Below are 144,179 nucleotides of genomic sequence, written 5' to 3' on the forward strand. Positions count from 1 at the left end.
GCTTTGCATTCGAATATCTGCTCTGTTCAAGTCCCACATGCATTGTGAGGGAGGCAAGAAAACACAGTGCAAGGCACCCTGAAACTTTGGCTTGAAGGCTGTGGATAAAACAATGCAACACATTGACTACATCCTCTGCCATTTAGCTCAGAAAGTAGTGAGAGAGGCCTGGTCCAGACTGGAGAAGAGGACATTTAAACCTCTCTGTCCCAACCCTTCTGACGTTCTTGGTTTAGCCCCTGAGTGTGTGTTGCGGTGAGGTCATGAGGCGAGGAATCTGGAAAACACATGGGACAAAATTATTTTGTGTACAAGCACGCAATAGTATCAGTCTGGATCAGGGGTCCACATACTTACTTGTGAGTACAGAAACAGAGGGACAGTCTTGTATTTAGTGTAACATGTAAAGTAATTTGACCCTGAGCTATTAAAATGACACTGATGTCCACATGTTCCAGATAACAGTCTACATCTGAAGTTTTAATCAGATCCAGGATTTTCTCATTGTTGGTTGTATAAAATTGTTTTGATGTGTGTCTCTGTGTGTGCATATCTACTGCCTGTTTATATGTGTATATGTCAATTGTTTGTTCTGCTCTGGATAATATTATAGTTTTAAAGTTTTAATCTTTGCCAATCATCAAGAGAGTTTAGAGGCAGGACTATTGGGCAGTACAGAAATGTAATGAATGAATCAAGCCAAACTCAATCCCTTCCTGCAGAGTTCCCAGGGAGTTTTAAAAAATCACAGACATGCGATCCCCCAATGTTGCATCTTCCTTGAGCAGTGAATTATCACAGTGTCATTTTGTAGGTACATCCACAATACCCTTCTCTGCTTGACATTGAAATAACGTCTTGTAAAGATACAAACCATTTTGCAATGCAGCACATTTCTGACTTCTTACCTACCATGAATGAGTTTGTTTGTCTGCCCTCAGGGCCTCCTAGCAACCAAGGGAAAGGAATAGTTTCCTTGATGGTTCTATGCACCAGAGCCAGCACAGGCTTTCAAGTCTTCTTACTGTAAACCCGATGCTTTGCTGCTATTCAGAGAGCCTTAAGAGAGAAGGAAACCCAATTTCTTTGAATATCAGGAGACTGGCAGGTATAAACAGAGTCCTTTCTGAGCAGGCTGGGATGCTATCACAGGAGGCAGACTTTACTTTTATTCTTTGGTGCATCACTTTACTTCCCATGCTTCTTTCTGCAATACCAGCCTTTCAGTAGACAAACACACACTACAATTCACCATGGCTTGTTTATGTAGTTGGTGCTTTATCACTCAAATGAGAGCAATGCAGCAAATGTATGCAGACATGATGCCTTTGGACCAGTCCCCAAGTGTCAGGGTTTACATGTTTTAAGATGACTTTGCAGTCAAAAAAGGACATTCTAGTCTGCATATATTTTCCTTTTAATTATTCCTTCATACATTCCAAGCCAAATTCCTGGCATATCTGAGCTGAACACTTGCTCAGATTAAGCCCCATATTCCTCTACTGTTCCCAAAGTAGGTTCCTCTAGATGTCATTAGACTTTGACTCCCATCAGCTCCAACAAGTATGGCCTCTGGGGCAATCAGAGCAGCAGTCCAAAACATCTGGGGAAACCCACCATGAGGAAGACTGTTCATTATCTCTCTGGCAGGATGTGTTTTTTGAGAAGTCTATCTTGGACCAGCTTGCTATGATCGCCTCAAAATTCAGTAAGATAGTCATTACCCCATAAGCATGCAAAAATTTCTGGCATTCCCCTTTTCCTGAAATGCAGGATCCAGAGTGAACATGCAGGTCAGCCTTCGTTGCCTCCTAAAACATTTCCCAGAAGTTCACTGACTGCTTGGACTGTATCTGAGAACAAGGAGAGAAAGGAGAAGAGAGATATTTGCAGAGGCAAAACCTTCTAAAAAGTCCCATCCTGCTCGCAGTGCTGTGGGAGACCACACAGCCTTCTGAGTTTAACGCTTTATTGACAGCCATTTATGTGAGGAGCATACCCTTCCTTCTTTTATTTGTTCCCAGACTTCCTCTTCCACTCACTCCCCTTTCACTGCCCAGGCACAATATTCCCCCCAGGCTGGGCCCTGAAAGTTTGGCATAAGAAGCAGCCAAGTATTTAAAAGAACTGGGGATGTTATAAACAAAGGCAAACTCACAGACTAATGAGTTGATTTTGAACTGTCTCTGCTGCCTCATTCAGCAGCTGTCTGTGCCTTTGCCAAAGGTTTGGGTGCCTGTGCCAAGTTGGGCACGCAGCTGCTTTGCCTACAACACAACACAAAAAGGAAAAGCCCAAAGATCAGGTGAGGCCAGGGACCCTGAAAGATCCATTTCTGCCTCCTACGTTGCCTTTCAGTTTACCTCATTTATTTGTTTTTTTTGCTAGGGAACTTAACACAGATGACAACAAACTCAAGTCTTTTTAGTGCAATAACACAAACAGCAGTTTCCTACATGGTCATGATGCTAATGCACATTACAAAGCAGTAGCAAGAGGGACCAAGTAGAGCAGTGACAGTAAGTATGTGACAGGATTTCTGGGGAATCTCATTTTGCCAGTTAACACGTGGGTCACCTATGCTAGTTCACTGTAATCTTCATTAAGTAGACCCTGTAAAATCCAGCCCAAAGAACAGAATGGACTATGTAACCTAGCCTTTCTTCTGAGCAAGCAAGGTGGATGTGCTCACTATTGAAAACTTTCAGAGGGGTAGCCCTATTCAGGGACAGCATCAAGGGTAGACACAGTCAGATATCTGCCAAGCCCCAAAGCCCAGGAGGAGCCCACTCACCAGGGTCCCTGGCCTTGTACCCCCTCTTTAGATTGCAACCTCTTATGCACTTGGCTCTCATTCTGGCCCAGATGCTGGTTGTGCTGAGAAGGACAAGCAGCAGATGCCTGTGGCCACTTGCTCCGTGACTGTCTGCTTGCCAAGAAAGCAAGAGAGCACAGTGATGAGAAAACGGCTGAGAAGCAAGCAAAGCTAATGATGACGAGAAGTCAGGCTAATGAGGGAAAGGTTCCATTAAGGATGCCTTACTAAGGGCCCTCAAAAGCATGGTCATGAGACAACAAACTGGCCATGTTAGTCACTGCAGAAGAACAACAAAATCTTGCATCACCTTAAAGGCTAACAAATTTATTAGGAACTTTAAAGGATGGCTCCATCATAAATTAGAATATATGGAAAAATGATCACTTGACCATGAATGAAGATAATAGTTTCCTCTTTTCTGTGCCATTATAAGTGTTAATAAATTGAATAATGCTGAGATGGTTGTACTCGCACCAATTATTGCTGTCGTGAATGGTGGTTGCTTACTTTGCATGCATTTAAGCTTTAATTAAATTGTCAGAGTCTTTCTTTTTCTCATTACACTGCCATCTGACCCCACAGTTTATTCTTTTCCCCCTCAGTACACTCATTCATGTGTGCCTTTCTTCTCTTCCAATACTGACCTGGAGCCAAATGGGAAAAAAACAACGATTTTTTCTTTCAACCTTACAGGGCCAATTCCTCCTCCACCATGGAAACCAAACCAGAAATGGTCCATTGAGCTCTTGGGCATGCCTAGCAGTGTGTGTGTGTGTGTGCATGGGTACAACAGGGAGAAGACAATGATGCTACCACTTTTGTAAGGATGTGGTTACCATTAATAGAGACATTACATGAACAAATCAAGTACTCTTCCCAGAACAGAATGCAGGAAAGAGAAAGGCTTCGTGTATGCTGACACCTGCCTCCCATCCAGCTGTTCAAGGCAGAGCGCCTCTATCCATGGCAATCCAAGTGTGACTGGGAGGGAGGCTGCCGAACAGCTCAAAAGATGTGATCTGCCTCTGACCACCTACATGTGAAATGCAGCTACTGGAGAAGAGCTTTGCAGTGTCCTTCAGTCTTGAGCCGGTCTTCTGGCTAACGCAGCAAAATGATCACAGCAAACTGTAGGCTGGCTGCAGCTGGCAGAATGAAACGATTAGCCGTTGTTGATGTGACTAAAGCATTCCATGGCCATCTGATGCCGTGGAAGTGTAGGTGTGCATTGCCCACGCACCAGTGCCAGCTGTCACCTAGAAAGTTCAGTTGACGTTGCCCTGGGATGTTGCAGTCATTCGAATGGATTTAGACGGAAAAAAGGCAAAGTGGGGTGCTGCAGTTTCCGGGGTTTTAGCCACTCCACTCCACCCCCACCCCCAAGAGATTTCTCAGCCTCCTGTGCCTACAGAATGTGTGTATCCCTCATTAAGCTGCCCTTGGTCATGGGGAGATCGCTGAACTTGAAAAACAAAAAGGTCTGCTAGCTTGGGTTTCCCAAGACGAGCAGGTGTTACCGCAGCAGAGCAGCCTGCCGCAACCAGGTGCCCTCGGGGCTGAAGCTGGTGGGTGTTGAAGTCCAATCATCTGGAAAGCATCACATGCAGGAAAGGTATACAAGGGAAACAGGAAGATGCTTGTCTTAATCGGGGAGCTGGCGTTGAGCTGGCATTGAAATAACCATCAAGGCAGTGCTGGCTGCTTGAGAATAAGCTTTTGATTTGTTTAAAACTGGGTTTAAAATTTCTGTTCTGAAATTGTATAATATATTAATCACGATTTCTATTGTATCCTCTATGTTTTGTATTCTATGGATTGTTGTAATCTGCCCAGGGAGCTTCACCCACTGAGCGGTATAGAAATAAAACAAACACCCAAATAAACAACAACAATGACAAAACAATGCCTTGTTCTTCTTGTCCACAAAAGCTATGCCACCATAAACAGTCTTCCAGGTGTCTGCTTTTGCCAATGCAGACTCATGTGGCTTTCCCTAGTCTGGAATAATATGAATTGGAAAGCAAGGGTTATAGCCAGAGGGTCTTTTCCAAAGTCAGTCTAACTTGGGTTTCATTCCTTTTCATGGGTTTGCTTCAATTATAACTAATGTGGGATATAACCCCAAGGCTATAATTGAACTGCGACATGATATGCAGGTAACATTTGACCTCATCATTAGGTTTATTGTTTACCTTTGTCAATGGACATAATCCTATTCCTTATGTCGACCAGGCACATTCATGCCTAAGATGATACGTTAAAATGACTGTCATTGTTTTATGCCCATGTCATGCAGCGATTAAGGCTCAAAGCCAGACAATTTTTCCCTACTGCAAATTGCCACCTGGAACCATTGCTCCATCTTGTGTTGTGAGAAGGCTCCATAGATAGTGACATAAAATGATACTGTGATAGGGATTGGCATTTGGCCATTCAAATCACATTAATACTGAGCACAGTGAGAATAGAAATGCTAGTAAGATCAATTGTGTCAGAGCAGTCTGAAATCACAGCTGGTTGATAGCCAAGTGAAAACAATTCAACTATCCTCAGGAAGGTACTCTGGGAAAATGTTGCTATCAGGAATCACTTCAGTGGCAAAATAGAATACATTGTATGAAATTTAAGTATCTCTCACTCATCAGCAATAAGCAGTTATTGGCACCACATCAATCATTTCATCAGGCAAGAGAGAAGGTCTATTATATTTTGCTGTTTCCTAACAGCCTCTTTTTAATGGGAATCCTGCCTCGGGCATTGCTTTTGCAGTGCGCTGCTTAGAAGGCCGGCTGGGGACTGCTAAGTAATTTCCTATGCTGAAAAGATGCTAAGGAGAAGGAGAAATAGTTGCCCATTCTTAATTAATACCTGAGAGATGTTGAGCTGGAGCAAATCGCGTGCGTGAAGTGGTTGCAGACTTGGAAAGAAAATTAGCTCTGCCAGCCAAGGGTTTTAATTTATTGACCCTTCCAGAAGAGCAACAGGGTGAGCTGTTCGAGCAGGGTGAGAAAGTCCCCAAGGCAAAGTGGGAGACCCCAAGTGGGGGGCAGATCAAAGCTGCCCTAATATATTTCAGGACTCAAAATCACATTGAGAAGTACTAAATATTATTTATTTATTGATTGATAGATTTGTATCCTGCCTTTTTCCTACAAAGGGCTCAAGGCAGCTGACATTTCCTCCCCCATCTTATCCCCACAACAACAACCCTGTGAGGTAGGTTGGGCTGAGAGTCTGTGACTGGCCCAAAGTCACCCAGTTGGCTCCATGGCTGAGTGGGGACTAGAACCCAGATCATCTGAGTCCCAGTCCCATGCTCTTAACCACTACACCACACTGGCTCTCCCTACTATTAGGAGTAGGACTACAACTAGAAAATTATGTATGTAAGTCATGAATGATTGTTCTTCATTGACCTGCTTCAGTGATGCTTTCCTGGCAATCTGAAGGGTTCTTTATCATTTACTGATCATATTTGATTTTGCAAAGGACTTTGCAATGATTATATTCCATTAATTCTCACCCCAACATTATGTGAGCCTGCAAGTAGACAAATGGAGGGAAAAGACAATGGATTTTCCGGTGGATCAACATTTGAGTTGTCCTGGCATTCTAAACTATGTTGGCTCAGATGTATTTTGAGTTACAATTCTTCTGAGCACAGAGGGGAAACTTCATCTTGCTCTTCACAGATGAGAAGCTGTGAAGATGGCTATGGCTATGGGTGAGTGACTAGCCCCAGAGGTAAGAAAGGTAGCATATGGCTTTGAATTGACTGCTTGAATCTAAGCAAGAGCTCCATAGCAAGCCGAATGGAGGGTGACACATCCAGTCACCATTCCATCTTTGCCTGTGAATTCACTTGTACTTCATGCAGGCATGTTCTTAGGCAGGCAAGTCCAATGCACTGTCTTTTCCCTGTTTGTGAATCTACTGGCAATCTGTTTCACTGGCTAACCCTAATTTCTAGCACTATGAAACAGAGAAAAGCACCTCTCTTTACACTTCCTTCACACCATGTTTGCCTTCCCCATTGTCTTTTTCTAAACCTTTTTAAAGCCCCAAACACGTGTTTGCTTTCCATACAGGAGTTATTCTTAATCAATTACAAGTTCTTCACATGCAGTTACTAATCACACTGAATAGTTCATTATCCTGCTCTTTAATGCATTTTTTGCAATAGTTAAAGTAGTTAATATGGCTTTTTGATTGGCCCATTAACATTTCATGTAATCAGAATTAATATTTAATAAAACTGTAGCTCAAAAGTAGCAAATATTCAGAGTCGGCTGGCTTTAACTCAATATGAACATTTTATTGTCTTTTACTGCTTTTGAAAGAATGTCTGCACAAGTCAATGGGGAAAGTTCCCATTACATATATTTAAATAGATTTTAAAATATTTATTTAAAACATTTTTATCCCATCCTTTCCAAAAGGCTCAGAACAGTTTACAATCATAAATAATACTATAATAATACAATAATGTAGTGATTAAAACAATAAATAATAAACAAACATAAACCAAACACTTCTGAAGAAAAGCTGAAGAAAACGGAAGAAGGGAAAGAAAAAAAAAGACAAGGCAAGTGCGACTTTGGACAGATCTTAAAATCTCTAAAATCCTTATTTACTTATTAAAATGTTGGCAAAATAAAAAGGTCTTGACCTGGTTCCAGAAGGAATATAAGGTTGGCACCAGGCAGACCCCTCTGGGGAGCACATTCCATGGTCTGGACGCCACTGCAAAGAATGTACTCCTCCAGGTAGATACCCTCTGTACTTCCTTCAAAGAGGGTTCCCAGAGCAAGTCCTCAGTTTGAATACTCTTCCTAGGAGATGCCTAGAATGTCTAGGACTCAGAAGGAAAGTTTCTTTGTGTCTGATTGGCCCGCAAGGAGTGAAGACAAGACCAAGCCCGGCTTAGAGTTTAAGTTTTAGCCTGGTCTCTCTCATTGTTCATAAGGTGCTTTGATGAGTTAGTCTTAGGATCTTGATAAATAAATGTCAGCAAACTACTCCGATTATTCAGATTTTAAAATTGACTGTTTCTGAACTTCTTGCTGCTCAGCTTGCTAACAGAGTTAGAGTTAGAGTGGATTTGATTTGATTCACTTGCTTAGTCCAAGGGTTGGCTTCATTCATGTACCGAAACGCTTGGCAACATGCTAACCTGGTTGTTAAGGAGATTAAAGGAAGCTCTGAAAAGCGACCTTCTCTTCTCTAGGAATAAAAGCCCAAAACATAGAATTTGCATATCCAGGGCATATATTACTAAACAGTAATATCACGTAACAATTACAAATTCTATGCGGGTGATGACAATCTGCTCCTGAGAAATACTGACAAAGGGCATCTGTCCGACTCGCAAGTGGTAAGAAGAAGGAGCAGGAGATGCCACTGGCATCTTTCTTGTTGGCTCTCTGCCTATCAAACAAGCAATGCTGAAAGGCAGGGTGAGTGCAGGGGGCCATTGCCTGCCTCATCTTGGAATTGCAAGGCCTCTGCAAAGGCCCAGGGGCCAAACCAAATATTAACTGAGATTTCCCCCCAACCCAAGCAGCCCTATAACATTTCCATGCATGCAGATAGCCTGCCCAAGGGCACTTGGCACTGTCTTCTTTGTAGCCAGTCAGCTTGGTAGTCTGCCCCATGGATTGCCAGGCTGCTCACACAGAGCTCTTTCCCTAACCCTGTTCCTAACCTGCAATTTTAGCTCAAATATTCTGATCTATTCAAAATGGCACCCGTCCGGTTGTTCGTTTTGACTGCTCAATTCCACTGTGGCATCTTGAGAATTTCCAGGCCTCTGGACATGCTCAGACAGCTGAGGTTTCCTAACCCTAAACTGAAGATTTTCCATCTGTCACCACCCATAGAAAATTCCCATGCATTCAGATTGGCTGCCAAGTCCACTTTCTGACCACTGTCTTCTTTCTGACCACTCAGCTTGACAGCTCCTGCATTCTAACCAAACCAAACTCAATGGAGTGCATTGAGATTTGCACTCCAATAATTCAAGACCATTCAACTGCATGGATGCTAAGAGAAGTACAAACATGATCTATTCATTGCTTTATCTTTGCATTTATTTATTTCATTTTTATACTACCCAGTATCCAAAAGGCTGTCTGGATGGTTAACAAAGTTTTAAAAGGTACATATAGGCAAAAAAGAACAAAAAGAACATATAACAATAAAGCCCATAAAACAGCAGCAATAACAATAAGCCCACAGCAACTTAAATCAAGGTGGCACAGAGCTATGGCAGTGATACATGATAAAATACAGTATTAAAACTAAAGTAAGAGTTAACTTAAAATAGCTGGAAGTCATCATGATTATTTTCACACTTTTATACAATCCCATAGCCCATGGGCTTTCTGGGCAGTTTGCAGATTTAAAAATATGCATAGGAAAAACAAAATAAAAGCATGCTGTCTGGCGGTGGGGGGGCGGGCGGTGCTGGCAGTGGGGGGGGGCGATGAAAGGCTGGTGAGTGCAGTGTAGACTGCTCAATGCACTGAGCACCTGCAAAGGTACCCGATGGGAGGCCCCACCACCTGCCTCTGGAGGCAGGTGAGGCAGGTGCTGCATGGCTCCACTCTCCCCCGCCCCCCAGCCCAGCCCCAGCAATCTCAAATGTGTGTTACGCTGGCTGGGCCCTGTTGAAACTCTATATAAACCTGCAGAGGGTAGAATCTTAAAAGTGGATGCTAAGCCTCCAGGGAAGCGGGAGGCAGATTGATGTCTTGGAATACAACTTCCATCAGCTCTGGCCAGCATGGATAATGTCTAGGGATTCCTGGAATTATAGACCAAATCAATGGGAAGGAAATCCCAGTTAGCTCTCTCCCATGTAATATGTAAGCCACCTATTGTTCTGTTACAGAGTAGGCGAGAGCAGCTAATAATTATGTGGGCAGTTAAGGGTAAAGTGCATCCCTCTAATTCAGTTTACCTTGTCATCTCCCAGGATGTCAGTACAAAGTGGAGAATAAGATCACACAGCCCAGGGAAGTTGTATAGCCTGAATATAAAAATTCCCAAGAAATGCCAAGGGTCAAGCCTTGATGAATCTCCAGGAAGAGTTTCTTGGACTCACGTTGTTTGTGCCCAAGCCCCTGCTCTCGTCAAGCCTTCTCCTTGTTTGCTTTCCTCGACTGTTTATCTATGCCTGCTTGCTCCACTGACCTAAGGCCCTGGAATACAGCCAAGTGAACAGATAGGTTCAAACTGGAGACAAACATCCCCTTTTCTTCTGCTGGTTAAATCATGAGACAGAGGGGGCACAGATCCATGGGTATGTGGGTGGGCACATAAAATGCCAGTGAGACAATCCCACTGAGCAGGGGGAGAAGAAATTCAAACTATTTGAGTGGAGAAAGGGTTGAATCAGATGGAAGACTGTGGAAGTGGGGAAGGGGGAGGACATCCTAGATGTGTTTAGTATGCCTGCCAGCCTCTGCTTTCCTTTTGCTGAAAGGAGTTCTTTCAATTCCTTTTCATCCAATTAGCCAGAGACAAGGGGCTTCTGTACCGCAGTGAGTTTGGCTAATGCCCTCTGTGTCAGCACTTTCAGGAGAGACTGGCTTCCAAATGTGCCCCCTTCCAGACAGGCGTGCTTTTTTCTACACACCCTGGCACCAGCTGGGACACAATCGTGTAAATGGGTCATTCTCTCGCAGGAGGGGGCGATGGCATGTTCAGAGAACCCTGATGGGAGGTCGCCTGGCATCTTCCTTTCTTCTCCTTCATGGAGCAACCACCTCCTTCCAGCTCCTTGGAAGGAAAAATGGCTGCAGACGGAGGCAGAATGTGAAGCCTCAGAGTGTAAGCCATCCCCACAAGGAAGAATGTTCCCATGCCTGCCCAAATGTCAGACTATCTGTAGCTCTGAGGTTTCTTTGGCTTTGTACTCTTCCCACTTCCTTGGACTCCCCAGCAGGGAGCCAACCTCATAGCAGCTCACAGGTTGAAACGCATCATCGAGTGCATTTGTGCTTTTATTGTTGCCAGAAAGATGAATACAGATCGTTTCCCCTGATGCTCCTATGCCCCCAGCAGCCTATGCTAAATGCATTCACAACCTCCATACTCTCACAGATGTATCTCATAAGATATATCTCATAAGTGAGTGTTTTGAAGAGCCCTGGATGTTTCTTCCAAAGCTGTTTGACTAGCAAGCCATGAAGCGTGCTGGCCAAGATGTGCTTGGGAGCTGAACTCCAAAACACTGGGGAAGCAAGGCTGATATTCATGTGAGGTCTCCAATTTAACCCATTTCCATGACCAGTGCAGCTGTCCCTTCACAAGCTGGAAGGTGGAGAGGACCAGGTTTTCCCATCAGCAGTGCAAGCAACACACCAGTGCGGAACATTCTGGGTTCGGGAGTCCTGTTGGGTGTGGGCTCTGGGAGGAGCACCTGCCCTGTAAGATATAGAAAAACATCCAAGGCTACCTCAGAGCTCACTAGTTCCCCAAAGAAATGTGGCTGCAATTATTTTCAGTTCCAGAACCATTGAAGTAGTGGAGAGGAAATGACTGCTTGAATGGATCTCCCTTTTGGAAGGATGCCATTTGCTTCTGAGGAACAGGACTCACAAGGCTGCTTCCAAGGACTGCCCTTGCCCATGAGTCCTGTGGATTTCACCTTGAAAGCATTGTTCGCTTTAATCAGAACTGCTACGATCAGACAGACATGCTAGGAATGAGCCCTTGCTCAGGAAGAGTATGTGGTTACCTCCAGTCTTACTCCTTTCTGGTGTTTGTATATTAATCTCCCCTGACCTGGTGTCCTCCAATTTTTGGACTGCATTTTCCAACAGCCTTAACCTGCACTACTCGGCCTCTGCTAGCTGGAGATGATGCAAGTTGTAGTTCAACGCATCTGGAGGGCACCGGATTGGGAATGGCTGGTCTCTAGGCCATAGCCCTCTATCCCTTCAGCGTGAGGACCCACACGTGTGTCTGTGTGTGTGAGAGTGATTTGGTTTATTTGTGCCTATTTGGTTTATTTTATTTAGCATGTATTTAGATAATGGCAATGTTGCTGTGATGACCTCGCTTTGGTCAAGCTTTTAATCTAGTAGGCAATGCAACCCACCAGTTGAAATCCAAAGATCTATGATATAATTAGGTACAGCAAGATGGGGTGTTATGGCCAGTCAGGGTGTTGAAATGTGGGGGATTCAAACAGTGTTTTTTTAGGAGAGTTTTATATCCCACTGTGGGCAGTTCAGTATTTCTACTGCATTTTTGTACATTTGAACTCCGCCCATGTGGGATAACTTAAATGTTATTCCAGTCACTCAGAAGCTACTCTCAGAAAGGCAGTTCCCACATTGCTAGGGTGTAGATAAGACTTCACCATGTTCCCTTAAAGTGTTCTTTGAAATCTCTTTTCTCTCTGCAAATGCAAACAGTACGAGCTTTCTCCTGAGCAGGAGTACTGAAATATAATTCATTTACTGATGCTATGAGAAGGAGATGCTCTACAAACAGCAAATAATTGCATACTATTGCCAGAAGAAGAGCACCGTGCAATTCAAGGCAGGTTGCCTCAGGCTGAAGTTTTGCATTCGTACAACTTGAAAAAAAGTCATTCTTGGGGGTTTTCTTGGCTAGAGAAGCTGTTTTGTTTTGTTTTGTTTGCCTTTGCTTGCAGCACATAGCTTGGTTCTCATGCATGAACCATTTGTTTCTATTTCCTGTGTGGATTTGGTTTTTTTTTATTGCTGTGCACCTGTTCCCTTTGGGGCCTTCTGTGGTCTGGAGTGGGCATGCTGATCATTGTGGACAGCTGAGCATATTATCCAACATTTGGGCAGGAAGCTGAATCTGTTGACATTTACTTCTTTTGTTCTTTGGATAGTATCTTTAAAACCTGAATTCATTGATTGCAACTATGCAATTTGCATAACATCTGGTTTGATATATCCAGGGTATATGGAAAGAGGAAGATTCTTGGTCCACAGTTCTATTGTTGTTATAGGGTGAACTGGCACCCTGGCAATGACAAAATGTTATAAATTACAAGGTCACTCCAGCAGGCATCTGGTCCCAAGGTCTTGAGAGTCATCCTCCTTGCTTTTGTCATGCAGTCTGGGGAGATACCAGAAATTATGGCCTCAAGGAGGCCAAAGATAATGTAATGACTGGGTAATGATGGACACCTGGAGTAGATGGTGAGCCCCATGGACTGGGAGATGGGCCATCACCCCATGGGACAGCTGACCAATGGTGGGCAGGGTGGGGGGATAAAGGCCGGGGAGCAGAGAGGCTCTTTGTTCCTCTTTTGGGGTTCCATGTTGTTGCCTGTGTCAAAGAACACTGTGAAGTGTTCTGCGCACTGTGCCTTGCTCAAAGGTTGAGTCTTTGTGTCTACCTAAGGCTAGGGTGAGCCTTGCTATTTTCTTGTCTGAGTGAACCAACAAGGCCTTGAGTTTTGGGGTGCTTGATTGGCTGTAAAATGTATTTTGCTGCTGCCCAACTCCCCGCTCCTTTCCCACACCTTTCCCTGTTTTATTCCTTTTTGCAAGTATGTTTGTAGTACTCTCCACCCCTGTGTTTTATCCTCCTAAATAAACTTGTTTTTTCCCCAGCTTGGGTTGTCATCCAGTATCTGGTCCAGATTGCCTGGGAGTAAGGAGTTGCTGGGTAGATTTTGCCCAGTTGGCTAAGGGAACGGAGAATTCCTGACAGCTTTCTGTTACAGTTGACTGTGTTATTATTAAATGTGTGTTTTCCTCTTTCACCTTTCCCTGAACTGAGATAAACTGCTAAAATTAATCGCACCATAATTTAACACTGAGGATGTGATATTTTGCTGCTCTGGGTCATAAACCAAACTGAAACTGCTCACGACAGAAAGATGATTTAACACAGAAAATAAATGCTTGCAGAGAGAATATCAGACATAGTCCATTCTTGGCCAGTACATTCTTCATGCTGTCATTCATGAAAATTATTTTAAACATTCAGAAGATTATGAAGATTTTTAGACAAGACATTTATTCAGTAATCACAATTCCTCGTTCAATTACATTTTACAGGAAGATCACACAATATTATAGCCCACTTGTATCCCCCTCCCATGTTTTCCCAGTGCTGCATCCATCCTTTTTTCTTACAACAGAAAGTCCAACTTTGCTGGAAAGGATGGAAGAATAATGTGGATTCCTCAGGTGTAGATGCCTGCAGGTGTACTCTTTCATCTCCTCGGTGATGGATTCGACTTGGCAGTAATCTACAGGACATGTAAACTTACCATCACTTAGCATGCAATCTGCAAAACCTTTCCATTGGACACCATTTTATCACTTTCTAAAAACCCATCTTATATGAAGATCTGATACCTAAAATCATGATGCTGGCTCCCAAAACTCTGGGCACACCCTGAGCTGTTCCTCCCACAAGTCCCATAAATGTTAGCCCGCCGACATTTGTGATGACCAGAGATTGACAGGTTTTTGCCTCTGAAACCATGTTTTAACTGGGCAAGCACTTGGGCCTGTCTGAAGAGGTACACAGTCAAGGACCCCAGTACCCTGTTCAACCTCTAGGGGAAAGCTGGGGCTCATCTATTCATTTTCAGGACACTTGGACTGCTGTCCAAGGGGGTAGCACAGTGGAGACAAGCTCTGGCTGTCTCCCCAAGTTTAGACTAGGTAAGATGAGGAAGTCATCTCTACAAACCTGCTTTCCTTAAACTATTCTCTGAAAGCTCTTTTCTTCCTGCTGAATACAAACAGTACAGGTATTCTCCTGGACAGGAGTACTGAAATATAATTCATTTAATTCTGGCATGAAAAGGGAAGAATCTTGAAAAGATCAACATCTTCACATTCTGCAAACACCAAATAATTACATACTATTGCCAGATGAAGGGCACACTGGAGCACATTAGACGTGCAGCACAACATGCACAAATTCAAGCACTCCTCTAGTTACCACACTATGTCAGTTTTCCTCAACTCGGAGCCCTCCAGACATTTTCCATCTCAATTTCTGCTTGCCCCACCCAGCCTGGCCACTGGCCAGAATGTTGGGAGCTGTAGTCCAAGACATCCAGAGAGCACCAGGCTACAGAAGGCCGGTTGCTATGTCAACAGATGATCTTTGCCACATATGCCATTTCCTCCACTTCGAGCTTAGGAGGTGGGCTCAGCTCGTCATGCCTGCCAACAATGCGGGGAGATGCTTGATGTAGTGAGTGTGGTGAGCACATTCGTGGATTTAATTTTAGAACTGATTCTTCCCAATTGCTTAACTGAAAGATCAAGCAGACAAACCTCCTTCACAGTAAATCATAATGCATGAAATGAAAAAGGAAATAGTGCCAGAGAGGTGTCTCTGGTTCCATCCAAATGTGGTGAATCACTCTCTGTAATTCCCTAACAAGAATAGGGAATGCAGTCTCAGCATGAAAGCAATGATTACCTTAATCTATGTGGTCTCCACTGCCATTGAGGTAAACATGCTCTACCGAAACCTCCATGTTTAGCCCTTGCCCACCACTCCTGGAGAAACTGGCAACTATTTCATTATTGCACAAGCCTGAAGGAGGCAGCAGTGGCAGTCAAAGGGCTTCCCATGTAGCTCCCTCAGAGGGGTGGTTCCAACTGACACAAGGCTGATTCCTAGAACTAAGTGTCAAGAAGGGACAGGGCACCCTGTCTGATGTGCACTGTGTTCTGCCCACCAGTCAACGCAGCCACCTACACGGCTGAACAAAAGCAGCCATTTTGGCAAGGAAAGTGAAGGCTGCAACCCAAAATGCAGAGGACTAGTAAACATCTACAAGAACGTCACATCCTCTTGAGACTGAACCCACTGCCAATGGGCATCATACTCCAGGTGCCTCTGGACATTGAATTTGCAGTTATCCGTGTCAGCTTTGTTATTCCGAGAGGCATTTGTGGCCAGACTACCTTTGCTCAAGCATTCTGTGGCTGTGGAGGGAAATTTAGCCTCTGTGCTCTGCTCCAGTCCAAGAACTTGTCTACTCAAAAGCCCATTGGCCATCGGTGGTGACAGCCTGCTAGCTCTGTTTTGCTCAGTGGAACTTTGGCTCTTAACCAAACTAGAGACCCTCTCTAGATATGCTTTGCTCCTGTCCTGCTCTCTATCGTTTTTGGCAGGGAGGCCCCTGTCTACGTCAGTCTTTGATCTTTCCAACTCAACTCTGGCCAGTGGCCTGCCCGCGGTGGATGCCATGATGGGCTCTACAGAAGAACCTTGCCCATATTCATCCATATCATCAGCCAGGGTGTCCAAATAGCTGCCCACAGAGATGCTGTCCAACTTGTCATTGGGATCCTGAAGACTGTTCCAGCTGCCCCGCCGGGATGTCTCTAGGCTCTCTGCCAGGCTATACTGGCTGCTGGTAAGGCTGCTGCAATGGCTGGTCAGCATCCCCTTCTCTTCTAGTAGCCACTTCACGGCCTCTATTCCCTCATTCACAGCAACCAGTTGCTGTAGAATTTTGATATCGATTGCTCTTAAATAAGCCTGTAGGTGAAGAGAGAAAATGCAATTTAGGTGTCAGGATCATCATTAGCTACAGGAGAGATTAACCAGAGAAACGTCTGGATGGTGAACCAGGAGTATCTCTATGAGTACACAACACAATGGCCAAATGCTTCTCAACAGGACGCCAAAAACACTCCAGTATTGTAAACAGAAATAATGGTGCTAACAATATTAACGAAGAAAATTGATCCTTGGCATTTGACTGCTTTCTGCAGATTCCAGGACACCGTCATACACTAGGTGTGTGGCCCCATTCCTTCCCAAGACCCCTAGGCCAGGATGGTGTCCTCAGCTAGTCTTCTCCCCCTCCTTCCAACTAATGACTTTATGATGTTAGTCATAGTGCTGACCAGCAAGACTGGCTTTATAATGCAAAAAAGATGGTTGCAGAAGTCAATAACAAAAGATACAAGCAAAATTAGGCTAGTTGCCACCAGGAAAATGCAGTTTAATTATACAAAGTTGATTCCAAACTGAATACTCCTCCCTTCCAAACTACAAAGCACTTACTCCACCTTCCAGGTAGATCATGCTGCTTCTGGGTCAACCACCTGAAACATCAGACATTTCTCCATTGGCCCACTCTCTTAACTATTTGCATGGACCAGTGAGGTTAAGTCCTCATGCCCATCTTGGCTTCCCTGCTGGAATTTCCCACTGAGCTTGAAACTGTCTGGTTTTCAGTTACTCCCACTCTTATCTCTGGGTCAATTGCACTTGGCATTTCAGGTCTAAATTCCAACTCCACTTTCTCCTTCTCCTTTGAAGGCTGTATTGTAGGAGGAGAAGGCCCAGTCCCTCAAACTGGATTGTTCATGACCCTCACTCTAGTTCACATGGAGCATCCCCTGGAGGGAAAGACTCAACAACTGGCAAATTGATAATGGCAGAAGTAGCATACATTTTAGTTCAACCTAGAAAGAGGAGGAAACAAGCAGGAGTTAGATTATGGAAAGAGGAAATCATGGCTATCATGAATGTAAGTGAGAAACTATTGTCATTAGTAACTTGTCTTGCTCTCTATCTTGAGCTGAACCAGAGTCCATGTTCCCCATCCTCTGAAATAATTGACCCAGAAAGCCATATTGGCAATTTGTCTCAAGTCAGCTTCTTAGTCTATCTCTGCCCATTTTGAGGTCAACCTTTCATGTACCTGATGCATGGCCAGTGTTCATGAAAGCTTATGCCAGAATAAATTTGTTAGCCTTTAAGATGGTGCAAGAATCTTTCTTGTTTTTGCTGTAACAAACTAACACTGCTGTCCTTCTTCTAATTTAGTTCTGTATTATCACATGTCCATAAATTTCCCTTGGAAATTGCTTTCTCCTTGGTGGTTCCCCTTCTTGGGACCCAAAGCTTTATATTTATGTAAACTTCCCTACGTTTTCCTTTTGCCCTTCACTCCTACTTGCCCTTTTTCTACAGTCGCCAGTTGAATTACTCCCTGTGTCCTCGCTATGTCATCCTTAAACCCTTCAGCCACTTCATCATGTTCAAGGGAAGAAGATATGCATGTTGCAGTTGCAGGACACATGTAGGGATGACTGGAAGCCAGTATGGAGCCACCAAACTGATTACATGAAACAGATGCTCCTTGTAGGATGAAGCCTGGAATGTATTTTCCATTTGACCAATGCAAGCACAGGCTCCTCTCACCTGTCAAATGTAATCTGTGTACTTCTCACCTTATTCCACTTAAGTTATTACAAAAAGGCAACAGAATCCTACTGCCACTAAACTGTTTGCAAGCAGGGTGGTATAGGAAATGGCCCAGTTTAAGAATTTTGAACAAACATCCACAAAAGCTATACCATTGTGAACTGTTCTATAGGGCTTTTAATAGAATACATTCAGATAATGTTTACATTCCACAGTGCAGCTGCTGGGTGATCTTGGTCCACAGGGTGCAGTGTTTTTCTCTTCCTTGTTGTACTAATGGGGTTAGGAAAAGGTAATGGCAATCTTAGACTGGGGGTCTCTAATTCCCCTAAAACATAGAGATAGACCTCATAAAGACAACCACTCTCTGCCTCCTGAATGAAATTCTAGACAACAAAATTTGCACTGTTGTAATTGCTTGGTTAACTGGAGCTTGATCATTCAACATCTTATCAATGCTATCACCTCTTTTGCTTGGATAGTGGAGTATCCTGCTTCTGTATTTGCATTTCCCAAAATGAGTGGGTCCAGTCTTCGCTAGAATCATGTTCCATCCCACTACACTGGCCTAGACCCCATCCCTTAGTCAAATTTACAGTCCAAGGCATAGAAATAGCATCAGATTCTGTACTGAATAGGTTATATTTCATTTAGTTCTTTGAATAATGTAACTGAAATGAAGGGGGGAAGAATATATGGATGCAGCTATATTCAACTAAATACAGGAATTAGACAAAATGAAATAATGTATCAGTACATTGACAAGATATTTCTGATTTTGACATAGTTCAAGTATGTGTGTTCCTGAACGGTGCAGTTTGCAGTTAAATCTTCTCACAGATATTTCTACATTAGCACCAACTAGCCATGGGAGGCTAACTTTAAATCCTTGCATGAAACATTTTTCTGTAACTGCTTTCCATTTAGATCTTTCTGTGTTCACCATGCCCAGTTTTCCTTCCATACAGTTACATGATGAAGATGGGAGGATGCTGTGTACTGACCAGCTAGAGGCAAGCATCTCCTAACACAGAGCACAATCCAGCATGCTTTGGTTTTAAAAGAACTGCTTGGCTATATGAATTAGTCTCCAGGTTTTATGTATAGAGGATCAGAGCTGACAAGGCATTCACAGTTGTCCAATGTGTTTGCTGTGTACATTGTGTACAGCACAGTGCTACAAGATGCAGTCCCAAAAGGCAGAAGAGAAGTAAGGATTCTGAAAGTCTAGCAAGGCAACTTTGATTTATTAGAGCTGATTCAAAGACTCTGTGTTGAGAAATGATTCCAGCTGGACAAGATGTCATTGACCTAGTTTATGAGCCATGTGAGCACCATGGACAGGGGGGAACTATTCCAACAAGGCACGGGTAATAGTGAAAATAATTAGAAGAAACACCTTTGCCTATGAAGTGCACCAGCAAAGTCAAGGCCATGGAAAGTCAGAACACTGGAAGCCATCACCTAAGGGCATTTTGACTGCTGCAGGCACATCAATGATATACCATCACTTCTCAATCAGACACAGAAAATGTGGACCTGGACCCACATCTGTAAACACCTGTGTTTATCACTGCATGTAATGTTCAAATGTTGTATGTTTACTGCAGAAAACACTACTGAGGAATCAGTGTTTTCTGTAGGAGGTGTCACTTTGAGAATTCCTCCAAGAGGTATGCATAAAATCTACATCTTCCTTCTGTCAATGTGGAGAATAAAGTAAGTAACAAAACTGGTATCACTGATAAACATTATTCCAACATATTCTATGGAAAACAAGTGGCAAACCAGCTCTGCCCTCTGTTGCAAATTACTCTCTCTTTCTCTCTCCCTCTCTCCACACACACACACACACACACATGTGCATGAACACACCCACACATATCTATATAAAATTCCACATTACCAAACTCTGTCCATCACAGAATTAAACCTCATTTTCCAAAAGGAATGTTGGTTGTGATAAATAGTTGGACACTTTGATGGAAACAGTGAATACATTCACACCTGCTCTTTTTTCCCTTTGATGATTCTGTACATTTAGTTTAGGGTTCCACATACCATGACACTACATCACTGCTTGGAGTGTCAGTGAAATATTGGCACACCAGCCAATTTGGGCATCCATTGCAGTTGGGTGACTTGACCTCATAAAGGGGAAGTGTGAATGAACAGATGTGCCCAAGGAAACACTTGTCCAGGAAGCATTCAAAAAACAAAATCAGGAAAAGACCAAAGAACAAATGGTTGGTTTGCAGGACATAGATCCTATTGCACAAAGCTGAAGTTCTATTTTTGAATAAAAGCAAATAAACAGTCAGCAGGTGTTCTTTAAAGAGAGAAGACTGCTTTGTAGGAGTAGTTCCCAATGCACGGAAGGAATGCCTTCTGTCGGAATCAGACAGATAGCTTGCTGCAAGGTTGAGGACTGGCTTCAGAACTATTCTCCTGAGTTTCCACTTCCATTGTTCATTCTATTTTTCAAAGCATGTTAAGAAAATATGATGCAGATAGAATCTACATGTCTGGGCTGTGCTTAGATTGAATTGCTTTGGTTGCAGTGCAGACTTTTAGGGAATCACACTGAAGATCCTGGTGTGTGCAGATTGTGTGTGTGTGTGTGTGTGTGTGTGTGTGTGTTCCAAATCTATAAAATGTGTCCATGGGAGCTAGAAACAGCTATAGTGTTACTCTTAGGCATGCATCTATAATAATACTATTTATACATATTTTTCAGGATTAAGGACAGTGGGCAAAGCAGCAGGAACAAAGTTCAAGAAGCAAAGTCTGCAGAGCTAAAAATGTATTTTCAGCTTTTTAAAAGTCAGTGGTACTCATTTCCTTGTGAAATGGTTAGATATGGCTCAAAAGACTAGAGTTGACATATCTGATTGATATGCATCTATAGCTGTTAAAACTGAAGCCAGTTTTAGCAACCATTTGGATGCAAAGTAGCTGTTTCAGAATGCTGAAAGTACTGGGTTCTTTTGCTTTCTCATATACCAGCCATACAGAGAGTATAATGCTAGCGAAATATGATTTCTAATATATGTGCTGATGTGGATTATTATTGCCATTGTCGTCATTATCTTTATCATTTCATGTTTTTGGACCTCAAGGAGCAAACAATCTAAAACAAAATGCAATGAACTATACAATGAACTATACAGGTTAAAATGATATAACCTGTATATATATCAGAGAGAGAGAGAGAGAGAGAGAGAGAGAGAGAGAGAGAGAGAGAGAGAGAGAGAGAGAGAGAGAGAGAGAGAAGCAGCAGCAGCAGCAGCAGCAGCAAAGATTTCCTGAAAAAAGAGATTTTCACTGCCCACTGAAAGAAACCCCCCAGGTGTACCCTCTTCCAGAAAGAGGAAGGTACCAAAACATGAAAGGCCTTGCTTCTCATGTCCACTCATCTAACTTCAGAAGGCAGAGGGATATGGAATCTGGCCTCAGACCTGAAACTGACTAGAATGCATTGGTAGGAACATACGAGCTGAGACATCTCTTAGGCCTTGAAAGAGGGACTGAACAATATCTTCATCAGTAGTCCACATGTGCTAGAAGAATATGACCAATATATCTATACATCACCCTCTTATGGGTACATCTGCTGCTCAGCATAAGAAAGGTGTTCTCTCTGCAAAGGCTCCCAACTGTTTTCATCCCAACTTAGGGTGCAATCCAGTGCATGTGTAGACAAAAAAAGTCCTACAACTTCCAACATTCCCCATGCTAACTGGGAGTCGCATGACTTTTTTTTTTTTTTAACATGCATAGTATTATTCCCTTAATAACTTTTCGCTAATTCCAAAAGGAATCTGCAAAGGCTGGTGAACACATTGCAGGCTTGTTTTTATATTACTGGGTAGAATATAAAACCACAATAACCTGTGTGCCAAGGCCTCCAAGGGAATTCCTTTGGTCTTGTGCTCTGGCAAACTCCATGCAGACAAATATGGGCTGGGTGGGTTCACACTTCACAATAAACAACCCTGCATGGTTCATGGTTTCTTCACCTCAAATTACTTGGCAGGTGATCAGGGCCTTTCCGATAATTCTCCTCCTTCCTGATACCTCCTCAGTCTTCCAGGTAATAACCCAGAGACAGCACGGGTGAAGCACCTGTTTCTGGCAGCCGAGGTCACAAGCTCACCACAGCTGTCAAACAGTCTCTGTGCAGGATGCAGGGCTTGTGCCCTGAAGTGCAGCAGACAGGATGAGGGAGCTGATCAGGCGCACACCCCTCCTGCTCCGGAGCAGACTGCTGATCCATGCCCAGGCAAAAGGGAAGGGTGCGCTGGGCAGTGCTGTGGAAAGGAGCAGTGACACTCAGCTGATCCCCCCTCGGCTCCCTCCACAAGCCTGCGAGGGAAGCTGCTCACATGCATGAGCAGGAGGAGCGAGAATCAGCCCGGCAGGCAGCAGCACTGCTCAGCTGATTTCCTGCTCATTTCCTTCTCTCACTCCTGCTTGCCAGAGAGGCACGTCCAACCCAGCACTTTTCTTGCAAGTGGCAGCAGCAAAGGCAGAGGCAGTGCCTGCCCCCTTCTTGCTCCTGTTTGCCAGAGAGATCTCCCCAACGCACCTGAGCACCATTCCTCAAGCAGCAGCATTGAAGAAAGAGGCAGTGCATTCCTCTTTCTCACTTCTGCTTGTCAGAGATGAAGCCCTTTTGGTGATTGGGAACAAGAATGGGGGGGTGGCAGGAGAATCAGTCCCCTGGGGGACCCAGGAGCAGCACCTCCCAGCTGATTCTTGCAATACACTCATGAATGCATAACTGAGAGCAGCAGCAGAATCAGCTGAGTGATGCTGCTCCTTTCCTGATCTTTCAGGCACAGGTGGGCAGGACAGAGGTGTCTCTACAGGCACTCAAAGTGGCAGCTACCTGTGGCTCTCTCTGGCTAGCCACTCTGGCCAAGCAGCTCTCTGGTTCTGGCCTGGGTACTATGCTGAGCTGATTGTGGATGGTGGTTTCCAAAGATTAAAGTGCTGTGCTGATACACCTTAGTGGGGTTTGGATGACATGGCAGACCAGCAACAGTAAAAGCCTACAGTGCCATTCCATGTTGTGCCAACCTGCCTCTATCTATCCTTCTATGATCATGCAGAAGGCCAGGGGAACTTCACAAGTACCCAGGTCTGTCTACTTATCTACTGCAAATTAGGGTGCTCAGGGGACTGGTTAGCATGTAAGGAATGTGATAGATCACAATTTCTTTGCTTTCTATCATGCATGCTTCTGATCCAGACTATTTGAATCACCAGCGATACAATACTGTTGCAGGGTAACTGAGAAAAAGATGCTGAGATTTCATTTCTCGCTGTCTCTCAGGGACTCTGCAGTGGCACTGTTTGGGCAGAAGGCACTTGAAAGGCAGTGTTTAATATTAATCAGTGATTAATAGAGATCTTGGAGCACAATTTCTTGTTTAACCTGAGTCTCAACTTTCTGCAGGATTAAGAAGGATCAAGGAGCAACCCCAGAGTGTTCCAAGGGGAGTGCAATCCCATCCAGAACAGACAGTTGACCTACCTCTTGGATCCTGGATCTCCTCACCCCAGGGCCTCCATCCTGTCAGGGTTTGCTCTCATTTTATTGGCCCTCACCCAGCCCCAAATTATATCCAGACATTGACCTAGAACCTTCACAGTCACAGATGACACAAGAATAGACCTGGGCATCATCAGCATAGTTGCCCCAAATGCCCTAAGGGCTACACTCAACAGTAGCATATCAGTCAGGCATGCTGAAACCCTTTCAGCCAAAGGGCTGAATTCTAGCTCAGAGAAGCTTTTTTTTTTTGGGGGGGGGGGGTTGCACATTCCAGAGGCAGCAGGACAGAATGCAAAAACAGGCAGGGCCAAAATACCAAAACCAGACCAACAAGAGGATGCCTATTTTAGCTTAACGCTCTTATGGATAGTGACTAATCCTTAGGAGAGGCAGATGTGGGGTGGGGGGAATGCACCAAAGCCAAACCATCAATGGTCAGAAAAGTAGGGAGGAACAAGGCAAGGGGGCAGGGCTTTCAGGGGAACCCTAGAAGGCAGATTTGGCTCATGGGGCTGAGGTTCCCCACCCCGACCTAGATGCTAAATAGCCCTGGGGATAAAATACACCATGTGCCCCAGCACAAAGCACTGCTGCTGGGTGACAAGAACGAGTCCCTCACTGCCACGCATGCACAAGGCTAGGCCCAAGCATGTGACTCACCATTTGGAAAACAGCCTCCTAAATTAGCCCTGTGCACACTGCTGTGAGCTCACGAACCCCAACTGTTTTCCTTCTACATTGTTCCGCTTCCCTTGTAAATAAAGGTCAGCATTTGAATCAAAGCATATGATGCATGTGGCTGAAGCCAGCCTTCAAACCCTCCAGTCCTTCTATACACTCAGGGTCCTTAAGAGCGTCTTTCTCATGCTGGAGAACAGATGCCTCCGTTAAGCCATGTGCCAACCAATGTGTGGGGGACAAGGCTGCCTATACTATTTTCTGCCTGCAGAAACAATCTAAAGATAAACCAGTTTTCTCACTGCTCTCTGGATTGGCGTGGATTCCTGGGAAATTACCATCTGAATGCCAAGTTTCAGTTGAAAAATAATAAAAGGCTTGGGGGAATTTGAGTGTCAATATCAACAGTGTGGATTGCTGCTTATGGCCCATTGTTTATTACATGTTTTTCACATTCACAGGCCATATGGACAAGGTTGCTCATTTTCTGATTTGAATATCAACTGAAGGAATCACGGATAGAATCCTGGAACTGAAAGTTACCTGGAGGCTTTCTAGATGCAAACCTGGTATGGCAATATTTCTGCTTTTATTCAAAATTCTCAACAGGATAATCCCTACTGAGAAGTGAGTCCCAGGCAAGTGAGTAGAGGAGCGCAGCCTCAGTCATGTCCGGCTTCAAGTGCACAAAGCGAGAAGCAAAGACCAAGCACGAGTACCCTATGAGAGAGACCTACCAGAAAAAAACGTTTTGTAAAACAAATACAAATACATCTGATAAGCAAGTGAACTTCCCCAATGCTGAGTCACCAAGTTACCTAACTTGGGGGTGGTGGGGAGGAAGCAATTCTTCTCAGATTGCCTCAAATGGCAGTGCTTCAGGTGGCAATCCTATACACGGATCCTTACCAAGGATTACGCCCCACTGAAAAAATGAGATTTCCTTCTGAGTAAATATGCACAGGCTTGCTCTGAGGATGAGTCTGCAAACAACATTCAGCATTTATACAGCAGTGTTCAAAGCAATGCATAGACATGAGTTCAGTAACCTTTGCAACAATCCTGCAAGGTAGGCTATTATTAGCCCCAGTTGCAGGTGAGGGGCTGAGGTTGCTTGCCTAAGGCTATCTAATGAGCCATGACAGAGTCACGCTAAACATGACCCATGATCACACACACTTACGGCCAGAATGCTTATTCCAAAGTAAGTTTCACAGCATTCAGTGGGATCTATTCCCAGGTAATTGGGTTCAGGGCTGAAGTCTTAGCTCTTTAGCACCAGTCCACCAGCAAATACTATATCCCTTCCCATCTGATTAATCAATGGAAAGTGGAGAGTGGGGGTTCTGTGGGGAAGGGGAGACATTCCATTTATTGGAATTATACATCTGCTCCATAACCAATCCTCTGGGCAGATTGTTTCCTTCTGCTGCCAGCTAGAACTGAGGTCCAAATCTGCACAATCACATATGGTATGAGTGGAACCATGAAGCAACCAGCATGCTCCAAAGTCATCCTAAGAAAGGTTCAGTTGCAGCAGCAGGTACCCATCCCACAGCTGCCAAGTATAGGAGGATCAGCTTGCAAGAAGCCCTGTAGGGCTGGCTTACCATATTTCAAGAAAGTGCAGCCATGAGCATTAGCATCTAAAGGGTGCAATCCATTGCAAAAGGGTGTGATCCTATGCAAGTCTGGACAGGAAAAAAGGCCTACGGTTCCCAACATATCCCAGGCAACATGCTGGGAGCTACAGGCCTTTTCTTCTGCCCAAACTTGCATAGGATTGTGCTTTAACACTATGACTTCCAAACGCTAAAATTACTTGCACCAAAGCAGCTGTTGGGATAGTAAGGAATCGTTACTCCCAGCAAAAGAGCAGGCGTGCTTCCACACGCGAGGAAGCAGTTTCCCTCACACACGCCAGAAACCCCCACCCCAGATAAAAAAACATGCGAGGGGAGGGGTCTTGGGCAACCGGGGGGCTCGAGTGGTTTGGATCCTGCACTCACCAGTTCCACCTTCAGAGTCTTGATCTTCTCCCCCAGTCCGTGGCTCCACCCCCGGCTCGGGCTGCTCCGGAGCAGATGAGCAACCGGGTCCTCCCGCAGCCAACGTAGCAGCCCGTCTGGGGGTCTCTGCCCTACTTTGCTCTCCAGATCCTTTAGGTCAGGGGGCAGGGAGAGCTCAGCGCCTCTCCCGGGCGGGACCTCCATTCCCCACCCCGGGGTAACCGTGGGGGACGGAAAGAGGAGACAGGATGTCTCTGCCTGGGGTGGGCGACGCCTGGAGGAGAAGGGAGGGGCGCCTCTGCCCCGTCGCCCCAAAGTCAACCCGGACAGGCTCTAGACGCCCCGCCGGCGACGCCTCCTCGCCTGTACAGCTGAAGACGAGGCCTGGAATAGGATCGCCCCACCGCACCCGAAAGAATCGGGGAGGGGAGTCCAGTAGGCAACAGTCCGGAATATCAGCGCGCCGAAGGTCTGGCATGGACGTCAGCGAGCGTCCTGGCTCTGAACTCGCCCCACTCGGTCACCCTGCCGATCCCCCGCCCTTGCTCTTCTCCTGGTCTTGGGTCCATTTGCTGCCCGTTATAAAGCAAACCCCTCGGCTTCCCACCCCCAAAGGAGGTGGCGGAGGGCAAGAGCCGTCCTTGGGTTCTCCTTCCTCCTTCCAGGATCTTCTCGGGGCGGCATCCAGCCCTGGATGGGATGACAGCTCTCCGAGGAGGACGCGCCCGCGTTCCCCCCGCCAAAGTTGCCACCGAAGCGTCCACGCAACAGCGGCGGGAGGGCGAGGAAGCTGGCTGCGTGGCGAGCTTACGCCTGCTCCAGGCAGCCCGCCCAGATCGGGTCGGAGCCCTCCGACAAAGACAGACTCGCAGACTTTCCAGCCACGGGCGAGGCGGCGGCGGCGGCTGCCCCAACCTCTCCCACCTGCCCGGGATAGGAAAGCACAATGCAGAGAAAGCAACCGCTACTAGGCGAGCCCGGCAGCTACCGTAACGCTCCTCGGAGAAGCGCGGCCCCTGTTACCTTATTTCCCGAGCAGAGAGCATTGCAAATTAAGTCAACCCACAAACTGAATCCATGATGGGCAGTTTGGCTGGCCAGTCATCCAAGGATGACTCTGAAAACCAGAGGCGGAGTTAGAGGGTGCTCATTAGGGCTGGAGCCCCGAATCTTGGAGAGACCATCTGCCCCACCACCTATGGGCACTTGCTGAACCTGTTGTCTATGGGAGCTTCACATCCCACTGGCCCCTCTTGAATCTTCTGCCTGCATTTCTGAAATCCCGTGTGTAAAGGTCCTTTGTTACAAATAGGGCCCTCCTCTGGAAACAGGGTTTTTTTAAGACACACAAAAAGACTTAAGAGTGTATGCAAACTGGCAAATGCTAATTTGTGCATCTTTTGGCCTGTGAGCCTGGTTCTGATCTTTTCAGTATCCTGCAATGCCCCTGCTGAAAGCTCAACAAAAAGCTTTGTAGTGTCTGAACAACTAGAGCATTGATTCTGGCAAAAGCTTTCTTGAGCACATTCTCTGCTTCATCAGATACGGAAAAGAAATGGAAGCTTAGTAGTTGATAAGGTGCCACAAACTGATTGGGTCACTGAGTGGGGCAATAAGAAAAATTCAGACTGGGGTGGGGGGTGGAGGAACCACCAGGTACCACTTGGAATGCATTCCCATCCATATGCTCAAGACACACTGCTCTATTTCTCCTTTTCATACCCATCAGGTAAGGCTGTGGAGGTGGTAAACTGGTGCCTGGCTACAAACAATGGACTGGATGAGGACTAACAAACTGAAGCTCAGTCCAGTGCGTGGTTCCCCTGACCAGATGGAGGGTGTTCAAGCTGTTCTCAATGGGGTTTAATCCCCCTTGAAGGAGCAGATTTACAGCTCAGGAGTCTTTCTTAAACCATTTTTGTCCCTTCAGGCTCAGTTGGCCTTCTATCAGCTTTGGCACCATTCTCTGATCAGGGATTGCCTGATTTCAGGAATGTATGATCTGGTGATCTCTAAATTAGATTACTCAATGCACATTATGTGGGGATACCCTTGAAAACTGTCCAGAGGCTGCAGCTTGTGCAAAATGCAGCCAGATTAAATAACTGGGATCAGATAGTCCAAGCATATAACACCAATTCTGGCCTGCAAGCATTGACTTTCTGTAAGCTTCCAAGCCTGGTTCAAAGTGCTGGTTGTAACCTGTTAGGCCCTATTTGCCTTAGTACCTTTTGGAGCACTTCTCCAAATCTAAATCAGGGGAAGGGCCATGCTTCAGTGCCAGAGCACCTGCTGTGCATACAGACGGTCCAAGGTTCAGTCCCCGGCATCTCTGGGTAGGGTTAGGAAAATATCTTCAACCTAGAACCTTGAGGAACTGCTGCCAGTCAGTGTTGACAAAACTGGGTTAGATGAACAAGTGGTCTGACTCAGTACATGGCAGGTTCCTCTTTTCAAAATCTATCTAAACACTGGGCTCAAGATCTGGGGCTTTCCCCCAAGTGCTACTTCCAAGAAAGGCTTGGATGGGAGCAGCAAGGAAGACGTTCCTAGTGACGGCACTTCACTGAGGCCTGCCTGGCACCAGGTTAATGCTCAGCAGCTCTATGCTGAGGCATTTGGTGGCATTGAATGGCTTACAGTAGGCTTATGGCAGGTCTCTTCCCTTTCTTCTTCTCTTTTAAAGGATCTAGCTATATTGAAGTTCTAGCTGTTCAAGTTCTTTTAAATTTTATATCGAAATTTTATGCTGATTTAATTGTATTTAATTGTTTTTAACTGCCTAGAGAGGTTTGGTTATTGGCCTGTATAGAAACAAATACATAAATAAATAGCAGGAACAACCAGATGAACATATAATCCAACAAGCAACAAGAGGCTTTTTCTATATAGTGACAGAAAGTCTTCATTCAAATCACGGTAATCTTGGATTTTGTGAGTGGCCTTGATGAGAATGTTGTGGTTTCTTCATTATCATTTTTCTCATGTGTTCCTTACACCTAAGGCTGTTTGAATTAATCATCCCTTAGCTGTCCTTAACGAACTAACGTACAGATCATTCAAATAAGCAGCTTCTTATAAGCAGCAGTTTGTTCATGCAAGTGAAGGATTCACGGGATTTACTGTTAGGGTAACATAGTTGAGCAGGGTACCTCAACTCTTAAAGATGTCACAAAAATTAATGGAGGGGTGTTCCTTCTCCATTCCCGCTGCCTCCATTGTTGCATCTCAGTGCTAGGAAAAGCTGTACTTACGGGATTCCTGCCTATTGTGCCTTTGTTGTACCTAAGATATTGGGGTCTTACTAGGAATAAAAGCAGCATTCATTCGACTTATGTTCAGATGTGATGGAGGTTCAGAATATTTGTTATGTGAACACACCTCTTAGCACTGCTAAAGCTCTACTTCCCCTTTTTCTAAATGAACCGTAATCTTACCAGGGGCTTCTCTCCTAGTTAGGGGATACTGTTATGCCACCAAGGGTTTTCCTTCCTTCTGGAAAATATTTCCACAGAGCTCTCTCAAACCTTAGCTGCACTCCCTCTTCCAGGAAAAGGCAGCTCCACTTTATTCCAATTGAATAGTCACCACTGGTTTCTTCTGGAATATGAGCAATATTCAGGAAGGACTGCCCTTTGCTAAGAATGAGCCAGGTCTCAGTTTGAGACAACAGTCGCAGAGCAGAAGCATAACCCCACTGCATCCATTCCATGCTTTTGTGAGGTTTTATCCATTCTCAGTTCTTACTCCAGAGGCAGATTTTGCTGTCTTGAGTTATATTGTGGGAGAGTGGCAGAAGGTATCTCTCGTATATTCATTTCTAACATGCCAGGCAAATACATGAATAAATGTGCACCCAACTGCTCAGCTCTCTCTGTAGCATGGGACAATCCACTGAACTCAGAAGAAAGCAGTGGCAAGGGCAGCTGATGAGGAAGGTAGCAAAGCTACACATCTCAGTACTCCTGGGAAAGAAGGCTTCAAAATGAGGGACTTTCGGGGCATAATGGCTCTGCAGATGATGTGGAGAGAGCTGTTTGACAGATCTATGAAGTGTGGCAGCACTTCTCAGACCAGCTAAACAGGCTGAACCAGTGTGGTATGGTGATTGCAGGCTCAGACTGGAGAGATCCTAGTTCAAGTCCCTACCTAGCCATGAAGCTCACTGAGTGATTTGGGCCGGTGGTTCAGTCTCAGTCTAATCCCAGCCTATTCCATAGGACTGCTCTGATGATAAAAGGGAGAGGAGGAGTAGCATCAGGTAGGCCCCTTGGAAGAAAAGCTGGGGTATAAATGTAACTAATAAAACTAATAAATATTGTATGCTTGGATTTTGTATATGAGAAGTTAGGGCTAGTAATGCTATTGACATTTATTACCTGGTTTATGATATGAACTAGGTCAGCTCAAAATGCTCACTGCCGTATAAACTTAATGCCATCTCCCTGCCATAGTTCTTCTTCAGCTCAGCAAGATCCAGGCTTACGCTGACAGCAAAGAGCTGTGAAATAACATAAACCGCAAAGCCAGCAACCAGAATAAGCTCACAAATTACTCAAGATGAAATCCTAGTTGATTGCTGGTGAACTATGTGACCAGGCACATGCCAAATCATCCTTTTGATTGGTGAACGTCTTATCTGTTTGAACCCATTCATTTGATTGTTTACTTGCCTTTTTATTTATTTTTATTTAAATGTGGATACTGTCCCCTGTCCAGATCTAAAACCTACTTGTGTTCCTGGTAAGTTTCATGATACAAGACCCTGACCCTTCTTGAACAAAGGAGAGCTGCAAGGATGGAGCTCACTGGGTCCCATAAGCCCCTCAGAAGTACTCTCCAAAGTATGGTTTCTATGGAGAAGGAGGCTAGCAGAGAGATCTTCCTCTCTGGACAAGGTAGATGTACCCCTTCTCAGACTCAAATAACTATCCATGAATAACCAACAGCCTCAAAGGGCCTTCCTGCACCCACCTTGTCCATGGGGCACAAGGAAGAGGCATTTAATCCCTGCCAGAGCTTGTATCCATGCGTGACAATGCAGCCCCTTTTAACTACCAAGCAGATTCCCTTTGGGAAAGGGGTTATTTACCCACTTGTCTAGTTCACTATTGCCTAGTGAGGCTAGGATCCAATGTCACCTTGAATTTTGTTTTATATGGAGCTCTCCAGAGTTCTGACCCAGCTATGCCACCTGCATCAAACCACACTTTCCCTAAAGAACATTCAGAAGCAGAAGAGGCGCACATCTGACTTTGAGGTGGGCATATGGGAGTTAAAGTTTCAAGCTTTTCTTCACCATGACTGGTGCTGTGAAGTAGTGAATATAAATTAAACCAACTACAATTCCACGGGGAAATATGATTATGTGGATCTGCATAATACCATTAGCACAGAGATCCCAGTGTTTGTTTATTTTACTCTTTATTAACACTTATATACACATTTTTGTTTTTGCTGGAAAGCCATCAAGGCAGTGGCTTGAAATTCAAGCAGCCTTTGTTTCTGGCAGGACTCTGGTGCCTTTTGGGAGAATTTCAACATGTGCAGCTTTCTCCTTGCATGGTTGGTTGGTCGGTCGGTTGGTTGGTTGGTTATTTATTTATTTATTTATTACATCATATCCTGCCTTTTTCCTACAAAGGGCTCAAGGCAGCTTACATCTCCTCCTCCATCTTATCCCCACAACAACAGCCCTGTGAGGTAGGTTGGGCTGAGAGTCTGTGACTGGCCCAAAGTCACCCAGTTGGCTCCATGGCTGAGCGGGGACTAGAACCCAGATCGTCTGAGTCCCAGTCCCATGCTCTTAACCACTACACCACATTGACTCTCGTAATGCAGCAGCAGGAAAACTGCACTTCTCCCAGCAGAGAAACTACACCTCTTACAGCTGCAAAAGGAAAAGAAGCCTCATCAGAAACACACCTAGCAACCCTAACTAGATGTGGAGTTTCAGGAAGGTGTGGGTCTCAGTTCCATAAACCATGATGGCAGTATCTAGACTGTGTGGGTAGTAGATTAGCCACAAGAACAACACTCTTCCTTGTGCCCATCTGAACCTGTATGCTTTAGCCTTAGATCATGCCTCCCCTTCCGCATTTATTTGCTTCTTTTTCCATTTCCTCTTATAGCAGAATGCTGCATGCCCAAAGAATGCATTTCCTGCCTCACAACATAACCCTGACATCTGGGATTGAGGAACAGAGCGTCTTGGTCACAGATGTGGCTTCCAGGCAGGGTCAAGCTCCATGTCTGTCATTAGAAATCAACCATTCTGACAGCCAAAACCTGCCATTGAACTCGGGGAGTTGTATTCAGCAGAGAGGAATGAATTCATACAAAAAGGAAGGGGGAAAATCCAGACTGGTGCAGAACAATATGGTCGGTGGAGTGAGATTTAATCAGGGGATTAAATGAGCAGAATACAAGTATATCCATGAAGGGCACAATTCCGTACATTTTTAGACAAAAAACGGGGTTTGGAGTTCCAAGCCTAGGGCTTTTTCTGTCTAAACATGCACAGCATTGTGCCCTGCATATATGAATTCTAAAAACAGTACCCTCTGTTTTTCCCTAAGCCAGCTCCATGGCATAGTATGCTTGCTGAGTGGGGATGATGGGAGTTGTAGTCCAACATGACTGGAAGATGCCAGGTTGGAAGCACTTACGGGATGACTCTGTCGGAACTCACATGCTTCAGACCATGTGTGCATGATGAGCACCATCAGTGGAGGCCTGCTGCCCCCGTTGGGTGTGGTATAAAGCAGTTGCTGGAGGTATGGAGTGACCAGGAGTGTTGACTTCAACACCACTTCCCTCCCACCTCCTGCAGTCTGACCCCTGAGATGATATATCTCCCAACTGGATTTATATACCGGAAGGACATCCCACCGTCTGGCAACAGACTTAGGATAGATGAATATAAACAAGCTGAAACTTTAGAACTTTAGGAAAAGAGATATGCTGATCAAAACAGAAGTGTAAAAGCCAGTCTACAGAAGGTGGCCCCATGCTTATGGAACTCCCTCCGGTATATATAGCCCCTTTGCTCCCTGGTACATATAGCGCCTTTGCTGGCACTCTTGCTCCAAACTACATTTAATGTGTATTTACTGTTTTGCAATGAGCTACTTTTATTTTTACTGTTGATTTATTGATACGTCTCTCTCTCTCTCTCTCTTTCTCCCCGCCCCACTTCAGCTGACAGTTTTAAGTGGCTGCTGTTATAATAATGTTTAGTTGTTTTAGCACGCAGTCCTAAAACCCCTGCCTCAGATGTTTAGGAACAGCAGATGTTCCTAAACTTGAAGGCTTATGATCGTCCAATGCAAGGCATAATGTGTGGCTTATAATATATTCAGTATTTCAGCAGTCTCTGACCCCGCCATGCTTTTGTCCTGCATCAGAGCTCCAGTTTGTCTCCCTTGCATCCTTGCAGCCAGCATGGAAAGAACCACAGCAGCTGCTCTCTGAGGTTAGATAGCGGGGGAGTTTCAAGGGGGAGAGACTGAGGTGACCAGGATACAAGCCATTCAGAAGCCTCCTTCCCTCTCCCTCTGAGACATCCCAGCTAGACCACTGGCTGTCTAGCAAAATGGAGACTGAGGAAAGCAGGGAAGTGTGCCTACAGTTCCCATGATCTCTTACCTTTAGTTATACTGGCTAGGACTGATGGGAGCTGTAGGCCAAAACAAATAATGATAATGATGATAATCTGAAGGGCCTCAGCATTAGAAAAGCCCTGCTCTGTCTCACCCAAGGAGGAGCATGAGCCTCAGATTTATCCATAGGATTGTGCCCTAAATCCCTGTAACTATAAAGTCCTCAGGGGCCACTTTTGCTGCCTCTCTGTTCATCTCCACATTGCACAAATAAAATGCAAAAGCACACAAATCTCCACAAGTGTCACAGTTTTTTCAAGAATAGCATTAATATAAACATTAACATCTACCCAGAAGGAAGTTCCTCTGGGACATGCCTCCATCATAGGCTTTGCTGAGACATTGATCGCATTACATTACCAGCATTCCAAGCTGCTGCAGTGTCCAGTGTATACAAACACCAAATTTTGTTTAATCAACCTCAGCTTTAAAACAACAGAGATAGTAATATGGAAGCTGGAGCAAAAAGAAAAACAAAAAATTCATTATGTTTCTCATCAACATAATTCTTCTAGGGAAATGTATCCAAGCAGCCCAGGGACTCCTGTTGCCCCTTGCCACCTACCTAGATACCTTAATATACTAATTAGCTGGGAGAACATCTCCCTGAGCACAGTTGCCTCACTCTCAGTAGACGACTTTAGGATTGTCCTGTCACTGCTTTCATTGAAAGAAAAGCCCATGTGAAAATTAATTAAGCATATGTCAGTTTCCATATTTATGACTATAGGAAGCTGTCATAGAACAGGTGGGACTATTTACTCACATAGACAAACACTGGCTGGCCTGGCAGGCAAAACAGCCTCTAGGCTTTCTGGCAAAAAAAAGGTTTGTCTCCATCACCTGCTACTTGGTCCTTCGAACTGGAGATGCCAGGGACTAAAACTCAGACATTTGGTATGAAAAGTATATGCTCAGCTCAGTCACTGAACTGTGGAGTATCCCAGTCCCAAAGCTGAGGCTGAGCTACAGGGGGTGGGTGAGCTAGAGAAGAAATCCAGGTGACAGGAAATTGACCGGGCTAGTTTAAAACTGGCCACATGGTAAGCCCATGCCTGAGAGTACTTGCTATAGAACAGTCTATAAAAACTTCAAGTAAAATAAAATAATGAAAATTTGCTCCTCAGCAGGTAGACACTACCTCTTCCAAATGCCTGGGGCACCAAATCCTGCAACCTCATTCAATGCCTACTCATTACCTGTTACTTAAGACCATGATCTTAATAATTTAAGATAAGTTTTTCTAGGACTTTATTGTATTTTTAACAGAGAAACCTCTGTCACTGATTAATTGAGCTAGTAAGAGAGCATTGAATGACCTTGAGCATTCTAACTCCAGAGGGAACTAAACTCTCAGGTTCAGAGAAAAATGACCAGGAATAAATTTCATATGGGCCTTATTTATTTATAATACTTCAGTGCCACTTTGTCCAATCTGAAAATGTTGCTCAAAGTGATGGTAGAATACAATACATAAATCAAATCCACATAAAAATGAAGAGCTTATAACCCAGTGTAGCTCAACATGAGAGGGGGCAGAAGTACCCCATCTACCCATGTCCTCAACAATTGCATTCTTCTCTGGCCACACCCCCTATGGAGCATAAGATTGGAAGGAGTGGGATCCAAACATCAGCAAGGCTACTACTTTAAACATTGACAAGGCTAATACATGTGTTTTAAACAGCTGCTCAGACAGAGAATTCTGGCAGTTGTGGTTTCTGTAGTCACTGTAGCATTGCAACCTAATAATGCTAATAAGGGCATAATGACGGAAAGCACCAGTGGTGCAAAGGGAGAAGTGGGAACTAAATTTTCCACCCTGCTTGGAAGTCACCTGTCTCTTATTTGGCTGCAGTTCTGGTGACATTGTAGAAAATGACATTGTTTTATAATAATCTGCAACATGCCAGCTGGGGCGATTGGGGTCCCCACAACCCCACCCTATTCCCTTTTCTTCACACATTGCTACTGAGACATCTAGCACAAGATTTATTTCCTAGGCTACCTCAATTGCTTCTGGAATAGGTTTGTTAGTAGTATTCCCTAACCCTTCCCCACACTGGTGCCTTCCAAATGGACTAATCCCCAGCTTACGGGAACTAAAGTTGAACACATCCAGAGGACAGCAAATAGGGGAAGGCTGCCCTAAAAACTTCTAACACATCCAGAACTGGCTATTGCAAAGACAGGATACTAAATCTGACAGATGATTTGCCTGATGTGAAGATCTAATAGACCATTTGCCTGATCCATACAGTTGGATGGAGTGGCCTCCTTTGTCCCATCCTTTCTATTTCACAGGTACATGAACCTGTCATGGCTAATCTTTAGCACAGCAGTCCCAGAGCAGCAGGGCTTCTTTTCTGGCCTCCACAGCAAAATCAGCTGGCATAACATAGCCAACAGCTGTACAGGAACAGGTGCAAGAGCTGGCCAACCATTCCACCATTTTCCTACCGCAGGAGCCCAGGGAGACTCCAGCCCAGCCATACAAAGGGGCCTGGTCAAATGCAAAGAACAGGGCAATCAATGCAAGGAGAACAGTTTTCCCCTTGTGGCTATAACAGCTGTGCAGAAGAAGGAATTTCAGCAAAGGCAGCTGCAGCAGCAACAGCCAAAATCTGGCCATTTGCACCCTGCTATTACAGACAGCACACACAGTCTCAGTCAGCACCTTATTTTCCAAGAACAGAATGCAACTGCATCCCCTGGGCCAAACATATCTCCATAAAGGAGAGCAAGGTGCTGTGTGGAGCAGAAAAGGGGAGTTGGGGTACAAATTCCCCAAACCTGAAATAAAGAGTATCCTACTGCTTTGCAACTATTAAAAGCCCCGAACAAGCTGGGGAAGGGTGCTAGCTCAGTGGTGCAGCACATGCTTTGCATTCTGAGGGTGCAAGGTCCAATTTCTTGACCTCTCCAGACAACACTAGAAAAGACTCCTCTCTGAACACTAGAGGGTAGTAAATACTGTACTAGACAGATCAATGGTCTGACTTGGCATAAGGTAGTGCCTATGTTTCTACCCTGTCTCTTTCTGGAGGAAGACTGTGATCCTTCCAGCCCTGTGCTCTGTAACGGAGCTTCTGCCGCTCTTGTTCCATGGACTGTGTTATACAGTTACATCCAAATAAATAATGAAGCAAACTTTCAGTGAGATAGTAGTAGTCTTCATATTTCTATACCACTCTACCACCCAATGGTGATAGTCTTCAGGGTAGTCCACAAGTCAGCTGATAAAATGCAATGCAATGCAATACACAATAACAATAAAATAACCATAAAATACAACACAGAATTTAAAAGCCAAATTTAAAACCAATTTTTAAAAGCTACAATAGACCAAACACTTAGCAATTGCACTAAACAATACTTCAGATCAATCCCATTTTGTCATCCTGATAAGCACTTTAGAATTATTTATTTATCTATTTATTTCCACTTCTATGCCACCCCATAACCCAAAAGTTCTCTGGGCAACTTACAAATGCTGAAAATAGCATACAATACAATTAATAAAACAATTGATAAAACAGATAAAATTGGAAAAAAATGATAAAGCAGTGAAATGATTACAGCTATCTCATGATAAAATATAAACCACACACAACATGATAAATGCAATCAATAATTTAACAACCCAAAACAAATAAATAATCCATAGCAAAATATAAATTATAGATAATTCAACATATAATCTTGTTGCACTGTGTTGCTTTGCTTAATACATTTTTTACCTTTAGTCCTTGCATTCAAAGCAGTTTAGAATTTTAAAATAATACAACAGAAGTTACAAAATTACAGAATATTTTGTGCAGAATTGTTCAATTGTATGCATAGCATGGAGAAAGTGCATAGGGAGACTTTTTCTCCTTTTCTCATGATACCAGAATCCCTTGGGATCATCCCGGGATGATGACTAGTGTGAGGTTCAGGACAGATAAAAGGAAGTCCTTTGCACAGCAGATAGTTCAACGACAGCATGTGTGTCCACAAGAAGTAATGGTGGGCAATGTGGATGGCTTTCAAATGGGGCTGGACACATTCCAGGAGAAGGAGACGAGCATCAATGGTTATATGCAACTCCCAGTATCACAGGGAGCAAGCCTGTGTACACTAGTTGCTGAGGAACATGGGCAGGTAGGCGCCCTTGGAGTCACGTCCTGCTTGTGGATTCCTCATGGGCAGCTGGTTGGCTGCATTGAGAACAGAACACTGGACCAGATGAACCCTTGGTCTAATCTCAGCATGGCTCTTCTTATGTTCTTAATATATAGAACAAGGGTAGAGAAATGGGGCAGAAATACACTGACCCCTCCACAGGTGGATGGTGTCTGAGATGGGTCTGCATGCCCTGACCTCATTCAGTGCCCATGCAGTACAAGACAGAGCCTCTTCCACTGGAAAGCACTGGACTAGTAAACTATTTCACATGCCGCTCACCCTTCCAAAGGGCAATGCCTGATGTCATGTCCAATCAGCGATAACAGCAGCAATTCTTCCTGCTAGCCTTCAGGTGGTACAGGTTAGGAAAGAAGGCACAGCTAAAGAGGGAGCTTCTGGAGTTTCCACTGATGGTCCTTCAGGAGCTGCTGGCCCAAGCTACCTGGTCCAGACTTCTCCTCTTATGCCTTCCCACAGGGCACAGGGTTCAAGCAATGCTTACTATTTACCTGTCCTTGCTTAATAAAACATAGCCACTTTATGAAGTTGTCCGGCTTCCCTCCATTATGCTGCTATTATGCTGCCACCCAGTGGTACAGTTATATAATCACTATTATAGCCCTCTGATTTAAATAATACAGTTCTGGTGGTAGTCCAGTATTCAGCATCCCTATAAGCTCAGTACCTGGAAGCAGGAGCAGCTGTGTCCTGATCTCCCTGCTCCCATCTTGTTTTTACTGGATGCACAGTTCCTATGCATGCCCAACTGTCTTGCAAATAAGACCACAAAAATTATTAGCCTGCAAAATGTTTTACTAGCCTACAAGGGACTGGCAGAAGAAAAATGGAGAGCACCATTCTTCCTGAAGCCTCTAGGTATATTTCTGTGCTGGCTGTGCTTCCTTGCTCCTGCAGCCTGCTTGATTTCTATACCAGGTACAAAGGAACACTGAGTGACCTCTCTCTCCTCCAGCAGCCTGTTCACCCACCTAACTGCATGCAATTTCTTGTCATTTATGGCTATCAAGTAAGTGCTCAAAAGAAAAGACTAGACCAAGACTACAGTTGCCTGGGAGTAAGTTGCAATGAACTAATGGGACTTTCTGAGGAGATAGGCATAGAATCATGCTAGAGCTAGATCTTTGGTTCAATCCAACAAAGAGATGGTGGTTTTGTGTTTCAATGTAAAGATGCATCTTTGTCATGGATTTTGTCAGGAATTTTTGTGGGAGTAGGCAGGTGAATATTGATTATTTCTCAGTCATTTAGTAAATATTATATTCAGTATTTGCATTTCAGAGTCATAACTTGTGGCCATTAATGTTTCCAACCGGCAGACATTTTCAATCCATCACTGGTTTCCTATAGAAGCAAAAGCCATCCATAAGTACAGGACTGCTTCCTGCAGGTTGCCAATATAGGGTACCTGGAGAGGGTGTTCATTTAGCCTCTGTTGCTGGTTGGAAGGAACCATTTCCAGTTGCAATTACTAATGAAAACATCCATGGGAAGTCCTGGATAGGGAAGACAAGTCATGGAGCGCATCAATAACTCTAGCTAGAGACAAAAGAGAAAAACTTTTGTATTTACTTTAGATTAGGTTTAAACCAAGTAGGGCTTTTCTTATGCCACGGGAGTGGGCGTAGAAGTGCCTGCCAGATTATTTTTTGGCCTACAAATCCCATCAACCTTAGCCAGTATAGCTAATACATACCAGCACAGTCACTGTGGTCCTCATCTGAAGCCCTCTTCCATGTTCCTCCCCACAATGAAGGGGGCGGTTGCAAGGAGGAGAGCTTTTTCAAACATAGAGCCCACACTCTGGAACTTGATTCCATCAGAGGTATGGTTGGCATTTACCCTTCTGGTTTTTAGGCACCAACTAAAGACACATCTGTTCTGTAGTTATTTTGATTGGGTGACCTTTTTGTTTTTACTGATATATTAATTTTGTTTTATGTTAATGTGCTGCTGCCAAGTTGTTTTAATGCTAGTTTTTGATATGATTTAATTTTAATGGTTTTGTTCTACTTTTGGGGATGTGTGTGTGTTGTATTATTTTATTTTGCTTATCTTGTTTTTATCAAATTTTGATAGTTTTGTTTACAATTTTATTGTTATTGGTATTGTGTGCTGTCATGTGTGTTCTATATTGTTTACTGTTGTAATGGATTTTAACAATGTAAGCTGCCCGAAGAGCCTATGGCTAGTGGGGTGGCCTAGAAATCAAATAAATAAATAAATAAAAGGAGGGGATCATGGGACTTGTAGGCCAAAACAAAACCCTAGAAAGCCACAAGTTGTTCACTCCTGGCATAGAAAAAAGAGAGAAGTTGTCAGGAAATATGATAGGAAATTGTTACTCTTTTCTTCTTTATATCCCCATTTCTGTTATATTTCTCCCAGTTCTATCCTTGAGGCAGAACCTTTCATGCTTCTCTAATACGTCAACCCTTTGGGGTCAGAGGACAGTCTAAAATCCAAACAAAACAATGAAATATTAAAGGCACACATAAAGAGATGCATTCTATTTTTTTAAAAAAAATGCTGAGGAGGCCCCTACTGAATATGTACCTTGGCAGGCCAGTGCTTTCAGTGCCATGCAATGCTGTCTCTCAATTTTTAACATGACATACCTGTTTGGTCTGATAACGTGGACTTAAATGAACTCTTCTGTTTAAAAATATTCTGGAACAATAACAAATCTACTGCAAACATTCACCTCAAAAGTCTATTTTGAAAATTTTAACAGCCAAAGAATTCCTTTATGCCCACATAAACCTGCATATGCCATCCGCCTGCCACAACAGTTTGAAGTAAGATGGGTTTTGGGTAGAGAGACCTCTTCCCAGGGAGCTTGGCTTGAGCCCACCTGGATGTCTTTTTGGCAGAACTCCTCCGTACATTCTGAAGCTTTTTAATCTTTCGGCATGATTTGTGGTGCTGTTACATGCTGTTTTATCTTGATGCTGGCATTTTTGTAATTTTTTTATTTTATTATTACATGAAAACATGTCTATTGAAAGGCAGATTATAATCCTTTCTTCCCTTTTCTATGTATCTCTGTAGGGGAGAAATTTGGGTTTGTTGCAACTTGTTCAAACTCCTGTTTGCTTTCTTGTTCCCACGTGCTGTTAAGTCGTCTCCAAATTAGAGCAACTGCATGGAGAATCCCTCCGCGAAAAAAGCCCTTTCCTTGACCGACCTGCTCAGCTCTTGCAAACATGCGTTTGCTACCTCTTACATATTAAAATAACAAAAGAATAATTATACCCGGATAATCTCCAGAGGTTAAAAAAATGAGCATCCAGGAAAGGTGTCCGGGAAATCTGCCTGTTGCTGTCCTTAAAACTCCTGTGACAACTCTGAATGGTGGTTTGCGAGCAGCAACACATTGCACTTGCGAAGGTGTACTAGCACGGCACAGGTATTTTCTGGCTACCTGGGGAATGCTGGGAGTTGTGGGACCTTTCCCCGTCTAAAGTTACACAGGACTGCACACCTGCCCTTCGCAGCGCAGCAAGGACAGGCGAGTGGCGCCTGTGTTGCGTCCCGCTCCTGTAGCTTGACGCACAGCAGGGCTGGCAAGGGGACCTTCGCGGAGACGAGCAGAGCATTCCGGGTCTGTTTCACTGCTTGCGAAGGCGGGACCCAAGCTTTGAGGGACGGCCAAGGGAGCCAATCACGCTTTGCGATAGGCCTGTTTCTTCTTTCCACCCCCTCGGCTTGCCTCCGCCTCCGCCTCCTCCTCTTCAGGCGCTCCGCTTCCACCCATTCCTCTCCTGACCTGGCTAGTAGCCCTGCCGGAGCCGTCTCCTTTAAGAGCAGGCTGCTAGCCGTATATGCCGCGCCGGAAGCGGCGAGAGGCACGTCGGCTTCAGCCTGCAGAGGATCCCTGTGACTGGTCAGAGCTGCCAGCGCCGCCGTGGTCCGGGCTCTGCGCGCTGCCGGGCTATGAGCAGAGCTCTGGGCTCAGCTCCCTTTAAAGGCAGGCAGTAGGTATGCCCCCTGGGAGTCGGCGTATGTGTGCAAGCGCCTGAGCGATTCCTTTGGAGATCGGAGGCAAAACTCGATGATCCGTTTTGCATCATCACCATCCACTCCCTTCTGTTGTTGTCGTCTGGGGTGGTTTCGGCTTCAGCCTTCCTAACGCGCTTCCTCGGACGCTGCTGGAGAGCAAGCTTGTCTACTCCGTTTGCTCTTATTAACGGGCTTAAGAAGATCTCTATTCTCAGGTGACGTGCTTGAGCTTTATTGTAAGTCGCTTAACACCCAGCCTGTTCTTTTCATAGAGTAGCCCTCCCTCCCTCCCCGCGCCGCTATTTCTTGATTCTGTTTATTTCCGTGGAGGCAACGCTGCTTTCCATTTGTTTTCTCTGGGGGGGATAGAAAAGGGATCACGATGGAGAGAAAAGTAACAGCAACCACATTACCTGCTTTTATTGCTGTGCATCAGCTACGCCCCCCGCCCCCCTCAGTTGTGTTCCGGTTTGCTTTGGCTGATGCAAGTGGTGGCGATCAGTAAGACTCTGAACGTGTTCATTTGGAGGGAGGTCTCATTGTTTTCAGACTAGAAATATACTTAAGGCTGAGGCTTAGGAAAGGGCCCGCTTGCTGCAGGTACTGCTGTTGCTGCTGCGTGAAAGAGGCTAGGGATTCTCCCATGGGATAAGTGCACATAATCAGCTTAGGTATTGGCAAATGTACAATCTTCCATCTTCTGATAGGAAGCTGCTTTGTACTGAGTCAGAACCCTGCTCTGTTTGGGCTCAGTATTGTCTAGGCCAGTGCAACAGATAAGAACAGAGCAGAGGAGGCTTCAGAGCTACCTTCTCCAACCTGGTCCCTCCAGTGTTTTGCACTGCAGCTCCCATCAGCCCCAGCCAGCATTATGGATGCGCAGGAATCCAGGGAGTTGTAGCCCATGAAACACCAGAAAGTCATTAACCTGGGGTACCAATTGGGGAGGCTGCTCCAACAGATCCTGCCCAGGTCTCTAACATTTACCAAAGGCATTCTGCATCCCTGAAGCTCATTTTCTGCACACTGTACACATTGTGGTCATAATAAGCATTTGTGGGATGGGAAGGAGTGTTTGGTCCCTCAATCCTTTGCTTGGCTCTCTCCCTTCATATAGTCCATTATTCTTCAGCCCTTGATGCTTCCTGAAAAAGCATTCTACAGTTTCCTTACTTTCTTCTCACCTGATCTTTTGCCAAAATGTTTTGCTCTGCACTGTAAGTAGAACAAATTACGTAAATCAAAAGTTTATGCACCCTGGCACTTCTTAAAATTCTACAGATATTAAACTGGCTTGCCATAGAACTAGATTTTCAGGCTGATGGATTGCCTCTGCTTTCAGTACTTCAACTTCTGCTTTCTGTACTTTGCCAGGTTGCAGTAATAAAGCGTAAATAGAGAAGAGTGGGTGCTGAGAGTGACCTCATGTAGCTAGCCGGCTGTGGCTGCTTTGCCCTTACTGTAATGGATGAGTGGAAACCCAACCCACCGGCCAAGCCATGGAAGAAGCGCAGCTGGTACCTGGCCTGGAAATACAAGATGACAAACCAGAGGGCACTAAGAAGGCTGTGTCAGGTGAGAGAAGGTCCTGCCTGCTCATACTTCTGCTTTGGTTCTGCTGCTGGTACCATGCATTTGTCTGCTTAGAATTAAAAGCAATAATCAGCTTTAAATGCTTTTGGATTATGAAGCCTCTGTGCCGAAGGAGCTGAAAGCCTCTGTGAATGGATGTCATAGCATTAGTAAATGTCTAATCTACTGTGAATTTTATTGTTATTGTCCTTTGTTTTATGAAAAAATTGCTTTTCCCTATTGTAGCAACAGAATTAATAGAACGGTGCACAATTCAAACTTTTTTTTAGAAAACCTCTGTAAATAGGATTAGAAGAAGGAGGTGATAATGTAATTCTATATATTGAGAAAAGGGTTCATCTGTTCAAATAAGTAGATAGTGCATTCTTTCTCTTAAAAAGATAGAACCCTGTGTACTTCTCAGGTATGAGTTCTTGTTTAGGCACTGGTTGAAAGATCATGTTATAGCAAGTCTTGACCAAAAGTGACCATGGCATATTTGCCTCTCTTTGCTCAGTTAAGTGTTTCTACTCTGAACTTCTTGCTGCTAACCATTCCTACAGTATTTTTGTTTTTGTCCAATTAGTCCAGTTTTTTGACTGTAAACCACTTGCGTGCAATTCAGAGGAAGCATTTAGCAAAGCACTGACAAAGTGATATCCATCACTTCCAGTCTGAGGACCTTTGTAATTCCTCAGTATCCATAAGCATTCATCTGTTGGTACCTTTTGCCACAAGTGAGCAGAGGCTGACAGAGCGATCCTTTGCATCAGTGCTCCCCAACCTTCTTGGCACCAGGTACCCGTTTTGTGGAAGACAATTTTTCCACAGAGCAGTGGGGGACGGGGGGAATGGTTTCAGGACGATTCAAGCACCTTACATTTATTGTGCACTTTATTTCCATTATTATTACATTGTAATATATAATGAAATCATTATACAACTCACCGTAATGCTGGAAGCCCAACACCCAAAAGGGCCTTGCAGTGGTGCCACGGGGCCTGCTGGTGGCTCTTCCCACCTCCTCGTGCTTCTTTACATGTGTGCCGTGCCTGTTCAGACTCCTCACTTGCTCCCCCTCCCCCTTACCTGCTTCCCAGTTCCTCACCGCTCACACAGACCCTTCCCAGCTTATCCATGCCACTTGCTCTGCTGCTGCCGCCGCCGCCGCCGCCGCCACCCCCTCCTCCCTTTGAGGCCCAAGACCCAAAAGGGCCCTGACGATAATCAGTATTTGCAGGGTGATGCTAGCATTGGGGAGCAACTGCAAATACAGATGAAGCTTTGCTTGCTTGCATGCCACTCACCTCCTGCTGTGCGGCCCAGTTCCTATCAGGCCATGGACCGGTACCAGTCCTTGGCCCAGGGTTGGGGACCCCTGCTTTACATATCAACACAGAAATGAGGTCCACTGAGTTCAACAGCTTAGCCTATTCTTGGCTAAGTAAATATAGGATTGTAGCCTTGGTGATTTAACCAAGGCCGGTTGGAATGTAGGGACAACATAGAACTTTACGCTGAGTCCCATAGGGTTGAAAATAACAGTCTGTCAATAGGTATCATTGGCTCTATTTGTTCAAAATAATGTGTATAGAAAATTCCATTGGTTAAAGGACAGCAGAGAGCCCTGTGGGTTATGGGGCAGTATATAAATGTAATAAACAAGCAAAATCCTGACCCTTTGTCACTGGGGAAAGACTGGGTCACCCCCAAGAATTATGCCAGCACTGTCTAACGCAAACCAATTAAAATCAACTCAAGATGCAATCTTACACATGTTCAGATAGGGCAAATGTCCTACAATTCCTACCATTCCCCAACTAGCATGACAGTCGACTGGGAGTTGAAATATTTCTGTTCCTTCCAAATATGCACTCTCCATGTGGACACTTGTTCCTCACATGCCCCTTTTATTGCAGCATCTAGACTGCAATGTATCCTATTCATACTGCTTGTTCAAACCAAAATTCCCTCCAGGTCTAACCCTTTGAAATCTCAACTCCTGATCTGGCATACCATGAAATAGTCATTTTTTGAAAACATGCATACTGCTTTTCAAGTCTGCTTACCAAAGTTAAAGTTTGCGATACAATGACAATAACCACACGACTAAAGCAACAGATTAATAACTGAGAGCCTACCATATTTCAAAAGGGGTAAATAAAATGTTTTGGCCTGGTTGTCAGAATTGGTATCAGTTGCAGCTCTGTAAGGAGAGTATTCTTTAGGCAGGGCACTGCTTCCAAATAAATTAATGTAGCTATTGCAACTAAGCTATCACACCTTTTTCTAGCCATCGACCTTGATATTCTTGCAGCAAATTAAGGTGGGTTTTTTCCTTGTATGAAAGATGGCTAACTGCAAAAGCTATTCCAAGTAATCCTTCACAAATATGACACTAGTGATGCTTCTTAACAAATAGCCAAAACAATGGATTTGTAGGAGTATAGAAACTGTCAATTTCTCCTTTCACCAATGATACTGAACAGGTTTCATTGAAAAGCTAGAGCAAAAGGAGGAGGGTAAAAGTTGCTTCCAGACACAGATTCTCAGATCCTGGACTGCAGTACTTTCTAATGCTTCTATTAAATTATTTTCCATATATTTTTAGTTGCACTAATTGGCTCTCTATTCCCTGCAGTGTGGTTACTTAAAGCGATCTGTTTATGTAATAGAATATTGCTACAGAAATGCAAAAACAAACAAAAAAACACCATGTGCACACACACACAAATAAGCCCATGGAAATTTGGGGAAAGAAAAGTACTGTTTTCTTCATATTTTCTTGCATACTGAAGTGAAGGTGATGTGTTGCATAGTCATGGAGAAGCAAAACTGGAAGCAAAGAGCAGACAATCTCTGGAGTGATGCAAAGGATCAAGACTGTCTGAAAGATGTGTTAGATGTGAGAGGGAACTGGAAGATAGAGGTCCCTCAGAAGCATCCCTTGCGCAGATCCTCAAGCAGGTGCAGTCAGGATGTGGCAGAGGTGCCCCTCCACCTCAGAGGATCAGAGCAGGTCTGCCATGAGGCCCAATTACCTGTGTAGAAGGTTCCACTGATATAAATCTTCCAGTGGTGGTGTTTCCATTGGTGGTAGCTGGTGCTAGACCCAAGATAGCTCATTCCAAGGGCAGAGCACAGTGCTCCAACATTGCCTCCTCATCACCTCTCTTCAGAATTGTAGCATATGAAGCTGGAAACAGTTTGCTGGGACAGTTGTGTCAGCTCTGCACAAACAATATCAGCTGCTACTAGAATCCCATGCAAACTTTAAAAAGTCATGTGCATGTATCTTTTCAATAAACCAGTGTTCTTCCACATAGCCTGAAGTGACTGATCCTGCTTTATCTTGGAAGCTAAGCAGGGTCAGGCATGGTTAGAATCTGGATGAGTGACTTGAGTGCATGATTCTATGATTGTTGTTGTAAACCACCCAGACAGTTTCAGCTACGGGTGGTACAGAAATATAATAATTCTAGAGTGATGATTTCAAAATCATCAAGCAGGTTTTTAACTTTAGTTTGGGCCACTAGGGTATTTTGGCCTACAGTTCCCATCAGCCTTTGAACAGAGAGCCAATTAGGGCATCTAAATGGTTCCTATCAACCATTCACTATACTGGTTAGGACTGACTGGAATTGTAGGGCAAAACAGCTGGAGAGCCACAGGTTGGCCATTCCTGCTTTACAGTATATGCTTCTGTCTGATATAACAATTAAATACATTTTGGGCACAGTCCTTTGAGTTGCACCTTCTGTGTTCATGAGTCCCTGAATGCTGAGACTTATGTATATCCCATCTAGGGCAGGAAAAGTGATGAAAGTGATCTTCACTACCTCATCCACTTGCCCTGCATTTCTTTTGCTAGATGGGCTTTTTTGTGTGTTGGTCAAGCCTCAGAAAAACTTATATCCTCATCTTTCCAGTCTCCTTCCCTTCCCACCTACCAAAATGCCAGCCTTTAAGGTTAAACTTCTGGCCTTGGAGGTCAGCCAACTTCTTTCCATGATGGTGGGGAGGGGGCAGAGTTCTTTTTCCATCTCTGAGCTCAGAGCACTGTCTCCAACCTTGAATCAGGTAATCCAAAATATTGTGTACCCTTCAGATAATGCCTATGGGCCATGGGATTGCTTTCTCTGTGAATTAATGATATCACTTTTATCAGAATGATCTATTGATACAATAATTTGAATATTATAAAGGTGTCTGTAAATTGACTCTTCAAGGAAGAAAGAGAACTTACCATTTAATTGGGAAAAGTGGATGTGTGTGTTAGGAGAAAAGGCCATCTTTCATATGCATTTCTTCATTTTCCTATTATGCCAGACTTCAAGTAGCCTAAAAATAAGCAATAACTCTCAACATCCTGATCAAACTTTACCAGTCAATGCCTTAGTTGCTTGATCCAACCCTTTAAAGGTTACAGTCATAATCAGTAGATCTGAACTGATTGTGGAGGACATTTCTGGAGACAAATATTGTTATAAGCCAGAGATGGACAGACAACTAGTTGTTCTTCCAGATGCTGTTGTACTGCAACTCCCATTATTTATCATTTGCTATGTTGACTAAGTCTAATGAGAGTTCCTGTCCAGTAACATCTGGAACACCACCCATTCTCTACTCCTGTTTGAAGCCCTCTTCAAATGTTTCACATCTTCAGATGTTTGCTAGTGAGAACATATGGATCCTCTGGCTAGTGCTCTGTCGGGTCCCATGGCGGTGGACATACAACTTCTGTGGTTGTCACGAGTATAGTGGCTTGATAAAGTCACAGCAGCCTTATGCCTTATTGCTGTCAAACCTCAGGTCCGGCATCCGAGGCTCCACTGTGGCCTCCAGGCTTCCCCAGCAGGCCACGCCCCCTTCCCCTGGACCTGCCATCTTTCCTCCCACTACCAGTGATTTGATTTTCTAGGTTTCGTGCACTTTCTTTTCATACTAAAAGATGGGAACTCCTCTGCTTAGGCTTTGCTTCTGGCAGTTAAAACTTTAATCTAAAATATATGGGCATTTTGGCCCTATTCCCTTTACCGCATTCCCACCCACCACTGGAAGTTTATCCAAAATCAAATTCAGCTCTTGAGCTGAAATAAGTTCAGCATTCCTGGTCTAGACATAGGAAGGAACCTTCTGTCATTTCCAGCCTGGGACCTGCACTTCATCCAAACACGCAATTGAGAGGTGCATCTTAATTTTTTTACCATATACTTGCATGGTGGTAGCGCCACTGTCGTAACCTACCTTAGGTCAGTCCATGACTTAGCAGTGGGTCCTGCCACCACTGGTCTAGTCCTAGGGTTGCTGGCACAGCTGCACGGTTCTTCACATGTAGACAGACCAGAGGTATCAAGTGTCCAACAAATAAAACTTACGAGCTTTACTCAGGGCTACATCTCTAAGGAGAAAATGAAATAAAGAGTGGCCGTTTTTTTACATATGCCATATGCACACACACCATCACGCTACATAAAACAGCTTCCCAACTTATACAGACATCTGTTTCCTGAGTAATAAAGTGCATATTCTCTGCTCACCTGAAGCAATCTTGCCACACTTCATGCAGACACAGGGACTCTGGGTTCCTATTAAGCAGCTGCTCTTCACTGATATGAAATCAGCCTGTGCTTTATCTCAATTTAAAGTCATCTTGGCAACGGCTCAACTTGATATTGTGAAATGACAGGCTGATATTAAATGCAGATCTTTTTATGACAGAGTGGCCACATCCTGTGCTAAGAGGTCCTGAATTTAAAAATCATAGAATAGTAGAGTTTGAAGGGGCCATGAAGACCATCGGGTCCAACCCCCTGCTGTTGTAGGAAACCAAGGAAACCATCCCACTTAGGTGGCTATCCAGTTTCTTAATGAATGTCTCTAGTGTGGGAGAGCCCACCACCTCTCTAGGCAGCTGTTCCACTGTCATATCTAGCCTGAATCTGGGTTGTCACAATTTGAATTGATTATTCCGTATCCTACACTCTGGTATCAGCAAGAAGAGATCTTGACCTTCCTCTTTGTGACAGCCTTTGAGGTACTTATAGAGGTATACCATGTCCCCTGTCAGTCTTCTGTTCACAAGGCTAAACATGCCCAGTTCTATCAGTCTCTCCTCACAGGACAGTGTTTCCAAACCCTGGATCATTTCTGTTGCTCTCCGCTGGGCCCTTTCTAATTTTTCTGCATCTTTCTTAAATCTTGGCACGCAGAACTGGACACAGTATTTCAGATGAGGTCTGACTAGTGAGGAGTATTGGGGAACTACTACTACTCATGATTTGGAAGTAATGCTTCTGTTAATGCATCCCAAAATAGCATTTGTCCTTTTTATAGCTGCATTGCATTGCTGGCTTATATTTAGCCTGTTGTCCACAATTATTCCAAGATCTTTTTCTTTTTCGGCTCTGTTGAGCCACGTATTCCCCATCTTGTATCGATGCATTTGGGGTTTTTTTTCCCCGTAGGTAGAGGACTTGGCATTTGTCCTTAATGAATCTCATTGTGTTGCTTTCCGCCCAGTGTTCAAGTTTATCAAGATCACCCTGGATCTTCATTCTGTCTTCTAGGATATTTGCTATTTCACCCAGTTTTGTATCATCTGCAAGTTTGATTATCTTCCCTTGTACTTCCTCATCTAAATCATTAATAAAGATAGCAAAGAGGGCCCAAATGTTTGTGGTAATTAAATTCTCCTTGACTATCTTACATCAGAAATGTTGAACCTGAATTTGGCCCTTGGTGAGCTGAAGTTTTATTTATTTATTTTATTTATATTGTGATTTATATCCTGCCTTTTTCCTACAAAGGGCTCAAGGCAGCTTACATCATCTCTCCTCCATCTTATCCCCACAACAACAACCCTGTGAGGTAGGTTGGGCTGAGAGTCTGTGACTGGCCCAAAGTCACCCAGTTGGCTCCATGGCTGAGCGGGGACTCGAACCCAGATCCTCCGAGTCCCAGTCCCATGCTCTTAACCACTACACTACACTGGCTCTCTGGGATTTGGTCACTTCTCTCACAGTATCTTTAAGAAAGATACCAATTCCTGTACTATTTTTAATCCAAGTAAGTATGAAAACCCTAACTTCTGAAGTCAGTCATTTCTAAAACATTTGGAGGGTACCTGGCTGGCAAAGGCTGTGTTAAACCTGGTAACAGATTCCTGTCCTGGATGTCTGCTTTACCCTTCAGCAGGTGTAACAGAAAGATTCAGGACCCACAATACCTACAGTTCAGCACTCCTGTCTTAAAATAAGTTTTCCTTGAAACATAAGAGTTCAGTCTTGTTACCCAACACATTCTAGCTTGACTTTCCAGTAAATGGTATTAAGATGAAGGCTTCTGTTTGGAAATCCAGCCTAGTTGGCAGATGTTTTGTGACATCCAAATGTCAAAAACAGGCTTTGAAACCTGCGTATTTTGTTGCTAACATTTCACATTCTCCCTATGGCATGCCACTCTGCTCTCCTGAATGAAGTTCATTTAAAGAGTTGTGTGTCCCTTGATCACATTACTATTATCCAACGTGGGAGGGCAGGTAACATCTGTGTCATGTCATGAGATTGATCCTGAACTGATTTCCATCTCCAAGTATCAGCAGTTCAGTCCTAAAGGGATATGAATAATGGCTGGCTACATACTGGAAAAATGGGAGGCTTTGGAAATGGGGAAATGGAGTAAATGCAGAGGGAAGGGAAGATGTCTTCCATTTTTAAACTGCTCACCTATAAATACAAGGCAAAATTTTACAGAAGAGACTAGGTCCTATGGATGTGAATGGAAGTAGTAGAGACAGTTTCACCAGTGAAGGAGGAGGCGAATGGGACAGGAAAAGGGTGCCCAGAGGCTCTTCATCTGCTGTTAATGCTACATCTTTACCTTTGTGTCCTGCATATCATTCAGCTTGCAGCATTTTCAAAAAAAGGAATGAGTTGAAGCATTGCATTTCTACTGCACTGTGTTTTCATGACCTGATGGAGGCTTTTGCCTTGCAGATGGGGGCTATCCTCTTCTTGCTGGTGACTGTCATAGTGAACATAAAGTTAATCTTGGACACTAGAAGAGCAGCCAGTTTAGAGGAGGAATCTGCTCAGGATTATGGTGAGTTCAAATTCTTGCAGCTGGATGATGGAAGCAGAGTGTGTGTTTTAGCTGAGCATCTTGTGGGGCATCAGAAAAAGTATATTTTGCAACCTCTTGCTGTTCTTGGCAAGAGTGCTTCGACACTTGCCAATGCCAGCTGCTTCACAAGTGTCCCCAAAGTCCCTCCCCACTGTGAGTCCAACTCTCTGACCACCACACCCCATCACACCACACCACACCAGCCAGCTTTCACAATCCCTGTTTTGACAGCCCTTCAGTGTGTCCTCTTCCTTCATGGCAGGGAGATGATGGAGTCAGGTTGGTCCTGAGACAGTCTCCCCTGGGATACCCACGGGAGGACTGAGTGAGAGGGAGGGGCTAACAATCCACAATGAACTTAATTGGCTGTCAGGCACACTGTGGGTTGTTCACAGAATGAGAGAGGAAGCTCTCAATGGCTCCTAGCCTTGCTGGCTGTGTGGTACCTCCTTTACCCGAGGTGGCATGCCTGCATACACCAGTTGCTGAGGAGCTTGGGAAGGAGGAGGTCTTGCACCCATCCTGCTTGAGGGATCAATCCTATGGGCATATGGTTTGCTACCATGTGTACAGAGTGCTGGACTAGATGGACCTTTGATATGTTCCAGCATGGCTTTTCTTATGTTCTAACACAGTGTGGTTTATTACCAGGGTAGGTTGATATGACATGTGAATGCACCCAGTGTCTTCCCTAGGCTGTGTGTGACAAATTAATTATACCTGCCAGATCATCAGCCCCATCCAGGGTATTATCCAGGATCTCTAAAATCATGGATAAAATAGGGAAAGCAGAGAATGCTCTTAAGCGTTCCTGTTTATATTGCAAAATCTTTAAAATGGAGATGGAAAAACCTCAAGTAGAGGCTAACATGAAAAACCTGTGTTCCCTGTGCTTTGTGATGATAATGGTTGCTTATAATACTTCTATTAGAATAGGAATGTTTTATTTATATTATATTATGTTTGTTTGTTTGTTATTTCAATTCATATGCTGCTCCATTAGCCCACACTTGGGCTCTCTGAGTGATTTATAAAACACTTAAAACAACATGACACTTTAAAAATTTATAACAATAAAACATTAACATTAAAATCCAAAAATACAAGGAGAGAAAATACAACAAATTAAAATCACTGCATAAACACTTTTAAATAAATAATTTTAAATTAAGATATAACTATAAGACAGGAAAAGGGTCTGCTAAAATCAACTTTTAAAATAGCTGGAGAAAAGGTATGACTTCGCCTGGTACTGAAGTGATAACAATGATGATGCCAGGCATTCCTCTCCGGGAAGCCCATTCCAGACATGGTGCGCAATCACCAAGAAGGCAGTTATAATTAAGTATAGTATATGCTATAATATCTAATTTTATATTATTAGAATTATGTATTATATATAAAATTATACATTTGCATGTGTGTGTGTATTTGATCTATTTATATATAAAAAAACAGTTGAAACCATCTTTCAACCGTAAAAGCAAGTCAACAAAACTTAAACCCAAGCTTAAGGGTGCAATTCTGGGCATGTTTAGGGGAAAAAGGCCCTTCAATTCTCAGCATGCTCCAACCAAAACTTTTTTGTTGTCGGGTTTTTTCCTGCCTAAACATATATAGGATTGCATCCTTAAAAATTAACCAAATGCAAATAGGAGCTTTAAAATCAAGGAGAGTAGAGTTAAAACCTTTAATCTGATGTCATAGACTATTAATAGCCAGCTGAGATGAAGATGTGTTTGTTGCCTGCCTGAAAATGTTCTGGGGTGGTTCCAGGTGGGTATTGCCACCCAAAAGGCACTGTCCAAAAGGCCCATTGACCAAAGCCTTTTGAGAGTGGGATATACAGTGGTGTTCTTTCTCTCTTTCCGCAGATGAAGGCTTGCAGAACCTTGAGATTCCACGCCGGCCTGTCAATAGTAGGAAAGTTCTGGATATTGAGGTGTACTCCAGCCGCTCCAAGGTGTACGTGGCAGTGGATGGGACAACGGTGAGGGCCAGTGGAAGAGCTAGAACAGAAAATGCACTAAGAGGGCCTTGGCAAATGTTCATGTCTTCTGCTCTGGAGAAAAGCACACCGTCCTTCTGAAATGGAGACAGCCTGCCTGTTTTAAAGCAGAATCCTGTATCTGTTTATTCAGAAGTTAGTGCTGCTGCATTCAGTACCCTTAGTTGCTCTCTTGTAAGGGTAGAGTCCTGTGGCAATGCCCATAAGTCCCTGAACTTGGAGGCCCACAAACATCCAGTGCAGAGTGGGAGGAGTGGTCACCTGTCTGGTCTGAATTCCACTTGTGGGCCACATGCCCAAGGGGGATGGAAGGAGGCTGTACTGTCTTCGGGTTATATCATATCCTGCTTGCCCCGGACACCTCCCCTGCCTACGCCCTTTGTATTCCTTCCCAGCCTTAGAAAGCCTCTGGCATGGTTCTTTCCAGCTCAGTTGTCAGAGTGCTGTCTCTGCTCTAGGAGCTAGGAATCAAAACTATCCTTTCACTGTCCCCACCACCGGCAATGTCTAGGGACTATAGGATCATTCCTTAAGTGTGTTTGGAATTGCAACCTGGTAATAGCATTATTTGCAGTTAAGTTTCACCAGCTTTTTGTTTCTCTAAAAACACATGCGCGCAGTCCCCTGATAGTGCTCTTGCATCTTAGTTCACAATTTCTTTGTTGTGAACAACTAGCTATGGGCTGGTTGTTTCCTTACTCAAGGAAGGCAGTGATAAGCAGCTAGTTTTCTGATGAATGCTTTATTACAGAACTTTAGCAACTGTTGAGGGATATTCTTAGAAGGAACTGTCTGCACCTACATAAATTGTGGCAGTGTGTAGCAGGATGGAGTATTATCGTGGTTGCTTTTATCATAGTACAGGTTTTGGAAGATGAAGCCCGGGAGCAAGGCAGAGGCATCCATGTGATCGTCTTAAATCAGGCTACGGTAAGTGGTTTGGTCAGGGAATCAGTATTGTCATGCTAAAGGAGGGCAACCTATTTCTTCTTATCATAAAGTGATTTTACACATTCACCAGAACCCAGTAGTGGGTTCTAGAGTTCACCTTTCTGGACTTGGAGCTAGAATACCGGGGGAACCTTAGAAATGCAGAAGGGGTTTCAGCAACTTTCTTATATGTACAGACCATTGTTGGTTTTTGTTATGTCTTGGCCAAAGCCAGGCATGTCAGACAAATTTGGAACTGATTCAAATCAGTTCAGATTTTTATGAATCTAGTCTGGGACTTCTATAATGGAGCCACTTTTTAGACTCATGGATTCCACAGACTTGTGGACAGTTTTTAACTTTGAGAAGGTTTGCACAAGTGTGCGTTAGCACTAACACTGACTGCCACTAGTATGCTTTTGTGGACTAACAAAATGGTTGTACGCAAAATCTGATTTTGCCAATGAAAGGACTATAGAACAGAAGGATCGTGACAATCTGTGAAATATAGGTGGAACAGATCAGCAAAACTGATATGTCTTTAGCCAAGGCTGTGAAAGGGCCTTGGCTAAAGGATAAAGGCCACCTCTGAGGATAGGTGTCCTCACCTATCTGAGGGACTTACTTCTGGCAACACCATGGGAAAAAGCAGCACTTCTATTGCAATTCTTGATGAAAATCTGTTAGTCAACTCTCATTTTGATATATCCACCATTCTCCCAGTGGTGCTACACTGGGGAAACATACAAATGCCAAAATGCAGGCTTCCTGCCCACCTTCTGCTGCTTAGCAGACTCAACTGAAGGAGCACGAGTGGCTTGGAGGTCTCAGTTCAAGTTCTGGTGGGTCTTCACTGAAGGGCTGTGGCCTTCTGAGAAACCTGGATTTGCCCCTGGGTGAGCCCCAGGCCTGAGGTTCTGCACTCCTGTTCTGATGCAATTTTTCTCAATAGGGTCATGTGATGGCAAAGCGGGTTTTTGACACCTACTCTCCACATGAGGATGAAGCCATGGTTCTCTTCCTCAACATGGTTGCCAGAGGCCGCATCCTTATTTTCACCATTAAGGTAGGTGAAATATAGAATCATGACTCCTCTCATGGATATAGACAGTGGTGATGTGTTCAGTGGATTTTCCCATTTTCTTTTAAACCAATACAAAAACTAACTCTGCTTCCTCCCATCTAACTATGTCGCTGCTTACCAGTCCTGTTTACCAGTCCTGATCAGTCTGTAGGAAAAAATATTATGGACTTGATTTATGGATGCTATTGTTTAGCCTAAATTCTCTGTGCTTCAGCCTGGTTAGGTCATCATAAGTTGAAATGCAGAACACCAAAATCCCAAATAAAGGTTAAGGCTTAAATTTATTACTTATTTAAACGATTAGTTTTTTAAAAAATGTTTGAGAACTTTTTAAGCCCAAAGAAATGCCAAGTACCTACACATTTATTTTAACCATGAAAATAAAGTTTGTTATGAGCAGTGGAAACCAAGTGACTGCCATAGTAAGTTCAACCTAATATTAACCCAGCAACCTTTGTGATGCTGCTTAGAAAGCAGGAGGCGACAAAGAAAAAAGGAAATGACGCTGAAGGTCCGGTTTAGCCAAAAAATTCCATCTAGCCTGGCTTCCAGCTGCAGAATCATCCTTATTGGGCAGTATCCAACAGGGGCACACCACAAGTAGCCCTTCCTGCCAATTCAGTTGCACAAGTGGCCCCTCCCACCTATTCCATTCCACAGGTGGGACCCGCTACTTGCACCATGAAGATTTAAACACCGCCTATAGGAAGTGCTGAAATGAGCAGAAACGCTCAGTCCTGGATCGGGGCAGATTGGTAGCACTCTCTTACTTGAGCTCTCCTGATCTGGCTTCCAGAAACAAGTGCTTCTCCTTGTTTCTAGTTGTGCGGGGCACAACCGCCCTCTTTTCCCCGCTCACTTCCTTTCCCTCTCCATCTTCTTTCCTGTTCACCAGGCTGCTGGAGAAAGGGCAGGCCGCTCTTGCCAAATCGCTTTCCTCTTCCTTTTTCGACCCTGACCCTCAGTCTCCCCCAGCCTGCAAAATTAGACCAAGGTTTGGATTGCCTATACTGTCCTAGCGTAGAAGCACTTGGGATGGCATGAAGTGCTGCTATATTTTTGCTGCGTCCAAGCTGAATGCTTCTTGCAGACTCATGCTTGTGTGTATATGTCATATATCATAATCATGTGTTGGTATTTAATGGACATATATTATACTTACTATATTTTAACAATGTATCTAAGTGGTTTATAAAGAAGATTAAAATGCATTAAGGATGCAGTCCTATGCATGCTTAGAGAAATGGTTTTACACCTCTTAGTCTGTCCCAGCCAGCTGGCTCATGCTGGGAGTTGTAGGACTTTGTTCTGGATTGTGCCTTAGAAACATACTCCAGGATACGCTCAAAAACTCTGGAATTTTTTGCATATAGTTTTCTGAATATACAAATCAAACCTGCTATGAGTTTATCAGTAACTGCCCAAAGAGCTTCCGCTCTCTTGAAATTGAATAAATGAATAAAGTAATCTTTCTGACCAACTCAGCAAAAGTTGCAGGCTCATTCTGCTCCTGGACACAGTTAAGATTGTTCCCAAAACTAGAACGATGCTGCGTGTAAATAACATTGGGGGGTTTGTTCCTTTTCAGGATGAGGGCTCTTTCCACCTCAAAGACACAGCCAAGAATCTCCTGAAGAGCTTGGGGAGCCAGGTTGCAGCTTCCCTCAGCTGGAGGGACATGTGGACCTTTGTGGGAAAGAAAGGAGGTCAGGAGCTGGGTCTGGCACAACTCCCCGGGGGAATACGTGGGACAAAAGAGGGTTTCTGGTGGGCTAGTGGCTTTTCTTTTTAAGGAAAAGGCAAGGCTGATGAGGCACTTTTCTAACTGTGTAGTCTATTCTCTGTCTTCCTTTCCTGATGGTATCTGAACGTTGTTCTGACCCACTCATGTGGGACAGGTGCAGGGTTCTACATCCGTACTGTAAGGAGGAGAAATGTTCTGCTGCTGGCACACTATCTGCAATGCAGCGGTTCAAAGCAGGGGCAGCTCATCCTCTCAGGAAGGATGCAGAAATCCCATGGCCCAAACGCTGTGCACTCGGGGTCCCAGTCTGACCCTTCAAAGTTCCTCAGGGGACTGTGTCCCTTTTCCCAACCACCTACTGTCATTATGCATTAATTATACTTCCATCCTACCCTCTCCTGCAGGGAATCTGACATAATCCTCCTTTTCCTCTCATTTTATCCTCACAACAACCCTGTTAGGTAGGCTAGGCTGAGAGCAAGAGACTGGCCCAAAGGTCCCCAGTGCCCTTCATAGCCAGGACTAAAAGCCTGGTCTGCCAGGTCCCAGTCCAGGACTAACTATTGTGCCACACTAGATCTCACTGGACATTTGGTGGTTTCCTGGGTTTTGTGCAGTTTTTTCCCCATTCTAAAACAGATTGAAAAGGCTCACTTAAACCCAATATATATTAATATTTTGGGCCAACCCCCCCTTTCACTTTCAGCCCAGCCCACCACTGGAATGTGGCCCCTAAAAGCTTCTCCAAAATGGGAAGTTCTGCCTCCTCCTCACTTCAAAATTGTGCAACCTAGAAGGCTGTTTTGCTTATCATTCTTCTATTGCTTGAGAAGCAAAGATATTCAGAAAAAAGCCAGGCTTGGTTTGATTTCCTTTCTGAGTGTGATGGATCTTTCTGGGTTGATGCAGCAGGCAGGAATAGGGAAGAATAAGAGAATCATTGACTGCTCTTAACCTGGTGTATCACCTTCTTTGCAGGTGAGGTCTATGGTGAGAAACATGCCAAGTCTCCGGTGCTGTCGTCATGGGGCGAGCCAGTCTTGCTGAAAACTGAAGTCCAGCTAACCTCTGTGGAAGGTACATTCTGCTGGCTCTTTGTGGGAAGGGCTGCCATTCTAAAAGGCCTGATTAAGAGCAGAATCACAGGACCATAATGGACCAGTAAATCTAGAGCCAAGGTAAGGTTCAGAAAAGGTTGTCACCTGCTGTGAATCCTGCAGTGGACAACTGGGGGACAAAAGCAGATCAGGAAATCAAATTAGAGTCATTAGATCTCAGCTGATAAGCAGTTCTGCTCTTGAAGTTTCATGGCACCCAAGCAATACACTCTGTGTCATAGATTCGAGGGAGAAAAGACAAGAAAGCCCATCCTGTAGACTGAAGAGCAGTGAAATAAGTCACTTTAATGTTGTCTGTCTTGCTCTCTCTCATATGCCCACAGATGCAGAATGCCACTGGCCTGATACAGAGCTGAACCGAAGGAGGAAACGCTTCTGTAGTAAGGTGGAAGGTTATGGCAGCGTCTGCAGTTGCAAGGATCCCACCCCTATAGAGTTCAATCCTGATCCAGTGAGTACATCTTAGTGAGGGCTCCCAATTTCTGCCAGGAAGATAGTTAATGAGAATGTGCAAAAGCCTCCCTCCAGTTCTCCGCATAGCTGAGCAACCATGGGGAGCACTAGACTTGGCCCAAATGGCTGAACCACTCCTGTGTGCTTTTTGGGGAAGGGGAGACTCCTCTTGCATCAGTGCCCGGGTGCTGCAGCTCTTGGCAGTGCTCTTCTTCTGCCCATATCTTGCCCTGCCCAGCTCTTGCCTAGCTTCTCTTCTGTCTTGCGTCCAGTCCTCAAAGATGCATGATGTCATTTCTCCTCAGACTCTGCTTGCCTGAGCTTCAAATAAGAGAAACAAAACTGAACCTATGGTGTGTTGAGTGGGGGTCTTTCCCCAGTTCTAGGCTATTCAATTTAAAAAGCGCATCTGATAGGCAAGAAGATGGTTGCTTTTCCTGAGAATGCTGAAGAGGACTTTGGGGAAGTGCTTAATTGGTGCCTGCCACTGCCATGTGCAAGAACATCTGTAAACTGTTCCTTTCCTTCCCCACACACATGTTCTAGAGCAAGCCAGGGCTGTAGGTGGGAAGACAGCATGAGTTTCAGTTGTTTCCCCCTGAAACTCCTCATGGCCTTCCTTTCTCTTTTAGCTCAAGGACAACAAGGTTTTTGATGTACCTGTTGCCGTCATTGCAGGGAACAGACCCAACTACTTGTACAGGTGAGACTTGGGATGGGCTTGTCCCCACTGGCAGGGTGGTGTAGTTTCTTGCAGCCAGGAATGGATAATCCATCTTCTTCCCTCTACGCATCTCTTCTTGGAAAAGAGCCCCACATTCCCAATTTATGTGGCCATTCTTCTCAGAAGACCCTCCAACCTCTTGGAGAGCTCACAAGCATGCATCTCCATCTTTCCTCCATGCATAAAGGGGGCAAGAAAGGAAAAAACCAAGACAGTCTAAGGCACGGAGCTGATTGCTTGATATCCCCCTCCATCTCACAGTCCCAATAACCACAGCTTTTACGTTTTGAGGTGTATAATAGCTGCCCTACCTCAGCTTGCAAAGGAAAACATTGTCTGTGCATGCCATGATCACTGCCCACCAAATCACCTTCTTCTGCTGTCTTGGAGGCTTCCTTCTAATGCAAATAATGGTGTGAGGCAGCTTTCCCCCACCTGCTGTCCAGCTTCTTGGCTGGGGAACGCTGGGAATCCAACTCATCTGTAGGGGAACTAAGTTGGGGAAAGCTGATACAAAGTATGCCCCATATTGGAGGTACTTCCTTTCCTTGCTCAAGTCAGTCTAGTTCCTTAGTCTGGAGTGACCTACTGTTGATCTTCCTGGAATTATGTTAAGTGCTCAGTTTTCCACTGGCTACCACCACTCAGATAATTTGTAGCAGAAAACCTGCAAAGAAACCAGCTGGTTAACCTGCATACAGGATTCAGACAGTTCTTGACATGCTGTTTCCTGTACGCAGGATGTTTCATGGAGCCATTCATACACATGCCCTCCCAGTCTGATATTTCTTATTTGTATAAACCACAATATATAACTTCATATAACTAAAAATTACTTTAGTTTCTCCAAACTGTACAGAGAGGAAGATCATTAGAGAATCAACAACAGTTGCTACACATGACACTTAAAATGAAGAGGAATCATAACAATATTTATGTCAGGGTCCCCCAGCTTGGTCCCCCAGCTTGCAGATGTGTTGGACTACAGCCCTCATCATCCCCAGCTCATGGTTTCTATGATTAACAGTAGATTTCCTGTGATTCGCAGTGAGCTAATCCGTTGCCGTCTCTCCTGTAGGATGCTGCGGTCTCTGCTGTCAGCACAAGGGGTCAATCCTCAGATGATAACAGTCTTCATTGATGGGTATTATGAGGCAAGCTTATGAACCCCAATCCTATTGTGTTGTTCTTAACTGGTTGGTGGAGTCCAAAAGGTTGTGAATGTGTCATGTGCCAAGCATGACTTTACATGTTACCTTTTTTGTTTTCCAGGAGCCTATGGATGTGGTAGAATTATTTGGCCTAAAGGGAATCCAGCACACCCCCATCAGTATTAAAAATGCCAGAGTTTCCCAGGTGAGAGGGCTGTGTTTTTGTCACCCCTTAGAAACCATGCCTATGCATTGTAGTGGCAGCAGTCACAAGGCTTAGGCTCAGGATTCTACCCCCAGAAGGAGAGAGCATGCACAAGCACCTTGGTGGCAGTGTACTTGCAAGTGAGTGATAAGAGAGTTTAACAGCACCAAGTACATGTGTCAAGGAGTAAGAAATAAAAGGAAAACATAAAGTGGCCATATGCATATGACGCTGTAAGCCATCCTGTGAATAAGCTACACTGTGTGGAGCAACCCTTGAGGCTCCCAACAGACAACCAGGCTTACTGTGGCTTGTTCCCCCCCCTTCTTTTCCAGCCAGTTTCCCAGAGTTCTTTATGGCAGAATCCATCTTGTTGAGTGAATTGCCCCACTTAATTGTGCTTAAGGGCAGTGAAGCCACATGACCTCTGACTCAAGCATGCAAATCTCAGCTCATGAGGAAGATGCAGGAGTGGCTCTGTTTGTCTTGACTTGACTCATATACCCAGCGAGACTCTGGACACAAGCCAGCCACACAACTCCTGCTGCAATTCCTAAGTGTAATAATGACAACATGCTCTTTTTTCAGGTTAGATTTTAGGTGGGAATAAGGATGTGTGATTTGCATGCTTTGTAAAGTAATCACTGATCTGGTAGGCACAAAACATGCTTCCTGCCTTTCTAATAGCTTATATTTTTCCCCTCACAGCACTACAAGGCCAGTCTGACTGCAACATTCAACTTGCATCCGGTATGTAGTACTCCCTCAAAAAAGTTCCTTCCTTACCCATTCTCAGCCATATTCAGTCAGATTTACAGTTCTCTCTTTTTGACTGTGTCCTTCCATGAAATCACTGGGGAGTGTTTTCTACCAGCTGACATAATTATGCTAATGGTCAGGGATAGCGGAGCCTAAAGTTACAGAGCTCTTTTTGTTAAACCTAGCAAACAGCAAGAGGCATGCACAAAGGCAGGCAGCCTCTATTGAAAGGCCTTTGGTAACTCACGATTATGCAGTGCTGGAAAACTGATATCTTCATGCTTTGTTCAAGATTTAAGCTGAGATAGGACTGTTGCTAGGACTGTCTGCTTCCTTCAAATGCCCACACGGCTTGGTGATTGCCTCTGAACCTTGGAGCGCACTGGCCTTGGTCATGTCATTCACTTTATTTGCTTTGCCTCTTTGTAGGATGCCAAATTTGCTGTGGTGCTGGAGGAGGACTTGGACATCTCCATTGATTTCTTCAGGTATGAGCTGACCCCATTATGCTAAGCCCCATGTGTCCCCTGACCTATCTTGTGTTGCCCACAAGAAGCCCGAGCTGGGTCCTGTTTATCCTTAGAATGACCAAATTAATTTCTCATTAATGTGCTGCAACTGACTCTAAGGATGTTGAAAAACTGTGACGATGAGAGCCCATTAGAAAGAATTCCAGCGGGCAGGATGAATAACTCCAGGATGCAGCTATATGCTCAGTGGTGCAGCAAATAGTTCCCATTCATCAGGTCCCAGGTTAGGTCCCCAGCATGTGCAGGCAGGGCTTGCAAAACTCCTGTCAGAAGCCTCAACAGCCCCTGCCAGTCAGTGTGGACAATACTGAACTAGATGGACTCAGTGTACTGCTGCTTCTGATTTTCCTAACTCAGACCAGCTCATAAACGACCACAAAATGCTTTTACATTGAAGGGTGAGGTATATAGTTATGTATATTAGAAAATAACGTCCTCATGCCCAAGCAGAATATCATTTGGGGTCATGTACACCATCCATTTGACATGGTCTTGGCAATGATCATGAATATAGTGGTTCGTGTTGTGGGCTGGGGCTCCCAGCATTCCTGATGATCAGCTGGGGCTGATGGAGCTTGAAAACCCCAAACATCTGGAGGACACCATGTTGAGGAAGGCTGGAAATGAACAATGTGCCGTTCAACTGTTCTGTCTTATCCCTTTCAGCTTCCTAAGCCAGGCCATCTATTTGCTGGAGGAAGATGATAGTTTGTACTGCATCTCGGCCTGGAATGACCAGGTGGGTGTTTGCTCTCGTTGTTTGTTATCCCTTCTTACTCTCACACTGATCTTGCATGTCCATCATATGCCCAACTGTGAATTCTGACCCTTCTCCTTCCCACCAAGAATCAGGATGGAGGACTTCATAATACTCCGTATGTTTGAGAAGATTTCTTGAATGTTTCTTTCTGGGCACTTAGGGTTATGAGCACACAGCTGAGGACCCCTCTCTCCTGTATCGTGTGGAGACCATGCCAGGCTTGGGCTGGGTGCTGAGGAAAACTCTTTACAAGGATGAGTTGGAGCCCAAATGGCCAGCACCAGAGAAGGTCAGTGTCCTCTCAGATGGTCCTCTCAAGAATATTGCCCTTGAATAGCCATAAACATCACCATGGTATCTGTTCTTGTAGCACTGGAAATGTAGGTTCCACCTGGCACTAGATTTCATTATTTTCTTCTTCCTTGTTCTTGATAAACGCTTCATGGGAGCGGGCAGTACTGAAGACAAACAAACCTCTGAAAGCAACATTTAAACATCCAGTTTTTAAGTGGTTATGAAATGTCTCTAAGCATTTTTTCCTATCTGGTGAAGTTGACTAGAAGGTACAGGGAGAAAAAAATGTCAATACTGAAATGTTTTTTGGGCCCTTGAATGTTTTTGGATTTTTGATGTGTGAAAATTGGTAGCATTTTTTAAATTTAAAAGTAGAGGAGTTTTTCTGCCAGGACTGCATGCTCTTTTAGCAAGAGCCATCTTGCTGCAGTGCATCTGTATGGTGGTTCTGCAGCCAAAGGGACCGTGGCCATATATGAGAGGCATCTCACACGGGCAAACTAGTGCTTTGCTTCTGATTTGCTTAGGAGGCATCAGTTGTTTGGACTCAGTGAAGGAAGTGAGGAAGCCAGGGACTCTATAATAAGGAACCTGCATAAGCTGCATTTGGATGTGTGTGCTTTCAAGTTGTTGAATATATTTCCTTGTGTTGTTGCATAAGCTTCATGTAGTATAACTCACTGTGTGTGGCAGCATCTTGCTGTAGTCATTGTTAAATAATCGGAAGTCAGAAATCCTGCCAATTTGCCACCATAAATCAAAATTCTACCAGTAAAATTGAATCTACTTACTAAATATCACACTATACTGAGGGCAGATTGAAGGCTGTCAGATGAGGGGAAACTGAGAGCCGGGGTGTTGAGCCTTTTTGGCCCAAGGGCTGAATTCCATTCAGAAGATGTCAGGGTGAGTGGGGAGGTGCTGGGAAGAAACGTCAACCACACTTCCCCACTTCCTATTTGGGAACCAAAGTGTGTGTATATTAATGGCACACTTTGGGCCCCAGAACAGCTTTGTCATAACCCATTTGCAAAACTGGGAAGGAACCAATGGACTCCACTTGTGGGATTTGGGTTGGGATGATTTTTGCTCTGTTGGGCTTTGAGCGGCTTGAATGGGCTTGTAGTCTGTAGAAAAATAGGCCAATCAGAACTGGACTCCACTCATCTGTGCTTTCTCCCCTCAGCTCTGGGACTGGGACATGTGGATGCGAATGCCAGAGCAGCGCAAAGGCCGCGAATGCCTCATCCCGGATGTCTCACGTTCGTACCACTTTGGCATTGTTGGTCTTAACATGAACGGCTACTTCCATGTGAGTAGGCCAAGCAGACCCTATCGCAGCAGCAGCAGCAGCAGCAGGCCCCAGCCCTTCCACCTGGCAGCTGCTGCCACTGCTTCCTTCCTTCTACATCTGGAACTCTTGACTGTGCTCTCAACTTTCCTCGTGACCTTTGGGTGCTTTTTGAGGGAGCATGATTAGATAAAATGTATGGTCTGGCTGTTGAGTTCCTCGTGCCTCTCCAGCTTTTCAGAAAACCCTACATTTCCCATAGGCAACTTAAGCTTGAAGAAACAAGCTAGATGCTTTTAATCTGTGCATGTTAGCCATTGCTGTAACTAGGAAGGCATTCATGTACCAGAATAAGTACATGGAACCTCTATGTCCTGGTGAAATGTGCCACTGAATACCATATTCTGGGGACAGAACAGAGGAAGGTCAAATCACTGACTTGTGAGCACCCAGAGGAATCTGGAGAGAGAGGTCTGGACTAAATCACCCTTGACCTGACCCAGCAAAGAAAGTCATCTGTCTTACATTGACTTGGCCACTAGTTTGATTTTTGATGTACCTGTCTAACTCAGTGGCACTAGTAAAGTAAATACAGCAATTTATTCACTGTACCAAAAGGCCGCATGTTAAAAGGCTCTTCTCTGATGGCCATTTCCATGCAGCAGATCAAATTGTCCCACTGCTGCAGTTCTTCCTGGGAAGTGTTTTCTTGGCAGTTCTGGTAGTCCAGATGCACTCGCTAATGTGGAAATAGAGCTAAAGGTGATGATTGATGACCCCTAAAGACATTTGTCCTCTTCTCTCTCTAGGAAGCCTATTTCAAAAAGCACAAGTTCAACACTGTTCCCAATGTACAACTTAAGAATGTGGAGAGGTGAGTGCAGCAGAGCTGCTTCTTCAGACATGGGCACATGGCTTTCCTGTTCAGCTCTGATCACCTGGCCACACCAGAGCCCCCTCAAAATGATGATGGCATGTGTAGGAGGGCAGGTTAATAATTACAGCAGGTGAATGGGATGGTATATACTTTTTACAGGTCAATAATTAAAAGACATTTGTAGTTTTGTGCTACTTCTCTACCAGCAAGTTGCATTTGCAGAGATACTATCCTCTGCACCCTCTTTAATTTTGGAGAGAGGGAATAGAGGCCCGTTTCTTCTAACTGATTTCCTCTTTCTGCCACACAGCTTAAAGAAAGATGCATACGAGATTGAAATCCATCGGCTGCTCAGGTAACTTGCATGTTAGGAAATCACACACTTGCTGGGATAAAATAAGAGATACAATTTTGCAAAGGCTGGAAGGGAGCAAGAACAGTTTGGAGCTGCTACAGATGAATGCTTGTAGAATGCTGTATGGATCAGCAGAAGGCTCCGTTGTTATGTCTTTGTTCATGAATTTTGCTAGCGTGCTGTGCATACAAAGACTATACTTGATTGCTGTTGCTAGTCAGAGGTTTGGACCTGATGTCTATATAAAAAGGAAATGAATCACTGGTGAACAAAACTTGATAAAGTTGTATCTCAGTGCTGAACCTGATTTCTAAAAATGGGGACTAGGTGGCTTCTCTTAGATATCATGATAAAGTGTATAGAGGTTTTGGACTGCAATTGTCAGGTGGTGGAAATTTCTCATCAATTGCTCATTGGAGTGGACATAATCAGAAGAATAACCATAACAGTTTGAGCTGATCTACAAAGTTTGAACAATGGAAAATAGTAGGCTCTCTCACATGGATCTTACTTTATTTATACTATTTGTACAATAAGGTCTTTTAGGCACATCAAAATATAAAATTGCCTTTATGTTTGTATGTTCTTAATTTCTTTCCTATCTTCTTTGCCTTTCCCCACTGTGTTTGGTTTGTTTTCACTCCTTCCTCAGTGAGGCAGAAGTTCTGGATCATAGCAAAAACCCCTGTGAAGATTCCTTTGTACCAGACACAGAAGGGAAGATATATGTGATGTACATCAAGATGGAGCAAGAAGGAGATTTCACCACATGGACTCAGCTTGCCAAGGTAACTTTCCTCTGAACCAACCTGTGACAGAGACTGCACAGATGTGGGAGAGAGAGATTTGCCAAAGTGTAGAGGGGACAACTAGGGGTCTGCCAAATGTTTTGGTCTACAAATCACCATTATTAAGTCAGGCTAGGGCTGGTGAAAGTTGTAGGCTCAAACACCTGGCAGGCCCCAAGTTGATCACCTTCCTGTAGTGCTAAGCTATGCCTGAATTCAATGTGAGTGCAGAAAATGGCTTGGAGGAGGCCCAGTCTGCTTAGATTGTAGAGCTTCAGTCCCATGGTTTTTCTGGTCTTGCTAGGAGGTTGTTCACAAACTGTCCTTTCCCCACACTGTTCTTAGTGCCTCCATATCTGGGATCTGGATGTCCGTGGGAATCACAAAGGGCTATGGCGTCTCTTTCGGAAAAAGAATCACTTCCTGGTAGTAGGAGTCCCTGCCTCTCCATATTCGTAAGTATCTTTCCCCTATAGCTGCATAAGACTTGCCTTTGCCATCAGATTTTGGTACTGTGTACTTCGTACTTCGGACAACTTCTCTCCTGGTGTTACTCCAACATTTCTTCAGCTAGCAGTCAAATCAGCTCTAGACAGAGCCATGGAGAAATGTCTTCCAGCAGCTGGTTGAACCTTAGTCTCTTTCCATGTGGGCTTAACTCTCTCATGCCTCTTTCCCCTCCTCCTTAACCAACGGTTGTTTTGAAGAACTTGGCAAGAGGTTCTTAGTGGCAAGAGTGCTACACAGGGACCCATCCCGTTTCATGATGGCTATTGAATCAGTTGGCTATGAAGGAGATGGCTGTGGCCAGGGAAGCAGTTAAACCAGGAAAGAGATGGCCATAGGATTAGAACCACCTTGAGATGGCTAGGCCCTCTCCCTGGCCCTAGCTGCTTTCCCCTGCTAATTACTTCGTTTTCCAATTTTCCTACAGCCTTTTCCCCCATTCCAGTCTTTCTGAAGGCTTAATTTCTGGCAGTAAGAGTTTCAAGCAAAAACAAGCCGGTATTTTTGGCTCCTTCCCTTTTGCCTTTGGCACCCCATCACTGGACTGCAGCCCATGAGAGCTTCTGCAGAACTGTATTCAGCCCTTGGGCTGAAGAGGCAGAACACCTTGGGACAACTCGGCTAGTTTGATAGAAGTCCGTACCCTGTCTTTTTCCTCCATCCATTCAGCTGCAGCTGAGCTTCAGCTTCCCCTTCCTGTGCCTGAAGTCCTAATTCATCCACTCCTCTCATTTTTCTCCTAGAATCAAGAAACCCTCTTCAGTCACCCCAATATACATGGAGCCCCAAGCTAAGGATGAGGCTGTGGGAGCCGTCGCTGGAGCAGAGCAAACGTGAAACAGGGCCTGGAATGCTTTCCATATCACCTTCCCAGCCTGTTGGGAAGAGGGGCACAGGAAGCCTTGGAGCTCCGTGAGATCCGCGTGCTGCTCTTTTCTCCAAAGGACTTGGGAACAGGGCAAGGCAAAAGGGAGCTGCCCCCTGCCCTGAGGCCGCTGCTGAGTGGATATGTTGCCCTGGGAAGTCATGAGCAGGCACCTTTTAATATTTTTGTAAGCCGCTGCAACCATGTGAATGTTTCATTTTTTAACACTGACGCTTTTAATACTAATTGTGGCCACCCTTTCCCCAAATTGGGGACTGAGCCAGCAGGAGCTGTAGGAAACAGGTTGGTTTCCTTGAGGAGCTGTTCCCACACCACTACTTGAGGACTCACTTTTTATTTATTAACTGTGTGTGTCAGTCAGCATCCTTCCAAAGGCTGTTGCTCTCTTTTATACTTCTGGTGTTTTTCAAATGGGTTATTCCAGTGAGAATCTAATCCCTTGAAAGCATGTGGGGGCCACTCTTCGGACAGGAACTAACCCCACCATGGCCTGCCAAACAGCTGCAGAGCAGACGGTGCACCTGCAAACAACAGATGGTGTTGTGCCAGAGATGGAAGCTTGGATATGGCTTGGCTTGCTGGAAAGAAGGATGCAACCCACAAATGAACTGCATGTATCAGTACTGTGGACTAATCCTGGATGGCTGGGCTCAGAGTTCTCTCCCTCCTTTCTGCCCACCCCTCCTCCCAGTTGATAGGGATTACCATGCAAGAAGGTAATCCCAGCTTTGGTGGCCTCCCTGTGGGTTCCCCTGGTTTGAAGGCCACGCTTTTTGGCTGAAACTTTCACCGAGAGCCAGACTAGAGCGCAGTGCTCGGTAGTGCTGCTGTTCTATAGCTGCAGCACATCTTCTACAAAGCCCCATAAAGAGTCAAGTGGGTGCAAAAAGTGCCTTGAGTTGAGGGTGTTTTAGCCTAGGAGGCCTTTGTGTTTGCTGGCTCATTACGGTAGAGATGGAGTGAACCAGACCTTAATTCTGCCGCTCCTTTTGAAAGAAGGCTGCTGTAGGCTCACAAACCCAAGCCCAGGAATGACATTGTCCCCCACCTGGTCTCCTGTGGGGAGAGCTGGGGCAGCAGCTCCCCATGACAGGCTGTTTGTACCAGCAAACTAGGCCATGCCTGCCAGAGAAGCTCGCTCCTGCCCTGCCTCCTGTGTTGCTGACAGGACCTGGGTCTTGTTCTACCACATTTTAAGCTGGTCCTCTTCTGTTGAGGCCCCAGTGGCTGAAGCACTTTGCTCAGAAGGAAGAGCTACAGGAGCTTCTATGCCAACCTTTCCCAACCTGGTGGCCTTCTGTTGTATGGGACTATAACTTTGTAATGCCCCAGCCATCTGATTGGGGATTATTAGGGTTGCAATCTTACAGATTTTGGGCAGAGCCAGGCTGGGAAGTGTTGAATGCCCTCGGGGAGGATTTGATGATAAGAGTCCTTCTGCAACTGGGTGGAGCTGGCAGAGAGCAGAGGAAGGTCAGCAATTCAGGGATAAAGAGGGAATTGTGTTTTCCTCTTCCACATCCTGTGCCTTATAAGGTGAGGAGGGGCCTTGGGTCCAGATAGAATGTAACTTTCAATCGAATGTGTCAATGAAAAGGAGTGCTGCCACTTCGATGGTTAGGTAGGTTGTGGTTCCTCTTCTTTTTCCTTACTCTCCACCTCCACACTAATCAGATGCATAGAAGAGTTGGCTGATGCCATCTGGGAATCTTTAAGGACAAGAAGGGAGGTTGCATGGAGAGGAAGCAGGGCAAGAAGGTAGAGAGCACAGTAGTTTATCTGAGAAAAAAAGCAGCTGTGAGTCCCATCAGCAAGACACCATTCTTGTCCACCTCTCTCCCTCAGCTAGGTTTCTCTCTCAAATTGTGAATGTCTTGCTTCACACGGGCAAGCTTGAACTTAAAAAAGCAAACGGACTCACTCTGTTTTTGTCCATACATGAGCTGGAGACCACAGAGGATTGTTGGGGTCCTGGATGGAGCCATTGCTTGAGTCAGATGGACAGCAGTGCCAGCCAAGTCACCTGGATGTGAACTGGTGATAGTTACAGAGTGCTGCAGCAGCTGCACAATCTCATTTGGAAGGGAGAGGGCAGACTATGCAGTATTTCTGCCTCCCGTGGCCCTTGCTGTTGGCCTGGATTGACGTATGCAATACAGGGGGCTGTCCTCCCACCTCTGGATGAGTGTGGCCCAGAGAGAGAACACAGCAGCACACACCTGGGAAGAAAAGCTTGTGCTGCCGCTTTGTTAATAGCTGGCCTTCAGACTGTCTGTGGCCACTCCCCTGTCACTCTCCCAAGTACACAGAGGATGAAACCTAGGGCTGCTGTACACATTTGGAAAAGAAAGGCTCCCCATTTCCCCATAGTCTCTCTCTCTCATGGCCCTTCTCAGCCTTGGGCCTTGCAGGTGTTTCAGACTTCAGCTCTCTGCAGCCCCAGCCAGCATGGCCAATGGTCAAGAATGCTGGGAGCTCTCGTTCTTAACATCTGAAGGGCCCCAAGTTGAGGCAAGTGCTGTAAAGTGGAGGGGAGATGCTCAGGAAATGTAGCTCAGCAAGCTTTGGCAGAAGTTTATCGTGTGCAGCTTTTAGGCAGACGAACTCACACAGCAAAGCTTTTTGTTACACAATGCATAGTGGCCTGATAAAAATTCTTGCCTTTTTGCTGGCATACGAAAAGGCTCTCATTCTGAAACTATCAGTGCATTTGTCATTTTGTGGCAAAACAATATGAGACATCCTTTTTGGGGGGGAGGGGGTGGCGACAGGTACACCATCGCATTGCAATCATATGCCACTCTTAGGCTTTTGAGGATGGAACAACTTCTCAGCCTAAGTCTGAGAAACCTGCCACTCCTGTAGAAAAACACAGCATTTCCTTTCCTTCCATGTTTGATACCCAGAATAGTTAGGGCTTTTAAGCTGGCTTGTTCCTTGGTTGAATATAAAGAGTTGAAGCATCTAATCATCATCACCAGAGGACCTAAAGGCTTCTTATGTGACAGTTTGTGTTAGGAGCTCTGTGCATCTTACTCATTTACAAAAGCTGAGTTTATTTCAGATAGAGCTCTGCAGTCTCGAAAAGCTTCCACAGGAAAGAGAGAGAAGAGTGCATTTCAGAGTTGAGGGCAGGGGGAATCCTCAGGAATTCAAGGCTTCTGCATACTGAAAATGTTTTGTCGTATGTTCTTCCTTCCTAAAGCTCTAAAGGCCATTGCCTCCTAAATCTCTGATGAACAGTGTATGCCACCTACACACTTCATCTGTGGATTTCGAGAGGGGCAGTTTATGTTTGCTTTTCAATTCTTGCTCATCAAGTGTGAAAAATCAGGTCACTTTATACAGCTGTTTTATCATAGTGACAATCAATGATCAGAAAAGTCCTCTACTCTTTGCTTGCCTACATCTTATGACATTAACAAATAGGCACAAGTCCTTCCCTGCTTGACCAGATGCAAAAGACCTTATAGTGATGGTGGCATCAGAGGTACCATGGAAACATCATCTTCCAGGATGTGCAAATGTATGCAAACATTGTGAAAATTTGACTATTTGAGATCTTGGTTTGAGATAACTATTCCTCTCAGTCAAAACAGGCAATTTAGTTTTGCAAATGAATACAGAAAACTTTTTGCTGTCTTTAATGTACTGATATCTCAAAGAACAGTTAGAGCAAATGACCAAGAAGCTACTTGCTCTGGAAAAAAATGTCCCTGCCAAGTAGTTTAGGGCAATTGATGGGACAGGGGGTGCAAGAAAATTTCAGCAATATTTTATATCTGTTAGTCAGTTTTCCTTGTGTTAACCTTAGATTTTTTCTCTTGCCAAAAGTGCATCTTCATAAGGTTCCTTGTAGGAATATTTGTATGATGCTTTCAAACTGAGGTTTGGAAAGACAGAATCTAAAATACTTTCATTGTTAAGGTACAGTCCAGCTCCATTTAAATTAGTGGAGGTTTTGACTTCCATGGAAGGCATCTTTCAACACAAAGCACTGCTGAAATGGACAAGCGGGGGGTTTGCACCTAACTGGGATTGGTTTCCAGCGGACCAAGCATGCCTCTCTCTGGATTGCACTGGCAACCTATGCATGCTCATTCTCATAAATGCCACTGACGTGAGTGGGGCTTTGAGTAACCATACTTGGAAATGGGCTTTAAGCACGAACCAAATGGAATAAAACTGGCTGACTTTCCATTCAGCCTCCAATTCCCATTTGAAAATGAACCAAATACATTATTGCATCCCATTAATAAAGATAACCTCTTACTACCCTTGCCAAACTTTGCAAAGAAATCCAGGGATCACATACCCCTTACCTCATTATTTGTGAGCTATGCAGAAAATGGCATTTAAAATTTCATTGACTACTATTCCCTTGTAGTGTAATTTGGCCAAAAGTCGTCTTCATTTTGCTGTTGGAGACAGAATCCTTAATGAGATGTGCTTCATTTAATCCAAGCAAGACCAAGGATTAGTAGGGGCTTACCTGTGAATTTTTCAAACCTGAATGACAGCTGCTTTTGGATTTTAATTTTAAATGAAAGGAAGATAAAATGAGTTCTGTCTTTGAGGTGCTAGCATGATCTGGACATACAGTTACCTAGGACAGTGTGGAAGCTTCTGATCAAGTTATCTAATTGCTGTGCCACTTCCTATATGTTTCTGTTAGCCAAGCTATCATTGCAGAGCACAATACTGGAATGCAGAGGTTCATTCCTATGCCTGTTTAGGCAGAAAAAGATCCCACAACCTCCAGCATGGCTGGCTGGGGAATGCAGAAGGCTGTAGGACTTTTTCAGTATAAACACACATGGGATTATACTCCTAGTCTGCCATTCCCTACAGTCCCTGATTCTGGTATGGTACACTGGGCTCCGCAGTGGCAGCTGGTTCAGCCTGATGTAACTATCCTGTTTAAAAGATGCTGTCAGGAACAGACTTAACAGTTCTTGCTGCCTTTTGGTTTCCACTTGTTCTTTGCTCTCTCTCCTTTATCTCCCCCTCCCCCTTTTAGTGCAGCCCTTTTTATACTTAAGCAAAGAACGGAATAGCTTCCTGGGCTGTGTGCTCCTTGAGATCATTGGCAGGAGTCCTTTCTTGCATGCAGCTGGGGTGGGAGCAGGGTCTGCATGCAGTAGGGTTGGCTGCTTTTTGGGATCCAGTTGTCTTGAGTGTATGTACGTGTGTTCCAGAAATAAAGGTGGGATAAGTTGTTGCATATCCTTTTCCATGTTTCTGTGCATGTGAACATCTTGCACCACGAATGAAAGACCACATATCTTCTTTCTATAGCTTTAAAACAGAATTGCCCCTTGCTGTATCAACATCTTTGTTGCTCTGTTTATCCTTGCATTGTGTGTTCAGAGGGTCCATGGGCCCAAATAAACTCTCTGCTAGTTTACAGAGAGAGGATGGCCCTCTTGAGGCAAAGTCTGGCCAGGCTAAGCTGTATTAAGCAGTCACCAGTAAGCACATGTGAACAGGAAGCAGGCCACCCCTTTTCCACTTAAATTGCTCTGTCATACTTGCAGTCAGCATGGCCAGCTGTATCATAAAGTATGTGGATGGCCAGAAATGAACTGCATTTAGGTTTCACAAAGCAACGACCCCAGCAATCACCCACCAGACCTGTCCATATAGCCTCCAAAGGGGTGCACTGGGACCGCTGCAGTTCTCCACTCCAAAAATGTTCCCTCCATTGGCCTGGATTAGCATTGTGCCTTCAAAGTAGGAAACGTCCATTCCACTTTTGATGGTCTCTGGCTGATGGCTTCTGAAGAGAAGGGAGAAGGTAAGCATGGCACACCCTTACAAGTTCACATGTGGTTAACAAAAAACGTTACAGGCTAGCTCATCAGGCTTCCCCAACCTGGTACCTGCCAGATGTTTGGCCATGGAAAGTAGGCCAGGAAAAAATAGCTGTCTCTCTGTTTTGTGAGTTACCTGACTATGAATGCAGTAGAGGTAGTGAATATAAGTGTGTATTCAGTCTTAAGCAGTACTGGCTTACAGGCCATAACATCATTTTGCTTTCAGCAATGTGTGTGTGCGTGTGTGTGCCTATACATTGATTTTCCTCTTCCTGTTTGCATGGCTAAAGAGAAGAGACCATATGCCTACTGGATCATCTGTCACTGTCCCACTGAAATAAGGATGACCTGGGCTACAGCGCTTGCCCAGATCCCAGACTTTCAAGAGGGCTTATGCTACCTTCCAGAGATGCAAATATGCATTCTGTTTGTGTTTTGCAGCTTCTCCGGGATCCTTCACTGTATTGTCCATTCACTGGCAGAATGGGGGAGGGGGGTTATGGGTGAATGAGGATTGTGTTTCACTTGTGCTAATGTTCATTATTGCAAGTGTGAATCAATGCAAATCCCTCTTTATTCAACTCATAAAAACCTGCCACAAAATTTGCAGGCTGGATGCATAGAAATCCAGACACTTTTCAATCATTGCAGATATCTCCTCATCCCCACTACGGATGAGAGCACTGGATTTCTGCTTTTGGAATTCAGCAAGGGAGGGTAAAATTGCAAGAGGGAGGGGAGCAGGGAACATTCTAAAAATACGGCAAACCTGTTCTTTTTTATCAGCTCCTCACTGGGCTCCAAAAACCTCACGTGTTCCAACTTTGCTCCGTGATGCAAAATGATCTGGTTCCACTAGAGGCCCTCAGTCCTTCATAAGGCCCACAAGGTGCACTTCAAATAAAGTCCTGTAGAGCAAGCAAGTAAAGAATTCCATTTTAAAGGCTCACAGAATGTGTAGTTTAAACAGAACTATGCGGAATGCCTTAGCAGTGAGTGTGGGCGTGAGGTCACTTACTGCGTCACTGATCTTGCCCCCTTTCTATCGGCTCCTGCAACTGAGAGACTGAGAAAGCTGCCGCTGTCGTGTTTTGTGCTTGCTGTTCAGAGGGACTGGGATTGTTGAGAACTGGTTGACCGCACACATAAAATGTAGCTCCTCCAAGAAGCGTGACAGATATTTGCATAACTGCAAAGGTTCGCCCATGTTTGGTACCCTGTAAATTCATACTTCAGTTGTTATGCTGGCGGTTTTAATGATGTTTTGTACAATAGGCACATGTATCAGTCTATATTTTCCTTCTTCACATGAGTCTCTGAGAAAATTAGTTTCACCCTTTCAAAGTTCTGTGGCAGCACTTTGTACAGCACGGCTTGCACCCAGCCATTACTTCCGTTTCAAATGCCAGATTTGCTCTCTCTCCCACCCGCAATAATAATACTTACAGTCTAGTCAACAAAACTTGTTTTAACTCAAAAGTGCCATTTTGAAACCAGATGCATTTGGAAGCCAAAAATTCAGTTGAACTTGAATCTAAGGTTACCACTTTCACAACATTCTAAGGGCAGAATACACTCTGGATAGGAAAGAGCTTTTTTTAAGTGAAGAATAAAATAAGAGTGGTTTCCTGCTAAGTTTTACATACTCTATGATAGCAACAGAATATACCAAGCATGGCAACACATGTATTACCACAGCACGCTTGAAGGCTTGGCTTGGTTTCTGAGGATGGTGCTTGCTTTCTGAGTGAACCTATTATCTCACAAGGTTTTGTAGGTATTTAGTAAACAAAAATTTATTCAACTTCCCCATTCCGCCAAACCTGCTTGTGATTATCCTGAACCAACAACTAAAATTGGAATGTAGTAATTAAGAAAGCACAAATATGCAAATCAGCATATTTACATACGTACTTTTGACCTACACAAAATTGCAGTAGCGGGGAAGTATGCTGACTTGCTTTTGAGAATTTTTCATGTAAAACAGTGTCATTTTCCCAGATTTCTCTCACCCCCACCACCCAACTATGGTACGAACTAGCAGGTTCGAGTGCAATTATTATACAGGGATTCTTGTCTGATCTGGTATCAGACATATTCTGGCCACTTTGCTGACTTGTTAAATGATGAACTTAGGTAGATTTCAATGGGAATAGCATACACATAATTGCTTTCATGGCCAGGTATATGGTCATTTGGGGTTTATTCTAGACAAGATGGGTAAAATTTGCTTAGAGCACACTGATTAAGTCCCAATCCTATGGCTCCTGGACACCATCTAGACTGCTATAGGATAGGCCAGAAGCCCAACACCAACACCAGAAATGCATCTAAAGTCAGATACTTTCCTTCTGCCCTTGCAGTTGGTATAGTTCATTTATTTTATTACTAGTACTATTACTACTAATAGCTGAAGCTCTCTGGGCAGTTTACAACAGGTTCACCCAGCCTGCAGTGCCAAAGTCTTAAGTGCAGTTTTGGAGCTGGCATGGAGGGCAGGGAAGAGGAATGAAGCTCATGCAGTATACAAGGAATCTCACAAGCATGGGCAAAAAACCTAGATGGATGAACCTGGCCATTTGTACCTTTTACAGGGCAAGGATTGCCTCTGCTCTCTTTCTGCACTCATTTGTTTGCCCATAAAACTCCATGTTCATGACCAGAGACTTAAACATAATAAGGACATGATGAAGTCACAAAGTTCATATAAATTACAAAACCACATTGAATGCAGGAAATTCTTGAAGGGAGTTTAACCAATGAGGACATTTGATCGTGTGCTTCCTTCAGAACTTTTTTATTGTTAAACATTTCTTATATTTCTACCAGTACCATGTTTGACTGGCATAGCTTCCTTATTGTACAAGGAAGGTACAATTTCTCCCATCACCATTTTCCAGTAATAGCTTAGAACATGGGTTGTCAAACTACAGCCCATGGGCCAGATTGCTGCGCCCACTGCCACCACCACCTCGCTGTGCATGAGCCAGGTGCCACCACCGCCTCGCTGGACTGTGCCCATCACTGCCTCCTTCAGAGGGGTAGGGACCTGGCCCTCCCTCAGCGAGGTGTTGATGACCTCCTGGAACCAGGTACCAATCCCATGTTTGGCTCTGGTAAGCAGCCATGAAGGGCAAGGGTCAAGTAAACAGGTGGTAGGGTGTGTTTACCAAGCACCTAGTCCACATCATCAGGCTGCAACAACTGAAACTCCTCCAACAATGATGAACCAGACAGAGCTCTGGATACCTCCCGTGGTGGAGTCTTATTAACTGTGTAGACCAGCTCATGATGAATCTGAGCGATTTTCTCCTGAAAGTGCTGGGCAAAGTTATCACAGTGGGCTACTGAGGGTGTCACCGGATACAGATTCATGTCTCCTCAAGAGCAGTCCTACCTGTCTAGACCAAAGGCTTATCCAGTCTAGCATGCCATTTCCCACAGTGCTCACCCAGCCACTTCAGAGAAGTGGGACACAAGTGCAATAGCACTATCCCACTCATGCTGGAAACAATAATCTGGATGAAGTGCACAACAGATGAGTTAACTACAATGAGTAAACTACAGGCAGTCCCCGAGTTACAAATGTCCAACTAATGAACAACCCATACTTACGAATGAACTGCCACAAAGCCTATTTAAAAAAATACTGCAGGACCATAGAGAGAAAAGTAAAAGGGCAGGGACAGAGGCTTTCAAAGCATGCCTTCCAACCCTGTCCATCTGGAGAGAGAAATCTCTTTGGCATTTTCTTGCTCCAAGAGGAGGTACTGGTTAGTGGGGGGAGGGCTAGAGATATTCATGGTTTTTCCACTTTCATGGGGGTCCTGTGCCCCCTCAAAAGTGGAGGGCCAACTGTGCCTGATACAACTTGCAAACAAATTTAACTTAAAGACAAATTTCTGTTTTCTCAGAATTCTTTCATAACCCAGGAGATAGCCTGTATAAAGTATTCTTTGTGTCCCAATGAAGAAAAAAAATTCAACTTTCATCCATTTGTTTATTCTTAGGCAACTTAATCTGAAATGTGATTAGGTTGCGGTATACATACGTAAGCCAGGCATTGTTAGAAGGCAGTAAGACAAAACCACCTATGATAATTGAATTGTGCCAGCATTTCAAGGGGGGGTGGTTGTTATGTGCCATCACCATAGTGTCACCATGGGTTGAAGTCATTTTCAACCCATGGTGACACTATGAACAAAAACCTTCCAAAATGTTCTGTCTGTGACAGCACCATTCAGCTCTTCCTGATGACACTGTTGCATCAAAGGAAATGGACTCTTGATTTTAAAAAAGTACCTTATGCTATCATGAAACTGTTAGTCATCAAGGCATCACAAGACTATGGGCTGTTTATGCAAAACATTCTGTAGTTCCTCCAGTAAAAAGGTGTGTTCCTTTTCCCACATAACTTATCAATGTCATTTTCCTGTTCTATTTCCACTCTAACATTATGGCATTACGTGTAATCAGAGCAAACAGACCTTTTAAAGGCAAGAACAGCCCCACTGAGTTAAAAAAAGAGATAAGGAAATAAAATGCAGTCATTTCTAAACTAAAAGAACTGTGAGTGAACACCTAAGAGCACTTAGAACTGATGCCTAGATAAGGAAGCCACAAATGCACAGGGAAGTCAAGGACACAACAGCTTGGAGACTATAGCTGGTGGCATACTCTGCAGTGCAGAAAGCTGGGAGTGGTTCCATCTAACTACTGCCTGTAACTGAGACTCAGAGCGGCACACTGATGACTTAGTTTTGCCAGTTAGTAAGACTGCATCCAAATAATTCAGGTGGGCTTGTGCCATTCTATAAATATTCCAGTCATTTTAGCACAAGGCTCAAGGAGGGAGATTACGTTCCTATTTTATAACTAAATGAAGCAGGAGCACACACAAATGGAACAGACCCAAAGTATACCTAATCCAATGACAAACAGGTATGCTTTCCATTATGTCTAGAAAATAATGGGTTTGTCTACATGATTGTAGTATAGACCCCACCATGCATGTGAATCAGTTTTTCCCAACTTGCTGGCATGGTTTGTTGTATTGTCCAAACTCAGGTGGCCTGGCTTCCTTAAAGAACAATGTTCAGGAAAAGCAGAAATCCTCAAATAACCCAACAAGAGTCCCTGGGTTATTTGATGGTTGTTGCTCCCTTCAATAACCTGTGCCACTCTAATTCAGATGGCCAAGCAAATTAAGCCAGCCAGACTCACTAGGAAAATCTGGCCAGCACACATGGTGAGATTAACAAGCTGAACTGTGGTTTGTTACCAATGCTGCAATTGTACAGATTGGTGCCTTAGATTTTGGTGAAGCTCCTAAGGAAGGAAATTTGAAGCAGCAATTATGCCTCTTTATATGTTCTCTGAGGGCTGGGAGCAGACTGAACTGTGGTGGACTGCCATGAGGACATGATTGAAGAGGGTTGCAAAAGCATTTGAATAAATAAGGAAAGCAGAACAGTCCAGCAAGCCTCAGAAAAACAGAGTCACCTTGCAAGTATGTAGGTGTGTGTGGGGGAAATTGCCCCTCTCTTTCAGGAACAGAATAAATGAAAGGGTCTTAACAAACTACTTAATACATAGAAATGCCAAGTGAATGGACAAAGAGATGGAATTCACTGCAGTCTTGAATGCAACTAATAATGTCTGTTGGTGCACAATATAATTGGCACAGTGAATTTCAGCACTTTTAGAAATGGTTTCACAAATTTTACTGCTAGTTCCAAATGTCCCTTCCCTCTAGGCAGGGCTTCTGTGCCTTTAACAACTGTGTAACAAGAGCGAGTTAAACTTTTCCTATAGCTGTATTCACATACTGAATTTCTGCTTGTTAAAGGCAGGCAGAAATGTTCACTGAGAGAAGAGGAAAAAGAACAAAAGAGACAGTTTACTAATTTTGATGCCAATACTTGTCTTTGGAAAGTTAGGATGAAGGATAGATATTGCTCACACTTGTACATATGTGCCTGTGAACATTCAGGTTTGCTATGTGCTCATGAGCTTTTCCTGTTGAGACGAAGAGTAACTTCAGGCTACAGTCCTGTGGTCATTTATCTGGGCTGGGAGCAAGCCTCATTCAGCTACATAGAACTTAGGCCAAGTAGGCATATTAAGGGGATGACTTTAAGCAAGTGGCTTAAAGAATGTCCCAGCCATTCGGCTTCTATGAATGGGCAATCTGGGCCATTAAGGCATGATAACATTCTTTTGTCAAAAGGCCACACTGGGATCAGGCATTGCAATATACGGAACTGTATATTTATCTTCACAATATCACATGCCAGGAAAAGCGTTGTGATGAACTTTGTTTGGAGCATGAGGTCACTTGGAGTATGAAATAAGAAAGTGGCAGTGGGGCTAAAGAGAGCTCAGAAACAGGTGGGAGGGGGCGAGCAAGTTGACAAGAGGGAAAGGAAAGAGCTGTAAGGGAAGGTGAGCATTTAGATGGATATTCTTGTTTCTAACTGCATTCATCCCCAGACTCCAGCTTACTGCATTGTTGTTTTATGTTCCTCTGTTTACCCAGACTAAATGTTAGAGAAACCCAAGCACAAAAGCCTTCACTCCCTTCCCTAATCCCTACACATGTACTATGAGAGCTTCACCTGCCTAATCTCTAGCTGTCAGGTGAATGTTTAAAAGCATTGAAGCTGGGACTGTAAAAAGTTAGTGCTAACTGCAAGCCAAAGATGTATTAGCTCAAAGCCATTTATTCCTGAATAATCATGAAATATTTATTTGTCCTTTCAGCATGGTAGGCAGGTCTCCATCCATCCATCCATCTATACCAATGAGCTTTTATAGTCAATGAAGTGTATTTTTAAAAAAAGCATTATTTTATAACTATGACCAATACCAGTTCTTCATGTCTAAAAAGTAGTGAATTATTTATTTATTTATTTATTTATGGATTTATATCCTGCCTTTTTCCTCAAAGGGCTCAAGGCAGCTTACATCATCTCTCCTCCTCCATCTTATCCCCACAACAACAACCCTGTGAGGTAGGTTGGGCTGAGAGTCTGTGACTGGCCCAAAGCCACCCAGTTGGCTCCATGACCGAGCGGGGACTAGAAGCCAGATCGTCTGAGTCCCAGTCCCGTGCTCTTAACCACTACACCACACTGGCTCTTATTATCAGTCTTATTATCAGTCTTAGTAGCAATAGTAATAATAAATTTAATGCTGCAGGCAGAACCCAAAAGGATGTACAGCATTTTCATTCTCCTACTGGGGCTTGCTCTGTTTTTTTCTATCAGTTATGAAAACAGTACATATTAAGTAGCCTGATAAAGAGACAGAAGAATGTTGTGCTCCTTTCCCCTTGCTTCTGGCTCAGGCATGTGATAAGAGTAAGAGATATGTGAATAAGCTTTGGCTATAGGGCAGTATTATATATGGGATAAGTTAGTAGATATACTTTAATTTGCATGGACAGATGCACATGCATATATGTAAACCAAGCACCCACATGAGGGTTCTTTTGGGTGTTGAACTCTGGCTACATAGTAGGACATGATACCACAACAGCAGGGACACTTGGAGGCCTCAGGACCCTAAAAGCAAGTATTTGTTTTATTAAAGAAAAATATGAAATGGATTAAAATGTCCCATCAAGGGAATTAGAATCCAGAAGACATTAACACTGAGAAGGGAAGAAGATTTAAAAGGTTAAAAGACAACAAGCTTTTAAAAATTGCTAGGATTACATACACTGGGATATCTAGGGGGTGGGTGCACAGATGTTCTGAGTTCAACCAGGGATGATGGAAGGGTGTCACTTTTGAAAGAAATAGGTTTAAAACAGTAGAAGGAAAACTAGCCTTAAAGGGGAAGGGAAATGCCTGCTCAAACTCAGTGAGCATATGTGCCTTTCTGGCAAAGAGCTTATCGATCAACTATAATGGATATTAATACAAAGACTTACCCTTTCTGCTGACCTGTGTGCACCCGAAGCTATCCTGGAACAAAGAGAAGGAACAGAAAGAAGGAAAGAGGAGGTGGCTCTTCTGAACCACAAGGGAGAAGGAGTCCTTGCATGGGAAAAATGCTCCAAACTGTAGACATTTCAGGTGTCCTTTTATGCATCTTATCAGGATTCAATAATTAACATTTTAAAAAAGAGGGTCTTGGTGAATGTCTTAAAAATGAGGTGTCATTCACATAGATTTGGCTTCGCCTTTGAAATAGAAGGTGCCCCTTTCTCACCCTTAAATTGATGTTTAAAATACTTGACAGTGCAATCCTTTGCATTGTTAGACAACTCCAAATATGCCCCATCTGTCCACTGCTAGACAGCACATGCTGGGAATTGTAGTTCTTTTTCTGTCTCAATATGTAGGGGATTGTTCCTTTAAAGGGTTAAAAAAAAAAAGCAACAACCCTGGCTAATGATTTTTTCCCCAATCTGACTTAAGCAGGAAAGTTAAGAAATCAGTGAATTATTTCCAAGTAGGTACTTCTGCTTGTTACCCAGAAGCATGATCTAGAATTTGCAAGTGTTAAATAGAGAGATTAAAAAAAATGAACCAGCCAGAAAGTTGTTTGCAAGAAGTCACATAAGCAGTTTTGCTGTTTGGACCTGAATATTACAATAGAACTTGTGCAATTTCTCCAAGACAGTGTCTCATTTGCCTGTCCCACCCCTTTAAAATCTCCCTCCAGATATAGGTCATGTCTTTTGTAAACAACAGAATAGTGATAGGGCACCCAGAGGCCGGGCAGGCATTGCTAGGAAAAGAGGAAAGGACAACTAGCCAAAATCCTCTATCCAATAATAGCCGGAATCACATGCTACATAAAAAATGTACAGCAGCACCAACACCTTAAGGGCAGGATGATGGGAAATGTGATTTTGTGGCTTAATTTTCTGGTTTTAGCAACTACAAAGCTGCAAATGCCTCCTTTCTGCAGGGTTTTCCCTGTTCACATGAATAGGGGAAGACACATTGTCACAGCAATCTTCTTAGTGGGTGATACATTCTACTACTCCCAAGATTTACATTCTTAGTTTTCAGTCCTATTCTAATCCAGTGAAGTTTTCCATTGCATAATGCAAGGACTTAGCTTGGCACAGCTTTAAGCCAAGTTCTCACATGTGAATTGCCAATGTGAAACTCTTTTGGGAACTGTTAGAATTTTCACTGCAGACATTTAAGATCCTTAAACATACTTTTCTACAGCGTCAGTTTTATTGTATCAGGAATGTTAGAAATGAAAAATAAAATGCATGAAACAAGAAATGGATTCCCCGGTGCAAGAGAAAGGTACACTAAAACATTTATCATAATTAAAGATGCACCATTCAAAATGTGCAGGCAGAGTTCAAAGATCTGAGCAGGTCTTTCAAAAGGAAGGGGAACCATATCCTGGCCAACAGCTTGTCCTTCCTGGTCACTAGTAGAAGATTATTATACTGCCTCATAGCCAAAGCTCTCTGGGCAGGTTAAAATATGCCAAATAAGTACCCATACATGCTTCTGAATATTTTTTTAAAGTTACCAAATATTTTCTCAGTAGAATTTTTAGTGTGCATAAACATTATCCTACTTAACAACACCTTATAAGTAGTATGAACAACATACTATATGTATATGTGTATAGAGACCCACCTGTTATCAATACCTTTCAAAAGTATCTTGTTTTCAAAACGACAATGAATTGTATACCAACAAGGGTTTAACATCAAAATTAATTAATTCCAAATTCTGTTCCTAGCAGGTGCCTTTTTTAGGGGGTGGGGAGGGTAACTGGGTCTGTTGTTCTTGCAATGTACAGTCATACCCTTTTAATTAATAACTTTTTCTGGGGTAATGATAAACCCAATACAGTCCACGTCCTTGTTATACAGATTCCTAATACTAGTGTGACGAGTTTATTCCGTTATCACTAAATGGAGTCCAGCAGGGGCTTGAAAAAAGTTAATGGAAAATTTTAATGGGGCATTTGCAATTTGTGAAGCAAATTCAAAGGATGGGTTTTTCCAATTAAGTCTCTCTCATGTCCTCTAAGAGGCCCAATCTGAACTTAATTAAATGAAGTCCAATTAAATCTTGTTCAAATAAAATATGAGTAACTGTAATTGCTTTGTTCACCCAACAGTAAAACCTTTAACAGCAAGAACTGTAACACTGAATTTACAAATGGTAAATAGAAAATTACAATTTGATAAATTAGAGATGTCAAGTGATTTAGAAAAGCAGGATTGAAGGTACTGCAAGTGAGTAAATAATCCATATTGTTCCCATTTTATAGATGGGATAACTGAGGTCAAGTGTAAAATGGGCAAAAATTACCTAACAAATCCAAGTTGACCAAGGATTAGAAATTAGGAGAACAAGTAAGTACAGGAAAAACAATATCTGCCTAAAGGTCAAGTGAACCCATTTTCCCTGCAATTGTGATAACTACATCAAGAGTAGTTCAAATTCAGAGTAGCACACTTCTGTAAGGAAGTCATAATATCCTATTGAGCTGAGCAAGAGCATAAGAGAAGTCCCACTGGATCCAAGTTTCCTATTAAATCGTAATGATCTGAGTTCTCCTTGTAAGGAGAAGCCCACTATAGCTAATAAGCCAGAACATGTTACAGCAATCGTGGCCTCCACAAAAGTAGAGCTCCTGTAGGCTTTCCCTTCTTTAGTGCAAGTAGCTACAGTGTATTTTGCCATGTTGTCATAAGTAAGTTTTGTATGAATTAGTATTAGTATTATTAATTAGTATTGCAAAAAAGTGAAAACAAAAAATCTCATTACCGCATATTAAAACAGCTTTTATCCCATATTTTTCAGCTAGTTGTATACCATATATGCACTTATTTCACGTTCTCTCTCTCTCTCTCTCTCTCTCTCTCTCTCTCTCTCTCTATATATATATATATATATATATATATGGGGGGAGGGGCTTACACTTTAGTGAAAATGAGGAGTGGATGCTTCACTAACCAGTTGCTAGCCCTTATTAATTCACGGGTGGTCAGCAATGATTGACAAGTGTACCATGTTTCACTGAGAATAAAACTGCAGCTGAATAGAAGGTATATGCCTGGCCTTCCTAAGAGGCATTGGAGGAACCCAATTAATTAGGGCTTTGCTTTCCTTCTCTGCCAGTCCACCACCATCTTTTGACTGACACACCATTACAGGTTCTAGCTTAGCTGGACTTGGGAGCTGGCAGAAGAGCAAAGAGTAAGCTGGCAATGCTTTGGTTGACTCAGTGCTTCTTCCCTGCTCCTCTGTCCTGCTCTTGAGTTTTCATTTGGTTCACCCAGGGCTTGTGCATAGGATGCTTTGCCTGGAAACATAGATAAGCCCACTGAACTTAGGCTAGCAAGACACATACCTAGAATTGTGTGGTAAAGAAAGTCAAACCATGCCAGCTGGGTTAAGAATTTAAATAAAGCCTGCTGCATCAGACCAAGGGTCAGCACAATTGCACTTCTGGATTCTTTATAACTTCAGGAATCTTTGTAATTTCTTAGTGTTATTCCGTCCCCTGATTTGCAAGGTTACCAAAACCTGGACCTTGGAAACCTTTCTATTTCCTGCAGTGCCACAGCAGTGTTAGCAAACTCTGCAGCCCACCTCCCAGATCCTGCTGAGATACTGACTTTACCTGCTTGCAAAGCAGGAGCCTGCTGCAATGACTCACTGGAAATGCAGCCTGCAGGTGACCCAGAAAAGTTGCACTACCATACTTAGTACCCTTTATCCAGAGCATAACTGGGTAGCCCATGGGCTGCATATGACCTTTGGCCACAGAGCCCAACCTACTCCCCACTCTTGCAACCCCACTGATCAGCCATGCAGTGGGGAGTGGGGGGAAAACTTGATCCGATGCTCTTATCAGCAGTTCCAGGACAGCTTTCTTGATTGGATTCATGGCAGGAGAAGAGACATTAACCTCTCTAAGTGATCAGTTTCCCCACTGCTAGTGTCTGTGCAAATGCATGCGTAAGAGGTGTGGGGGGCATGATCCAGCACTGCACGGAACACTCAGTGCCAAAAACGTTCCCCCATTCTCTATCCAGTGCGAAGCACCTTTCTGCAACATTAATTTCCAGGTTAAATATATTTCTTCGTCATGGCCTCTGTGCATCACACATATGGGTACTGCGCCTGCGCAGTGCCTTTGGCAGGAAGATTGCAAGCTAACGGTTTTTGGCGGGAAAAGCTCTGCTCCCCCTCCCCTATAGCCTATAAAGAGCGGAGTGTCCGCCATTTTGTTCAGTCTTTGCGACCGCCGTTCGCTGTGCCTCGTGCCACTTTCGCTCTCGCTCTGACCGTTGTTCATCTAGTTTGTTCTCGATTGTTCTTCTCCCAGTTGTTATAGTCCTATTACTTCTTATAGTTTTTGTAGAAATTCTTGTTCCTCTTAATAGTTCTCTGTTTTTTCACTATCTTCTTTTTTTCCTTTTCTTGCGATGGCGCAGTGAGCGGCTTTCCGCAAATGCGCGGAATGCGGGTCTAAGATGTCTCTGTCCGACCCGCATGACCTATGCCTCCTCTGCTTGGGGGAGGGCCATAGGACTGATAAATGTTCTCACTGCCTGTCCTTCTCTAAGCAGGCCAGGAAAAATTGTGAGAATTGCCTGCGGAGGCTCTTGTGGGATCGAGCTCTCATGTAGTCCAACCCACTCGTTGTTGTTCTGAAGCCTGGCTCTTCTACAGGGGCTCCGCCCTCATGCCCTTCGGACGAAGGCGCATCTACCATGGGGGTTCTAGCTGCTTCTCCAAAGAAAAAGCATGAGAAGCACAAGTATGCTGATACCGACAAATCAGCAGGCCATAAGAGAGCCAGGAAGGAGAAGGCTCCAAAGCCACCGAAAAAATTGAAGGATCTGGAGTGTCCTCGACACCGTGACTCGGGTTCGACGGCCCCCTTGGTACCGTCGGCAGTCACCGTACCAACTCCACCCAACCCGGTGCTTCAGGCAGCTATGAGGTTACCCCTCAAGGGTCCCCTCACCGTGTGGCTGACCTTCCTGCTGAGCCGCTTCCAACTCTACAACAGGGGTCAATTTCTGATGGGGAAATACAAGATTCTCCCCCTAGGGCTAGGCCCCCCACACCTATGCCCAAGCCACACTGGAGGCGGACGTAGAAATGTCCCCACCTAGGAGTCACTCCATGGAGTTGCTCCATGGAACAGCGCTCTGAGGGATGGCACTGCTCCTACTATCAAGCCTGGGGTGATCCACACTCCGTCAGGTACTACCCTGCTTCTAGGGGTCGGTCTTCACCACCTCCCCGCGACCGCCCACTGTCCTCGGGCCCAAGGCGTGCATCTCTGATACCTCCTCGGGATGGAAGTAGCTGGTCCTTCTCTCCGGTGGAGTCCTCATCATCGGCTCCCCCATATTATGGTGCTGACTCCGACAGTTCGGAGGTCGATTCAACCTCCCCTGACATCGCTGTGACCTCCCAGGGCCCTGTGTCACCGGACAAATCACATGCCTCCTTCCCGGAACTGATATTCTACCTTGTCCAGTCCCTTGACATCGACGCCGTCCAGCGCCCGGGACCCACTACAGACAAGTTTTATGATGTCATCTGCGGGGAGCAGTCTACATCAATCGTTCTGCCGTTGATCACCACCTTAAGACTAGCAATGACGCAACCCTGGGACTTGCCTTCTCACCCTCAACCCACTTCTCGGAGGTACGAATCCATGTACTGGGTTCAGGAAGAGGACATACCTTTCCTCCTCCATTACCCCAAGCCGAACTCGGTCGTGGTGGAGTCCTCCCAGGGCAGAGAGGCAAGAGGTCATACTGCACCAAGGGACAAGGAGGGACAAAAGATCGACTCCCTGGCTAGGCAAGTCTACACTGCCTCGGGCCTGGGGCTGCGAATTTCCAATTACGAGGTGACGTTGGCGAGGTATCAATACTTCATAATGCAACGCCTCCACAACACCGCCTCAGCCCTCCCAGACCACCAGGGTGACCTGGCTAAGGTCCTCATCAAGGAGGCAAAGCAGGTCGCCGTCCAGCAGTTGTCCACAGCCAGGCATCATGTGGACACAGACTCAAGAGCCTTGGTCAGTGCCGTTTCTCTCCAAAGACATGCCTGGTTAAGAAATTGTAACTTCCCGGAGGAGACTAAACGGCGAATAGAGGAAATGCCCTTTGACAGATCCGGGCTCTTCCATTCTAGGACCGACCACAAGCTAAAGAAACTCCATGAATCCTGCACAACAGCATGCAGGATGGAGCTACAGACCCAGACCAGGTCATGGACTCGTCCATCTTTTAGGCAATCCTACCAGCCTAGACAGCAGTCCCAGCAGCAGCAGCAGCAACGCCGCTGTCAACAGCCTCAGCAACGCTATCAGCAGGGCCATCGTTGTTATGACAGAGATAGGAGGCAGCGTTGACAAGCCTGGCGAACCATTCCTCTGATCCCTTCCATACCCACCCCCCTCTCATCTGGGGACCGGCTGCGAAGCTGACTCCCCATTTGGGAGTCCATCACATCTGATCGGTGGGTATTATCCATTATACAGCACGGCTATCAGAATTCGACAACATTCCTCCATAGAGTCCGATCCAGTTTACATCATGCTCGCCGGTATTGCTCGATGAAATCCAACAACTTCTTCGTAAAGGAGCACTTCGTCAAGTAATTCCACCTGACGGACTTCACGGATTCTACTCCAGATATTTTACGGTCCCGAAGTGGGATGGTGGTCTGCATCCGATCTTGGACTTACACGATCTGAATTGCTTTATCGCAACAAAAAAGTTTCGAATGACCACCCTTCAAAATTTTCTGCCACTGCTAAGGAAGGAGGATTGGTTCACCTCATTGGACTTGAAGGATGCCTATTTCCACATTTCCATTCACCCGAGTCATAGGCGTTTCCTTCGTTTTGCTGTTGCACCCCATTTATACGAATTTACAGTTCTGCCTTTCGGACTGGCCACCGCTCTGAGAGTGTTCACCAAATGTATGGCCCCTGTCTGCGCTTTCCTATGCCTCCAAGGCATACAAATTTACCCTTACCTTGATGACTGGTTGCTGGTGTCCCAATCGAGGGAAGGACTCCTCGCATCCATCCATACAACCTGTGCCTTGTTAGACGATCTGGGACTATGCATTAATACCGAGAAATCTTCTCTTCTTCTGACGCAGACGCTTACCTTCATCGGAGCCTGCTTGGATTCGACACTAGGAAAAGCCTTCCTTCCTCGGGACAGACAACAGATTCTTGCTCGCCACATCCACTGAATGCAACGACACGGGACGGTTCCGGCAAAGTCCATCCAGAGACTTCTGGGACATATGGCTTCCTCAGTTGCTGTGGTGTCTCACGCCAGACTTCGACTTCGTCCTTTACAACTCCTCTTCAACAAGATGTTCCACCCACAGTGAGACCCGCCATCAAAATTGATTTGAATCCCATCCTCAGTGCTCCATTCTCTACTCTGGTGGTCAGTCCCAGCCAATTTGACTGTTGGGGTTCCCTTCAGGCCCCGATGTCCTTCGATAACCCTCGGTACTGATGCATCTCTTCTAGGATGGAGAGCCTATATACCCAAGGCACATGGAATCATCGAGAATCCACGAATCATATCAACTTCCTGGAGCTTTTGGCAGTATTCAAGGCCCTACGTTCTTTTGAGGATGTTCTCCAACATCAGGTCGTTCAGATAACTTCAAACAACATAGCCACCGTCTTTTATCTGAACAAGCAAGGTGGAACAAAGTCCCCTACTCTGGCCAGACTTTCAATGAAAATCTGGGATTGGTGCATTCCAAGAGACATTACGCTGATGGCAGTCCATCTGGCTGGTACAGACAATGTAGAAGCGGATCTCCTCAGCAGGCACATGTTCATCTCTCACGAATGGGAACTAGATCCTCGGACACGCAACCATCTCTTTCATCGCTGGGGGTTCCCTGACGTGGACTTGTTCGCCACCCAACAGAACAAGGTGTGCGATGCTTTCTGTTCGAGAGGGGGAATCGGGGCCGGATCGCTAGGGGACGCCTTCATGATCCCCTGGAGCAACCTGAACTTTTACGCCTTTCCTCCGATTCCTCTTATTATGAGAGTAATAGCAAAGATAGTACACAATCGGGCCACGGGGATGCTAATTACCCCTTGGTGGCCACGCCAAGCTTGGTTTTCGATGCTGCTCGACATCTCCAGTGGGGAATACCTCCATCTTCCACTGCTTCCGTACCTCATAACCCAACAGGACGGTACGCTTCGCCATCCAGATCTACTATCATTGAACTTAACAGCGTGGCGAATCCGATAGCTGACATTGCGCCATCAGTATCGATGGCATCTTCAAGTGGTTCGAACCCTGCCTTCGAATCCAGTGGGTTCAGCGCTTTTCCCTCACTTGTTCTTCCCCCACCATCGGATCCAAGGAACATTCCATCGAATCCGACAGCCTTCCATCCAGATATTCAGCACATCCTTGATTCTGCGTTAAAACCGTCTACACAGAAGTCCTACATGGCTAAATGGAGACGATTTTCTACCTTTTCCGAGTCTCGTTCATTCTCTCCATTTACTGCATCGATACATCAAATCCTTCAGTTCCTATTAGAACTGCACCACTCAGGACTGAAACCGTCTTCAGTTAAAGTGTATACGGCAGTAATCGCCTATCATCGTGGCTTGGTTGACGGATCACCTATCTTCTCTCAGCCTATTATTAAGAGGTTTCTGAAGGGACTTCATAATCTTAACCATCAATCAGGCCAGTAATGCCTACCTGGAGTCTCTCCATGGTTTTGCAAGCGCTTACAAGAGCTCCTTTCAAATCATTGGCAACAGTCGATTTATGCCTTGTTTCTTGGAAGACAGTGTTTCTCGTGGTGGTTACTTCAGCTTGAAGGGCCAGCGAGCTCTGCACTCTCCACATAGACCCGTCTTACCTGAATTTTCACAGAGAAAACGTCATCTTGCGGCTTGACCCATCCTTTCTTCCTAAGGTGGCCACATCTTTTCATATAGGACAAGACATTATCTTACCTGCCTTTTTTCCGTCTCCGTCGACTCTGTTAGAAAGATCGTTGCACTCACTTGATGTTCGGCGCTGCTTAGCCTTCTATAGTTCGAGGACTGAATCTGTTCAATGCTCAAATAAGCTATTTGTTAAATATTCCACCAGAGACCAAGGCGCTCCAGTCACTTCTCAGAGACTTTCCAAGTGGATAGTCCATACAATTACTTTATCCTATCAGCTGGCTAGGATTGACTTACCTACAGCTCCTCAAAGCCACTCGACTAGGGCTGTTGCTACCTCCTCTGCCTTCGCATCAGGAGTCCCGAATGATGATGTATGCCGAGCTGCTACTTGGGCGAATCCTTGCACTTTTGCCAAACGTTATCGTCTAGATGTTCGTGCTCGGCAAGACTGCTCCTTTGGCAGAGCCGTTCTTTCATCTATTCTTCATTGAGGACACCTCCCCTCCTCCATTTATGGTAAGCTTGTTAATCTACCCATATGTGTGATGCACAGAGGCCATGACGAAGAAAAGCAGGTTGCTTACCTGTAACTGATGTTCTTCGAGTGGCCATCTGTGCAGTCACAAACCCACCCGCCGGCCCCGCTCGGTGTCAGTGAATGGACAAGTTAGTCGGTACCGAAGGTCCCCCTTTTTTTCATGGTACCAATTTTTTCCCCTTACAGTAGTGGAAAAGTTTTTTCCACATGGGGGCGTATGTTCAGTCGTCAAAGACTGAACAAAATGGCGGATGCTTCGCTCTTTATAGGCTATGGGGAAGGGGGAGCGAAGCTTTTCCCACCAAAAACCGTTAGCTTGCAATCTTCCTGCCAAAGGCACTGCGCAGGTGCAGTACCCATATGTATGACTGCACAGATGGCCACTCGAAGAACATTAGTTACAGGTAAGTAACCTGCTTTTAACATGGCACAGTTTTATTTTATAACTATCTTTATATTAGAAATGAGAGTAGCAGAGAAAAATGAAGAGAGTAATCTAGTAAATTTTTCACTCATTGGAATACACAAAATAAAAAATATTTTACAGATTCTACTTTAAGCTATATGCTGCTGGAAAATTCTTAATGGATAAAATCAGACTATATGCAGGGTATAGAGAAAAATGTCAGGAATAAGTTACAGCAGATGAATAGGGATCCAATGAAAAAGTTTGAAGAGTCTGAATATATTATTAGTAATTCATACGCAGGAAAAACTCCTGGAAGAGATGGACTAGGATCAGAGTTTTACAAGTTGGTACCAAAACTAAAATCTCTCTTTAATAATATATTGGAAGGATGAAAGATGCCCTCATCTTGGAAATATTCTTCAATGATCTTCATTCCAAAAGCTAATGAAGATCTGTCAGATCCTGGGGCTTAGGTACATAGGTACAGGATGGGGGAAAAGTGGCTGGAGAGCAGCACTTGTGAAAGGGATCTCAAGGTGCTTGGCCAGCAGTCTGACATGGCAGTTAAGAAGGTAAAAGCCACCCTTGGATGTAGAACCAGAAATCTGGGGTCCAAATTGAGACAGGTTCTAGTACCACTCTATAAGACACTGATGCACCACAGCTGTATCCAATTCTGGGCTCCACATTTTAAGGACATTGCTAGGTGAGACTTAGTTCCGCAGAGGGTCACAAGGATGGTAGCCAGATTGCAGGGGATGACATATGAGAAGAGACTGAGGGAGCTGAGTCTTTTCAGCCTGGAGAAGAGGAGACTCAGAGGGGATCTTATAGTGACATACAGGTATGTAAAGGAGTGTCACATGATACAGGGTTCTGTCCTGTTCTCTGTTGCAGTCGAAAAAAGAATGCAGTCCAATGGGGCAATGGTCAAGGTACTGGGTTTCAGGTTGGATGTCAAGAAGTACTTCCTGATGGTTAGGACCCCTAGGGCTTCCACAAGGTGTTGGGGGCATCAATGAGGGCATTCAAGAAAATTTGGGCAACCACGTGTTTGGTATTACATGAGTGGAGCCAGCTGAAGCCAGGGGTCACACTAGATGGCCCAGGAGACCCCTTCTGACTTGCTATTATTTTATGTTATTGATATCTTTGCTAATCAAGATGCAAAAAAATTTACAGCAATATTTGCAAAGAGATTGAATAACTTGGTAAATATATTAAGGTGGACCATGGTAGTTTTATAGTAGGGAGATGGGTGGTGAACCTGACAACAAGAGTATTAAATGTAATCATATGTAGGGAAAGGTTAAAGATTGGTGAAAGAACATTGCATATCTTTGCTTGTGTGGAATAGCCTACAATAAAGATGCTGATAGAGATATAAGGATTTGGAACATGATTTAAAGGTGTAATAAACCAATTATATTCAGAAAATTTCACAACTGTGATAGTTAATGATGGTTTAACAGAGCAAATATCCCTAGGCTGAGATACAAGACAAGGATGTCCTCCTTCCCCAATATTGTTTGCTTTAATTATAGAATTATTAGCAAATAATATTAGAAAGGATAATAGTATAAAAGGTATTGGATTTGGAAATAAAATTAAGATTAATCTATTTGCTGACAATACATTATTAGCAATAAAGGAACCACCTAAAGTTATGAATCAAGTTAAAATTAATTTAGAAGCATTTGGAGAGATAATGGGCTTATTCAATAATTGGGATTGATCAGAAATGACACTGGAATTGCAGTAATGAAGAGAAAGAGGGACTTAGGCGCAAATTTCAATTAAGATATGTCAAATTAAATATTTGTATAAATATTACAAAATTGCAGTGTTTAAAAAAGAATATTTTTGATATATTGAAATGTGAAATAAAAGAGAAAAAGTATGAATTTAGGAAAATAGAATTATCATGCTTTGGTACAATGGTAGTGTGTAAAATAAAATTTTTACCTAAGATAATTTTTTTGTTTGGGATGTTACCGATCAAGATATTAGGAAAAGAATTGAAAGACTGGCAAAATATGATTAATAAATTTTGTAATGGGGGCAAGAAAGTAAATAAAAGTGGTATAAACCAGAAAAATGGGTGGATTAGGTATTCTGAATATAAAATTATGTAGTGAATCAAATGAGGTATATTACAACCTGAAATGTAACATGGGCAGAATTAGAATATCAACAAATTGAGGGATCTTTTTTAACCATTTTTTCCAAACAGGATGATAAGATCATTAAAAAGATAGAAACTCCTTTCCTTAAGAACATAGTGCAAATTTGGAACAAGTACAGTGGAATATTCATGCTGGCAATTTTACTATTAATCTCAGTCACAGATACAGAAGGATTTCCAGAAAATTTGAAAGGTAGTTTGAGAAAAGTATTGAAGGATAAACAAGTTCATAGTTTAAAAGATTAGCTAGAGGAAATGTATAATAAGGAAAAGATAAAGGTAGCATTAAACTTGGTTTAATGTTATGCAGGTAGAACAATGGACTAAATGGGTAAAGAAAAATGGCAAATGCAGAGATAGTGCTAGATTTAAAGATACTGTATTACAAAAGGGAAAAAAAGATGCAAACAAGAGGGCTAATAAGTGAGATTTATAGGATATTTAGAAATGGAGGATCAATATGACCCTCTTAAGTTCTCATTGGAAATATATTTAAACAGTGATAAATAAGGAAGAATGGGGAAATGAATGGGATAAGCAAATATTAAAATATATGTTGATTTTAAGGAAAAAGTCTTCAAATTAGTACAGAAATGATATTTAACACCAGTAAAATTATAGGAATATTAAGTATCCCCATATATGTTGGAGATGACGTCTGAAAGTGGGTACTTAGTTCCATATGTGGGGGGAATGTGAAAATATTATGAAATTTTGAAAAGTGGTTTTTTTAAAAATTAGCAAAATATTACATTTAGTTATTGAAGCAAACCCTGGTATTGCATTATTGTCACTATTTCATGAAAGAAATTGGAAATGGAATATTTAAGAATTAATAACAGCTGTAAGTTTAATAATAGCAAAGAATTGGAAGGAAAATCGTGTTTTCCAATTAAGTGAATGGTATAAGGAAAATTGGAATATAGCTATTAATAACAAGTTAATGTGTAGTATTAAAGTGACCAAAGGATTACAAATAAGATTAATTTTGATGACATTTGGGAGTTGTTTATTGAATACATATCAACAAAAGGGAAGGACATTAAGACTTTGTATGATTTGATGCAATCTTGGAGGGAGGGAGAAAAGAGGAGGAAGAGGAGGAGGAGGAGGAGGACGAGGGTATATATAGAGGGGGTATATTATGGTTTTATTCAATGAATAAATCCTCTTATATAGTGAAAAGGAGTGATGCTCAATAGCTTCTGTTCATCTTGAGGCATTTCTTTTGTGCTTCCTTCCAAGGTAAACATGTTGATCTAACACCAGTTCCTGTATCCTTGCTATTATTGCCAGAAAACTGATAGCTAAAAGCCTCGGTTTTCTACTGGCTGTTAAGAGAATGTGTTGCAGCCAGCTCTTGGTTCAGATCTCATTCTAGCCACCCATTTACACAGCTAAGTGTGTGTTAGTTTTTTGACTGGTAATTCACTGACTCACTCACTCACTCATGGGTTGCCAGGCACAAGTGATCAAAAGTGTGTGTTTTAATCAAAGACCAACAACTGGCCAGGTTACAGGTTGCTAGGTGTAAAGAGTGTTGGGTGGTTTAGGGTTGTCTTAGTCCCTAAACGCAGCCTGGGTTCAGGGCCATCTTAACGCATAGGCCTGGTGGGCACTTGCCTGTGGGCCCCATACTAATCTGTGTATGTTAACCCTTGGAAAATTGGAAAACTTCCAAAATTAACAGTAGTTGTAGTTGTCATTGTCATAGGGGCACCAGTACACTGCTTTGCCCGGGGCCCATAATGATGTTAAGATGGCCCTGTCTGGGTTCATATGTCAAGCTGGCCAATTGTAGGTTGCTGATTAAAAGTGAAAATGAGCATTTGGAAGGCAGAACTCCTCAGCCTCAGCTAAGTGCTCTCTCTCTCTCTCATGCACATACACACTATGTAATAATGTATGTATACGTACATGTATATTCAGCCCAGGACATTACATAAATGTGTTCATAATTTTATTATTTTTGTTGTCAGTCTTTCACAGTTGTGCAAGGACACTGTTATGGTTGCCTGATATAGGTAGTTGTACTTGGTCAATTGCTTGTATGTTTCAGCAGTCAAAGGGACTGGTGAAGGGCAGGTAAAAGACATGGAAATTGACAAGCTAGTTCTGCATATGAGCTAACTTGTGCACGATGGAGGTACCAATTACTGAGCTGTTAATTGAAAGCCACTGAAAAGGGTGGGGGAGGAACTCAGCAGAAGTAGGTGCACCAAAAGCCGGAGTGGCACAGTATCGCTCCCTCAGCAATGTGATCCAGCCACTTTGGAGTGCCGTTTGGACTGATGCTTCTCAGTTTTCTCCACCTAGTCAACATTTCACCAAGCATCCAACTATTTCAGGAAGAGGAGTCATTGGCTCTTCCCACCCTTTTGCAGCTCCTCTGTTGAGCATTTACTCCAGATCCCAGTCAGTTGTAAAATAAACAAAGAAAGTATCAACATTTAATGGGCCAGGCAGTAAATGGGGATGGGGCGGGGGTGAAACAGCAGCTATTCTACCCATGAAAATATCAAAGACACACAAAATATCAAAAATATCAAAGACACACTCAAAGCAATTATTTGAGTGTGTCTTTCTCACACTAATCAAAATGTATGGAAAGCTTTTTTTAATAAGTCTTCATATGAGCAGTACTGCTGATTAATTTTAGGTGGTGCTCTAGATATGGAATTAGGAAGGCCATAATTTCTTCCTCTGCTTTTCTTCTTTATACCTATGAAATTACTATTTGCAAACATCCCACCTGAAGAGAATATGGGTTTAAACAGAGATTATAGCAACAGCTGCACTTTCCAGTCTTAAGTCTACAGAAACTTTAAATATATAGGGAGGTTTATTAATTTCATCCATGTATTTTCTATAGTGCCCCATCGCTGAAGCTCTCCAGGCAGTTTATAGTGGAAAAGGTTTCAGTAAGCATGATTCTTTTGTCCACAGAGCTAAGCCTGCAGAAAACATGACTAATGACGAAAATCAGGATCTTAGTGAATTTTGCTTGGAAGTTAATAAGCAAAGCAGAAAAGAATTGAGTCTTCTCACATCCCTTCCCTGGGTGTATTTTTAATCCTCCAATCTCCTTCTTCTCTCCAAGCAAGCTTGCCACTTATAAGAGCAGGACTGCCTGAGTTTGCTTCTGCTCTTCTTTCCTCTGCATTCCTTTTTCCTTTTGTGCCCTGTCTTTTCAACTGTAGCCCTACAAGAGCTGCTTTTTGTTATTGTCCTTACATAAATGGCTCTGGGAGCTTGTTTGGTTGAAGAGCTAGGTAAAAATGCTTAATGGTTTTTTTAATAATTTAAAATAATTTTTAATTTTTAAATTAAATTAAATTAGTTATAATGGGGGATCTGGCATAAAATCAGGCCCAATTCCAGATACCTTTCCACTTTTTGTTTGATCACAAATCATTCTGATTTTTTTCGTCAACCCATTTTTCCTAGACAAATAGTTTATAGTTAATGTTCATTTGCAAAATTATAAGTCAAGCAAAATGAATAACCTGCCACTACATAAATCCACATTTAAAAATATAAAAAGGAAAATGTTTGAAGTTATATACCTTGGTTGGGGAGGGGGTCTATACAGATGCACCACATATATGTGTAAAGCTAAGGTAAAGGTTTCCCCTTGACATTAAGTCCAGTCATGCCTGACTCTAGGGGACGGTGCTCATCTCCATTTCCTAGCCGAGGGAGCCAGCGTTTGTCTGCAGACAGTCTCTGTGGTCATGTGGCCAGCATGACTAAACACCAAAGTGCACAGAACGCTGTTTATGTGTATGCATGTATATATACCGCCTTAATTGGCTTGGAACCACATTATCTTATGGAGTGTCTTACTGTCTATATTCCTGCCTGTTGTTTAAGGTCATCAATGGTGAACCTTCTATGAGTTTCTCCTGCTAAGGAGGTTAAGGGGAAGGTTGTAAGGAGAACATCCTTTTCTGTGGTGGCACCCAAAGCATGAAATGCATTACCATAAGAGATTTGTCAGGCACCTAATTTAGGCACCTGACAAAAAAAAATCTTTTCTGGAACACTTATGGCACCACTTAGATTATTTTTACATCAATTTGCACCAGTTTTAATTTACTAACTTAAGTTTTATTGTTGATTATATGTTATTTCATTTTGTGTACTTTAATGTTATTATTATATTTATGTTAACTACTGGCAATTTTATTGCAATGGCCACCCAAAGAGCATGATACTAATGGGTGGCCTTTAAACAAATTCAATAAATAATAGCAAATAAATATGTCTTTTCATGATGACCAGGTGCTGATTGGTTGCTTTGTCTTTCACCCATAAAAATGGTGCACAGGAAGATGACTAACATTTCTATTTAACATGTACATAATCCTGAAGGTTTTGCAACTCTAGTGAGCTCTCTGAAGTGCTCACTTCAGTTTGCTAATTTTAGTATTGACTGTCATTTTTTGTCACACATACTTCCTCTTGCAAGTGTCCTGGTAAGTGACCTTTGAATGAGCTGCTGAAACTCATTTCAAGGTTTCTTTATTAAGCAAGTGAAATCTAGTTTCATCATCCCAGAAATCTGGTCACGTCTGAACAGAGGCACTATTCTTATGTAAGTATGTGCACGTGGGTGTATGTATTTGGCTTTCTTTTTTCCTTTTTTCTGTGTTTCTTTTGGACTTCCCATTGTTTAGGGTTTCCTCTTGTTTGGCTTAGATTGCCTCAGGTTCAGGATTTCATACTATAAGGAATGATGAAAAGCAGAACTGCCATCTCCTCTAACCTCCGTATGTCATCTCAGCTGGTGACAAAGAGGCCTAAGCAGTCCCAATCCACACTTGACTGAGAGGATGAAAGTCCAGTTGAACTTCCATATGCCGTAAGAGCTTGTGTTGTAGCAATACAGGAGAGATAGGTTAATATTCATGTTTTTAGTCATGCAGTACTGTGACCAATGGTAGGCTTCAATTTACTACCAAATATTCAAGAAAATGGTGTCAGTTGGGACTTTTCCTTCATTCTGTGGGCTGATGTTCCGCTGAAGGGAAGCTTCTTGCCCTACCTAAAGCCCTCGGGCTACCTGCAGGCCCCTCCTTATTTATTATACTTTGAGGGAATTCTAAATACATACGTAAATATTTCAGACATCTTCAAAGATGTAGTCAATCAGTTTTGAAATAGAAAGATGCCTGTACTACTTTTCCTCAGCCTGGATCACAAGGACAGCTGGCAGGACACTTCTGCTGGAATTAATTGCTGGGGTAGCAAAAGAATTGTGTGCTCTTAGCACCAAATTCAAGTGTGGCAATAAAAACAAGCCAGACAGAAAAGGAGCAGAAGCAGAGACAGAAGAAAGGACAGAAATAAATAAGGCAGCAGGAGAGCTGTTATTTTGCCCAATCATGGTTTTATTAAACAGAACTTGGAACACAGAGGCTGGATTCAGGTAACACAAGCCATGGTGAGGATGGGGGGCTTTACTGGTCTGTCATGTTGCCTGAACCCAGTCATGGCATTTCACCATGATAAGTTTGGTCTTTAGAAACCATGATTTAAAAAGAAAACAAAAAACATGGTTTGTTCTATAGTTTCTCCATACCTCCATGGTTGTCATACTGCCTGAACCTGGGATCATGGTTTCCCCAGTCCTGCTATATAACTACCGCAGAGTCCTCTGGCAAGAGTGGCAACTGCTCCAGCTGTCCTGCCTCTATGTGCGGTCGTGCACACATGCTCAGATGAGATTCCCAGGCACGTACGAAAGATTGAGGGCTCTGGTGGGAATGGTGGCTTAGACTTCGAGGAGGGGGAGTGGATAGCTGAACCAGCAGTTGCTCAGAGTTCTCACTCCAGTTGCCCAAACCCTCCCAGTGAGCCAGCCTGAGCCAGCTGTGGATCAAAGCACTTCAAGGACAGCCGCTCCTGATTGTGGGAAAGAAGCCGGCAGAGAACAGGCTGGGGAGGGGTTCTCAGGAGGGGAACTGACAGCCCAGGAGACAAGGACTCAAGGGCCTGTCGATGCACTCGCTGGCTTGACTGATTGGAAACTCAGTGGGAAGAGCGTCGACATGCCCATTTTCATAGTGTGCCCCCCTCCAGAGAATGGCCCAAAAGGTTCATAAACAGAGCTTTGGGTGATTAGGGTCAGAGAGAGAGGTCCACTTTCCACCTGTAGTGCCTGTTTTGTAGCTTGTGAAAACATTGCTGCTGTATGGAATAAAGACTCTTTTAAGAATTGCTGAAGTGTTTGTCTCGCTTGGGAGGCGACACCTAGCTCACGACATGTGCGGGCAATGAGGAAGAGGCAGGCAACAGAGGCAAGGAATGATGCACCTTGAGATTGAATTTCAGGTGCAGTGGCGGATGGGATACAGCCAACAGTGGGAGAACTGAGTGGGGAGGATGGAAACCACAATAAAGTAGAAACCACTTTAACTGTCAGAGAGATCAAGGCAAGAACAAAAACTGTAAACCAGGGGTCTCAAACTCCCGGCCCACGGGCCAATTGCCGGGAGGGACGGGCACGAGGGAGGGGCCCTGCGGCCTTCAAAGCGCCGGCAGCGCCCGGGCCGGCCTCCGGGAGCGACACGGAATGAGCGGCCCACCTCCACTGTGGTGGTGGAATACTTGATGCGGCCCAGCCTCACCCAGACTCTTACTTCCAGCGGCCCCCAGGTCAGTTGAGTTTGAGACCCCTGCTGTAAACCATGGTAACCACACAGCGTTGTTTGTTGTGTTATGTGAACCCAGCCAGAGACACCCACAGGAAGATAATGCATGTTGAGAGGCAAAGAAGCAGTTAGAAAGAAAATGGAAGGTCTTTTATTCATTTAACATAGTGGTATTATCACAGTGATAGCTAATATGGGCCTCTGGAGCTGGAACAAAGCGAGGCCTCTGTCAGAGTAATCTGAGTCGTGCATTGCTTTGCCTGAGTCAGCCATGGTAATAAGCACTGCCATGAAAGTTTGCGGTTCTCAAAGGGCATTGCCCCAAGGGTTGTGCTTTGAGAAGGCAATCACATAACCCCATGGGGGGTTGAGGTGATTTCTGTGAGCTAGCAGCCTTCAGGCCTCCAAGAAAGAATGTGCTGCAGTAGATTGATCATTAGGCCTTCAGAAACCAGTTTCCTATGGGTGTGGCTGGGGACATTTAGGGACTTTGACTGGAATAGGACCAGGCCTGCACAGCAAGAGCCTGCCAAAATGAGGATTGTCCGATACAGGCTTCTTAAATTTCAGAGCAAGCAGTTACATTCTTCTTAAGGTGCCAAAAGGGAAATCTATAACTAATCACTGCACTTTTATTATTAGCACTGATATGCAGCTCAAGACTTTCCCTATGTCACTGATTCCACTCACATTTCCTTCTACGTGCTTCTGGTGGCCCCACAGGGCAAAATGCACTCTCCTGTATCAATCATAGATTTTCTGTACAACATGTTGTTTGGCCTATATTTTTGGGAGAGGGAGGAGTTTCATAACCTCAAACAAGGCAGAAATTGTAATTCCACAACGAATCCACCTTTTCTTAAGCTGTGAGGGATATCACTTATAATCACAGCATCATATGCAGGGCACTAAGAGGACAAGTCCCTTCCCCAAGTTGTTTACACTCAAAAGGGTGACAGAAGGGAAATAACAGAGGGAGCGTGGCTGACTCATTGCAACAGAAGTTACTCAGAATTCCCCTCCTGCCATGCAGTGGTAACATAAACCAATTGAAAGCAAGATGTGAGAGTCTTTTGCACCATCATCATAGACAGGCAGGGCTAATGTAGGCTTTTCCCATTATCCAGCAGCCAACTTTGCTTCTTGTCTCTCATTCAACTGTTACAGAGAAGCTGTTGCAAGTTAACTATTTGCATGCCTTAAAGCCCTGGATTCTAAGTTGTCAATCATGTGTTTTCCTTTTTACTCCCATGGGCACAGAGAAACCTCATCCAGGGATGTTTAAGGAGCCAGTTCCCTGGTCCCCAGTGGACTCCTGCAGAGCTGTTAAGACTGACACATAAGGCCAAACTGCATTTTTATACCTGTATGATGATATTTGCATGGCTGACATACGCAGCCAAAGCAAGACAGAAAACAGCAAATCACAGGCAATGCTAAAGGAAGCAATTGGATTGCAGCAGTGTTAATGAAAAACTCAAGATCAGCTCTGAGTTCTAACCCTGACCCTGTAGGGGGATTTATACTCCACGGTATATTTCTCTGTCATCTTCTGGGCCCAAAATAAACTAAAAGAATGGGGAATAACTTAGAATAGCTAATAAATAATAACTAATAACTGATAAACTGTGAGCCATCCCTTTATTGTTGTGAGCTGCCCCGAGGCTTTGGCAAATGGGGCGGCATAGAAGCTTTCTAAATAAATAAATAAACTTAATTCTTAGATGCTTTATTGTAGGGACCACCAAGTCATGTGACTTTAGGGAAAGTCCTTGAATTACCAACTCTTTAACAGTATGTGTGTGTCAATACAGCATAAACTCTATCATTACATCTTCTGCTAAAGGCTGCAGCTTTGATACAGGGTCAAATTCTTGAAGTCAGTTGGTTTGTTGGTGACAACCTACCGTATTGTTTTAAAAGGTGCAATTTCCTTTCCCACAGTGGCCATATACTGGCGGTCTAGCTAGATATATTTCATAGAAACACAGGAACAGAGCAAGTCAGAAGGGGTCTCCCGGGCCATCTAGTCTGACCCCCGGCTCCAGCCGGCTCCACTCACGACATGCCCACCATGTGCATGCCCAGCCTATCTTTGAACACCCTCACCAATGGGGCCTCAACAACCTCTCATGGAAGCCCATTCCACACCCTCGGGGTCCTAACTGTCAGGAAATGCTTCCTGGCATCCAAATGGAACCTTGGTTCCCTGAGCTTTGCTCTGTTGGGGCGCGTCCTGCCTTTCTCTGCAGGGGAGAATAGGTCTCTACCCATCTCCATGTGACATCCCCTCACATACCTGCATGTTGCCAGCATATCCCCTCTAACTCTCCTCTTCTCCAGGCTGAAGAGACCTAGTTCTCTCAGTCTCGCCTCATATAGCATCCCCTGCAAACCGGCCACCAACCTTGTGGCCCTACGCTGCACTGATTCTAACCTGGCTATATCCTTCCTGTAATGAGGGGCCCAAAACGGAGCACAATACTCCAGTTGTGGGCGCACCAGAGTTGTATAGAGCAGTAGTAATACCTCTCTCGATTTAGAAGCCACACTTCTGGCTATGCAACCAAGAGTGGCATTTGCCCTCTTGACCACCACATCACACTGCTGACTCATGTTTAGCCTGCAGTCAACCAGCACCCTGAGGTCTCATTATTCCAGTTTGTAACATGCAAGAACCTTCAAGGCATTTTTACATGTGTATCTTAACTGGCATTGCACTTCTGGTGATCTACAGTGCAAGCGTAAATTCTGATGTCTCCTCTGCTGTCCACCCTTCACAAACAACCAGGCACAAGAGAAGGGCACTATGCTTTGGTAAACCAATGCAATCACAGTTCTGAAACCTTCCTTTATAATGATGTTTCCTTTTCCTACTAGATGCCTTCTGGAAACAGTCTGCAGTAAAAAAAAAAAAAACACAACAATGCTGATTCTTGTTTGTGACAGTACAGAATAGACCTCTTCCAGAAAAGGGTTCAAACACAAAGGCAGGAAAGGTGGGTATCATCAGCTCCAGTCATTCTACGTTTTATCTAGCTGCAGCACCACATCATCCTTCACGATACATTGGCAACAATATTGGATGTGTACCAGAGACCATCCCCACCCTAAGAGTCATGCTCAGTTAACCTTGAAACAGGTGCTGTGGATTAGGCCAAGGATGAGGAACCTGTAGTAAAATGCAGTCCAGCAACATCGAGAGGGTCACATGTACCCACTTCTCCATTATCTGATTTACCTTGCAATTGGTAGAAATGTAACAGGCTTAAAAATGACTTGATGTTGCTATGTCCAGTTTTTCAGAGGATCAAATATATTTATTTCTGAATCCATTTGTAATGCCAGTCCCTTTATAGCTTGGGAAAGCATTTTTCTTTTTTCTTTATTTTCCTTATATTTAGAACAGGGGCAGAGTGTGCCCCAGTACCTGGTTTTCTTCCATGGCACAAAACAGCTTCCCTGTCACTGAAAATCCTCCTTTGCACATGTAAGGAGTACTTATTTCCTCATGGAACTTACCACATAAAATATCGTAAAAGTGAGCTAGACAGTACACAGAGGCTCTCATGATCATGATGGTGCAAGGAAGAGTACAGCCTTTACCATATAAGTGGGCTGCTAGCATTTGCTGGATATTGCCTGTCTCATGCTAGCATGTCTTCATGCAGAGAAAACAGGTGGGCCTTGGATAGCCCATCATGCCTTGCTCACTTCAGCTATACATTACAGTTCTGCACTTACTTCTTCAGAGGTGAGCCTCACGGAGTTCAATGGGGCTTACTCCCCAACAGTTTGGTGTTTGTTGACAGCATATTTGGTGAGGTGCTGCTTTGGGCTTCTTATTATGCCATAATAAAATTGTTTTACTTGAAGGTGCCATGAGATTCCTGTTTGTTTTTATTTCAAGAGACACACACAGGTGCCTGTTTGGAAACAGCCAAAAGGCAGAACAAAACAAACCCTGCGAACTACTGAGGAGTAGGTCCGTTGCACTCAATGGGGTTGACATCTGAGTAGTAAAACACAGGATTGCATTATTAGTTTACTACCAAACAAAAAGTAGCAAAAGCAGCTGCTTTTCGAATGCATCCTTTGATTCAAAATGAAAATTCTTCACAAAAACAGGGATCTCCAACCTACTGACCAAATCAATAGATCAAAGCATGCAGAAAATCATATTAAGCACACCTGTATTTTTAATATGGCATGACTAGAACAGCTTAAGAACCAGGAGTTAGCCTAGCAGCGAGTTGTAATATTAATAACATTCTACAAGGAATTATTTTCAAAACAGGAAACCACTTGCCCTCCCTTACCTGTTTGCTGCTCCCACTTTCTCCTCTTATGTTTCAGAGGAGAAACAGAAACCCGATGAGGCCTTGCTGGCATTCACCTCTGCCCTAAAGGATAGCCAGAAACAATGCAGAAGCAAGTGACAGCCATGGTAATTACATGTCCATGGATTCTGTAAACACCACCTGTTCTGTGTGAGCTTTCCTTGCCATAGAAACCTGCTGTTAATAAGTATCACAGGATTGCTTTCATCTGCTAATCAACGCTGCCCTGCAGCTTGGCCAGTGTAAATGGAGGCAGGAGAAGGTAATCATCTCAAGGGCATGCATACAGCTAACTGCAGTATGAGAATGGTATGGGGAAAGAAAGTTGTAGTTTAGTTATTGGCCAGAAACACCTGGAATAATAATGATGATGATAATGTGTAAAGTTCCTTACAGGAAAAAGGTCATTGCTTATGTTTTCTCCAGTCAAAACTCTTTGTCTAATCTAACAGGTAAGTAAGCCACTGGATGCTTCAGCAAAATGTCCATATGTAGAAAGCCAGCATCAAATGCTTTGAACTTTCTACCACCTCTTCTCATACATTTCAGGAATAAGAGGATGAACCTTGAGAAGCTGAAGCCAGCTCCAGACTGTGTTATTTGGCTGATTTCCTATCATTGCCAAGTGTACCTGACAAGTTCAGGATCACCTCCATGAGAGATTTACTAAGCACATATTCTATTTTTCAGAGCAAATTATTGTTGTTACTGTTATCTATAATAATAAAAGAGGGTGCCTGTGTGTCTGTCCATGAGCACAATGGTACTGCGACCAGAAAGTGTAGACACCTGAACCTTAGCATGCATAGCAAGGGGAACCAAAGAGGTTGCACTTCAGGGATGCTTTGTTTTTAAAAAGTTTCCATTAATTTTAGTTGTCAAAGAAAGCAATCTTGTGGTCTTAGGAGCTCACTCCAGGGGCCACAGCGTCATCTGGACCGTGCCCTTCAAAGCTATAGGCAATGCTAAAACGTCAGAAGGGGGATTCTAGAATCCAGTCCCTTTACCTGCCTTTTCCCGTGCCCTCTTTCAGCCACTGTGGAAAGAACCTTTAAAAGCTGCTTTTCAAAGTCAGGAAGCAGAAGTCGGAAAAGAGTGTTCTGCTGGCTGAGGAGAGGAGATACTAGGATCTAATTTCTATGAACTCAGCCCCACTCCATCTCACAGCACAAAGCCTCCTCTAGAGACACTAGCATTGAATACTCATCCACCTACAGGACCATACCCTTAAATGGAGCCTGCAATGATATCTTCAACCAGTAGGGGCAGAGTTCCCTACTCAGCACATAGCTTTGCAGTCCCTAAAGCCGGAGAGATCTGCAGGACAGGACAGAGTTATATGCCTGCCCTGTCTCTTGTGGTACTGGGCAGCCCCCACAGTGGGAAAGGATGCAGACCCCATCTTGGAGGCAGGGTGTCCCTGGCAGGGGTCGTACCCACAGGAGTCCAAGGCTTTAGAATGTTTCCAGTTCTGACAACTAGTTATGTTTGCTTGAAGTCTTTGCTTTATCAAGCCAAGGGCCATGCCAAGCCAGGTCTCTTTGCTAGGCGATTTATCTGGTGCCATCTGTGCACCTGGTGCTTTGTAAAGAACAGGTAAGGCAGGTCCCTGCCACAGTCAGACCTGCCCTCAGGCCTGGCAACGGAGGGGATATGTTGCTAGCCAGAATGTCCCTTTTATCTCTAGCTGCTTCTGGGTATGTGCCTGGGGGCAGGGGGGGGGGGCTGCATGCATCATCCTTTGCCATGCTCCCCCAGAAGCTACAGGCCCCAGAAACCCTGCTGGCTTTCCCTGTGCCTTGTCGGGTGGAGGACCAAGCTCCATAATAACCAGGGACAGTGAGATCCCAGGACAGCGAAATCTGGCACTGTGGATGGAATGTTTCATGTCCCAGAACATGTGCATGGCAATGATCTCAGTCTTTGGTTTCCAAAGGACATAAAAGAACTAACTTTAGATTGCAGGCACAGAGAATCTCTCTAGGGGGCATTTGTGCATAATTAACTTAATATTTATCTGGCATACTGCCATGTCTGGGTAGAAGTACAAGTCAGGCAGCCAGCAAAGGGAAGTAAAGGTCAGTCCTTTCACCCCTGCGGCAGACAATACAAGGCATTGTGGTGGTGACTATTCCAGCAAAACCACAAAGACGTTCCTCCTCTGTACAATTTGTGTACACTCAGAGAAAGGAATGGACACAAATGCAAACAGGTAAATAAGACTTAAGCTATTTACTCAGTTCCTTTCATGCATATACCAAAGCCAAACATTGCCAACATTGGAGGGTGATTTTGAAAAACATCCAGTTGGCTGATACAGTTTATCATAAAATTATAGGTAGAAGATTGCCTCTTAAAATTCATTCTAATGGCTAGTAGCCTCGGTGGCTACATGCTACCTCTGATATCAAGAGGCGGCATGCCTGCATACACCGGTTGCTGAGGAGCCTGGCAGGAGGAGGTCTTGCACTCCCTGCTTAAGGATCCTGTGCGCAGCTGCTTTGCCACCATGTGAATGAGGTGCTGGGCTGGATGGACCATTGGCCTGATCCAGCATCGATGGTCTTATGTTCTTAACACAAAATAGAATTGCCTGACACAAATACATTTGAACATTTTGCTTTGACTAATGGGCAACACCAGCCTTCCCCAACCTGGTGCCCCACAGGTGTGGTGGACTGCAACTGCCAGCATCCTGGTTGCCAGGGGGATTCTAGGAGTTGTGTAACATATCTGGAGGGCACCAGTTTGTGGAAGGCTGAGCTATAGAAACAACAGCTACTTCAAGTGTTGGCTTCTGGTTCAGCAAACCCAAGTTTAGCCCATAAGATCCTGGAGATTTTGAATATCTTTTCCACCTCAGTGGCTGGAATGTTGGTTTGTTTTGCTACTTATTTATCATATAAAATACTTTTATACCACACCTCAGCCAAAAAAGTATCCTGGGGTGGCTTATAATCGACTTATAATCAATAAAATAAGACAGCCTCTGTCCATGGACTTACAATCTATAAAAGAGCACGACAGACAAGGAAAAGAAGCTGTGGAGGGGAAAGGAAAACCTAAGTAGATTTTCAGCAGGACTGGTGGGATGTCTCTGCTTCTCCACTCAGCTGCTGGGTAGCACAGCTGGATTGCCAGCCTTCTCCTCTCTCTCCTGCTGCTGTTGCTTCACCATAAATCATCTGAAGATAGTAAGCCTGTAGGCAGAAGCTGCCCAACTGGTGCAAGCCCTGCCATTCCTTCGGCCTGCTTCTGTTTCCCTTTCTCATTTTTATCCCTCACTCCACCATAGCCTACCTTACCTGTGCCTCTTGCATATCATGCATAAGCACAGAGCGGCTTAAGTCATTCTTTCTTTTGTTTCCTTAAGACAAATAGAAACATTTTCTGGTGCAGCGGATGTGTGGGCAACATGTTCAGCACTAGACCTTTCCTAGATGCTTTGCAGGACAGAGGCAATCTGAGAGCCATCTGCTATAGCAGCTCCTATCCAACAGCAGCTATGCAAATTGCTCCAAAACTAAACAGAAAGAAAAGGTGGAAATTTTCCTCTGTTCAACTGTAGTATTTGACACTCAAACGATATACTTACCTTCCAAATATGGGAGATTTTATTGGAATGGCACAACTAACAGACATTAACAGAGAGTATTTATGAATGCATTTAATCTTTGGGGAATTTGCGGACAACATAAACTTGATTGAACCATGTTAACATTTCTGTGAAGTGGTAATTGGCCTCCTTTCCATGGGAAAAGTCAGTCACAGATTTGGTTAATTTGCAGTATTGCTTTGCATACTGCTCTCTGTGGTGCCACCACTTCCCTCTCTGTGCAGGTGTACATGCATACAAATTGAAAGAGGAAGCCATTCCAGGGGGAAACCAGAGAGCAAGGGTGGGGCTGCACAGTCCAAAGTACAGAATGATGCTGAAAGCACCCAATTACCTCCTGGGTGGGTGGTGAGGAAAGGGCTATTCCGGATTGCAGTGGTCAGAAGCCATTGATGCTGAATGCATCCATTGGTCTGATCTTACTCCCACTCAGACTTTCTCCCTCACTCACACACATTGGATCAGCCTCCCCAAGCCGTTGCCCACTAGATGAGAACTTCCATCCTTCCCTCCAGCATGCCCCAGCAACATCTGGCACCTTAGGCATAGCATCACATGAGCGAGCTCAGGGGCAGAAGGAGATCTCTAGGGCACACAGTTCAGCACTCAGTATGAGTGTGTTTTCTTGAGATTACTTTCTTCGGTGAGTTGGCAATGCTTCCTCGGCCCTCATACCAATGAAGTATCAGTCCTTTCTCCTCAAATACAGACACAAGACTTCCTGGAAACTTCACAAGCCACACCCAGGAGAGGCAACACACCTCACATATTTCCAAGGCAACTTAGTGGGAGCCGTTGTAAAAAAAGCAGAGTGAAGGACATCCTGTCCTTGAGCGCAGCTCCATACTGCTCCACCAAGATCACCTGGCACGGCTTGTTGTGAAAACAGCTTTCTTGGATAAGCAGCTCTCTCCTGTACACACATGCTGCCCACTAGAATAGGCAGCATGGATTCATAGGCAACCAGAAACCAGAAATGCTTTGAGTTGGAAGAAGTCTGGCTCCCTCCCTCCCCCCGCCCCCCGTGATATAGTAACATTATTTGTTTCTGCGTAGAGTTGCCACTTTCTCCTCAGCATGACTTGGCAATGGGTGCCTGTAGAAAGCTAGTGCTCCTTGGGATTCACCCTTCCTCTTTGTGGTGTCCTTAGTGGGAAGGCACACGCTAGCTGCTGTTCACACCAGCTGCACTGACCACCAGCACAGAACACACTCACAAGGGCAACCAGTGTGCAAACAGCTATATGCAGGTACAGGCCTGATTTTTATGGAGTCATTGCCTAGGCTATGCCACTCATAAAAAGGCAGAAAAGCTGCAGGCTGGGTCCTGCTTTGTGAAGGCCACTTTGAATGTTTGTTTCTGCTCCTAATTGCACCTCAAATTGGTATAGCCCAGACAGGGCTTTCTGTTTCTTAGAGCTTAGGGGCCTTTCAGAGTTGCTGAAATTGTAGCAACTGCAGAAAGTATTATTGTGGTCATGGAGTTGCTGTCAGGTCCAGAGCAGCCAGTTCTACACATGACACTGTTTAGAAATATTTTACAATATTTGAGTATGTTTAGAAGAGGATGCACAGAAAAAAAAATCATTGTGTCTACAGCTCTGGTCAGAATGGAAAAATAAAGGCTGTGGGTTTCAGGTTGCAACTCAGATATTGCATCAGAGTTAACAAATAGCAAACAGTCTATCAGGCGCTCAGTTTGATTAACATATTTTAAATTAAGTTTCATTTTTATGTTGCCCTTCCTCCAAGCAATCACTTTCTCCCTCTCTGTCACACACACGATTGTCACAGCAATCCTGTGAAGTAGGTTAACTGAACTGGCTCAACATCACCCTTGAAACTTTCATATTTTCCAGAACCGTTGTTTAAAATCTTTTTTTGTGGAAGTGTAGAACAACAAAGCAGTCTGTGTTACCAGAAAAGGTTTCCCTGAGGTCTTCTGTCATGAAAGCCAGTGTGGTGAAGTGGCGAACAGTGCTGAATGGGCACACAGGAGGTCTGGGTTCTAGTCCCCACTCAGCCATAAAATTCGCTGGGCAACTTTGGGCCAGTCAAACACTCTCAGCCTAACTCTCCTCATAGGGCTGTTGTAAGAATAAAATGGAGCGGTGGTGAGCTGTAAGCAGCCTTGGCTTCCTTGCAAGAAAGGTGGGATATAAAAGCAATGCAATAATAATGTGACAATTCAAACATGATACCAGAGAACCCTTCAAGTAAGAACAGCATGACACTGGTACAAGTTTCACTTGTCAAATGCAAAATAGTTCAGGTGTGTTGACTATCAACAGCCACTATTTCTGCCTTGGAGTAGATTCATTACAGGGAAGTCCTGGTGTTATTACAATGTGAGCTCTTGACAGATTCATAGCTTTTCTCCAATCCTATTCCCACCCTTCCAGGAAATGCTCTTAGACAACTTTGCAAACCAGTAAAGGGGTTTCTTGCTGGCTTTTGCACCACCAGCAGCTCTTTTGCTTCCATCTCCTGGAGCTAAAAGCCAGGAATCTGAATTATGTCTTCACCTGCAAGGGGCCAGAAGACTCTAGACACAGTAGTATCCTTATTGGAACTAAACTTGTGTACATTTTAACTGTAAGCCACATTGGAAGCCAAACTCAGCTGTAACACAATGTGCCATTTGGTTTTATGAACTGTGACTATTATATATCTGCAAAGTAGCTATATCTAGCAAGGTACATAGTTTCATTTCTGTAGCACTGAGTTTTCACAGTAAATAATGCCCTCTACACAAACACACACACACACACACAAAACAAAAAGCTATACTCTCCCATAAACACTTCTACCAGTTAGCATCAATTGCTAAATTAAAATTAAATCCATTTTATTTATATTTTCTTATCCAGGGAGTCACTTTTGAATGCTAATACAATAAAGGAGCAGGTATATTAAAACAAAATTAATTTAAACAGAATATGAACCTTTCCCTTGGCTCAGCTGCTAGAAATTCCAATACTCATGAAATTCTCAGCATCACTTGTGAACAACACTCCTGAACTCCTGAGCTCAGAAAACCTTACTGAGTGGGTCAATCCCAAACCTGTGGTGCCCTCAATGATACATTGCAATTCCAGGCAAGTGTAAATCCATTTTCTTTTGCCCACTGGTTAGATTTTGCTGAAGCACCAAGGGGTAACACAAGCCATTAAGGACTTTACAAGCTGCCTCAGACCAGGTCAGATCATGGGCCCACCTGGCCCAGCGTAGCTGACACTAAACAGCAGTGACTCCTCAAGAGTTCAAGAAGGCATGTTCCCAGCTCTATCTAGACAAGATTGAACCTGGGGCCGTTTGCACGGAAGGCTGGTACCCTCCCACTGGGCCAAGGCCCCTCCTTTAAAGGCACATGCAGCCTGGGCCCACCCAACTCCATCGTCCTTGAGGGAACTCAAGGGAAGAGGCATGATGGCTTCATTTCACTTCTAACATTTCTGCACTACCCACCAGGGAAACCTCTCTCTAGATATGTTTCTCTCCTCTGGGCCAGATGAGTTTCTGCAAACATTCTAAATAATATTGGCATTCTCAGCTCTGCTAGACAACATCTGTGAGTCTTAATTAAAAAGTAGACTTTATTGCAATAGTCAATGGGCAAACAATATGATTTACTAGCTAGGTCATCACTTAAATTGTATTAAGAGTAAAAAAGAGAAGGAGAGGCAGACAATGTACAGGGAGAGATCCATTCAGATAGAGCCAGCTCAACCAGACACCCATAGACATATCATGTGGAATATGCTGGGAGCAGGATAGTCCTCATGCAGTGACCTACAGAGGAGGATGCCACTGTCCTTCAAAGTCATGCACTTTTTCTCTCAGCAGTTGACAGCAGCTCATGATCTTTGCTTGTCTCCTATGTTGTGCTTGTATTGATAAAAACAATGTTTGCTCCCTCGTTTATACCACTAGGAGACATAATTCTATGGTTTGGTGTGTATAGGAAAGGAACCGGAGCCTTTCAAAGCCATAGGCAGAATTCTGAGCCACTGACTCTCCCAGACAGATTTCCCATGTCTCAGGATGAGAGGCATCAAAGCCAGCAGGAAAAACCCCCACATTCGACAGGGGCACAAGCGATTTTCAAAAGACAGAAATACTGTCACTTTTGGCTTCCCTGACTCCAACGTTGATTTAGTCATTTCTGGCTTGCAGCCCAAGAGTCCTTTGCATTCCAAAACAATTCTTATCATAACATTTTTCCTTACTTCATTTATGTACACACTACGGATTCCAGCCCAGTAGAGTCAAATAGTTAAATCATACAATGCGCGTCAGGCCCAAGAAATGTTTGATTGTTGTGAACTCAGGTTAAGAAAAGGTTGCAGCGTGCGCCATTTTCTCGCCTCCTGGTAAGGCAGTCCTCCCATCGGCCCATACCGGCTATTTCTCATCAAGGCGGCAATAGAGGTACATTGCCACAGCCATTGCTCCAATCTGTGAGGGTGAGAAGAGAAACAAGACAAAAAGTAGAGCTTAGAATTAAAGCAGGAGATGGCATCTGTAAATTCTCAACAATTCTTGTGAACAGTGTGATGTTAGAGAGGAAGAAGCTGGATGATTGCTAAATTAAGAATAAATGCTAAATCAGACCAGCAGGCCGAATTTGGCCCAGGCAGAGTTCCCAGATGACCATGTACCACTCTCTGCTCCCTTCTCTCCTTAACTGCCAACTGTTTGCTTAGTGTCCACCTTTTGCACCTTTTCACATTCTAAAAGCTTGAAATGCCTTTCTGACGTTACTGGGAGTTGGAGCTTTCTGTTGCAATCGGCTGGTATTTTTTGCATTTGGGACCTCCACACTTTTGGACCCATCTGTCACTGAAAAGTGACCTCTCAAAAGCTTCTCCAAAATGTAAATTGGCCATTGCCCTGAAAGTGGTCGTGCACCCAGGCCATAAACAAAGACCTAGCTCTGCCATGAGAGAGAGGACTTCACCAAATGTCCGGCCTTCAGTGTAATCAGTGGAACATCTGATTTGCTGCCTTTCCCACACACCCCAAAATGACTCAATTCCTCTATATAAGGAAGTAATATTTCCTCTCAGATTTTTGGATGTTCCTCCCACAGGCCTCAAAAACCAATGTATACCAATATTCTCTCTCCCAGTTGGGCCAAGAAGGCCAAGATTTCAGTTCTCACAAATCAGTTGCTCTTGTACATTTGTTCTGCCATAAGATAACCATCTGAAGCAGGATTTCCGGGCACAGGCCCTAAGTGAACAGACCATTTGTGAAGAATACTAAGGTGTACTTGCTCTAGTGCCACATACTCTTGTCCTCTGGAAACACACAAGTCCACCTACCTGTGTTATTATGTCTAACTGACTAAAAGACAGAAGCTGCCCATTAGCAATCCAATTAGATGCCATTTCCTACACTGATTGTTTTTAGGCCCAAGGTTCAATAATCCTGTGGCCTGCTACCAAGGACAGACATCAAGCTTAGTGTGTACATGCACAGGCAGGTTGAACCTCTGATGTTCAAGGAATAACCAGACTCCTTGTTCTTAGATCCTGTATCTCATAACACCCATCTGCTCCTTCAGTACAAACCATATGAATGCTTCAATAATTCTGGTTAGTGGTAGACTGAGGACTTGGGAGCTCCCACTCCATCACCCAACTTGCATGGTGACTTTGGGTCAGTCACTCACTCTCAGCCTAACCTGCCTCACAGGTTTGTTGATAAAATGGAGTGCAGAGCCACCAATTAAGCTACCTTGGATTCCTTGCAAGGGGAAGAAGGGCAAGATACTGATGCAATGTAAAGAGGAAGGAGAAGGTCATCTCGTTTGTGGTCCTCAGGCACAGCAGTGGAAGAACTACAGAACAGATCAATTCTCAAAGGGAGACCCATCAACATACCTCCAGTGCACAGATCCCAGCTGCTACTCCACCCACGACACCAGCGTTCTTACGTATTTCTTTCAGCAGCTGAGGGAAGCAACCCTTGGGTTGGTTTGTTGTTACAAAAAGAAAGGAAGAAAAACAACTCTATTACAACATAGCTCATGATGGGGGGAAGACAAAAATGAGTAAATCTTAATACCATGCAAAGCTATAGATGTCTCCAGGTGCCACCTTGCACTGGCACCAGAAGAACAAATAGTCAGATAAATCCATTGCCCTTCACATTCACAAAATTAAGCATTTCCCAATCTGTACCATGCATATGGTTACAGCGTATGAAGAACTAGTGGGATGCTCCCACAAATGGGATACCGCATTATAAGAATTGTATCTGAATGTATTGCACATGTGCAGAAGTGTTTAGGGCCTCCTCGCATCATCAAGGGCAGAATCCATGAGATACAGGCCTCTAGCTCCACAGAAAAGAGCAGCCAAAACCTTCAAACTTTATATCAGACCCTTTAACAAGGTTCTCAGGGCAGCTAAGAAAGAGTGCACAGCTCAGAATACATTTGAGTAGTCAGATGTAAAGGCTTCTATGTCAAACCAACCATGTACATGAGGACCCATTAGGTTTATATGTAACAGACTCATTAAAGAAAAAAAAAGAAGCTGTCTCCCAGGAACTTCACTCCAAAATCCAAATGTCCCAAAAATATCATCAGGTTGGTGGGAATTCACCACCAGTTTTGTCTAAAATGCCTTCTCAGCTGGAGAATTCACAATTAGTTCAGCCAACAATCCATCCAATCTTCTTCCACCCAGATGGGTACAACTGCTGAAGTTGTTTTAGACCAGTAGGGGGAAAAGACATCTGTATTTCATAAGTGCTGTTATCCCCTGAGCTGAGAAGGTACTTTTCCCAAAATACAGCCGGGAAACAAAAGTCAGCAAGATTCATTCATAACTATGCCTTCTCATCCTTCTTTCCCTCCTCCACAATTATACAGTAAAGGAGACATTCATTTGTTTCCATACCTCCACTTTGTCTTGCTGAGCCTGAGTAGCATTGCAGGTATTTTCACTGTTGCAGCAGAAAGGTGGATACTGATCGTGATGCTCATTCATGTAGACAGAACTATCAAAGTCAGTATAATTTGATACACCACAGCACTTCAGCTAAAGAGGAAAATGTTAAGAGCAAAGGAGATGTGTTATCTACAGCCTGTTCATTTTAGAATCCTAAACAAGAACTGCGTATTTACTAATTACTCCATTGTCCCATCATGAGGGCCTTTTCTACTTGACAGAGCAGGATTGCTCAGACACTGAAATCCTATGCATGTCACTCTGATGTTCCAAAAATTTGAAATATGTTCCAAAAATTTTAGCAAGCATGAATAGCATTGCAGCCTTGGAGAGCTACTAGCTCACCTTCTTCCAACAGGTAGCTTATAACAGAACAGCACCTTTGAAAAGCAGCAGCACATTTGTTTAGGACAATTTTCCCCAATGAGGTGTCTCCCAGATGTTTTCGGCTTCAACTCCCATCAACTTAAGCCAGCATGGGAAATGCCAGGAAAGCTGTACTTCCAAAACATCTGGTAGGAAGCAGGTAAGGAAAAGCTGCTTAGGGGTAAGAGATGCATGTAACAAATATGGCATGTTGGATGCCACTGCTCATCTTTTAGTTTCGCCTCCAAAATGGGAGGAACAAAAGACTACCCATCTACCTTAGTAACAAAATACTAACAAGGAACTACAGAGCAATTCCAGATAATTGATCCATTTTGTCTGTAGCCAAATGTTCTCCTAGCCTAGCCTGAAACCAGCATTTCAATATCTGGTCCCTAGTATGGCTGCATGAATGGGTCTGATGTGCACTGCTGGATGCTTGGGCAGAAGAGAGACAAAGAATCCAAATAAAATTCCCCAAATGGTGTTGCAGCTTGGTGAGAAGAATCACTTTGCTGCTTCAAAAACAAGCAACCCAACTACTTGACTATCAGTGAATGCCTGTTCTTTCACCATGTTCCTGCAGCCATCAGGCTTGGATGGGAGGCCTACCACAAGGCCACAGTAGACCAAAATTCTTGCCCTGCTTGTTATGGCCAGGACTTTTGGTTTAGTAGAGAATTCCCTAGGCTCATGTTTGCAGAAGAAGCATTTTCCAGTGCCAATTAAACTTTCTGGAATGGGTTTCCTTGACAACCCAGTTTTCTCTCAGATGTTCTTGTAACTCCTCCCCATCTTCATGGGTTTCAATAAGCTCTACTTTGCTTCAATACTAAATTCATTACATCCTCCCTCGGTCTACCTCCTACACAGTTCTGTCCCTCACATCCAATCCCCTTCTTAGAGGTGGAATCCAATGAAAGCATCCCTGCCAGATGGTTGTCCAGTCTTTACCTGAATACCTCTAGCAAAGGAGAGCCCTAGGTAGTTGATTCCTTGGCTTAACTACTCTGACCATTTTCCCTTTTGCAGTATCCCAGACTGCTTCATGGGCTTACTTACATCCTTCATTGTGGCATTCCATACTGTAGTAATGTCAGGACTTTTTCCATATTCAGCTTTCAATAACTTTGTCACTGTTTCTTGCAATATAACCTCAGCCTGCAAGGAAGAAGCAAAGGATAGAAGTTGTACATAACTGAGTAGAGCACACCGATAAATTCATGGATAGCTGAAAATTCATGGCCATGCTACTTTTTCCACCATCCCCAGAATAATATGCTTCTTTTCTCTCCCTGCAACACCACCTCTCATAAACCAAGACCATCCAAAGTCTAGAGGCTCAGCCACTGTATTTACACCACGGTACTGCCCATGGCCAGTCACTTTTCAATGCCATTCCACTCATGAATATACTACTTTTAATTTTTTTAAAAAACAGACCTTTCCCTTTCCACATCATCTAAGAAGGAGGCAGGTCACCTGAAGAAACACGGCTGCCCCTGTAGCATCTTCTGCGGCCTTAAAGAGTTAAGTATACACTTGTGTACTCAGTTTCAGATGCGTAGTTCTTTCGAAAAGCATTTAGGCTACTTTGCCTTTTCCCGGTTAGCAGCACATTTTTCTGGGAACACATGCACTGACTGCAACGTGGCATTTGCCAGAGAAAGCAGGAAGTGAAACTGGCTACATTTACTGGATAAAGAAGAATGACAAAGCAAACATGCAAGTCCTTCCAGTGCTGCTGATAACCAACTAATGCACACTTTTCTAAGAGGGAGAGTGGAGAGAAGAAAACACAGAGAAAGAATATGTGGAACATTTCTGAGTAAGCGCTTTACCAGCTCCCCTGTACTTTACAACAGAGCAGGAATCCGTGTCACAGAAATGCAGTGCAATCCTACGCATATCTGCTAGGAAACAAGTTCTACCTTCTAGCATTGAACTGCAGGCCAGGGAGGCAAATTTCTCCCCTCCACCCCCCGGGCTTTTCCTGGCTGCATTACCTTTCCCTTGGCTGCCAACCATTCACTGCTTTCTTAACTTTTGCACCGTCTCTTTCCATTCTAGAACTTGAAGTGCTTCTCCAATGGCTCTTAGAAGGCATTTATGGGACACTCATGAGTCCTCCCTTGCAGCAGCCTGAGGGTGTGTTACTTGACTTGCATCCACCAAGGCTGCTCCCATGCTCCGCAGCTATTATGGCATTTCCCCCCTTGCTCTAATGAGAAAAGTCTAGTCTATCCCTGAATGGCAGCATGGAAGCCTGGTGTATTTGTGTAGGGCCACCTAGTGGCTGAGTAGGCAGAGAAAGGACCCCTCAAGCCCACCCCCAAAATATGTAAAGATACTGATCTTAATCTCACAAAGAACTCAAAAGTAGAACCCTTGGTAAAGCAGTGGTAAAAGTCTCCTGCAGAAGAGCCTTTTGTTGCCCTTAGGCTGTAAGAGCATTAAACTAAAATTGGCCCTGCCCTTTTTGGTTTTGCTGCTCCCAGAATGCAGGCCCAGAGGGCTTCAACAAAACTGGATTAGGCTCCTGGTCTGAGACAGGCTCAGCAAGTCTGATTCAACCAAAGCCTTCCTCCCAAGCTTCCCCCAGCCTAGGTACTTTTCTCACAGCCAGGATCAATTCCAGTATTAGAGCCTGGCTGGGGAAAAAAGTGAATGAAGGGAGGGGAAGAGAGCAGTTCCCCTTACAACATCAAAGGCAGTCCTGGCTACCCAACCCTTTTATTCATGAACCAACCCAGCTGTACAGTCAAGTCTAGTCAAACCTCTGAGGCATTGGACTGAACCTGCCTGCGTAATGGGTAACCCGTTTCCCCATCACAATCAGTTCGTTTCCAGAAAGATGAAAGACCAAACTAGCTGTAGCACTCAATTCTATTGGCCAATGAGAGAAGAATCTTTTTCTTTCCTCCTTATTTTTCCTGCTAAATCCTTTAATTTCCCAGTAAATAAACAAGTATCTTTACCTTGCCAAACATGCCAATACTGTCCAGACCTAGAGACTCCCAACCTATCATGTTTGGATTTAATAAATAGTACTAGATCAAGTATCTGGGTGCATAACATTGCTTCATTTCCCAAAAGCAACCCACAGAGGGCATTTGAATGACAATGTAAATTACCTTAGGTCCATATCTTAATGCAAGTCTCTGTTTTCAGATTACAATGGCTTTGAGCTCTTAAAACTACATAGAGTGCTTCAAAGCACCCAGCAGCTTCAACATGGACAGCCATTTTAAGACTAAAGATTCAAACCTAAGCATGTTGTGACAGAAAAAAAGTCACACAGCAAAAGTCCTACAATGTGCTGGGAATTGTAGGAGTTTTTCTGTTTCAACATGCATAGGACTGCACCCTTGGCAACCCACCACAAAGTCATCTCTTCTGCTTCACATTACTTACCAGTGATGTGTAGACCAAGGCCACCACCGCAGCCGCCACTTCAACAATGAAGATGATCAAGATAATCGAAAAGAACTGGGAAGAGAGGCAGAACAAAATTAGATTGCTCCCTCTGTGAGACATCAGCACTAAAGTTTGGTAAGGAGAGTTAAATAGATCAGTCAAGGGTGCTTTGTAGCCAACCTTCTAACTTTGGAAAGTTAGTTTTAATGGGCTTTACTGAGTTTTCAAGTGAGACAAAGACAGAATGCCAACAGCATGGAGATTTTCCATAATTCCCAAAACAAAAAGCTCCCTTATCAGGTGTAACATGTCATGAACTGGACTCTCTCATAAGAAAAAATCAAGACAGCCCCTTCAGATCCCTCATTCTGCTCAAGTGCAAACTTTCTTGCCTGGATTTTTAGATCTTTGAACACATTGAACTGAATATCTTTAAGCCTTCAGGCCATTTTAGAACATATATATCTCAACAGCTTCCTCTTTCCCCAGTGGATTTACACCAGCCTATTTCCTCATAACAAGAAGTGGAGGGAAAGGGCATGGAGATACAGCATAGCAATTCTAAGCATCATTACAGATTTATTGTATTTATTTACTTTCACATAGCACTGAAAACAGGGAATCCATTTCCTGCTTACAAGGGCTCCAGGAAATAAGAAATAGCCATGGATCTTTAAAGTTGCAACAGAACAGGTTCAGATTGCTACCAAAAAAGGAACAAGATGACCAGAGAAGTTACATGCTACTTTGCCAAGAAGTTATCCAAAAGATTTCTCTCTGAGGAAGACCTTGCTTGGTTTTGATCCAATAGCTTGTCTTTATTGCATCAGACTCAAGTTAAAGAAATTTTAAAGGAGGGAGAGACCTCCTTAAAATAAAGCGCTTGCTATCTGCATAGGAATTCAGGAGGCACAAATGAAGGGATACAAACTACTCCAACATATGTATTTTACCATGATAAGAAGGCACTTGCTTTCCTTCTGGGCTCCACAGCATCCTAGGAAGCCCAACAAAAACAGGACGGCTCCGATGGCAATGAGGAGATAGCCCACATTCACAAACTGGAGGACACTGGAGGACAGTGGACCAAATATTTTCAGAAAGGAGCCACTGTCAACACTGACCCAGATTCCAATCCCTAGGAGGGTTCCTCCACCAATCTAGGAAAGAAAAAGAAAATAATTATTTCCATGCTTGGTACAAAACAAAATTCACAGTGCACATATTGTGGCCTGCCAGACAGATACTTGACAGCTTCCCCTTCACTCCTTGTTTGCAGTTCCAGATAAGCTACAGAAGTCTATCCCGGATCATCCATCATGGCTAACAGTTGCATTTGGCCTGGCGAGTCACACCGTGTGCTAAAATGTACAAACAGTGGTGCACTAGGGCCACGGACTTGTGGCGGGGGGGCGGGGGGTATTAGCAGGGATAATGGCAACATCCGCCAGTCACCTCAGGCTTCCCTGCTCCCAGTACACACACACACAAACAGATCAAAACTGGTATTGCGGTACATGTAGCTATGGGGACTGCCACTATTCACTCCTGCCCTTCCAAGTTTCATGCACACTGAGTTCTATGCACATTACAGCACTGTGCATAAAATTAACAGAGATTATATTCCAGAGTTCTCAACTCTTATCAACCAGAAAGAGTTACTGGAAGGTTATTTTTAAAGAAAGAGGCTTCAACACAGATGTCTCCAAGAAAGCCATTATGAAGGTGTCACCTTTGTGGCAAGTCTGCAAGCATTTCCAGTCAAGGCATGAGATTCCTTTTCCTATGCAATTATCATCTCTTGCAATATTCTATAGTATTGGTCCAGCATTAAGAGCCTAAGCACACTGTACTCTAGTCCACTCACATTCAAGACTCCAGAGGGAAAATAATTGTCCTGGAGTGTAGGGAGAATTCTTCCACAGTATCTACTCTACCAGGCTGGATACAGGAAGGCAGAGCAGGAAGGCAGGGCCACTCTCAGCCCTCCTGAAAAGCCAGTTTCATCCAACTTTGCCTCTCCCTCAAGTCTTCTGCAGCAACCATTCAGTCGGGCTGCAGTTCAGCTGCAAAACCTGCAACTGTTTTGCTCTTCTCTTTTAATTGTTTCTGTGCTCATTGATCATTGGGCCAACAATGCCCAGTCAGTTGCATTTCAGCACTGATGTTCATTACAGCTTGACAGTAAAAGAACCATACGGCAACACTAAAAAACTGGTGACTGCGTTACATGGTTACCTCCTTCTTCCCTGCTTCTTTTTCCTTTTGTTGTGTCTTTTTAGATTGCAAGCCTGAGGGCAGGATATAATAGATTTGCAAGCCACTCTAGGAGACTTTCCAGCTGCAGTTAGACTAAAAAGACTTTACATTAATAAATAAACATTACTCAGAACACAGGAATAGTTGTACCAGCCTTTATGGTACAAAATGATTACGACTTGGTTCCTGTAAGATCTTGCTGTAAAGCAATGGCTTGAGGTGAACTCTGCTCAAAATAATGGGCTAAGTAGGCTTCTGTACTGGAGATTTGTGACCAGGTTCCCACGCTATTCTTTAAAGCAGAATCTTCAGCTTTCTGGACCTCAGGACATTTGAGAAATGGCGTGGGCAAGATGTCTAGTCAGTGGATCACCACTTTGGGGTCAATCTGTCACATCTATGGATCTTAGACTGTGCCTTATGCAGCAAACATTTTTGCTTCATGTCTGTTGGACACACCAGTATCTTTTTAATAAGGGACTGTCTAATGCAATTAATTGCCTAATGCTGCTAATTGCAGACAATGCTTCTTTTTAAACACATTTTTGGCAATGCCTGTTGGTTGCTTGATTTGGGGAAAAGATTGTTAAATAGATAAATTTTGTACTGGAACAATCAAGTATGATGTACATTCTCGTTATTTACCTGCTTCATGGAAATCAACAAATGGAAGGGGGAATAGATTTGCCATTTTTAACAGATAAAAGACTGATATTAAAACATGAGAAGGATAATCACTCACAGACTGGGGACTTTGCAGTGCTTTCAATATATGCACAGGTGGCATACAGATGTCAACTTCAGATGGAGACTTATTTGGATATTTGGTCTGCTTTTGCTGAAGCCTATGCACTATTGCTACAAGATGTGTGCATTTGCTACAAGGTGTGTGTCCATGTATTAAAAATGTTGTGGCAGCCCGTGGGCACCGTGTGGGAGGGGCCACTGGAGGTACCCGGGGTGCTGCATTAGGGAGACCCGCTTTATAGAATTAATGGCAGAGAAGAAGACAATTGAATCAAATTGGCACCATGACCTTGGAGGAGTGTGTGTCTTGGGGGGTGGGTACCTGTATGTTTTTCCCTATGGAGCACATAGGAACATGGGGTGAGGCATTTTAACTGGGAGAAGTAGCGCAAGCATGAGGTCACCCACACTTCTGCCTCATGCCACACAGTTCCAAGACGAGGAGGACAACAAGGGCGCGATTCCCTTTTAACAATACCCTCCTTGATCTCCTTCACACTCCTAGTCGCACCTCATGCCTCGTGAAATACGGTAATAAACTGCAGGGGTCCACGTGTCTTGAAAGGACAATGCATAAAGAACAGCTTCTCCCAACCTGGTACCCTCAAACATTTTACCTCCAGAATGCAGAAATACACAGCCCTTCTACCAATCTCCTTTGTTTTTGTCTACATTGTACATGGAGTCTAACCAACCGCACCTCTGGCAGCAGCGGCATTTCCATGCTTCATCCAAATGTAGACTTTTTGGCAGAAATATATTTCCTACATTAATGAAAATGGCAGATATTTATGCTGCTGTGCTCCAGGGTTTGGGGCTTGGCAGGAAAGCCAGGGCAAGTAAAGCATTCACACCTCTGAAGAAGAAAAGCCACAGCCGTGCTCCCACACGTCAAACCCAAAGTAGCACAAACACCAGCATTAATCTCATATGCTACTCTATAAGGGCTAGAAACCTGCTATTTTTCACATGAGCAAAGCCAGTCCCCACCCCCCACCCCACAGTCCAAGTCGCACTGCATATGCCCGATTCCTCATAAAGCCATGTATATGCAAAGATCACATCAGTCCAGGTAGCATTTTGGCCTGTGAACCAAAACTGTTTGCCTCCTCAAAGAAGTCTGTCCAGTTGCTCTCATACATGCATTTAGTTTCTAAATTGCTGGACCTATGACTGCGCATTCCAGTCTCATGATGTACTTCTGTTTCCTAGAGTGATACATTCTTCTCATTTCTATAGAAGAGGCTGATGTTTCATCACAATAAAACATATGCACGTACTTTATAGTTGTGGTTTGATCACACAAGATCCCGTTTTTCTTTCCAAAAAGGAAACTCCAGCATTACCAGTGAACCATTTCAGTTCTTAAAGGACCAAGATATACGCTATGCCCATTCAAATAAGTACTCTCTCTCAGAATTAGCAGCAGTGACCACAGCTTTCTTGAGATCATTACAAAACTATATTTTTAAAAAACTAGATATGGTAACACTGAAAGTTATTTTAAAAAGTCAGAGTGATGGTCTTTGAACCCACCATTGTGCCCAGTAATCAAACCTGCTAGGAACTGGGGGCAAGTAATGTTTCTTCTGTACTGCATCCTGCTAGACATTGTTAGGAACAGAATGTTGAAACAAGGAAGTCATCAGAGATTGGTAGCAAAAGGCTCAAAGGCTGCTGTTTTATACCCATTTGCCGTCATATAAGCCCCACTGAACTTATTGAGACTGACTTTTCAGTAGCTTTGTATACAAAATTGCACTGTTGGTAGCTAAAACAGGGTCAAGCTTTTACTCTCCATGGCAGAGGCATAAGGTAATTCCAGGATTCATTGCCTTGTCAAAGACGGACAAAATTTACTTTTAACAAGTATACAGAAGATGGAGTTACAGCAGGTGCAGCATGACCAGGTGTGCTTTTCCAAAACTACTGCTTCTACACAATCATGGGAGGTACCAAAGCCCTTTCACCATGTGAATTTCTCCCCACTGTATTTGTATTCATTCTGTAGTTTCACAAAGCTCAACAAAATAAGTTGCAGAAGAGTCCCAGTGAAGAAAGAAGCCTTGTAAACTCTTCCGGTTCTCTTTATACAGGGATGGATTTACCAAAAGCTACCAAGAGTTTCAAACCAGTCATCTATTTTTAAGAGTGAACAATGAACTTGGCATCATAAAGAAACATTTCTAACAGGGTCAGCTCAATTATACTTGACCACAGGTGTTGGTTTTGTTTGTCTTCAAATAATAAGAAAAAAACCTGGCACTGCTTCAACTGACACTTTAGTACAGGTGCCAGGTTGAATGCATGGGTGTCCATGAGAGACGGCAAGGGGAGGCAGTCCTCCCCAGAGCCACAATCGTCAGATTCCCAGCTTTTATTTTTTAAGCAAAAAGACTCCCCAGCCCTTATAGAAAACAAGATATGAGGCAAAACAGGCAGGCAGAATTCCACCCATTTGTTTTACAAGTAACTAACTTGCTGCTGCATTTCTGTATTTTTATCCAGTGGAGCAAGAGAGGAATCTTCTCTGGAAGAAAAGTGGCTGCTTCTGATTTATTTTATAAAATCCCAAATCCAGTATTTTAGTATGGGATTTTGGGTAGACTTGTTCAAACAAGAGGTATCTGCAAATGCCCGTGTTTATGATCTCTCAAGCCAAAGTCTTATTTAAGAATGTACTTTCAGATCACAAATGCACAAGTCCACATTTTCTGATGGCAGAAGCAGGAAGGGCCTCTATGTACACTTGTAGTGTACATAGTGTAGTGTGTGTGTGTGTGTGTGTGTGTGTGTGTGTGTGAGTTCTAAGAAGAGACAAATGCACATCCTTTCCTCATTACAGGAAGAACATACATGATCATGACCGCAAACTCATCTTTGAAAAGTTCTGATTCCTGGGCAGACTGCAAGGGCAGAGTTCCCCAATCCTAATGGCTTCCCATTGGACTACAGCTCCTATCATCCCAAGCCAGCATTACAGAAGCTGATTTGGGTGAACAACTGCCACATGTATTTGTCACCTGCTACCAAATGAGTCATTCCCACCTTGTGTGAGACCACCACAGGTTACTCACACAAGATAATAAAAACAAATCAGTAAGCACAAATCCATTCTGCACAACTTTAAGGTTTGTGCAGCACGTTATGAAGGAAGCAAGCACTTAGGAAGTATTCCACTCAATGAGGCTCAGCCAGTCTACTCTTGAGGCAACTAGCAAATCCATGGGAAGACACTCAAGCACACCACTGATCCAAAAGGCATGCAGGAGACCAGAGGGGCAGCAGGCACGGGGCAGACTGCACAGTCAGGGCGCGCTTTGCAAAGGTGGGCCGTGCTTCTCCACTGCTGGCTACCATGGAGCAGCCAGAGGCAAGGCAAGCTGCAGAGGAATCTCAGGCCAGCACTGCCACCATCACCAAGGCAGGCCTTGGCAGGACACCCTCGGTAGGCCCCCCCCCCACCTTCTCACCACCACTGGCACCCGCTTCCTCCTCATTCCTCGCACTTGCGTGCTTTGCAGGCATGTCAGCTGTGGCATCTCCTCCTAACATCACTTTCTGGAGTACGGAGAATGACGGGTGAACAAGTGGGAGGAGGGACTTTTAGTAGTCAGTCTCTTGCTAGGTTGGGGGCCTTTGGCAGGTTGCCCACCAGCCTGCCTTGACATCGGCTGGCCACCAGGCCAGTTCTACTGGGGCTGGAACAGGTGATGGGCCGTGGCAGTGAGCCAAGTCCAATGGCTTCGCAGCTGATCTGGACTTGGAGCAGACATGCCGCCACCGGTGGCGGCCCTGCCAGGATGTGGTTTGTGCCCTGCCAGGATGTACCTGCACCACTTGCCAGCCAGTTCATTCCCAGAGCAAATAAGGAAAACACAAATCTGAAAGAACTCTCGGCTCCATTTGACCAAGCCCAGAGCTGCCTTCCAGGCTCCTGTGATCTGTTCTAGTTGACCCCCGGCACCCCTCGAATGGCTGGCAATGAATGAGCAGGTGGCAACCAGAACACAGGAAGAGGCCTGCTGGATGAGTCCGCTGAGCCCAGCATTCTGTTTCTGGGGTGCCCTTCAGCTGTCTGGGGGGTACCCACAAGCAAGGCGCGACTGCCACAGCACCCTCCCACCCAAGGTGCCCAGCTGCCAAGGTGGCTATGGCTGGGACACTGTTGCCAGAAGGCAGCAGTTAGACTGTTCACCACACACACACACTTGCACACCCTTCCTTCTAAGCTGCATTTCCTGCCCAGTAGACATGAACATGCAAAGCCAATGAACTAACATAAGTAAGTCAAAAGAGGAGAAACAGATCAAGGAAGGAAACTCAGGCTTTCCTCATTTCGGGCGCCCACCTTGCCCACTGACTCCTCACCAACTCCACATAATCCTGGCCAACTGATAACCTTGCACAAGAGTTTGAGGTGGTCCTGAAGGAGCCCTAATCAGGAATCGACCACACAAGACTTCATTTTGGGGAGACATCAACAGGATGGGAGGAAGTCAAGGGGACACTCTCACACCTTCGAGGTAAGTAGTGGCATTGCATCAGTTGAGGGTCCATTCTGTTGCTGGCCATTGTTCACATGAACAAGATCAGGAGCTAGTTTAGTTAGGCATGAAAGAGAATATGCTACTCATTTCAACCATTACAGGTTTGTTTCATATTAGTGTGGCTTCAGCATCATTTCCTGCATCCATTTGGGAGCTTGTTGCTGTATCACAGTGGTGATTAGAACCTTGGACTAGGGCTGGTTGAAATCCCCACTCATCCATGAAGCTCAATGAATCCAGCCAAGTCACCTTTAACTCATTTTCTCTTACTCTGAGCATAGGAGAACCATGAACACAGCCATGAGTTCCTTGGAAGAAGGGCATGATAAAATCTTATTAAAACAACAGTAATAGGGGCAGAGTTCAGATTGTGCGAGGCCTGAAGTCAACTCATCAACAGACAATGCAATGTATATAATACAGTACTCCAAAAACAAATCAGACAAACACTGGTGCTACATCCTGTTCGCAAATTTAATAAATTTATTAATTCTTTAAATAACAGTTAAATTTAATAGTAAACAGTTAAATAAGTAATAAACAGTTAAATAAGTTAATAAACACAATAAACAGATACATTTATGAATTCTTAAAATAATCTTTAACAGTTTTACATCTATGATCATTTTAAAAAATAATTAAAAATTAAATTGATCAAATGCATAAACTGGATGTGCCATTGGGACTGGAACCCCACAGGAGGGCAGGGTGTGACCTGTGAGCCTCAGGATCTGCACCCCTTTGGGAGGCTCAAGTCAATTTGTAAACTTGAGAACAGAAGTTTGAGATTCCCTGCTTAGGTCTGTGGACATATGTTGCTAGTCTCCATATTATTATCCCACTGAATGCATGTTGACATGCATGAGAGCATGTTGAGCATGTATACGGCCATGCAGGTGACAACAGAGCACCTGGACGCATTTCCAGTGGCACCTTCAACGTGGTCTCCAGTGTAGAGTCTGTAGGGTCCTGAAGATTTCATTTTTTCTGGTTTCTTAATATATGCACATACATTTGTATAAGTGGCATACAGCTTTGAAGCAATTATACATAGGCTTCAATAAAAGCCAAGCAAATATCCATTTGAGGTTGACATCTGTATTATGTAACCTCTGCATGCACAGAAAACACTGTAAGGTCTTCAATCTACTGTGTTGCATGAGGTTGCTTATCTTTCTAATGTAATCTTTTAGCTATCAAAAGGGAACAAAGAATCCATTTCCCCTTCCATTTGTTAATTTCTAGGAAGCAGGTAAATAATTTAAAAGATCATGCTCATCAGTGAATATTAAAGAATGTTCCTGAACAGAATGCACCTGTGTAATAGCTGCTTCCAAAAAGAAGCAACTCCCGGGCATTGCCAAAACATATGTGTAAAAGTAGCACATATGGATAAAATGTCACCTAAGCTCCACAGCTGAAACAGGTTGATGTCAATGTGGCAATCCACGGCTAGGTATCTTGTGGTGGGGCTCACAGCGGTTTCTCAAAATCCCAAATGTACCCTACAGGCCCAGACAAGTTGGGGACCCCTTACCTAGACCACAAACAGCCTCCTTGATCTTACTGCACTCTGCACGCTGCGGTCACCTTTGCTTTCACGGTGCACTTAGTGAACGGTATGCAAGCAAATCTTGCTTCCCCCCCTCTCCATTTCAGATTAAGTGTATTTCACACAAATTTGCTGATATACAAATTTGCTTCCTTAAGAGCATTGCCACAAAGGCATCGGCGAAACTTCAAGAAGCAAGCATGCAGCTGAATGAACACCCACAGAAACTACAAAACCAACTCAGCCAGTCCAGAGACACGCTAGGGAAACTTGAAAACATTTTAATGAGCACTTTGGCTTGCATCATGTTTGCATTCAATTAGCCTATTGCCATTTTGTAGTGTGACTGCATGAAGGCACACCTATTGCCTGGGTTAACTCAAGAGAACTTTGTGTCCCTGTTGCCATTTGTCCCACGGGTGTGGCAGTCCCAGAAAGCTGCCAGAATCACAGAGGAGGCTCTTTTAAAGCCCATCTTACTGTTAAGTGACCATTCCATGTTGTTCATTACAAGACAACACAGCTGTAACTAGCACAGTGGTAAATGACAGTCATCTCTCTCTCATGGCTTTTTTTAAAAAAAATGGAAGGAGCAAATCTGGGAATGCAGGACTTGGGAGAAGTTTTTAAAATACTTCCCACCCAATGACCTTTCCCTGCTGTTTGTCCTCACAGAGCTATTAGTCCTGCATACTATTAGTCCCATACCTCAGATATTTCCCCTCTTATCTAGCTGTGTCCCAAGATTTAGTAAACACATTAATCTCTTTCAGATTTACAAATTTGTAGCTAAACTCATTAAACCTGGGAGTTAATTACTTTCAGCATGTGAATTGCAGCATGCAAGTGTCAGAAATTAGTTGTAAGATAAACAGGCATCTAACCCGACACATGTTTATGTTAATAAATTATTTTTGGCTACAGTGATGTCAATTAAATGGCCTGATCTTTGTTGTAAGATCTGTCTCTTCAGGTCTTCAGGTTTGGGATCACTGGGCACCCTTACTCAGGATAAGTGTGCTTAGCCTACATTTGATCTCAAGTTTATCAAACATACAGACACAGGTTCTTTATAGCTTTATACGTTTTATGTAAGGAGTCAAGCATGTTCCAGAGGACCAGCCTCTCCCATTTACAAGGCTACCTCACTGCTCATTAGTAGGAAACAGTAAGCACTTACGACTATGAGCAGGTTGAACAAGATCATCATGACCTTCAAAAAGGTGAAGCAGCTCATCTTGGTATCTGTAAAGCATTTTAGAAGGAAGTTAACAACAGCTACTGAAGATGCTTCAGGGAGCTCAACCCAGCTCAAGCTCCAGAGTTTGGGAAGAGAATTCAGCATGCATAATCCTTGATATGTTTACAGGGAAATCTCAGTGTGAGGTTCAATGTAAGCATGCATTGGACTGCATCCTTACAAGCACTGTTTCAAAAATATTTTTATCACATGTGGTGCTATATATGGCAAAGAAAAAATGTATGTGGGCAGCAAGAGAAGATACTTCCTCCCAAATGAACAAGGTCTACTTAACACACTATAGTCTCTGCCTTTTCTTTTAGAGAAAAACCCTATTACCTGCTACGGAGCCTAAGAAACACATTTTGTTGTGGGAGAAATAATAAATAGACTTCACATATCTCTGTTGTCCCTCTCGGTGGTTTTAAAAGCCATTCATGCCAGCCAAGAAGAGTTCTAAGCACTGTGAATAGTCAGTGAATTCTTCCTGGGACAGCAATGGTGGAAGTGGGAACACCTGATGGTGAAGTCCTCAGAGAGAAATATTCCCTCCCACCAGGGCTTGCTTCCATTTGCCATCAGCAAAAAGAACGCTTGGGAAACAGAAGAGAGAGCATCATTTGATATCATAAACAGAACTTGGGATCACAGCCCTGCCTGTTCCCATTTGCAAACCATTATGGCTGAAAAATTGTGCAAGTGTAAAACCTTGTTTAAAGGGAGGGGGGTCTCTGTTTTCTACCCCTCTTTAATTTTTGCTGAAATTTTCAGGGATAAATTAACACAAAAGCAAATCAGCACCAACACAGCTCCTTATTTTAAAGAAATTTGCATCAGTCTGGTGTCCTCCCTCTAGCAGAGCCAAATTAAAAACTTGGTGTGATTCTGAGACACACTAAAAACCCTTCTTCAACAAGGAACAATTTCTTAAGGGCAAAGAATCCAATAAACAAAAAGAGACTCACCTTACAGGGAAACAAGCAACTCCAGAAACAACAATTCTATTACCTTTCCAGTTGGCAAGGCAATCAGCTCTTTAAGTAAATCAAAGCAGTGGCTGTTCCAGCCTATAAGAAACATCTTCCCCTTCAGGCCAATCAAAACTCTGAAAGAGTCAAGGCCACACCTCACCAACTTTTACACAAACGCACACACAAAAGTAGCCCACTTTTCTTTACTCTTTACTGCTCTCTATTGGCTGGAGGTGAGTATTGCACTGTAGGTTCGTTTGCCCTTTAGGACAGCACAGTAGTTGAAACCAGCCTAATGCTGTCTGGAACAGAGTCATGTAACACTGGTTTCAAAGGAACAGCCCTAGCTGCCAATACGCTTCCAGCCCAGGTCCAAGATGCTATTGATGATGCACCAAGTACTACATGGCTTGAGACATCATTGTCCAAAAGGCACTGCTCCATCCAAATGCCTGCTAGATATTGAGAGTGCCATGGTGGTTCTTCCCTGCTCGAGTGCTGTAACACCTGGCCCTTGGCCTCCCTCAGCCTGCAAGTGGGGGCTGCAGTGGGCAGGACCCCAAAACTCAAGGAATGACAAGTACCAAGAAGAAGACAGACAGGCTGGCTGGCTTTGCTCACTCGTGCCCATCAGCTAGCTGGTCACAACACTGCCGCCAGCAGCAACCCTGCCACCCACCTTGGCCAGTCCAGCTCCTACCATGCCTGAGGCCTCTCAACCACTGGAGCCACCCACTGGTGGGTGGGAGTGCCCACCTACCTTTCTGAAAAGGAGGTGTTCAGTGGAGAACTGTTTGGTAGATATTCAGGGACCTGCAAGTCCATTCAACAGGTGTATCCTTTTGATGAACAAAGAACTTCTGCCAACTTGCTTCTGGCCTTTCCCAGCTGGAAGCATGGCCTGAAACATCATCTTCCAACCACATGTACACTCCTCCTTGAACCCACCTCAGCAGCCTATCTTTGGATGGAGGTTGCCAGGTAAGGGGCTGAAATACTGCTGGTGGTGCTGAGTTGCCCCTTGCTGGATGCCCTGCATGGCAATGTGGATGGGGCACTTACTGATATAGGGGGCCGCTTTAAAAAAAAATCCCAGGGGGTTGGACTTGATGGCTTTCTGAGCCTATTATTCTATGATTATATGAATTAATGCCAGGACACCCCTTCATGGATCATTGCCATTTTGTGGCAAAGGGGCTTGTGTAGCTTAATGAAGCTATGAGTTATAGTGTGCAGGGCCACCCAAGATGGACAGGTCATAGCAGAGAGCGCTGACAAAACGTGATCCACTGGAGAAGGAAATGGCAACCCACTCCAGTATCCTTGCCATGAAAACGCCATGGACAGTACCAAAAGGCAAAAAGATATAACGCTGGAAGATGAGCCCCTCAGGTCAGAAGGTGTCCAATATGCTACTGGGGAGAGCGGAGGGCTAGTACTAGTAGCGCCAGAAAGAATGAAGTGACTGGGTCAAAGCTGAAAGGACGCTCAGTTGCAGATGTATCTGGTGGTGAAAGGAGAGTCTGATGCTGTAAAGATCTATACTCCATAGGAACCTGGAATGTAACACCTATGAATCAAGGCAAGCTGGACGTGGTCAAAAATGAGATGACAAGACTGAACATCGACATGTTAGGAATCAGTGAACTAAAATGGAGAGGAATGGGTGAATTTAATTCAGATGACCATCAGGTATACTACTGCGGGCAAGAATCCCTCAGAAGAAATGGAGTAGCCTTCATAGTCAATAAAAGAGTAGGAAAAGCAGTACTGGGATACAATCTCCAAAATGACAATGATCTCAGTTCGAATCCAAGGTAAACCATTCAACATCACAATAGTCCAGGTCTATGCCCCAACCACTAATGCTGAAGAGGCTGAAGTTGACCAGTTCTATGAAGGCCTACAACACCTTCTAGAATTAACATCAAAAAATGATGTCCTTATCATCATGGGGGATTGGAATGCTAAAGTAGGAAGGCAAAAGATAACCAGAATAACAGGCAAGTTTGGCCTTGGAGTACAAAATGAAGCAGGGCACAGGCTGGTAGAATTTTGTCAAGAGAATACGATGGTCATAGCAAACACTCTTTTCCAACAATCCAAGAGACAACTCTACTCATAGACATCACCAGACGGTCAACACAGAAATCAGATTGACTATGTGCTCTGCAGCCAAAGATGGAGAAGCTCTATACAGTCAGTAAAAACTAGACCAGGAGCTGACTGTGGCTCAGATCATGAGCTTCTGGTTGCAAAATTTAGGCTTAAGTTGAAGAAAGTAGGGAAAAGCACTAGGCCACTCAGGTATGACCTAAATCATATCCCTGATGAATATACAGTAGAGGTGACAAATAGATTTAAGGAATTAGATTTGATAGAGTGCCTGAAGAACTATGGACAGAGGTTTGTAACATTGTGCAAGAGGTAGCAACTAAAACCATCCCAAAGAAAAAGAAATGCAAGAAAGCAAAATGGCTGACTGAGGAAGCTTTACAAATAGCTGAGGAAAGAAGGGAAGCGAAAGGCAAGGGAGAAAGAGAAAGGTATACCCAATTGAATGCAGAATTTCAGAGAATAGCTAGAAGAGATAAGAATGTCTTCTTAAATGAACAGTGCAAAGAAATAGAAGAAAATGATAGAATAGGGAGGACCAGAGATCTCTTCAAGAAAATTGGAGATATGAAGGGAACGTTTCATGCAAAAATGGGCATGATAAAGGACCAAAATGGCAGGGACCTAACAGAGGCAGAAGAGATTAAGAAGAGGTGGCAAGATTACACAGAAGAACTATACAAGAAAGAGCTTAACGTCCCTGATAACCACAATGGGGTGGTCACTGACCTCGAGCCAGACATCCTGGAATGTGAAGTCAAATCGGCCTTAGGAAGCTAGTGGAGGTGACAGTATTCCAGCTGAGCTATTCAAAATCCTAAAAGATGATACAGTAAAAGTGCTACATTCAATATACCAGCAAATTTGGAAAACTCAGCAGTGGCCACAGGATTAGAAAAGGTCAGTTTACATTCCAATTCCAAAGAAGGGCAATGCAAAAGAATGTTCAAACTACCACACCGTTGCATTCATTTCACATGCTAGCAAAGTGATGTTCAAAATCCTACAAGCTAGACTCCAGCAGTATGTGGACTGAGAACTACCAGAAGTACAGGCAGGATTTCAAAGAGGGAGAGGAACTAGAGATCAAATTGCCAACATATGCTGGCTCATGAAGAAAGCTAGGGAGTTCCAGAAAAACATCTACTTCTGCTTCATTGACTATGCTAAAGCCTTTGATTGTGTGGATCACAATAAAATGTGGCAAGTTCTTAAAGAGATGAGAGTACCAGACCATCTTATTTGTCTCTTAAGAAACCTATATGTGGGTCCAGTGAGAACTGGACACGGAACCACTGATTGGTTCAAAATTGAGAAAGGAGTTCGGCAAGGCTGTATACTGTTGTCCTGCCTATTTAACTTATATGCAGAGCACATCATGAGAAAGGCGGGGCTAGATGAATCACCAGTTGGAATTAAGATTGCTGGGAGAAATATCAACAACCTCAGATATGCAGATGATACCACTCCAATCAAAGAAAGTGAAGAGGAACTAAAGAGCCTTTCGATGCAGGTGAAGGAGGAGAGTGCAAAAATTGGCTTGAAACTCAACATTAAGAAAACTAAAATCATGGCATCTGGTCCTCTCACTTCCTGGCAAATAGATGGGGAAGAAATGGAGGTAGTGACAGATTTTATTTTCCTGGGCTCCAAGATCACCGCAGACAGGGACTGCAGCCAAGAAATTAAAAGACGCTTGCTCCTTGGGAGGAAAGCTATGGCAAATCTAGACAGCATACTAAAAAGAAGAGACATCACCCTGCCGACAAAACTGTGTATAGTCAAGGCTATGGTTTTCCCAGTTGCAATGTATGGTTGTGAAAGCTGGACCATAAGAAAGGCTGAGTGCCGAAGAACTGAGGCCTTTCCTTTGAACTATGGTGCTGGAGAAGACTCCTGTGAGTCCCTTGGACTGCAAACCAGTCAGTCCTAGAGATCAACTCTGACTGCTCTTTAGAAGGACAGATTCTGAAGATGAAACTCAAATACTTTGACCACCTAATGAGAAGGAAGGACTCACTGGAGAAGAGCCTAATGCTGGGAACAATAGAGGGCCTAAGAAGAAGGGGACGGCAGAGGATGAGGTGGATAAATGGAGTCACTGAAGCAGTTGGTGTTAGCTTAAGTGGACTCCAGGGGGATGGTGGAGGACAAGAAGGCCTGGAGAATGTTGTCCATGGGGTCACGCTGGGTCAGACATGACTTTGCAACTAGCAACAATGCCAGGACAATGCTTGGCACCAGGTCTGGGGCTGCTATAGAGTTCTGCTGCCAAACGGGACATGGGCATGGACTGAAGGGGCAACAGATATGGAGTAAGTGTGCCCACATCACACCTATGAGTCCATTTCAGCCAGTCCACCAAGGTATTTCTGCCAGTGAATTTGGGGTTCCTACAAAATTTAATAGCCCCAAACTCCCACTATAGGATTGTGGTCTCAATTGTTCTAGGGACTAGAAATGTATGCCAAAGACTAAAAAGAATTACTGTCCTGAATTGATAACATTCCTATAATTATTATAGAAAAGAAAGGGCATAATCACAACAATCCAGTGCAATTTGTGTCCCCATCTTCCATTATGCTTGCTTTTTGAGAGAGAAAGACAGAGGCAGAGAGAGCTTAAAGGTAAAAAGTTGCTTTATATTAAATATAACAATTAACAGGAAGCTTATGAAATGAGTATCTGCATTAGGCCACAGGGGAGGGGTACTACCACCAGATCACAGTTTGAGGATATAATCTATCCTGTGCATATTTAAATTATCCTACATGGCTGCCTGGGGCATCCTGGGAATTGTAGGACTTTCTGCGCAAACATGCATGGGATTGCAACCTTAGCTCTGCTGTTCTGTGATCCTGAAGTCACAGATCCTTAGTTCCACATAAATGGTATTGACAGAAGTATTTTTTTAAAGGGGTAACAATCTAAGCCTAGCTGAATCCATTCACTTGGGTTTATGTTGTATCTTTTCTTACCATGGCTGTTCCAGATGGGCCAGCCTTGTTGTGGCTTCCTCTGCAAACCAGATCCATATCCCAGCAGTGCAACTTCCTTGGGATACCCAGCATTCTTTGAACCTAAGAAAAATCCCATTTCTATGGGAAGCAGACAGCCATTTATTCTTGGCTCAGGAACAGAGAAAGAGATGGCTTTTTTAAAACATCTAAGTACCAAAATACATACAATATACTTGTTTCAACAAACATGATTGATCTGCTCACAACTGTTTCAGAAAATGTAGTTGCAGTAAACAGTGCTTTTAAGAGCAAAAAGTAGCCAGGTAGGAGCTGGTGTACTCCCTGCATCTGGATGGGGTACATATTCCTTGCAACTGCTCTTTCTCTCAATGAAAAGCAACCTCATTATGTGCACTTGTTTACATATATAAGATCACATGTCACTTGGCATGTGCACTCCTAGCATGTGAATGGAAGGTGTGACAGAGTGTTCTGCAACAGCAGGAGAATGCCAGCACCAGCTCAGGCTTTTGGACTCGCTCAGAGATCATTTTCCCCTAGCAAGTCCAAAAGCTCTGAGGTGGGCCGGATAAATGAGCATGGTGGGCTGTAGTTTAGACCCATGATTTAGAACCTCACTGTTTCCTCTTCCCTGTTACTTCAAGAAAGGAGGCCCTGTACAATCTGTTCCTAGGGGTTCTGAGTCATGACATTCCTTAGCTGGGGGTTAGATACATTTGTCTGCCACCTTTCCTAGTTCACCTTGGCTTGTCCTGCTTGAATTCAAACACCACTTCCATTTGAGTGCTATATATAGCCAGATAACATTTACTCCTTTTAGAAAGCCAGTAGCAAAGTGTACAGATGGTTCAGGCTTGACAGAAAGCAGCTGCGGGGATCCCACCTGCCCAACTGAGCCAGCTCATGTCTTCTTCCAAGGCAAGGCTCCTCTGTTGCTGATCCGCAAAGAGGAGACCAGGACAAATGCAGTTCCCTTCTACCCTGTTTTCCAGTGAACTGTGTTTTCTCTTTAATTAACACTCTGCCTTCTAGTCTAGCTTTTGCTTTCTTTTTCCCTACTTGCTGGTTTCAGTTTCTTTGAAATGAATAGCTGGATTCCCCAGACTGAACATCTGCTTTCTTTTCCTAAGCTTTTGCCAACAATGCTATTTTCTGTTCCACCACCACATGCCTGGCCTCCAAGACTGTAACTACTTGTTCTCTGTTGCACAGGCATTTAACTTTTCAGCTGGCCTGATGCTGAATTGCACAGACCTCCTGTACCTCTTACAGCTGTGCACGAGAGCACATTTCATTGTAGCTGTCTTGCATGACAAGCCCCACCTGCAGAAAGTCTCTCTTTTTGGACTGTACATAAATCCTAGAGCCTAAAATGGTAGTGGTAATTTTAAACCCTAACAGAACAAGACAGAAACCTGAGAATATCTGATGAGTAAGCAAAGCTAATAAAGGAGGATGGATGTGAAACCAAAAGCTAATATTCCTCACAGGGCAGACCAAAGTACAAATGTGTAGCCCATTGATGTAAAGGAATGAGAAAGCCAACATCATTCAGATGATGGATCAGTAGTGTCAGGTTTCTTCTTTCCGTATCAGTATGTTTTTCTTCGGCAAATGCACAGGGGGCCTCTCTACATGAGGGATATAATTCCCCGCCATCGCCACCTTTGGGGTTTCCATGTATTGTATTAACCAAGCACAAGATGGCGCTGTAGTATAGCTGCACTAGAATGGATTTGCGTCTTCTCAGTAGGGTTTTGTTCCAGGATGTTGCTGCTTAAAGGTAAATACCAGACTTTGGGTTTCCTCTGAGTGAGGCATGTATTGTGCTCTAATGATCATTCATTCACAGAAGTTTGTGGGGGCTTTGTGACATCATAACCCTTCAGAACCTCTCCTGTGTTTTTCAAAGTTTTGACAGGGTTTTCCCCAATCCCCAATTGAGAAAAGGATGGTATAGTTATATTCATACTCTCTCTCTCTCTCTCTCTCTCTCTCTCTCTCTCTCTCTCTCTCTCTCTAACACACATGCACACAGACCTGCCTTGTAAAAAAGAAATACAGGGACATCTTTAAATCCTATGATATACATTTTGTATATTGTTCTAATGATTTGTGTGAAGAAGGACCTACATGTGGTCTGAAATGCACTGGAACTATTTGTTTTTGTGGAATAAAACATCACTTTTGCTTACTCCATTGCTTTTTAGCATCCTTTATGGAATTTCTCATTTTACTGGACTCTTTGTGCCTTTAACCTGCCCCATTTGGCACAGTTTATATGAGGTCATCTTCAATTTGTTAACCACTACCAATCTAACAGAATTTTGACTAATTAGGTTGCTCATATGTGCACAGGTTGCATTAGTACAGTAGAATTTTTGAACCTGACAAGGAGATGAAAAACTCGGAGGAGCTTTCTTTCTCCCTTCTTATTTGGACACTTCCATGTATGTTGGGACAAATGCAAAGAATAGGATAGGCAAGTGCAGAAGGAGTTGACTTTTGCATCTTTTGCAGTTTTGTGGCAAGCTACAACTGGAATTCTCTCCTGAAGAAGAGGGAATTTAAGTAGGTGGGATGGTCACAGAGAAAGATTACCCATGTCTCTCATATTGCCAACCATAAAATATTCAGAAGTAAAATAATGTAAATTTCACATTGCCAGCTTTATGATTTAACTTCTCCCCTTCAGGATCAGAATGAGGCAGTATCCTTATCCATCCAGGTGGCTTTCTCTTTTCTACTTCCAGTAGATGGCACTGAAATGCAGGTACAACAGCCAGGAAAATAGCAGCATTTTTAATTTATCAACCAACACCAGCAGACACTCTCAAGACCTGTTGCTGTTTTGAGTCACCCCACCGTGTTGATGGAAGAGGACTCAGTCCTTCTCTCAGGAAAGAAAGGTCCCATTTATTTCAGGACTGAAGGGAAAACTGCTGTCAGAAGGGGAAAGAAGCCATTTATGTTCCTGTGGCGCATTATTATTTTAGCTTCCCTTTAATGTAGCCGAAGAGCAGGCAAGAATCCAGATGTGGTTTCTGGAACTCTGACATGAATTAAGCTTCCCTGGATTTTGGGAGGATATGTGGAAACTGCATTTTCTGTTGGCCAGAATCTGAGAAAAAAACATGCATTGAGCAAGACATCCAGTGCTGAGCTGGACTGATTTTTTTTTTTTTTAAAGTACAGAGGCAAGCCAAGAAGAACAAACAGGAGAACAAGAAGCAGAAAAATAATATGATAAAACCAGGAAAGTTACGAAAAGCAAGTGTTAAATAAAAATGCCTTTACCTGGCATCTGAAGCAGAATAAAGGGAATGCCAGTCATACCTCATTAGGAAGGGAATTCCAGAGACAAGGTGTGATAACAGAAAAGGCCCCTTTCCTTGCCAATTTTCCTCCTAAATTAATTCGGGGGAAAATCACAAAGGAGGGCCTCTGTTGATTATCTTAGCTGTCTGGTAGGGATGTGCAGAGACAGAAGTTCCTTCAGATATCCTGGGCCCAAGTTATTTAGGACTTTAATGTCAGTGTAAGCACTTTAAATTGAGCCCGGGCAACAACAGGTAGCTAATGCAGGGACCACATGTACTCTAAGTTATGTGGGGAGCTCAAGGTTCAGAATTATGGACTCCACAAAGGCTCACACTTGGTCTTGCCACTTGAATTACTCTGTTGGAGCCACTTTGTTTATCAATGTATTTGCAGACTTTTAAAATGCCTGATAACAGAAGTCCTCTTGAGCATATACATAAAATCTAACAATTAAAATATTGTATCTTAAAACATAAAATCTAACCATTAAAACAAGAAATAAAAAGAGCACAGTATAAAACTAAAATATAACCAGCTACAAAAATCAAAGCATCCCAACACATAAAACCGAACTAAAACAGGCAAGCAAATAAAGTGCTCAAAGCATTAAAACCAGTTTTTAAAGTACCCAGGAGAATGAAATGTCTTCGAATAGGTCATAACATGGGTGTTGGGAGAGCATTTCTGGGGAAAGCATTTCAGAAACAGAGCCACCACTGAAAAGTCCCCCCTCCCTTGTAGCCACCAGGCTTGTCTCTTTTGACAGGACCACCTGGGGGAAAGTCTGAGATGATGGTCTTAATGACCAGGTAGGAGAACGGGGGGGGGGGGGGGGGGACATATTCCTTCCAGTCACTGTCCACAAAACCTAACAGAGATGTGTTTGCTTTCTGGGTTGTGACATGGCTTACCTATTTTCATCCTGCCCAGGTCATCCAGTGCTGTAGCTGCAGATTCCTCTATGTAACTTGGCAGTTCAGTAAGTGTGACAGGATTACTGTGTATTCCTCTAAACCCTGCCACTCATAACTGAATGTCAAGTATTGGAACCCATCCAAGAAACTGCTCCTCATCTTTTCACTTCCTATTGGAAATATGTGTGCTTCCCTGCCTATATCCCTGTGTTCGTAGAAACCCTTACTTTTGATAGCTGTTAAAAGCAAGTGTTAGCAAAAAAGGAGTTGCACTTTTCCATCTTTCTGACCAGTCTGAAGAATGGGAGAAAAAGTTGGAGGCTGTGACCCTGAAGATCTTAATGCAAAGAGATTAAAAAAAAAAAGTTGACTACCACTCTTTCATGAGCAGATTAGTAACTGCTTTGCTTTCACTTAACAACTCAAGTTCGACAGCTATTGTATTTTTTTTAAACTTTTTTTCTTTTCCTTCCTTCCTTCCTTCCTTCCTTCCTTCCTTCCTTCCTTCCTTCCTTCCTTCTTCTCTCTCTCTCTCTCTCTTTTTCTGCAAGTCAATATCCAGGCTTTCTAGCTGTCGCATTTTGACAGCAAGTACTCTCCAGCACATGGTCCTGGCAAGGCTTCTCATTTTTGGATGCAGAGAACTTTTAACTCCACAGCTGTGTAAATTCAACTAAAATCATACTAACTTTTAAAAATTACAAAAAACATTTTCTCGAAGGGAAGGGAAGGGAAGGGAAGGGAAGGGAAGGGAAGGGAAGGGAAGGCATGGCCAACCAGGAACAGCACCTTCAGTGTGCCAGTTGGATACTTTGTTTACAAGGGTTTGACTATTCATTTCCATTCAGCCATTTGTGATCTTGTGCTAATGATAACTCACAATTCTATTTTGATTGAGCAGGTCAATGGCTGAATTATCCTTGGATTAAAAAACAAGGAAACCCTGATTCTGCTGTGGAGGATGGGAACTGAACACAAGCAAAACTTTTAAGAGGCTGGAAAAGTGCTGCAGTCACTAGAGATGCCAAGAAGTTGGGAATGGGGATTTTTTTTTCAGTTTGACCATTTTCTATCATCAGCTGTATCAGAATGGATAAGATTTATAATTTGTTCTTTGCCATGCAATCAACTCTGTTTTTTCCACTTGGGAGAAAATTTCTGAGAGGAAGAAAAAAGAACAATGGATTTATCAAAAAAGACACCAGACAGAAACAGATAGACTGTTTTGAAAACACAGACTTCAAGTGAATAGACCGTGGGTGTTTCATCTAGTTGTGACCACTGGCATTTCTGCAAAGAGTATTCAACCAAAGGAATATGGGCCCTGCACAAATGCTAATTAGAGCACTTCAGAGGAAGAGGAACATTAAAACTTGGCCTAACCAGGGAGAGTAACAGTGCTGTTTGAAACAATGGGCATCTGGGAATAGATGATCCGAGGAAAAGGGAGATGTATCCCAGCAAACTGACACAGCTGTGCTGATGCGATTACTGCTCATGTTGGTCCAGGGAGAATGCTGAACCAGTAGGAAAATATTTGAATTCCCAAGAGTCCTGAAGCAAGGTCATATTTATCATGTTTGCCACCACAATCAGAAACTCCATTCTGGTTACTGTGATTTCATTCAACTTCACTTGCCTTCCCCAAATGCCCCTTCCCAGCTTCCTTTCAGGGCTGGAGTGCAGGCACTAGTCAGAGGAGCCAGGAACCTGGAGCCATGTTCCAAAGCCCATACTTGGGAGCAAAGAATGCAGGAATGCCCAGCATTGCTCAGGAAATCTTTACTCTTCTAGTAAGGCTTCACTGGAAGAAGATGCACTCAGAAACCTGGTTTGCATATCACAAGAAGCCATCAGGGCAAATTTTCCTGTGTGGATTCTCGTGGTGGCTGCTGCCACCACTTCGAATGCTCAGATTCCAGTGGAAGCAGGCCATAGCTTGTCATTAGAACCTGCACGATGCTGCAGCAGCCCATTGGTTCTGGATGGCTTGTCAGGTTGCCCCATCAGACTCAAATATTTAGGACAGCGGTTGCCTCTGCAATGTAAAGGCTCTCAGGGAAACTCACCCAGAGTAGCATCTTTTGAAGTATGAACCAGACCTTATAGTCCTTCCTATCCAGGAAGAGCTAATAATTAGCCATGGTCAATCCAGAGTCTGAGATACTGAACATTTGGAGAAGGGACTTAAAAGCTTAAACGTTCACAAAGAGTCCTTCCTTCCTTCCTTTTCATTTGATTTGCTACTTCAGATTGGCAGTGGCATTCCTAAGCCAATCTGGGGCCATTTTAAGCTACGATGCCTCTGAGGAAGGAGGCTGCATCATGACACATAGCATCCTTCCAGATACAGTATTTTGGCATAAACATGGCTGCCTCCAATGACTTACTGGTGTGTCTGTCACTAAAATGTTAAAGGGAAAAATGGTGGGAGTCCTGCATGCATGGGTGAGAGACCCAGCCCCTGCTAGGTCTGTCTGGATTCTCCACCCAAAATACAGGGATGATATAATACTGGTCTATACATTAGGGCTATGGTAATGACTGCATGAGAATGATACAGCGCATTGACCTTGGAAATCCTACAGAAGTACTGAGCAAAAGTATTACTGTCAACAGCGTGACACATTTGCAGTAAGCATTTATGGACCTCACAAGATACTAAGCTACCCTTTCACTGTAATGTACAAGCAAGTCCCTTAGTTGCTTGATCGCAGAAGCCCAGGAAGATGATAATACAGCAGCAAATTCAGATTGCTATGGAACCGTGTAGCTTCCAGCTATTTTCAACTCATATTCAGTGGCTGTTTTTAGTATCTGCTCAGGAATACAGAGAAGCTGCTGCAGACTCTCAGGCCTTCACCGGTGATTTGCAATAAGGCCCATTTCACTGTGATTTACAATGCGCTGCTGGGACTTTGTTTGTTTGTTTAGCCAAGCCAGATTAATCCTGCTTGGTAGTTAATAAACACAGCCGGACACTCTGTTCCCAAGGCAGGGGTACAAATCAGGCAGGAGGAATAGCTATTTAATACCTCTTCTACCAGTGTGGACTGAAATTTTCTTGCGATACTATTCAGGCCACACAATGGCAGTTAACTTAGAACTAGAATGCCAACAACTAGACACAGAAGTCAGCATGGGCTGGCTTTTTGCAACACCTCCCCCCACCCCGCACCCAGTGGTGCACAATTCTGAAATTCACCTGACTGCCTGAAGCTAGCAGAAAACTGTGGCTCCCCATATCTCATAGACGGAGTCATGAAAGCAACTGCTGGAAGATTTGTAATTCCATTGAAGTAAGTGGAATTCACCTTGCCAGCTTACAGGATGTTATAGCAAGTCGCACGCTACACATGTGATCAAAGAATAGTTTGTTCATTTCCACATTGCATGTGCCACATGGAGAACTGGCATAGTTAAACTCCAGAACCTTCCACAACCTGAGCAATGGTAGTATGAGCCTTTGAGAAGTTCAAGAGTAGAGGTCACACGGGCTCTTCTTGAAGCACACATCAGCCATCAGGGTGAACAAAACCATTTCAGTGTCAAATCAAGACCAAAAGCCAGTATATTTACTCCTTATAAGTAAGTGTATAGTAGGCTGCATGTTACAGAGCTCAATGAACTCCAGTTCTCAACATATGTCAACCTGAGATTTTTTTTTTAATATATATTCTGTTCCAGCTTGGGAAGACTATAGTCCTGAAAGCAGGTATGACATGAACTGGATAGAATAAATAATGTCACAGCCCAGAAAGTGAAGCAGGAGCTATTATTACAACAATTTCAGTCAATATTTACCATTCAGACCTGAAGCTAATGAAAAGACGTGCATGTACAATATACTGTCATTGCAAAATTAAGTAAATTTGATTAAGAGTGCTGTGAGATACAGTGTTGATTTTTTTCTCAAAAATCTGTTTCTGAACTAGAAATGTGATCCATGGAAATCTGCTTTCGTTATTTTTTCCTTTCTAAGAAAGAGGTGCAGTGCACTGGAAAGGAAAGGCAAATATGT

At 43.9% G+C, this 144,179-nt stretch overlaps 3 protein-coding genes across 5 annotated transcripts; 1 reads left to right on the top strand and 2 right to left on the bottom strand.

The window, feature by feature from the left end:
- Positions 1–15,616: 15,616 nt before the first annotated feature.
- On the bottom strand, positions 15,617–26,461 carry LURAP1 (leucine rich adaptor protein 1). Its single transcript, XM_044431647.1, has 2 exons — positions 26,258–26,461; positions 15,617–16,330 (listed from the first exon to the last, which is right to left on the bottom strand). The coding sequence occupies exons 1-2, from the start codon at positions 26,459–26,461 to the stop codon at positions 15,617–15,619; spliced, it is 918 nt and encodes a 305-aa protein (XP_044287582.1).
- A 15,462-nt stretch (positions 26,462–41,923) lies between these two features.
- On the top strand, positions 41,924–73,489 carry POMGNT1 (protein O-linked mannose N-acetylglucosaminyltransferase 1 (beta 1,2-)). 3 transcript variants are annotated; one of them, XM_044441503.1, is made up of 22 exons: positions 41,924–42,341; positions 43,480–43,680; positions 51,675–51,780; positions 53,676–53,791; positions 54,674–54,739; positions 55,692–55,805; positions 57,412–57,529; positions 58,546–58,644; positions 59,009–59,136; positions 59,771–59,841; positions 60,941–61,016; positions 61,135–61,218; positions 61,927–61,968; positions 62,407–62,465; positions 63,174–63,246; positions 63,428–63,556; positions 64,748–64,873; positions 65,662–65,726; positions 66,040–66,084; positions 66,737–66,872; positions 67,218–67,327; positions 68,123–73,489. In XM_044441503.1, the coding sequence occupies exons 2-22, from the start codon at positions 43,570–43,572 to the stop codon at positions 68,214–68,216; spliced, it is 1,968 nt and encodes a 655-aa protein (XP_044297438.1). In that variant the 5' UTR covers positions 41,924–42,341; positions 43,480–43,569; the 3' UTR covers positions 68,217–73,489. The 3 variants fall into 3 exon arrangements, with proteins under 3 accessions (XP_044297438.1, XP_044297430.1, XP_044297447.1); XM_044441495.1 differs by having other exon boundaries at positions 41,924–42,320; XM_044441512.1 differs by having other exon boundaries at positions 41,924–42,084.
- Positions 73,490–111,594: 38,105 nt separating this feature from the next.
- TSPAN1 (tetraspanin 1) lies at positions 111,595–130,858 on the bottom strand. Its single transcript, XM_044450751.1, has 8 exons — positions 130,822–130,858; positions 129,797–129,861; positions 120,462–120,668; positions 119,506–119,580; positions 117,154–117,252; positions 115,675–115,815; positions 114,652–114,735; positions 111,595–113,221 (listed from the first exon to the last, which is right to left on the bottom strand). Exons 2-8 carry the CDS (start codon positions 129,851–129,853, stop codon positions 113,168–113,170), a joined length of 717 nt encoding a protein of 238 aa, XP_044306686.1. The 5' UTR covers positions 129,854–129,861; positions 130,822–130,858; the 3' UTR covers positions 111,595–113,167.
- Positions 130,859–144,179: the final 13,321 nt, after the last annotated feature.

This window comes from Varanus komodoensis, unplaced genomic scaffold (genome assembly GCF_004798865.1).
Source record: "Varanus komodoensis strain SLA01 unplaced genomic scaffold, ASM479886v1 scaffold1, whole genome shotgun sequence".
Lineage (NCBI taxonomy): Eukaryota > Metazoa > Chordata > Lepidosauria > Squamata > Varanidae > Varanus > Varanus komodoensis.

Excerpts from the sequence above, each read along its gene's own strand:
- LURAP1 (XM_044431647.1), bottom strand. The coding sequence starts at position 26,461 with ATGGAGGTCCCGCCCGGGAGAGGCGCTGAGCTCTCCCTGCCCCCTGAC. Across the intron at positions 16,331-26,257 it reads AGACTCTGAAGGTGGAACTG|GCTTATTTAAGAGCAATCGA; the intron begins GTGAGTGCAGGA and ends CTTCACCTACAG.
- POMGNT1 (XM_044441503.1), top strand. The coding sequence starts at position 43,570 with ATGGATGAGTGGAAACCCAACCCACCGGCCAAGCCATGGAAGAAGCGC. Across the intron at positions 61,219-61,926 it reads AAAATGCCAGAGTTTCCCAG|CACTACAAGGCCAGTCTGAC; the intron begins GTGAGAGGGCTG and ends TTCCCCTCACAG. Across the intron at positions 67,328-68,122 it reads GTCCCTGCCTCTCCATATTC|AATCAAGAAACCCTCTTCAG; the intron begins GTAAGTATCTTT and ends TTTTTCTCCTAG.
- TSPAN1 (XM_044450751.1), bottom strand. The coding sequence starts at position 129,853 with ATGAGCTGCTTCACCTTTTTGAAGGTCATGATGATCTTGTTCAACCTG. Across the intron at positions 117,253-119,505 it reads CCTTGGTCTACACATCACTG|GCTGAGGTTATATTGCAAGA; the intron begins GTAAGTAATGTG and ends TCTTCCTTGCAG. Across the intron at positions 115,816-117,153 it reads GGAATGCCACAATGAAGGAT|CTGAAGTGCTGTGGTGTATC; the intron begins GTAAGTAAGCCC and ends TTTCCTCTTTAG.